The sequence below is a fragment of the Chionomys nivalis genome, chromosome 1, assembly GCF_950005125.1.
Source record: "Chionomys nivalis chromosome 1, mChiNiv1.1, whole genome shotgun sequence".
NCBI lineage: Eukaryota > Metazoa > Chordata > Mammalia > Rodentia > Cricetidae > Chionomys > Chionomys nivalis.
This window is the reverse complement of record NC_080086.1, coordinates 7,432,633-7,554,528: the sequence shown is the minus strand read 5'-3', so window position 1 is coordinate 7,554,528 and position 121,896 is coordinate 7,432,633. Positions and strand designations below refer to the sequence as shown.

The 121,896-nt window shown below is 41.0% G+C and overlaps 1 protein-coding gene across 24 annotated transcripts; it reads right to left on the bottom strand.

Moving 5' to 3' along the window:
* Positions 1-10,272: 10,272 nt before the first annotated feature.
* On the bottom strand, positions 10,273-105,978 carry C2cd5 (C2 calcium dependent domain containing 5). Of its 24 annotated transcripts, none has more exons than XM_057766545.1 (30): positions 105,803-105,978; positions 105,546-105,664; positions 96,571-96,657; positions 88,369-88,540; positions 85,649-85,744; positions 84,012-84,167; positions 81,044-81,242; positions 75,580-75,731; positions 71,807-71,992; positions 70,238-70,323; positions 69,632-69,664; positions 62,589-62,697; positions 59,929-59,994; positions 51,091-51,205; positions 47,924-48,019; positions 43,128-43,319; positions 41,864-42,050; positions 39,263-39,427; positions 35,345-35,485; positions 32,545-32,608; positions 32,233-32,294; positions 31,937-32,035; positions 31,308-31,397; positions 30,754-30,841; positions 30,547-30,633; positions 22,275-22,325; positions 21,309-21,410; positions 19,850-20,040; positions 14,635-14,781; positions 10,273-11,421 (listed from the first exon to the last, which is right to left on the bottom strand). In XM_057766545.1, the coding sequence occupies exons 2-30, from the start codon at positions 105,633-105,635 to the stop codon at positions 11,293-11,295; spliced, it is 3,438 nt and encodes a 1,145-aa protein (XP_057622528.1). In that variant the 5' UTR covers positions 105,636-105,664; positions 105,803-105,978; the 3' UTR covers positions 10,273-11,292. The 24 variants fall into 24 exon arrangements, with proteins under 24 accessions (XP_057622528.1, XP_057622537.1, XP_057622595.1 ...); XM_057766554.1 differs by having other exon boundaries at positions 21,309-21,380; XM_057766612.1 differs by lacking the exons at positions 71,807-71,992; positions 75,580-75,731 and adding an exon at positions 76,703-76,827.
* Between the last annotated feature and the right edge of the window lie 15,918 nt (positions 105,979-121,896).

Here is a 121,896-nt window from a genome sequence, read left to right as displayed (position 1 = left end):
AGAAGAAAACTTTCCCAACCTAAAGAAGAATATTCCTATGAAGGTACAAGAATCATACAGAACACCAAATAGACTGGATCAAAAAAAGCATCCCCTCACCATATAATAATCAAAACACAAAACATATAGAATAAAGAATGAATATTAAGAGCTGCAAGAGAAAAAGGTCAAGTAACTTATAAAGATAAATTTATCAGAATACACCTGAGTTCTCAATGGAAACCATGAAAGCCAGAGGGTCTTAGATAGATGTGCTGCAGACATTAAGAGACCATGGATGAAAACCCAGACTATTATACCCAGCAAAGCTTGCATTCACCATCGATGGAGAAAACAAGATATTCCAGGACAAAAACAGATTTAAACAATACGTAGCCACAAACCCAGCCTTACAGAAAATACAAGAAGGAAAATCACAAACCAAGGAAGCCAACAACACCCATAATAATACAAGCATCTGAAAACCCTCCACCAGCACAACTCAAAGAAGGGAAACACACAAACACTACCACCAGAAAAAATAACCAGAGTCAACAACAATTGGTCATTACTATCACTTAATATCAATGGACTCAATTCACCTTTAAAAAGGCACAGGTTAAGAGAATGGATACAAAATCAGGATCCAACATTCTGCTGCTTACAAGAAACACATCTCAAACTCAAAGACAGACACTAATTCAGAGTAAAGGGTTGGGAAAAGGTATTCCAATCAAATGGACCAAAGAAACAAGTGGGTGTGGCTACACTAATATCTAACAAAACTGATTTCAAACTAAAATCAATCAAAAGAGATGGAGATTGACACTTTATACTAATAAAAGGAACAATTTATCAAAAGGAAGTCTCAATTCTGAATATCAACACCCGTAATATAAAAGCACCCATATATGTAAAAGAAACATTACTAGAACTCAAAGCATACATCAAACCCCACACTCTAATAGTGGATGATTTCAACACTCCTCTCTCACCAATGGACAGGTCAACTAGACAGAAACTTAACAAAGAAATAAGAGATCTAACAGATGTAATGAACCAAATGAACCTAACAGAAATCTATAGAACATTCCACCCAAATGTAAAGAATATCCCTTCTTCTCAGCATCTCATGGAACCTTCTAAAAAACTGATCACATAATTGGTAACAAAGCAAACATCCATAGATACAAATAAATTGTAGTAACCACCTGTGTACTATCGGATCACCGTGGAATAAAGTTAGAATTTAACAACAATTCTAACACGAGAAAGCCTACAAACTCATGGAAATTGAACAGTCAACTACTGAACCATCCCTGGGTCAAGGAAGAAATAAAGAAAGAAATTAAAGTCTTCCTTGAATTCAATGAAAATTAAGACACAACATACCCAAACCTATGGGACACTATGAACGCAGTGCTAAGAGGAAAGTTCATAGCACTAAGTGCCCACATAAAGAAAATGGAGAAAGCACACATTAGAAACAGCACACCTGAAAACTCTAGGAAAAAAAGAAGCAAATTCACCCAGGAGAAGTAGAAGACTGGAAATAATCAAACTGAGGACTGAAATAAAAAAAAAAAAAGAAACACAGAAAACAATCAAAAGAATCAATGAAACAAAAAGCTGGTTCCTGGAGAAAATCAACAAGATTGACAAACCCCTATCCAAACTAATCAAATGCCAGAGAGAGAACGCTCAAATTAACAAGATCAGAAATGAAAAGGGGGACATAACCACAGACACAGAGGAAATTCAGAGAATTATTAGATCTTACTACAAAAGCCTGTATGCCACAAAATTGGAAAATGTGAAAGAAATGGACACTTTTTTAGATAAATATCATATACCCAAATTAAGTCAAGACCAGGTGAGCAGTTTAAACAGACCTGTAAGTTGTGAGGAATTAGAAGGTGTCATCAGAAACCTCCCTACCAAAAAAAAGCCCTGGGCTAAATGGTTTCAAGGCAGAATTCTACCAGAATGTCCAAGAAGAGTTAATACCTATACTCCTTAATGTGTTTTACAAAATAGAAACAGAAGAGTCATTGCCTAACTCCTTTTATGAAGCTACAGTCACACTAATACTAAAACCACACAAAGACTTAACCAAGAAGAAGAATTACAGACTAATCTCACTCATGAACATCAACACAAAAATTCTCAATAAAATACTGGCAAACCGAATCCAAGAACACATCAAAAAAAATTATAGATTATGATCAAGTAGGATTCATTCCAGATAGGCAGGGCTGGTTCAACATATGAAAATCTATCAATGTAATCCACCATATAAATAAACTGAAGGAAAAAAAAAACATATGATCATTTCATTAGATGCTGGAAAAGCATTTGACAAAATTCAACACCCCTTTATGATAAAGGTCTTGGAGAGATTAGAGATACAAGGTTCATTCCTAAATATAATAAAAGCAATATACAGCAAGCCAACAGCTAACATTAAATTCAATGGAGAGAAACTCAAAGCCATCCCACTAAAATCAGGAACAAGACAAGGCTGTACACTCTCACCATATCTCTTCAATATAGTGCTTGAAGTTCTAGCAATAGCAATAAGGCAGCATAAGGAGATCAAGGGGATTCTAATTGGAAAGGAAGAAGTCAAACTTTCATTATTTGCAGATGATATAATAGTATACATAAGTGACCCCAAAAACTCTACCAACGAACTCCTATAGCTGATAAACACCTTTAGTAAGGTGGCAGGTTACAAGATCAGCTCCAAAAAATCAGTTGCCCTCCTATACACAAAGAACAAAGAAGCAGAGAGGGAAATCAGAGAAACATCACCTTTCACAATAGCCACAAATAGCATAAAGTATCTTGGGGTAACTATAACCAAGGAAGTGAAATATCTATTTGACAAGAACTCTAAGGCTTTAAAGAAAGAAATTGAAGAGGATACCAGAAAATGGAAGGATCTCCCATGCTCTTGGATTGGGAGGATCAACATAGTAAAAATGGCAATTCTACCAAAAGCAATCTATAGATTCAATGCAATCCCCATAAAAATACCAACAAAATTCTTCACAGACCTTGAGAGAATAATAATCAACTTTATATGGAAAAACAAAAAACCCAGGATAGCCAAAACAATCCTATACAATAAAAGTACTTCCAGAGGCATTACCATCCCTGACTTCAAGCTCTATTACAGAGCTTCAGTAATGAAAACAGCTTGGTATTGGCACAAAAACAGAGATGTTGACCAATGGAATCGAATTGAAGACCCATGTAGGGATATAGCCCCACCCATTGGGGGCGTGTTCGCCTCAGGCTAATGTTTCTGATAAATCTGCCAGGCGTGATCCCAGCAGCCCCTTTTCTCTGCTTTTCCTGTTCTCCGCGGGAACCTGTGGTCCTGTAAGTCTATTTCCCTATTAAAGCTGTATATATTTTTATAATCTGTCTGCATTCATTTACGTCTTCACAGACCCAGATATTAATCCACAAACCTATGAACACCTGAATTTTGACAAAGGAGCTAAAATTATACAATGGAAGAAAGAAAGCATCTTTAACAAATGGTGCTGGCATAACTGGATGCCAACTTGTAGAAGAATGAAAATAGATCCATTATCTATCACCATGCACAAAACTCAAGTCCAAATGGATTAAAGACCTCAATATTAATCTGAGCACACTGAACCTGATAGAAGAGAAAGTGGGAAGTAGTGTACAACACATGGGCACAGGAGACCACTTCCTACATAGAACCCCAGTAGCACAGACAATAAGGGCAACATTGAATAAATGGGACCCCCTTAAACTGAGAAGCTTCTGTAAAGCAAAGGATACTGTCATTAAGACAAAAAGGCAATCTACTGATTGGGAGATCTTCACCAACCCCGCTTCAGACAAAGGTCTGATCTCCAAAATATATAAAGAACTCAAGAAGCTAGACATTAAAACTCTAATTAACCCAATTAAAAAAATGGGGTACTTAACTGAACAGAGAATTCTCAACAGAAGAAATTCAAATGGCCAAAAGACACTTAACGTCATGCTCAACCTCCTTAGCGATCAGGGAAATGCAAATCAAAACAACTTTGAGATACCATCATACACCTGTCAGAATAGCTAAAATCAAAAACACCAATGATAGCTATGCTGGAGAGGATGTGGAGTAAGGGGGAACATTCATCCATTGTTGGTGGGAATGCAAATTTGTGCAACCACTTTGGAAATCAGTGTAGTGGTGTCTCAGGAAACTGGGAATCAACCTACCTCAGGACCCAGCAATTCCACTCTTGGGAATATACCCAGGAGATGCACAATCATACTACAAAAGCATTTCTTCAACTATGTTCATAGCAGCACTATTTCTAATAGCCAGAACCTGGAAATAACCTAGGTGCCCCTCAATAGAAGAATGGATAAAGAAGGTGTGGAACATATACACTTTAAAGTTTAACATTGACATCTTAAATTTTGCATGGAAATAGAAAACACTTTACTGAGTGAGATAACCCAGACCCAAAAGATGAATATGGTATGTACTCACACATAAGTGGTTTCTAGCCATAAATAAAGGACACCGAGCCTATAATTCGTGATCCTAGAGAAGCTAAATACGAAGGTGAACCCAAAGAAAATCATATAGTTATCCTCCTGGATATTGGAAGTAGACAAGATTGCCAGGCAAATGTTGGGTGCATGGGGTGGGGGTGGGGTGGGTATAAGGGGAGATGGGGAGAGAGAAGGAAGAAGGGGAGGATTGGGGAGAGCTTGGGGAATGGGATGGTTGGGAAGGAGGAAGGGTGGATATGGGAGCAGGGAAGCAGATATCTTAATTAAGGGAGCCATTTTAGGGTTGGCAAGAGACTTCACTCTAGAGGGGTTCCCAGGTCCAAGGAGATGTCTCCAGCTTGTTCCTTGGGCAGCAGAGGAGCGGGTGCCTGAACTGGCCTTGTCCCATAGCCACACTGATGAATATCTTGCATATCACCATAGAACCTTCATTTGGCGATGGATGGAGATAGAGACAGAGACCCACATTGGAGCACAAGGTCCAAATGAGGAGCAGAAGGAGGGAGAAAATGAGCAAGGAAGTCAGGACCGTGAGGAGTATGTCCACCCACTGAGATTGTGGGACTAATCTAATGGGAGCTCACCAGGGCCAGCTGGACTGGGACTAATGGAGCATGTGATCAAACTGGACTCTCTGAAGGTAGCTGTCAATGAGGGCTGACTGAGAAGCCAAGGACAATGGCACTCGGATTTGATTCTACTGTATGGACTGGCTTTGTGGGAGCCTGATTTGTTTGGATGCTCACCTTCCTAGACCTGGATGGAGGGGGGAGGACCTTGGACTTCCCATGGGGCAGGGAACCCTGACTGCTCTTAGAACTGGAGAGGGAGGAGGAGGGGAAGGCGAGAGGGGGAGGGAAATGGGAGGTGGGAAGGAGGTGGAAAATTTTAATAAATAAAAAAATTCCCAAGATCTAAAGACTGTCCCCAAATTCTATTAAATTATTAAATGAATTAAAAAATAAAACCAGAAAATAATCATAAAAAAGGTACAGTCTAGCCGGGCGGTGGTGGCGCACGCCTTTAATCCCAGCACTTGGGAGGCAGAGGCAGGTGAATCTCTGTGAGTTCAAGGCCAGCCTGGTCTACAAGAGCTAGTTCCAGGACAGAAACCAAAAGCTACGGAGAAACCCTGTCTCGAAAAAAAAAAAAAAAAAAAAAAAAAAGGTACAGTCTAATAGTAATTCATTTAAGGAGAGATTCAGCACTCTGGAGAAGGAAATAGCTAATTTGGCACATAAAATCCTGTCCATGACAGTGGGTGCTAAAACAGTATTTTAGAGGATTCGCACTGTTGAATGTATTAATTGGACTCTGTCAAAGAGGTATGAGAGATTGACTGATAGAATGTCTCTCCAAGAAGGTAATATACATGCCATAAAGATTATGTCCAAAGATGAGATATTATCTCTAATAGACAGACTTCATACCTTAGAATCCTCAATGAGGGCATTAGAGCAAAATACTGGACAGGACATCCAGACCTTGTAGAAGGCAATAGTAAACAGATTTAAATAGATTTAGAAAATTATAGACTTTGATGACCAGGAGCAAAAGGTAAGAAGGCAAAATTTAACTTCGTCAGTAAGTAAAACTCTCTGGATAGCTTCCCCAGAGTTCTACCTACTTTTCCAGTAATAACATCAGAAAAAATAGCTGGCTCCAAATACTCTAAGGTTATCAAGGAACATACATGGAAGCCCTACGTATGAGTGATTTAAAAGAAATTAAACAAGCAATTGTGACTTATGGACTACATTTGTCCTTTGTTAGAGAGATGGTCAAAACCTGGGTTTTCAGTAACAAAGTCACACCTCACAATTGTGCTCAGTTAATCTCAGCTGTCCTAGAAAGTGGGCTGCAATTGCACTGGAGATGCCTTCTTAAAGAGAAAGCAGGAATTTTAGAGCAACAGAAAAGAGCAAGAGAAACTGAGATTTCCATAGATCAAATTCTAGGTGATGGACTTTACTCTGATCCTCAGGACTAAGCTCTTTATGATGAGCACACTCTGTCCGTGTGTGCCACAACAGCTTTAAAGGCTTGGAACAGGATTCAGGAACCAGGACAGAGAGTGGAATCATATCTTAGAGTTAAAAAGGGTCAGAAAAAAACCCGTTAGTGACTTTTTGCAAAGACTAACTAGGGCCATACAAATAGGGATAACTGACCCAGAAGCTAGATGTATAATAATTGAATCTTTAGCTTATGAAAATGCCAACATAGAGTGTAAAAGGATCCTGGGGTCATTAAAGATCAGATCAGCACCCATGGGTGAATAGGTCTTGCATACAATAAATGTCGAGATATTTGACTGTGGCACTAAAGCGTGGGTAGGGGAAGCAATTTCCAATGGTAAGAGAAGACATCAAATTCCAAATGTTTTAATTGTGGTAAAATGGGACATATGAGAAGGGATTGTAGGCAATGGATTTCCAGGAATAATGCCTCTTCTGGGAATAGCAGGAATGGGAGGACTCAGCCTTCAGATTTATGTAGGAGGTGTGACAAAGGCCGACATTGGACCAATGAATGTAGATCAACAAGAGACAGACAAGACAACCCGATTCCACTGGAAAACGCTGTGGGGGGCCTCTTGCAGACCCCCATGACAAATGTGGTCCAGTCATTCCCAGTTACTGTGGATAACGTGTCTCATCAGAAAAATTAGAAGGTCCCATGCCTGCTGTCAGAAACAATAATGGTCTAAATGATGAGATAAATGTAAAAAAATGACTCAAGAAATCTGGTGGTGCAGAGGAAACATATATTCTGGCAGACTTCTATAAATGAACAAAGACCAAAGCTAAGGGTGTGTATAAATGACATTTTTATTGAAGGCTTATTAGACATGGGTGTGGATGTAAGTATCATTACTCCAAAATCTTGACATCTGAATTGGCCTCTTTAGGAGGTAGAAATTGGAACCCTATCTCAGGTAAGATAAAGCACAAGGTGAGTTAAATACATTGGACCAAAAGGACAAATAGAAAAAGTAAGGCCATATATAGCCAAAATTACAATAAATTTATGGGGTCATGACCTATTGCAACAATGGAACATCCAGATTAACATTCCTACAACCCCTAAAGCTTATATTCCTGAGGAAAATATTACAGACAACAAACACCAGGCATTTGGGCTGTACAAAAATACAAAGCAATTGATAACCCTTCCGATGTACCAACAGCCCTGCCTTTAAAATGGTTAACTAAAAAGCCAATATGGGTTAAACAATGGCCTTTAGCTGAGGAAAAGTTACAGGCTTTAGAACAGCTGGTAGAAGAGCAATTAAATTCTTGACATATAAAAAAAATCTACCAGGTCTTGGAATTCTCCTGTATTTGTTGTTAAGAAAAAAAATCTAAAAAAAAAAAAAAAAAAGGAAAAGGTGGCAGAACTTAGAGCCATCAAAAAGGAAATTCAACCTATGAAATCTGGAATTCCTCTGCCTTCTCTGTTACCAAAGGGATGGCCTCTCATATTGATTTAAAGGATTGTTTCTTCACTATACTTTTACAAGAACAAGATAGAAAACAGTTTGCCTTCACAGTGCCTACTTATAATAATTCTCAGCCTACTACGTGGTACCAGTGGACTGTCCTCCCACAAGCAATTTTAGAGGATGATGTCCCCTCTCCCAACAAAGTTTGCCCTCAGGCTTAGGGACATCATTTAGGGGTTGATTATAATTGGTATATGGTTGAGGGATTGGGAAAAAATTTTTATAGGCGCAGGGATCTTTTTTTTTTTAAACAGAGGGATAATTGGATGATGGGATAATAGATTGGTATTTATAAGTTATTGTTTTTAGATAATTATATTGGTATAGATTCTTGTATATTGATACAAAGTTAAGTTATATTGAATATTGTATGGATGTATGCTTCTACCTCTGTTTAAAACATTGTTTATATATTGATATATATCTACCATATTACAGTGTACATTACTAGCTCTGATCAAGATACTTATACATTATTTACATTTAAAGGTCACTGTCCTCATTTATTGCACAGTTGTTTATTGTCTTAGTCTTTAAGTTAGACAGGGATTGAGAATTATAGATCAATAGTCATCTATGTTTGTCATATTTATAATTAGACTAGTCAGGTTCTTTAGATACATAGAGATTATATTCAGTATAGATAGATAATCTTGAACCTCTTCAAAGAGCTGTAAAAAATGGCCTTTAATCTAACCTAGAGTTCCATGGTAATGAAACAAAATCACTCCTGACAACACCGATCTATTCCCAAGAAAATGTTAAGCACCAAAGACACTCCACCTGGAGCCTTTCTTCTTGGCAGAACTGGCCTTTGGGCACAGAAATGCCCATACCTCGACTACTGACAGAGATATAGAGTATCTGTAAATGGATAAAACAGGACCGTCATATCCTGCCAGGTGGGGATGGTGACACTGCTCTCATGGGTGGGGACTGGGGCAGTGCTCTCAGTAGGTGGGGACGGGGACAGTGCTCTCAGTAGGTGGGGATGGTGACAGTGCTCAGTATGTGGGGATGGTGACAGTGCTCTCAGTAGGTGGGGACGGGGACAGTGCTCTCAGTAGGTGGGGACGAGGACAGTGCTCTCAGTAGGTGGGGACGAGGACAGTGCTCTCAGTAGGTGGGGACGGGGACAGTGCTCTCAGTAGGTGGGGATGGTGACAGTGCTCTCAGTAGGTGGGGATGGTGACAGTGCTCTCAGTAGGTGGGGACAAGGACAGTGCTCTCAGTAGGTGGGGACAAGGACAGTGCTCTCAGTAGGTGGGGACAAGGACAGTGCTCTCAGTAGGTGGGGACGGGGACAGTGCTCTCAGTAGGTGGGGACAAAGACAGTGCTCTCAGTAGGTGGGGATGGGGACAGTGCTCTCAGTAGGTGGGGATGGGGACAGTGCTCTCAGTAGGTGGGGATGGGGACAGTGCTCTCAGTAGGTAGGGATGAGCACAGTGCTCTCAGTAGGTGGGGATGGGGACAGTGCTCTCAGTAGGTGGGGACGAGGACAGTGCTCTCATAGGTGGGGACAAGGACAGTGCTCTCAGTAGGTGGGAATGAGGACAGTACTCTTACTAGCACCTTTGTCAATACCTTGAGTGACAAGAGAAAAAAAAAAACCAAACCTTTCAAAATATAGAACTTGAACCAGAACCCTCTTCTGACTCCATTTACACAAAATGAAAAGTCATAGCAACAGGAAGGTTACTGCCAGCAAAGACCAGTAAGGGTCAGGGCTGAAGATTGGACATTGCTGCTGGGCACATGCTGCTCTGTGTGAACAGAGAGGTCTAGACAACACGTGGTGGCGGCCATGCAGCTCGAGGCCACACGGATCAGCAAGGAACTACATGAAAGGGGCAAACTCCGGGCATGAGAGTCCTCAGGAAAGCTGTGGTGAGCTGCAAAGGGCCAGGTCGACTGTCTGTCAGACTGCAGCTCTGTAAAGCGCACCTCCCAATGCTTCTGTGTGCAGGCCGCTGGGCCGCAAGCCGGGTGCGCACAAGAACTTACAGGTGTTTGTCATGACCCACAACCACGCCTGCCATCTAAGAGACATTCAGTAGTAGGCACTGAGCAGCTAACTGCCCAAGACAGCAGGGGTAACACCCCCCACGATGATGGGGACCCACCGTGCAGTAGGTGCTCAGCAGATACTTACTGATTCAGGCATGAAAGCAGACACGAAACGATGCCATGACTCAGAAACTGGTATCTCATCAAAAAGGCAAAGAATTGGGAATACTGTTTATAAACTTTTTATTTAAAAAATAAAATTATAAACAAAATACAGAAAAATATTGACACCTGTGTAACAATAAGATGACTTTCCGTCTTTAGGGTAATTTACTGTTCTGAGAGAATAAAATGCTAACTTTTATAAGGTAATTCTATGGGGTAAAGGAGGACTTTGATATTTTATTAGCAGTGGGTACTTGGCATAGGTAAGACTTATACATACATTCAACACTTCACAGCATATTCAAGTCTCATTTCCAAGTTCTATAGCAAACAGTGTACCTCACCAAAGTCCCCTAGTAAGAGTGCAATATAATATTATCAGAAAACAATCTGGTTCTTCCTAGGTCGACTGTACTTTCACTACTTGAATACATTTCACAATGGTCTCTACCCAGTTGAAACCAAGCCTCTTCTAGACAATTACATATGAAGCAGTAGTCAGTCGAGAGGCGCCCTCCCTCCTTGATGTGGAGGCCTCCTGGGAAGCTCCTCAGAGCATCCGGGTCACGCTGCAGATGCACACTGTAGAATCTTCCTTTGAAAAGTGGCTGAAGCACATCACCTGCCCAGCTAACAAGTTCCTCATTTCAAGCCAAGAGATACTGGGAAACCCACATAGTAATTTTCTGAAAATACACAGTAGTGTCCTCTATTTTACAAATCAACTATGGACTTGTTAGCAATCTGGATTCCCACTTAGTTTTCTAAGTTACAGAAGCTGCTTATCCCAGTCTCTTGACAATCTTCCCATTTCATTTTTAACTATAATTTTACTAAAATCAACATAAATTACAAGTAACTCCCATAACTGAAGGTGCTAGATTCCATGGGATCTGTCTGTGTAAACAAGCAAATGAAATGTCGAGATCAGAAATTCTTAAGTCTCCAAGATGTCCACACAAACCAAACCAACTCATGCCCACTCCTCCTCAGTTATCTACCCTGCTGAGGTTCTCATCTGTGAAGATGCTGACAAACAATGGAGACGGACGAATTTCACTCAGTTGAGCTCCTTCTGTCTTCAGGTTGTGACTTCTCCAGGACATGATGTCTGGCAGCTGACAGCAGGCTGCTGAGTTGACATGGCCTCTAATTCAGATTCACGAACAAAAACCACCGCATCACCACTGACATTTATGAGACACTGCGCCTGTAAAGACATCAGACAGAAGTCCAGGAGCATGCAGCACAGAGGTCATATGCCTGCTGTGCATGGGTTCTGGTAAAAAACCAAATTCAGCACAGGCCAATCAAACGCTAGAACAACCCAGCAGAAGATGAGGAAAGAAAAAGTTCACAGGAAAAGAAATCCAGAAAGCCTGAGAACACATGACAAAATATTCAAGCCCGCCATAAATCAGAGCTCTGCAAACAGACAGTAAGAGACCACACCATGGATACTGGGGAGATGGTGAAAGCTGGACTTTACTAGGTGCTGACAGAGGCACAGGCAGCAAACACAGGTACTGGAGAAGAGCAGCCACTCTGAAAGGCAATGTCATCTCTCACAGAGCATGCAATCTCCAACCACCATTTCAGCCTGTACTTTGTATTTTCCTCTAGAGAAAAATCTTGGATGGGACTTTTTACTACAACATGTTTATAAAAGGAAAATAATTAAAATAATGTAAATACTATCAAGGAGAAAGTAAAAATATAGATAGTTATACCTGATACTAAACAGAAGTGAAAATGGCATAAACTCTACCAACATGGCTAAGCACCATGAATGTGATAAATTAATGAAAATAATTAGAATATGCAAAATAGTCTCAATGGAGGCAAATTCTATCATTGTAGGAAAACTACAAACATCAGAGGCCTTCCCTTTGGATACACTCACCGTGCTAGGCCCTTATATCCATGTTAGTTCTTACAGCACTGTATACATCAGAGAAACAGTCAACAGATATTACCCACTGCCATCAGGGGACAGCTGAGGATTCTGAGTGACCAACATTATGGAGTGCTGAGTGGCCAAAGGAATAATTAAGACAATCTTTTGGCCTTGAACTGAGAAAGTCACCAAGAAAAATCAAGTGAGTACACAGCAGCACTGTGCAGACGCGGGGTGAAATGTACACCTGTTCGTGTGCAGTTAAGACTCTCTGGCATGCTGTGCCCTCAGGAACAGAAGTGACATTAAAATCACAAGAAGAAAAGTAAGGCACCAATGACTTCGGCTGTGTGTAGTAAAGAAACTGATTGGCCTGAACACAAAACAGGGAGAAACTTTTCTATTTACTTATTTTTAATGTTTTTGAGACAGGGTCTCACTATGTAACCCTGGTGTGGTGGTTTTGAAAGAAAATGACCCCCCAAAGGGAGTGGCATTATTAGGAGATGTGGCCTTGTTGGAAGAAGTGTGTCATTGTGGAGGAAGGCTTTGAGGTCTCATATATGCTCAAGCCATGTCCAGTTAGTTCAGACCACTTCCTGTTGCCTGCAAGTCAAGATGCAGGACCCTCAGCTCCTTCTCCAGCACCACGTCTGCCTGCAGACCACCATGTCTGCCTACATGCCACCATGTCGGATCATAAAGGACTAAACTTCTGAAAATGAAAGCTGCCCCAATTAAATGTTTTTCTTTATAAGAGTTGTAGTGGTCATGATGTGCTGTGGGACAATGGTTTTACCCTGCAAAGATTTGTTTCTTGTACTTGTTTAATAAAATGATGATTGTCCCATAGTCAGGCAGGAAGTAGTGGCAGGGTAACCAGACAGGAAGCAGAGGTGGGTCAATGAGAACAGGAGAATTCTGGGAAGAGAGTCAGTCTGCAGTCATCACTCAGAGCACGTAAGCTGTGACTGCCTCATTGATAAAAGTACCAAGCCACATGGCTAATGCAATTAAAATTATGGGCTAATATAAGTTATAATCTGTTAATAAGAATCCTGAGCTAATAGGCCAATCAGTTTATTAACTAATGTAGACCTCTGTGTATTTCTTTGGGGCTGAATGGCTGCAGGACCGGGTGGGACAGAAAACTTGGTCAACAATGGTGTCTTTTCACAGCCATAGAAACCCTAAGACACATGAGTAGCCTGGAGCTCTGGGAACCAGGCTGGCCTCAAAGTCATATAGCTCTGCCGGCTTCTTCTACCTCCTACATTTGTTTTTTAATTGAATTTTTGAAGTTTGAATCTAGTACAACTCCAAAACATACATTAAAATACAATATAAAAAAAAGACTACATATATGGACAATATATCTTAAAAATATAAAAAGCAACTAGGTCGGGATGGTTCCCTCAGTGTGAAAAACACACAGGCTACCGCAGAATGTATGGGGTCGGGGTATGGGACTGTGGGCACTCTAGCCTGCATGTGTGGAGACCAGAGGCCAATGCGTGACAATGTGCTCTCCCACTGTGACCTGCTTCACCAAATATAACAGAAAGCTGTCTTCGAGTTTCAGACTAGGACTATTCTTTAACTTCTCTCAATGTAGTAGAACAAACTAATAAAAAATGTAAGTTATAAGAATTGAAAAGGAGGTTAAATGGTTTATCTTTCTTAAGACACTGACTAAATTAATGGCTCTGAAATAAGACTAAGGCTGTGCTTAAGTTGGCTCTCTTCTTACACTGCTTGCACATTTATGGCAAAAGTCCACTGTGAGGATAACGTTATCCATAAAAGCCAGGAGTCCTGAGAATGCAAACGATCTGCCCTTATTTATAATCATCTACGTATAGGGCTAGCAGCAAAATTCATACCCACACAGACACACACATCTACTCTTCTCATTCCTGTAAAACTGAAATACCAGATCTTGAGTGCGGCATCTGCCTGCATGTTCCCTGTTCTCAGGACACAAGTACTTTTGCTCATCTTTCGTGAGTGTGAGGCAAAAATATGATTTCTGATATGTGCCAAGTAGAATAGGATGGAGCATGCTGCTTTCAAGACAGTTACTTATATAATTATTTAATTTTAGAAGAAACCCCTAAAATTTTTGAGCTATTTAGTTAAAATTAATAAAAGAATGATATTCTAAGGTTTAGTCTAGTAAGACCTCTTCTTATTACATACCCCATTTACAGAGTAACATTTGGTAGAAATAATGTGAGGGGCACCTCAGACCTCCTGAGAGGAGACACAGCCACATCCATATTCCAAGGCTTACCAAGAGAGTAGCAGGAATAGTAACTCCAGCAAAGCTTAATTAAGGGTGATAACTAGTGATGTGAGATATGGAGCAGAGCCTGAGCAATGGTGACTGTGTGAATAATAAAGTCATTTAAATATGCTTTAACATCTACAGTCAAAGTTCTGAAAAGCAATTCTTTTAGAAGAGAATAGATGTGATAGGCCAGAGAGTCAATTCTCCAACTTCTTAGAGATATTTAGTCATCTCACCTGGTTCTTGCTGGGATTTTCCATGAAGACACACTGCTTCATAATGTAGGAAACAACAGCATTCCCTCCCAGTGCGGCTACGTGAGCTCTTACCATGGCAAACACTTCAGCAATGAAAGCATGGAGGAAGCCACTGACTCCTCCTTCCTGCAGAGGACAGACAGACCACTGCATCATACACAGGGTAGGCCATGCAGAAAATGTCAAAAGCCAACAGTACACATTCTGAATTGCCTTAATGTAAAAGACAGTCATTTATATTTTCCTCATCGGGGTTTTTTTTTGCATTAATAAACATACTTGAGTAAGGATTTTAAAGTATTCATTAAATCTATGATAAATTGTAGTTTGCCCATCACTAGCTGATGTGAGATTCCCCTCTGTGTGCTGTAAATACCATTAGTTAATAAAGAAAGCTGGCTTGAGTCTATAGCAGGGCAGACCACAGTTAGGTGGGGGAAACTAAACTGAATGCTGGGAGAAAGGAAGCAGAGTAAAGAGGAAGCCATGGAGCCACCGCCAGAGACAGACATGCTGAAACCTTGCTGGAAGGTCACAACCTTGAGGATACACAGATTAATGGAGATGGGTTAAATTAATATGTAAGAGTTAGCTAATAAGAAACTAGTGCTAATGGGCCAACCAGTGATTTAATTAATACAGTTTCTGTGTGATTATTTCGGTTCTGGGTGGCTGGGATAAACAAGCAGCCTCCTGTCAACAAATTGGTGCCAACATGGTTGGCTAAAATCCACTTAAAACCTGATAGGGCTTGAAAAGGAATTCTAGACACAAAAATGCAGAGTTTAACACAGCTTCTTGTTGTTTGCTGGCAGCATGCCGCAGCTCCTTTGAGGGAGGTTTTCCCAATTCAGCGGAAGCAGAAAAAAGCCACACCATTTTGAAATGCCGGCTTTCTGGGCCGTGCTGCCAGCATGACCTCTGGCTCTTTCAGGAGACAGATTCGAATGGGTTTTGTGAGCAATGTGCTACGGCTTGCTTGGTGTCAACATGGACCAGCTGTGTGCCTTGAGATGGGGTACTGTACATGGCTCTCAGAGGCAGCGAGCAGCTCCGCCATGCTGGACTGGGCGGGGCAAGCAGGCAGTGCTATATTTCCCCTAGCAACGGTGCCGCTTAAGTTCATAAGAATGGCTTAGCATTTTAAGAAGCACTTCTGGTCAGAAAATAATTACAGATATGCAATAAAGACAAATCTAGACATAAAAGACCTCTAAATGGGTCACAGTGTGTTTAAAAAATGTACGTAGGCTTGGGATACAGAAGGAAAAAATATGGAGAGTTATAAAAAGAAGTAAATGGTTTATAAAAATGAAAGTCTTTAAAGAAATAGAGTACAGACAGTCATAGATTAAAGGAGTAAAGATAATAATATAAATATTAAAAATAATAGAGTAAGAAAAGTCACACAAAGATGGAATACACAGAGTCTGGATTATGTATATTATTGTGTTTTCTTTGAATTATTTGACTGTGAAGGAGTTAAGTACGGAGAAACATTTCATTGTATGGGCTACTAAACTAAACCAACATGTATATTAGAAAGGTATATTGACTTCAGAATTTGTGTCTAAGCCGGGCAATGGTGGCGCACGCCTTTAATCCCAGCACTTGGGAGGCAGAGGCAGGCGGATCTCTGTGAGTTCAAGGCCAGCCTGGTCTACAAGAGCTAGTTCCAGGACAGGAACCAAAAGCTACAGAGAAACCCTGTCTTGAAAATCCAAAAAAAAAAATAAAATAAAATAAAAAAAGAATTTGTGTCTAAGGATATTATGCTTTGGAAAAGAGGTTCTTTTGTTTCCACAGATGATGAGAACCTTTGGATTCATTTCAGGCTAATGTGGTTTGAGCCCCTGAAGTGTCACCTTGAACACCCCCCTAAAGGAAAAAACTTCACCCAACAAAAAGCAGGAAGCAGTTTGGAAAAGAACTATGCCCAAATTCCCAAATAATGTGTAAAGGGGGATATGCTATAGAGATTTGCATTGGTATGAATCTCAGTTTATTAATACATATTTAAGGTACACTGTATATATGTATTTCTGATCTTGATTAAGGTATCGTGTCTGTGCAACTCATTTAAAATGTAGTGTAATAGCTTACACTACACCTATAATAGTCAAGCTTGTAGTAATATTAGGTTTTCTAGATGTAAAGAGGTATATTTCAGATGGATAGGGATTCTTTAAATCTTTCAGAGACCTTCAGAATATGCATTTAAAATATTTTAAGAAGTTAGAACTTTTCACGACAGTGAGACACATTTGCTCCTGGTAGCACCAAACTACTTCATAAGGATGATAGGCATTGAAGAGTCTCCTCATGGAGTTTGATAGCCAATTGGGCAAGAAACTGCTCTTGCCTGAACTGCTTGATGAACTGGACATGTAGGACTCACAAAGAAATGACTGCTGAATTTGCCTACAGGTAAGACATCCTTCAAGGTTCCTGCTTCATCAGAGAACATGCAAGACATTCTACAGGGCACAAAAGAAAGTGACTAACAAACTGCCAATATAGGCAAAACTGTCTTTGAAATTTCCTGCTTCATGGAAAAGTCTGCCGGATACTATGGGCCAATAGGCTGAAGATGGATGTCCCAATGGTGCAGAAGAACTTGGGGTGACTGTTCAGGCAGTATGATGTCTCTGTCATTTCTAGAGTTTTGGAAGTTGCTTACAATGCACTTCCTATTTACTTAGGTAATATTATATCCTTCTGGAGTCTTTGATGGACTTGAAGAGTAGAAAGAAATAATATAGTTTTCCTTAGTTATGATGAAAGATAATATATAAATACTATAACTGAACTCTAACTCTTGCTTGATACCACATTAGATGCGAATGCACAATTCAGCAGTGCACAAATAGCATTTGTGTACTATGCTATACACATTGCTAGAAGATAAACATAGTGGTATGGGGAACTTTTTCTATTACAAACCCAACACAACAAAAATTAAAGCTAGTCAATAGCTTACATGCTTTTCTACTTATGTTTTCTATCAGCTCTACTGAAGGTGAAGTTAAGGACAATCAAGGAAATTTCTGAATTAAACTGAAGTTAAGAAAACACCAGAGTCTACTATTCGGGAAAACAAAATTATTTTCTTAAGTACATCTTTTTAAAAAAAAGTTTACACGCATGGGTGTTTTGCCTGTATATCTATCTATATCTGTGTACCCCATATATGTCCAGAGGGGACCAAAAGGGGCACTGAAACCCCTGGAACTGGAGTTACAGATGGTGGTGAGGCACTCTGGGAACTGAGTCTGGGTCCTCTAAAACAGCCTGTGCTCTAATCCCTGAGTCATCTCTCCAGCCCCGAGCACATCTTTTTAAACAGCTAAGGAGATCCTCCAGACTGTAACCCTGGGAAGCAACCTCTGTGTGAAACTCCAAAACTAGATCAGCGATCTGAGCCTCCCCTCGGGCATGCAGCTCTGTACACTCTTCACCAGGCGCCTCTGCTTATGAGGTCAGGAGATGGGAGCAGAGTATGGACAGGTCAGTTCGAAGGAGCAAAACTGACTGTAAGGGAGCTCACTAGGCAAGGCCACACATGGGATGCTGCACCTTAGGCTAACGGTGCAGGTCTCTGCTGCAGTGAGACTCACCACGTAGTAACACTGTAGCAGGAAAAGCTTCCACAATGCATGGCCAGCAGCTTGTGCACAAAGCCTACTATCTAGAAGGCTAAGACCACAGGATCATGTGGGCAATAAAACTTAAAGGTTCAAAATAGTATAGCCATACACTACTAGGAGCAACTAGAAAAGAAAACAACAGAAAAAAACAAAACATGCCAATTTTGAAACAAACCTATTTTGTCAAACTTAAGTAGACTTCAATTCTCTATTAAAAGGATCTGAGACTACATGGTTTATCTTCTACATCAACATAATTAGAATATAATTAAGATAGTCTATCTTAAAGAAAATATCCACCTAATTAATTAACGTGTCAGACATTATCCATTCACCTACAGAAAGACATACTGTGCTTGCTCTGTGCCGGGCAGGCTCCCTGCTGGGAGAAGGAAGTGTGCCATGGAGACACAAGCAAAGCACAGCTGAGTCATCTTACAGGAAAGGCACTTTCCACAGCACAAACTGCTGTGGCAGTCAAATAGACAGAGATAATGAGGTTTCACACCTCAGCAATTCAAAAGTTCCCCTATTTAAATATTAATTTGTTTAGCAGCCCTGACTCATAACATAAGATCCAATATAGTTTCCGTTTCTATTAGGTTAAATTCCTGAGTTACGAATGACACAATAGAGTGGTCCTGATTTTGTAATTTAATCATATGACATAAAGTTTTATAACCGTCATGTAGCAGTTCCCCATGTGCACTGAGGATGGGGAGAAGCAGCATTCTTGTGCACTGACAAGTCTGAGAAGTGTTGGCGGAGGATGCTTGTTCATTCCCGGACGCCCCAACCCGAAATAACCACACAAAAACTAGATTATTTGCAATACTGTTTGGCCAATAGCTTACGCGTATTTCTGGCTAACTCTTGTATTTGAATTAACCCATTTTCACTATTTTATATTTTACCACGAGGGTTGTAGCCTACTGGCATGGTTCTAACTGGCGGCGCCATGGCAGCTCCCTGACTCCGCCTACTCTTTCTCTCTATCTCTTCCAGCCCTGCTATATTCTGTTAAGACATTAGCCAAACGCAGCTTTTTCATTAGCCAACAAAAGCAACACATATACAGAAGGACTTCCCACAGCATTTCAAGCGCCCTCCTAAACAGAAAACTGGCAGGCTTGTTGTTTTTCAGAGGGAAGAAAGCATAGGGGTAAAGTAAAGTACCCCTGTGTTTACATCTACTATAAAAATCTACTCCTTCTAAATGCAGATCCTTAAAAACTGCTGTTTAAATACATCTCAGAAAAATATCTTAGAAAACTTAGATGTCCTGTCAGAGAAGTTTTAAATCTTGTATCAAATCTAAGAGGAAGTCATTTGCTTTATAGTAAGCATCTAGAAGTTCTGCAAACAAATGAGCTTAAATCAGGCACAACTCTTGCAAAAGGGGTTACTGTATGAAATGTACGTCTTATGCAAAATCCATCCAGACAGGTCACAAACAGGTGGGTCAAATTAAGTGTCTGTATTTAGAAGAAAGCAAAACTTGGCTTTATTACTCTTTCAAGAAAAAAAAATTAGTTTTGTAAAGTTACCTCCCGAAGAGAAGTAGTTTCTCTAATAAAAAACATGTTAATGATGCCAAGATATTTTGTTATCTTTGCTCCAGGAATGAAAGAAAGAGGCGTCATCTTAACAACCCCAACTGTGGAACTTGCACAAGGTGGAGCAGAGCGATTCCGGAAATTTCCATCACCCATGGGACTTGCTTTCTCAACCGTCACAGCTAAAATTGGAGAAATAATGGAAACATTAAGAACAGACACTAGAAAGTGGTTAATCCCCTAAGGTTTCCAAACAAGTGGTGACAACATTCAGCTGTCTGTGAGACTAAGCCATGTCATGAAAGAAAAGAAATTACCATGCACTACATGCAGTCTAGAGAGACATGAGAAGCTGGAATGGAATTCTTTGGGAAGGAAATGACATCCCTGCAAAGGAAAATGTGATGCAGTGTAGCTAGACACACAATGATCGGTTACACAGTGGAGAAGGAAAAAGCGCCAGAGCAGTAAGGTAGCTGCTGTAGAAACCAATTATCCGAGGAGAGTGTGAAAGTTGGTGCATTCCCGTGCATTTTCCACCTGTTTCAGGCCACTCCATCACTGCTGGCTTGTAGGCAGCCTAGGTAACACTGGGTGTAATACAGTTCTAAATTTCTTTCCCAAACTTTTTTGATTAAACAGCCACATAACTTTAACCTTGACAAGCATCTTGGCTGTCTACCAGATGTCTGGGAAGTAACAGTAAAACAGTCAGCACCACTCACTAAGTAAGTGCAGTACACCACGTCCTGTTAGTCACCACCACCTTCTACGTAACTGCAGTGAACACATGTCCTGTGTTTTCCCGCTCACAACCAGCCACAGGGGCACCATCATGACTGTTTTCACAGGAGGAAACCAAGTTGCCTAGTTGTTGAGTTAGCACCTCTAGGGTTAAAACTATGATTCTGGCTGATCTATTTACTGTACCGCCCCCTCTGAAATGCAGTTCTTTCCCTTTTAATGTAAATCCACTCAAATACTGTTTTCTCAAAATATGCCAAAAACCAGGATCTAAAGACATCTCTCTAAAGTCCAGCAGTAAGACAAACTGTCTACTTTGTAGATACACTTGATCCTTTGATACCCTGTCGTCAGACTTAGGAAGCTGACAGCCATGAAGTCAGCAGTTCACTGGGTCCTGAAGAGTGTCTCTCTAACAAGAAAGCTGGCCGTGTCCTCCTAGGTAGGGATGTAATATGCATTCATCTACTTTCAGAAAGCTTCATAAAGAGTGAAATTTAAAAGACAATTCTATATATAGCTAAAAGTAAGCAATGAAAGGCTCTGTAATAACTTCTCACGAATGACCAAGCGTCTACAGCTTTCACACTCAAATACATGACTGATTGGCAATGTTGTTACTAGGCAGTAAGGTCTAGCCTTCACCACTGGGAAGTCAGGGGTATGCTTCTCAGGTCATCAGAATGTGGTAGAAACGTCCGCCTACTTGTCTTAATTGATCCGCGCCTTATGGTCTGAGCTTTCAGTTTAATGAGCTCTATCCAGCTGCTGCATCTGTCTGCAAAGGAACTGTAATCAACTGACGTTGCTGAAAACACAGACAGAAAACAAAAGAAAACACAAAGAAAAAATATGGATGACGTGTCTTACTCGCCATAATCCTCCTTGATGATGTAACTTAACTTCGCTGTAGCTAGGGAAAGAGTGACCTTTTCAGGCCAGACAGGAGACGGAGGGGCAGTGGGGAGTGGAGCTTAGACATTCAAGTGTCCAAACCCAGTAAAGCTGGCGGAGAGCTGGGTGCATGACCATGTGGTCTCGGGGACAAATGCAGTCCAGCTAACGCATAAGCAGAGGACAGACTACTTATTGTTCCTGCTCTCCTCCTTATAAGAGTTTAGTAGTTTCTATTTGATTTTAATTTATAATTCAATTTATAATCAACCCATTATGAGCAACCCCCTTCCCCACTTTAGCCAAAAACCTAAGCTAAAAAAGCATCAAGTGCTGAAAACTACTTGAAGGGGAAAACACAAAAGGCCAACAACAAAAGCCCAGGACCTCACTATGTATTTCTTACTCAAGTATCTTCTTTCCACCATCAATAACCCAGCTATTGAACCAGCAAGAAAACCAAAGAGCTTGGATTTCTGGCTATAAGACCTCTGACAAGATTTGAGGAGGGGCAGCTAGCACCCCTTCTATGAACAGTAAAACAGGTTAAAAAGCTGAAACTTCGGAAACTAGAAAAACTATTAAAATACTAATAAAATAAAATAAAATGAGAACAAAGCAAACAATTGATGAATTTTTAAAACAATCTAGATACAATAAAACCGTATCTGTGGTCTATTCCACTGTCCAGTGCATTCCTCTGCCTGTAATTTTATGTCTACTGATCTACAACTTCTCGCGTAGTACGGTGACTGTGTGCTTAGTTAGGCAAACTCACCTCTCTGTGCAGCTGGTGTACCTGAGTTAGAACTCGCACTCTCCAGGTGTTCTAGTAAGACAATACAAACAGCATTAGTTCGATGCTAAGCACAAGCCAGGACATCTTTCCTGCTGATATTAATATCTTCCGTGAGCCCAAAGAATAGAGTAAGTAAATTTTTATGGCTTCATTACAAAGGCAAACCAAACACAAGTATTAGGATTTAAAATGCAGTTCCTTCACATGAAGAATATCCCCATTAATAAATACCATGCCCAGATGGTTGCTTACTACGATACAAAGCAAGTTTCTGGAGACTCAACAGTAGCACACTAGCAGAATAACAGCACAGAAGAAAGGGCCAGTGTGCTGGGGAAGGCAAGGTTGGGGTGGGGGGAGCTAGCGCTATGACACCACCCATGCTCACACACATCACCCTCTCCATCTGGCTTTATCAACAGCTCCCTCTAGTGGTAGCCAGACTTTGTGGTACTAAAGGGTGACAGATCTCCAGCTAGGTAGGAAGCCGGATTCCCCAAACAGATCCTAGCAGCCTAGAGAGTAGCATCCAGATGGGAATTTGTTGTATATATGTAAGATATTGTGAAAATGTAAAAGTACTATTAAAGTCAATATATTTTTGCTGCTCATGCTTTCTCTGCACTAGCATATTTACATTTTTGTTTCAAGGAACAAAAAAAAGAATAGCTCATTAGAAACAGTAAGAATTAGTCGGGCCGTCCACTTTTTTTTAAAAGTGTCAACTAAGTAAATGTATTTTCCATCTCTAATGTACTGACATTTTGGTAATACTTTCAAATTAATAAAATCTAACTACTCAAGATATGATTTGTATAGAACATTCTCCTAAACGGAGTAGCTAACACTGGAGAGCATACAATAGTTGGCAGTCCTCTAAATATGGAGTTGATTAAGAAATGGTAATTGGATACAGGCCACAGATATCTGTGAAGGTGCCACCTGCAGACATGTCTGAACATCGATCATCATGTCCACAGGTAGTCTCCATACCTAACTAGTACAGTGCTCGTGATTCAAGAGGCTGAGGAACTGAGTAAGTTTGAAGGAGATGGCAATACAGGAAGAAGCTGGGGAGGCTCTGACATGTGTTCAGAGGCTTGATAGTCTGTAGAGACCCTACAGGGCAGGAAGGGACTCCATGCATACATGGAGAACAAGCAGTTCACTACAGGCTTGGAGGTTTCCAGGGTTCTCTGGGGTCCCTGCCAAGCAGGACAGACTCTGAGTATTACAGAAAGGACAGCTGAGCTGGGTGTGACGATAAACATCTACCTACCAAGTTGGAAGGTAGAGGCAGGAGTTCAAGGCGGTTTCAAAAAACCAAGAGTTAGGGTACTGTAGCTTCATAGTAGACTGTCTATCTAGAAAGCTAAGGCTCTGGGCCTTGATCTCCATTAACAGGAGAGAGAGAGAGAGAGAGAGAGAGAGAGAGAGAGAGAGAGAGAGAGAGAGAGAGAGAGAGAGAGAGAGAGAGAATATGTATAGTTCACATTAGGCATCCTATGAATTTTTCTTTTTTTCAGGAGCAAAGAGGAATAGCTAAAATCATTGTAGAAACCACCAAAACAAAATTCTCTTCCATAATTCAGTATTGCTGTATGTGATTTCATGGCAACCCTAAACTGTGCCAAGTGGAAACGACACGGTACAAAGCACTATGAAAAATGTTTGTGTCTGTAAAAAGCACTTGGGTACACACTGTAACCCGGCATTTGGGAAGAGATCTGAGGAGGATCAGAACTTTAAAGTCATCCTCAGCTATGCAGTGAGTCTGCTCAGTCTGCCTATATATAATCTTGTATCTCAATAAGTAAATAAATCTATGTTATTTTCTACAGAGAATAAGCTAATAAGAGTGCATGCTTTTGAGAAGGGAAATGAAGAGAAAAGGAAACTTTATTTTAGACTACATGAATACATTTTTATAGTATATATATATATATTTCTCTCTGAAATTACCACTCTCCCCCTAAACACTGATAATGGGGGTCTTTTTTAAAAATTTATTTCTTTATTATGTATACAATGTTCTGCCTGCCTGCCAGAAGAGGGCACCAGATCTCATAGATGGCTGTGAGCTACCATGTGGTTGCTGGGAATTGAACTCAGGACCTCTGGAAGAACAGCCAGTGCTCTTAACCTCTGAGCCATCTCTCCAGTCCCGATAATGGGGGTCTTTATTCCCTAACTTTAACTGTTTTGAATCATAGATATTCTGTTCAAAAAGTCTTTCTGAAAACTTGAAAGAGCCCAGTTATGACTACTATACTTGCTATGATCTTAACTCTTCTCATCAAGAAATGTTCAAGGTCAGCTGGACTGGGGACAAGTGAACTTTGGCAATTCAGTCCAATTTGCACACCTCAGACACAAAAGTCCTCAGACTCTTGGCTCCTTCTCAATATAGTCTGCTCCCCAGGTTACAGACTCTCAAACAAGAAAGCACTACAACTGTATGCAGTGTGGCTCATCGACACACTGCTAACTCTAACAATAAAACAATAAGCAATCTCCAGGTTATTTCTACATGGAGGACACCAGACTTCACTATTTCTCACTAAGCATCATTCAAGCTCTGCTGGGGAGCTAGCCCTGAAGTCTGGGTCATCTGAACATCTCCATGAGAGAGCGAGGCAAGGAGTTCTCATGTGAGAGCCCCACTCCACCTGCAAAGAGCTGATGTCAAGACACAGCAGTCCATGCTTCTTTTATAACCCCTGCCCGTGTGTGTGTGTGTGTGTGTGTGTGTGTGTGTGTGTGTGTGTCTGCGCCCATGGCCATGTGAACAGCTTGCAGGGAGCATACTTCCTTCTTCAATCATATGAAACCTGGGAATGGAACTCAGATTGGTCATCAGATCTGGTGGCAAGCTGATCAGCTGTAATGACTCAGAGTCATTACACTGGCCCTACTTCTGATTGCTTAACAAAGTCATTATCACTGGGCATGCCTATTATCCCAGGAATATGGGTCAGGAGGACTACTGAATATTTACAACCGGTCTGGGCTACATAGCAAGTATCAGACCAGCCAGGGCTCCACAGTACAGCACGATCATGTTAGCAAACTAAAAATAAACAAAAAGGTACCATTAAGTAATAACTGTCACTCCCAGAGGAATAAATCGAAGCAGGCAGAGCAAATAAGGTTCAAATTAGTGCTCTCTTAGCTTACTCTAACAATACTTAGCAAGCCCTATATCCACAAACAGGAGAATAAAACAAACCCAGATTAAGAATGGGCTAGCAGACATGAATATATTAATGACCAGAACAACAGCTGCAAAGACTCTTCCAAGTCCTTCTCAGTAGTCTGTCATAACCAGTGACGAGAGCGTCTCTCATCTGTAGCTCCTCCGAGGTGCATGCTGACCTTCTGTTGCCTGGAGAACAGTACTACAGCTAGTTAGGCTAGATGGCTCCATCCTCCAGGGAAATTGGAGCCACTGTAAAAGGTCAGTTTGGTGTTTCCTCCACACTACATTACAGGCTTTTTCAAGTTGCCAGAACCTGATGTAGGCCTTCCCAGCCTCCAGAACCTGAGCCACTGAGTTTCTAGTCAGAAATTTCTAAATCACCTTGTTTTCTGGTGAGCAACACACGTTGGACAAAGACCACTACAACACAAACTACTAACTCTAGTGACTTTTCACTTCTCACCATTACAATTTATCAATCAGCTTTGCTATAAATTTAGAGTGAACATCTTTTTAAAAATTACTGTTTAAAAATTCCTACAAATATAATATTCTCTTGTAGAGTAAAAGGTATTATAGCCCAGAGTCTTTAATTTTTAACAATTTTCCCACTTAAACATTCAAAGTTTTAAGTTACTATAATCACAACTGAGTTTTGACATTCTTTCAGGCATTTTATCAATATAATGAATGATTGGATATACTTTATATATAAAAAGGTGGCTCAATGACTAAGTTAATGATGAATCTAAAGACAGATATAAACCTATCCATAATGCTACTTAGATGTGGATGAACTGATAAAGAAACTGCCACATAAGAGTTGTAAATTATTAAGGCATAAAGATAGAAATAAAAGCTTCAATTTGAATAGCTTATAATGGAAAACCAACAGTAAGATATCAGCAATGTATACATTGAAAAACATATAACAAACTTGCATGTGGGTCACAAATTCCAAGTCAAGACAAGCAGCCTCCACTACTTTCTTCTGTTTGAATTCCTTATCATAGTCTGGGCACCTATCCTTCTCAGGGGAAGCTTTACAGCTTCTCTCCTGAGCACTGTCACTGCTCTGCCTCTCCTGGGTCTCCCTGTCCTCAAGCGCCCGAAGACAGGGAAAGCGACCCTTGTGCTGTTTAAGTCCCTCCTTTCCATCCCATCTCTTAAATGAGCTAGATACGTGTACCCTATTATTACATTTTGTTTCATTCATTTATTTGTTTTGGGGCCTCATATTCTAACAGTCCAGGCTGGCCTGCCTCAGTCTCCCACGTTCTGGGATTCCATCTAGCTTGCCTCTCTGGTTTTCATATCCCTCATTCTCAATCCCGATAGCTTCTCTACCCTGCTACTGCTTTGGTCCAACTCTATGAAGACTATTTACAGATTCTTTCTTACTGCTGTCATCATTTTGATCATAATTTCAAAATATACAGTCTTTACAAAGCAGACACAGCAGATGTACAAGAGACTATGACTATATAAAGCTATTTGTAGTACCATAAAGAACTACTATGTAGAGTTAAGAATTCAGAACATTTATTTGTAGAAAAAATAAAAACTAGTGCTTACAGATTTCCAATCTGGCTACCACAGTCAGTGGCTGATTAAACAGAGTGCCCTGCACGGCTACAGCCCCTCCACTGAGCAGGAAGGACTAAGCAGGCACAAAGCAGCCCAGAGACAGAAAACACGAATGGATGGAAAGGTCCTTGTCTGTACTTTTAACCAATAAAAACTAAGTTATGCTAATTAAACTTCAAGAGTAGTAAACTATCAACATCTAAATAGAACTATCATTCTATAATAGATTGGATTTACAACATATCTGAGATAGATTTAAAGTAGTATACGGCTTATAGTTGTTTAAGTCCACCACCTCACTGTAACTAATACCTCAAAGTTTATGTCTTCAGACTTTTGTTTTGCTTTTGTTTTTCTGTTTTTGATATAGAGTTTCTCTGTGTAGCGTTGGCTGTCCTGGAACTCAATTTTTAAATCAGGTTGGCCTTGAACTCACAGAGATCATTCTGCCTCTGCCTCCCAAGTTCTGGGACTAAAGGTGTATGACACCACTACCTGGCTTTTTGTTTTTAATATCTTCAGATTTTAAAGTAATGTTAACCTTTTACAAACATTAAAGCACAAAATTATTGAGCTCAATATTGTATGAGAAAAAAAATCTCATTTTAAAACTTTTTTACTGAGGATATCTTCACTTAGGTTCTATGTTTTTACTCTATTTCTCTCTCTTCCTTTTTCTATAGGTATCATTTTAAAGTACCCTTAAAAAATGCAGAAAAAAAATGTCCAAAATGTGGGTATAGGGGAGGCTAAGTCATCGTGGCAGTGTAGAATCTCTTACAGCACGGCCTCCTGGACAAGCTTCGTGGTGATACCATACCAGGTATGTTCCTCCTAAAATCCTGACAGCCTTCACTTGACGTTCTTTAAGAAGTGATGGAAAATCAGCACCTTTTAATATTTCACAGCAAACAAAACTAAGTAACTATCAAGGTGACAGTGAGTCAACCAGAAATCTGAGGCCAATAAACTTTTGTTACTTTAAAAAACAAAATCAAATTCATCATGAAACAGAAAAACTGACCATGGCTGGACAATTCAGAGCCTGGTTTACTCTTAACAGTGAATTAGAATAGATACATGTAATGAAAGCAGTGCATGACATTTACCATTGTGATAACAAAAAAAAAAAAATAATAATGAAAGGTTTATTTAAACAAAGATGTAATTGTTAATAAACATATTATTATTGGCTCTTCAAACTACCCTCCCTGTCAACATAAAAAGAGATAAATAAAAAACAACCCCCGCTTTTATAAGACCATGAATGGTAAGGAGCAGTCAATGTCCGAGGGAGCAGGCTAGTCCCTGGGCATCCTTCCTAGCCCTCCCGCCTGCCTCTGCCTCCCAAGTGCTGGGATTAAAGGTGTGTGCCACTCCAATATAAACATGTTAGCAACTACAGAACCACAACATATAGAAACTGAAGGAATTTTTAAAATTTCACTTAAAAGTACAAAACTTCCAGGTTTCCGACATGAGGAGCCAGGCTGACGGAGGCCTGCTGTCAGTGGGCTAGCACACCCACACAGCAGCCTGCACACAGGCTTCCTCCATCTCAGGCCTCTCATGCTGCCTTCTCAAATGAGCCGCACACACTCCGGGCAGTTCACAAAAAGACCTTCTATCCAAATGCTTCTTCCTTTGTTCTTTAGTTCACAAATATCATTTCATAACGCTGAGCACGTGAGCAGTAGTTGGAACCCCTCAGCATGGAACCCCTCAGCATGGATGAAACCCATCAGTATGGATGAAACCCATCAGTATGGATGGAACCCCTCAGTATGGATGGAACCCATCAGCATGGATGGAACCCCTCAGCATGGATGGAACCCCTCAGCATGGATGGAACCCCTCAGCATGGATGGAACCCCTCAGTATGGATGGAATCCCTCAGTATGGATGGAACCCCTCAGTATGGATGGAACCCATCAGTATAGATGGAACCCATCAGCATGGACAGGGTACACTCACAAGCTTCATCCTACTCCTCTGCATCATCCAGTCAGCAATGACAGCATGGCTAAAATCCAGCTAATGTGCACCCCAACTCCAAACATACATTCTTGTAAATCAACAACAGATTAAACCTTCATTGACTAGGTTTTAGGGGTGCTTTCTCATTGCAGAGGCTTCTCTTTTTATCCCAAAAAAGAGCGGGATCTAAGGAGGCCAAGGAAGATTCTTTTCTTAAGATTTACTTATTTTAGGTGTGCAAGTGTTCTGTCTGCCTGTATGTCTACGCTGAGTATGTGTACTGACAACCACAGCGGCCAGAGAAGGGCATCAGATCCCCTGAAATCAGCTATAGACAGTTGTGAGCGGCCATATGAGCCCTGAATCCAAACCTGATCCTTAAACTCTGAGCCATTTTGTCAGGTCCCTCAAGAAGATTTTTAGCAATAATAGTTTCTTCTCTAAAAACTATGTTTACTCAGAAACCTGAACTCAGATACCTCTGAACTAGATTTCCCCTTTATCTTCCAAGAAGTTAAGGATTGCTAAGACTTTCTGTACAAATCCAAAATTGAAATTTAGTTGATGACAAAAAAAGATGACCAAAGTTACTAGGTGATAAAATTCAGAATCTGAACATGGATTATCTCTTTAAATCTATGGGCTATGAGGTAAACATATATTTCTACATGGAGAGACGGGCCTTACACTGAATGATTTAGTGAACACATACACACACACACACACTTATTCTGTTTTCTACATAATTTGTTATCAAATAAAAGTATGCATAGATAGAACAATTTCAAGTGTTATAATTATAATAATTAATTTTCTGTTAAATGAAATATAACATAATATATAATATAAATATAACATAATATATAACTAATTTTATACCTAATTGAAAAATAACTTATTATTTCTCAACTAAAAACTTTAGAATAAAATAAAACTACATTTACAGACTATGTAACAGAAGATTAGACACAACAGTTTTGAGAAGTTAAAATAAAAATTATACTAAAAGAGAGAAATAAAGAAAAAAGCAACCTTCTTATTCTTTTCTATGGAATGTAGGAACCCAGAGAATTTTCCCATTAAGAAGAAATTATTTTCCATTTGAAAAACTATCAATTTCTTATAAAAACGATGTCCTCCAATGACAGCTATGGTGAAAAGATGGAAACATTCTTGGCTAACCTGAACATCCCCCAGACAGTCTATGAAAATCTCAAATGTTAAAGACCTCTACTAGAAGAAAATTTACCAGACAAAAATCGCTCTGTGTAAATATTTACCCTGGGAACTCAAATCTTCAAACTTTAAATCAATCTCAATCTTAAAACTTTAGTATAAGGATAGAACACACGAAAAAGGGCCTTCACAGTTTATAATCTCTTCACATACTTTGTCCCGTTCATGCATATGGAAAACACACAATGACAGATGAAGGGCAGACTCCTCAGCTGACTAGAGAGGGGGCAGAGCTTCTCCCGTGGGACCAACCTTTGGTTGCTGGGAAAGCAGGAGCGGGCAGTGAGTCTGAGCAGAGCTCCAGCGGGAACTGCAGCAGCTCGTCGTTATCCGTAGAGGCTGGAGAGGCAAACACAGCAGTTACTGAGCAGTCATCTACTGTTCCAGCTTTAAACTAAAAACCTGTCACACAGCTGCAACGGACAAATGAGAACTTAACTTCCTGACATCAAAATTTACCTCTCTGCAGTGTCTTTTCAGCATGGGCTTTTGTGGTCTGTAAAGCCTGGTTTTTATCAAAAGTTATCGCGACTGCTGTGACTGTAACCTAGGATTAGAGAAACAACTGAGATCAGCAAAACGATCACTAACAACATTAAATGTCTTACAATTTGTTTTCAGCACCATGGGACACTCTGTATCAACTGACTAGTTTGCCCTTCCTGATTAAGACTCTCAATCAGGAAACTATGGAAACTCAGATATGCAACGTGTATATATAGCTAAACCTAAACATTTCTGAAAGAGCCTTCTCTGAAAGACAGGGACTGTTAAAGTCGTGAACAATGAGCCCCATTCTGTTTACTGTGGCCTCAGTGGGAAGATACATGTGAATCTCCTGCAGATAACCAGCAATAAGGAAATTAAATACGCAGCCATATGCATACTAATATACTTCAGATAGTCTGAGTTAAAACACTGCGTCGTAGTTACTTAGTTATGGTAACAATAAACTAAAAACAGCACAAAGGGCTAGACACCTCTTCCACAATCAATGGCACCTTCAAAGTTACCTGGATTAGCTCGTCTTCAGGCAGAGACACTGTGAAGTTCACATGGCAGAGGCAGCAGGGAGTCATGGAGCGGAGTTTGAAGTACAGGCTCTGCAAGGAAGAGAGGACGGTGACTTACCTCCTCGCTTCGTGAAACTAATTCTGTCCAAGGACATTACATCATAAAAGGTGAAAACCAAGAAAGGAAAGCAAAACTGGCCCCTCTCTCTGAGAGCACAGTGTCAGTGACTAGCTGTCAGTAAGCCTTAAGTGCTTACAGTGTATGATCATGTAAACACAGAGGACATAAAGTCACAGGCAGGACTGTCTTAGAAGGAAGAGGACTGAGGGGAGCCCGGTCACAGCATGCACTGCAACGAACTAACACAACATTATAGAACCTACCACTCTATGCAAAGAAAATGCACTGATAAAGGATTAATGTTTGTCAATAACTCAGGCTCTTAAAACCACTCTACAGATGTACTAGATTTTTATGAAAGTTTAGCTACTATATTAAATAGCTTCTTTCACAGTACCAACTCTTAAGAGAGTCTCATGTGGCGCAGCTGAGACTGACAGGCATGCGAGGCACGAGGGACAAAGGAGACTGGTCCAGTTAACCTGGGTTCTGAGTGGCAGGTTCCTACCTTGAGCAAGTTCTCACACAGGCCGTTGAAGTTCTTATTGAGAGCTTGATTAGTCAGGTTGAGGCTGCTCAGTCTGACCACTCTTACTGATGTAAACATCTAGGGGTGGGACACAGAACACAACATCTTGTTATTCTTCCCTGTAAGTCTAATAATTGATAAAACTGGCAAACAATGATAACTAATGAAATTTAAAAGTGTTTGTAATTGCTACTCGGGGTCAAAAGGAATAGGTATTTAAGTGACACTTACTTATATATATATGGTATTTGTTTCAAATTAATAAAACAGTTTACCTGTATTTCTGATGTCCAATTATTTATGCCAGGCATAATTTCTGTATTACAACTATAAAATCCTGCCAAAACAAATTATAATTAAAATGTGATATTTTATTGATTATGGTTTTAGAAATGATGGTTCTCAACAATAAAATCTAAATATAGAACTTCCATTACTGAGTTCAATGCCACCCTGAGTTACATGAAACCCCATTTCAAAAACAACCAATAACTGAATTTCTAAGCTAAAAAGAAAGTTAGTCCTACAAAGAGGAGCCAGAACGTTGGGGCACACAGGCTTTATCTCAGAGCGAGCTCGCTGTGTACCTGAAGGCGGGGGAACATCAGTGAGGAGGGAGTGCACATCTTCCATGGCGTCAGTGTCGTCAATCTGGAGACAGAGAGATAAAACCACTAAATGACATGGCATCCATGGCTTGGATCTAGAAACAGAAAGATAAAACTACCACATAACCACTAAACACAGAAGTTGTCCTGATTCCTTAAAATCACTTTCATTATCTGAAAGGCAGAAGATTTAAGAACTAAGAAAATGCAGAGCCATTTCCCCTGCCACCGCATTTAACTTGGGGGTTGGAGACAGGGCTCAGAGTTAAGGGTGCTTGCGGCTCTTCCCAGGACCCAAACCGAGATACTCGCAACAGCCTTAAATGGCAGCCTCTGGTATGAGAATAGCCTTCACAGGCTCACAGATCTGCATACCTGCTCTCCAGATAGCAGAACTGCTTGGGAAGGATTAGGAGGTGTAGCCTTGTTGGAGGAGGTGTGTCATTTGGGGTAGGATTTGAGGTTTCAAAATCCCATGACATTCCCAGTTAGCTCTCTCAGCCTCCTACTCAAAGAAAAGGATGACAGCACCCACCTACTACTCCATCACCACACCAACCTGCCTGCTGCCATGCTCACGCGCTATCATGATGGTCATGGGCTCTTAACCTCTGGCTCTATAGCCACAATAAACTCTTTTCTTCCAGAAGTTGCCTTGGTCATGGTATCTCTTCACAGTAATAGAAAGGAACTAAGATACCCTCTTCTTGCCTCTGCAGACATCCTCACATATGTTCATACACCATACAAATACATGCATATAAAAAAATGTAACATAAAGCAAAATTCTAGCATCAGCAAATTTCCCCACAGTAACAACTTTAAATACTTCTAAGTGAAATCTTTTAAAGTATACTGAGGTTACATTTATATAGACTTTTCAAGAAGCTTTTTCAACAGTCCATATATAATATAAACAAGGCTAAACAGAACCATAGTGCTCTCTTATCCCAACATCCCAGCCATGCTTACCTCCACTCTTGTTTAGGCTCCCAGTCATGGCCACAACGCAAGCCACAATTCCCTGAACACTCACAAGCAGGATCACAAGCATTCCCCATCTCTCCCTCCTCCTGAATCTGTACCTTGCCCTCATCTTCTGCCCACATTGCAAGCACTTTTTCTTGTGTGCCTCTGCCCAACCAGGATGTTAGCAGCTGTCATATCAGTTATACTCTGGACCAAAATTCAAGTGATGCTTAGCCACCTAGAGCCTGGTAAAATATTTTTAGGGCCCCACCTTGAAATTCTCTTTTACTAGATCTGAAGTAGAGTCCTAACAATCCCCATTTTTGCAAGCTCCAGGAAGTGCTGATATTACAGCTGGCCATGGTACCTTGCACAGCTTCACAGCCTATGACCTCCTTGAGCCACACTGCTTCTCCACTGACCTCTCCTTTTACTCATCTCAAACTGCAGAACACTGGAGAACAGGTTACTACTTCTGCAAATGAAAATTCATCTCAGGGGCCAGAGGGATGGCTCAGCAGTTAAGAACACATACTGTTCTTGGAGAAGATCCAGCTTTGGTTCCTAGCACCCATGCTGGGTGGTTCATAATGAATTCCTGTAACTCCAGATCTGGGGATCTAGATCTCTCTGTCCTCAAGGGGCACCTGCAAAAACTCATGAAGGTGCACACACATACTCACATGAATAAAAGAAAAACCAAATTAATAAATCTTAAAAAACTAAAAGCCTCTCATCTCACTTTAATTGCTCGTCTCTCATGGGAGACATCCTAGGACAGCCAAAGGCACTGTTTGGGACTCTTATCCCAACACAATTCTACCAGCAGCTTCTAGAATCACCGGGGTAAACACACCAGATTCTACTCCCTAATGCTTCCCTCACAACATGCATATGTCATTCAACTCCTTCCATTCTACAGTAGGAAGATCTCCTGCCCCTCCTAAAGCTACTCTCAGGACAGGGCAAAAGGAACTGGTCAGAAAACAGTGAACTGCTGAGCACTGGTTCATGACTCCATGGCCACTCTCTGAAAAGCTTAAATGTTCTAACTGTCCTTTAATAAAGACTGTCAAGACAATTTCTTGCACTCAGTGAGAATACACAGTATTCAGTATTCAATGGAACAGCAATACTTACCAAATACAATCATAAAAAGTGATACTGATACTGTGTTTGAGACGGTGCATTTTGTGATTAAAGACGTTCAAGTTTTAAAAAAAAAATGACTCCAAATGTTTACTATTATAGGTGAGTGTCCTTTCCCTAGAATGCTGGGACTCAAACCCTTCAGATTCCAATGTTCCAGACTCTGGTATCTACACATATTTAAAGGGTTAAACATCCCTACTCCTAAACTCCAAAGACTAAAATGCTCCAAAATCCAAAACTTTTAACATGAACTTTCAAATTTTTTCTTTGGGGGGAGCAGGGGACAGGGAGACATATAGGGCTTATATAGTCTGGAGTACCAGGATCACAACTTCACACCGTGTCCAGTTGACATGGTGCTTGGGATTGTGCACATGGCCTCGGGAACACTAGGCAAGCACCTTACCCCCGCCACAAAATTTGGAATTTCTGGACAATTCGGATTTTAGATCTCTGATGAGGGCTGCTCACCTTGTCTTGTACTATTAGTCCAACCCACATTACCGCATCAGTTACCCAGGGCTAGTCATGTCTGCAGTGCCCACAACTTCACTGATACTCGTAAAACTTACAGTACAAGTTGTATATCAGGTTAGAATTTAATTACAAAATATTTATCTTCTGAAACTTTTAGGACATTATTCCAATGCAGTATTACCTCTAACACGAACGCGTCTTTTTTCCCATGTGAAAGGTCTAATTCTGTAACTTCATCAGAACTTTCCGATTGTGATCTTAAAAGTCTTGAACGCTGTCTAGGTTCTGGGATGGGCGATCCTATAATCTCTTCAGATACCTCCTAAAAGACATACAGTTATGGAGAATGAATTTTCCTGTCTGGGATGGGCGATCCTATAATTTCTTCAGATACCTCCTAAAAGACATACAGTTATGGAGAATGAATTTTCCTGTCTGGTTTTAAAGTTTTATACTAATAGGCATCTTTCTGAGAAGAAAACAATCCACATGATACATTCAGTGAACTCTCTATTTAAGTTGAACCTTTCAGGTTACAGAAGACACAGATACTCCTTTCATCTGTAAAGCAGGTTAACTGTCAAGGGCATAACAAGGTCAAGCTGACATCTAGTGCACAGACGGGGAACTACAACGGGCTCAGAACCTTGCCAATACAGGCTACAACTATTTCTATATACTGTATATATTTTCTATGAAGAATTTCAAAGTACAATTGGTTATATAAAGATTTAAAACTTTTCCAGGAAAGGGATTTACTCTTTCATAGCCTTTCTTATCTAGTAGCAATCTTTCAAAAATCTACCACAGTTAAATGTGAAGAATAAGAAAAGTATGTGTAATAGAACAAGATAATACATACATATCCAAATGCATGTACAAGCTATGCAATTTGGCATGCTAAATAATCTTCAAAAGCAACAAAATGGATCTTCTACAATCAGTGTATAGTGTCATCCTGCATATAGTCAAGGACCTGGGCCACAGTGTGTGAGCTCAAAAGGCAAAGCCTGCTGCTGATGCCCAGAAACCTCCTTTACAAAAATGAGGGTTACAATAGAGGTTTTCCAAAATATAATATAAAATGTTCACTGATGGTGTGTGCCTAAAAAAAAAAAAAGACAACCAGTGCAGTTCCAAGGCACCCGTGGAGTGCTGTCGTACACGTTCATATTATATACAGAACCCGCCCTGCATGCCTCTGAAAGAGTGCGTTATAACCAGCGAAAAATGAGAGAAGAACACAACTCTAAGCTAAAAACTAAATGAGGAATCCATGCAAGGCAGCAGCTCTGGTGGATTTGTTGTTGTTGTTGTTGTTTTTCACTAAAAAGAATACTACCTTTTGTGATTGTGAGTTTTGAATTCTGTGACTGCCTCTCTTGCTACTAAATGGTAACACTTGATATTTGGTACAGTCAAGTCTTGTAAATTAGGCTACCACAGTAGTATCATTTTAAAAGTCTCTCTTACTTTGATATCATATATTGTCTTAATGAAATCTGAACATCAAAATATTTTCAATTTTGCTATAGTGCCCACCTGAGTGTCAATAAAGAGCAGCTGAAGCAAAAAAAAAATATTTTCAATTTATTGAGGAAACTTAATCCAATGGGAGCAGTCAGCGAAGGCTATCTTCCTAAGAGAAGGGCACTGACCCACATCTCTATTCAATAGTAAGCAGCTGGAGTTTAAGAGCACACACTTCTCTTGCAGAGAACTCGATCAGGTAGCTAACAGCCACCTGTAACTCCAGCTGCAGGGGATCCAGTGCCCTCTCTGGCCTCTACAAGCACATGCATTCCTATGCACATACTGCTGCCCTACATATACATAATGAAAATAAAATCTACAGCTCAATATTAACATATTGAAAGGTGGGTACAGACTGACTGCTATATACAACTTAAAACATAAAATTGTTATATGAACGAATAGTGGCCTAGGAATCAAGCCTGGGTACCAACTTTGTCAAACAGTTCCTAAAAATAAAGACAATTAATATACTTGGTGTCTGAAGGAAGAAAAGACATACTGGAATAAAATCGATACCTGTTGGAATTTTTAAAATCATAACAGATTTTCTTCTTCCTCAAAAGCCTGAGCTGTATGAAAGGAAGAGCAACTCGGTGTTCTCTGGGCAGAGTAACTTAATTTGTGTTCTTATTGAGCGTCTGTCTCCAAGAGGCTCTCACAGCCACCCCTCCATATTCACAGGGTAATGGTTCCAGGACCCCATGGATATTAAAATATGCAGGTGTTTCAGTAGGCTTCACAAAATGACAAAGAATCTGCACATAACTTACACATAATTTGTTATGTGTGTGCTTTCATAATTTGAAGAAGTGGAGATCAAATCTAGGGCCTAGCACATTCTAGGCCAGTGTTCTACACTGAGCTACATGAGTTGAAGCTGTATAGACAGTTGTTACACTATGCTGTTTAAGGACTAATGGCAAGACACAGAGCATGAGCCTGCTCGTGGTGCAGATGAGAGTGACGATGCACAGTCTGACTATCACAGTAGTGGAAGACGGAACCTCACTGACACCTGGCAGGCAGAGTGGCTGCAGAGCACATGGGCGATCAGGACGGAGTCACATATGAAAGAGCAGTGAACACCACTGGAACCAACCAACAAACTACACGGAGCTCCAGTGCAGCAGCTTCATCGAACCCAAAAGGCATAAACACTGTAACAGCATGTTCAAATACCAAAATGTAATTACAGAAGAAAAACAATGTGCAAATGTTTATTAGCAAGGGCTATGAGAGCTTTTAAGACTATTTTTTCAGATATTAATATGGTAACACTTCAGCATTTCATTGTTTTTAAGTTTCAAGTCATTGTCCAGCAGAAACACAAAGCAAGTGACACTATATAATAAAGAAAAAACAGAACTAAGTTTAATGGAATTTTTGTTTATCTCATTATATTTAAAACATTACATTTTCAACATGTAATTAAAATAAATATACTGAAGAGATATTTTACACTATTTTTACACTGTTTTCAAAGTGTATTTTATAATTAGAGCAAATCCCAATTCAAGCTGGTTGAACAGCAAAGGCCCAGTGGCCCCACACTGAGCCTCACACTTCTCATCAAATCCGTGAGCCCTCAGCTTTACCACTCTGCTCCAAGAACAGAACCAAAGCTATAAGTGAAGCATGAATTCTGAGGCAGCATATCAAAAGACCAGCCCAAACTAGAATTATGTATAAAATTCTTAAAATGTTACTCAAGCAGTACCACTTTGTGGGAGTAGTTATCATCTGAAACTCATTAAAAGTGATTTAATTGTAACTGTGGCACGTTTCTGTTAGCTCAGACTATGGCTGAAGGTGTCTGCACTGTGCGAAAAGGGGATGCAGCTGCAAGCTTAGGGACTGACTATGGCGAGCGTGGCAACCAACCTGAAAGAAGGAGCAGGCACTGAGGCGTCCCCGCTACTGCGCTCTCACTGCTCAAGAAGGGTCTCATTCTGCAGCCCTACTGCGCTCTCGCTGCTCAAGAAGGGTCTCATTCTGCAGCCCTACTGCGCTCTCGCTGCTCAAGAAGGGTCTCATTCTGCAGCCCAGTCTGGCCTCAAACACACAGTAACTGTTCTACCTCAGCTTCCCAAGTGCTGGGATGTAAGTCAATATGCCAGCCAAAAGAGAAAAATTTAAACCACTTACCTAACAAACATTTAACAAATATTTACTGAGAAACAGTTACTGAAAGGAGACCTTCCTACATTGAGACACACAGCTGTGATGGAGTTGTACTTTACAGGTCACAGTAGGCAAGAGAAAAAAGTTTAAAACCTTTGGGTGTATACAAAAGCCACGCCTGTGAACATGCATACACACTCATACACATATATGTAAAGGCACCACCACACGGGCATCACAGGAAACAGGAATAACAAGAAGCAAAACTCCAAAGGAGAGCTGTACTCTGTACACTCGATGTTGGAGGAGTCCCATCCAGAAGGAGATGTTTAAGCAAAGACAGAAGGAGAGGTGGAAAAACTCATGTCCACAGGAAGATCTCTAGATACACCACATCCGATCAGTAACTGGTCCATTCCGCTGGCAGGCTCCATCCACTTACCGGAGGATTGATTTCATACAGTTCTTTGTTCTTGGCGATCGTGTCGTTGATTCTCTTCTGCATGTGGGAGATGTGCTGCTCATAGGAGCCGTCACTGGGGGTCTTCCCAGCGATCTGGATCCCACCAGGAGTCGGCAAAGCGGCTAGGTAGACCCCTGTGGCCGACTAATGAGAGTTACAGGGATATAATCAGAGAGAACATCAAATGACTGCTCCGTACTAAAGACACATGGCCAGGCCACGTCTATAAGAACACACAAAAGCTAACAAGTGTTGCTCTACTCAGGGAGGTTCCTAAGTGATGGAAAACAGCTGTGAAAGGGATTCTCTAAGTAACCAAGTATACCTTTTAAAGCTTTTGCCTCATTTTATTAAAAAAAAAAGAACTCTGAGAAGTTTGGGCAGGAGGATATGATGTTCAAGGTAAGCCTGAGTTTCAGTGTGAGTTCCAGACCAGTCTGGGCTATAGTGTGAGACCATGTCTCAAAATATCTAAAATACACACATAAAAATAACTTGAAATCTAACATACCTTAGCAAAAAAAAAAAAAACTACTAAAACAGTAACCAATGAGTAGACAGTCTGCTGGAGAAGGGCAACAGAGGAGAAGCACTGCAATCCCAACAGAAAGGATGAGGTAAGAAAATGCAAGCAGCCTCATCCCCGTGTGCATTCTCCCACTCACTCCACAGCCACCAACACACACAGCATACTTGACACATTCATTTGACTATTTAACACAACGATAATTTCTCATTCTCCAGCAGTCACTGTACAAAATCAGTACTGGAAAGTTATGAGAACTATAAAGCAAGGTAAGAATCTACGTGTGTGTTTAAGCCACCACAAGCAGAGCAAAGTGTGAAGAAATCTAAGCGTTACAGTGGGTGTAGAGGCACATGCCTGTAATCCCAGCTCTTGAGAGGTAGACCCAAGATGATAAGGAATTCAAGATCAGCCTCAGTTACATAACAAGTTGAAGATCAGTCTGGGCTTCTTAAAACCCTATCTCAAAAAGAGTAAAAGCAGGGCTGGCAAGACATCAAGTAAAGGCATTCCCTGCAAATCTCGATGGCCTGGATCATCAGGCTTGACGAACCTGCACAGTGGAGGAGAGAAGTGACTCTACAGATTGTCCTTTAGTCCCAGCAAGCTCACCATGGTCTCTGCAGCACAGGGGGTGCACACACACAAGTAAACGTGAGACAATAACAACAGCGAAAAGAGAAGCATTGAAGTAGGGGCATGGCAGAGGCAGTTCTTCCTTGGGTATTTGTATATTTAACGTGAAATTGGTCAAATGTCAACTTTGTAAGATTCTATAATAACGTCTACACATCATCTGAAACCAGTCCTGCACAGTACTCTTCCAGAACATAATCAGCATAGCCATAACTTAGTTCCTCAAGTCCACCACTAAGGAGCCCCGCCAGGCCTTAACATCACCTAAACACTTCTGCTCCATTCACTGAATGATGACACAAAACAGCCTGGACCTGCAGAACCAGATGAGCCTGGGTTTGAAACCACCGACAGCACATATGACCCTGTCACTCTGGAATGCCAGTCTGTGGCAGCACTGCCTTCTCCTCTTAAGTAACATTCAGCAGGTACTTCCATGTCAGCTATCATGGATGCGAGCTTTTAGATAGTGAGAGTTCCGTGCACACAATGCAACAGCACAGAAAATGGCAGGTGGACACAATCAGCATCGCTAGGAAACACAAAAGCACTGCCTGGCACAGGCCTTAGGTTACATCAATGCCAGAAACTCATCAATTCACCACAACCACTTCACTGATTCCTACACACAAAAATGTACATCTGAGAACGGTGGTGCATAGCTACAAACCCAGCTCTCAGGAGGCTGAAGGCTGAAGCAAAAGCATCATGATTTTGAGGCCAGCATGTGTTTATTAGCAAAAACCCTCTCTCGAAATTTAAAATAAGTAAATAAATGAATAAAATTTTCATGCTTGTTCTAATAAAAACAGGAAATGAAATAGGAAATAATTTTTATTTTAAATATAAATTTTATAGAGAAAGACAAGAGTATCCATGGAGTTTTAAGTTAAATACCTCTACGTGTCTTGAAAAGATGGCAGTAAGAGGTAAAATTTGAAAGCTGCCAACACAGATGAGAATCCTGTAAATGTCAACAGCCCCAAATATGAAAATATAATAGAGCTCAGATCAGTGGTTTCAACTCAATAAACTGCAATGAGAACTTTTAGACTGATCGAGGTCCCTTAAAACTATGTAAAAGCCACTCAGCAGACTCACTTCCCTACGTGTCTCCAGCCATTAAAGGCTTGACATCTGTTTCTTTAGCTAAGTCTACTTTTGTTTGCTTCTTCTGAGTCAGGGCCTTACTGTGTGTGTGGCCCAGGCAAGCCTTGATCTCCTGATCCCTCTGCCTCAGATGCCTACATGTTGGGATCCTAACGATGAACCACCACATCTGGCTATGCTATTTCATGGATCATAACGATGCACCACCACATCTGGCTATGCTATCTCTTACATAATCCGCTGAATCCCACACGACGACTCCAGAGCGACAGAACTGACAAAAGGCATGCAAACACTTCTCAACTCACCGCTAAGCCCATCAACATGTTTTCGCCCACTGTGATCTGAATTCTTAGTCCAAACAAAGCGTTCATTCCTTTGAGTTTGAGCTTGTTCATCAGTTGAGTGTGGACTTCATACTCCATAAACGGCAAGAGATTACTGATAGCTGTGGCATTGGCTTCTGCTTGGGCTTTCTTTTTTAGGCGACATAACCTACAAATGAAAATAATTCCGTCAGCCCACAGTGTTCCTGGTACCATCCTAAGAAATGTCCAGATGAGACTCTGGTTCCGCAGAAGACTTCTTTAGAATTTCCGATGTTTTGGGTCTGATCTCCAGCACCACTAAGAAAAAGAAAAAACTCCCTAGAAGCATTCTTAGTAAACACTAGTCTCAAACAGATTTGTTCTACTATAATCTGCTGCTCTGCCATTACTGTCACTAGGTATGTCTTTACTGAAAGTTCTAGTTCAATTACGCAGGAATTTAAAACCTCAGAATCTCTAGAAATAAAATGATTAATGACCAGAACCACTACACAATTAAAAATCTTAGATTCTAATGCTGGAAAGATGGCTCAACAGTTAAGAACACTGTTCTAGAGAACTAGAGTTTAAGTCCAAGCACCCAATGGTAGCTCACAATCCTATCAAACTCCAGTCCTAAGGGATCTGATGCCCTCTTCTGGTCTCTGCAGGCACCAGGTATGTGTGCACATGATGTGCACACATACACGCAGGCAGGCAAAACACCCATACACATAAATTTTTTAAAAATCTTAGGTTCCATAACTGCGTGAGATACAGGATAGAAGAATAGCAGAGAGGAACGTTAGCTTAGGCACAAATGTTACTTGTGCAACAGAAAACCTTCAAAGGGACCATAGTTAGATCAACACAGCCACTTATAAATAACAGTAATGACAGCCAGAAGACAGTGGTAAAAGCACTGTGCTCAGAAAACACTTGCAACATAAAAGTAAACACATTTCCAAACAAAAACAACATGCATTACCAACAGATCATCAAAAATACTAAAGGAAATATACTTAAAGGTTAAGGGGAGGGGGAAATAATCCCAGATGGGAACAGAAGACAGAAGAGGAAAAACACTAAATAGAATAAAAATATATTTTAGAACAGAACTCACCATAACTTTGGAATTAAGTTGATGTGTAAAAGAGGACAATATCAACAATTCCGTGGACATGAATAGGTATTGTACACCAGGTTTATGACTCTGTACCTCACGATGTCTTGGGGACACCAGACACAGTTTTCACAAACATACCTTGCCTGGATAAGACAACCTTTCCCAACAACCACTGCATCAGTGGGTAGGTCGATGGTTGTAAAGAGGACATCGGGGACTTTTTGTTTCCGGCAGTTGTAACAGTATGTGAGGTGAGCAGGAAATGGCATGTTCAGCTCATCATATGGTATATGGCAGAATCCGCAGCCCACAGGCAAGTTTTCTTCAATCCTAGGTAAATATATTTAAAAAATAAGACACTCTACTCAAGATTCAGAACCTGGTCATCCGTAAACAAAAAAAACTAGCAAATGGTGTCATGGAGCACTTCTAAAGTACCTGTAACATCTGCACAATATATATTACAGACACAGTATCTGTGCATAGACCCACACAGCTTATTCCAGCGCAGTGGGAATACCGCTGTGACTGATAAATTGCTAACAACCATGAAGTCAGGGCTATTACTACTCCTCTAAGAAAAAGAGTCATGTTATACTAATTCTATTGATCATTTGCCATAACGTGACAGAGATGACTTCTAACACAAAAATTAGGAGGGTGAATATCATAAAAACAGAAGATAGACAGCAAGGATAGCATTTTCCTAATGGTTAATAAATAGAAACACATACACACCAAACAAACAAACAAACAAACAAAAATACTTGGCTGCCCATGGAAACAGAATGATAAGATATTACTGAGGCCACCACGTGCTTTGGTTGCAGGACACATAGAAACCAAGCTAGGACTGACCTGCAAACCTCCACCCACCCTGCTAACCAGCTCAGAGTGCTAAGTGATATACAGCTTCTGGAGGAAAAAGTGTGTTACCCAGCAGTGAACCCTGGGAGCTGCAACACCAGAATGTCAGACAAATGTGCCCATTGGTGGAACAGCAGCATGACTACTGTAAGCAGCCTACTACTTCCTGACTGAATTTGAAGCCCACTCCACTGGAGAGAACACATACCTAGCACTAGTCAGGAGCCCATGGCTGGAGAGGGAGGCCATAGGTCCTACTGAGGAACCTACTGTTGTTTTGCAAAATGGGCATGGTCTCAAACTGCCATTTATAACCATAGACCAATACTGCTCTTAGCCTTGTTCAGAGAAGCTTCTATCTTCAGGGGTGATTGCTGTAATAAGGTGATTGCTGCGTCCCCGGCACCCAGCCGCCCGCATGGCTAGCTTATGCCCCGAAATAATTACACGGAAACTGTATTATGCAAAGACTTTTATGTGGTAAAAGTGTCGAGAATAAGGGACTCAATGTCGAGTATTCAGCCCTAAATAAAACATCTGTATAACCCCCACTATGCAAAAGAAATCGTAGAAAGAATGTTAAGAACACAGCAGGATGAGGAGGAGTTCCGTGAGACACTGTCGTCTGTAGTTATCTACACAAGATCTGCACACAGAGGAACCACTAACATCCCACTGTGCATGGAGGAGGAGTAAGGCCCACTCCTGCTTGAGAGGCTACTGACACATTGACTGACAGTTAACGGCTGCTGAGGGAGGGAGAAAATTTTTCTTCAGTGGAGTGGTCATGAGTATGTTGTTTGTGCCCCAGTAAGTAACTTCCAACCCCTGTTCCTAGAAGCAACTGATGGAGGTGGGTCATCTTTCTATCTGTTGTTTCATTGGTTAAGTAATAAAGAAACTGCCTTGGCCCCTTTAATAGGACAAAAAATTAGGTAGGTGGAGTAAACAGACAGAATGCTGGGAGAAAGAAGCCGAGTCAGGAGTCGCCATGATTCTCCCACTCCAGACTGATGCAGGTTAAGGTCTTTCCTGGTAAGCCAGCTCATGGTACTACACAAAATATTAGAAATGGGTTAGATCAATATATAAGAGCTAGCCAATAAGAGGCTGAAACTAATGGGCCAGGCAGTGATTAAAAAAATACAGTTTCCGTGTAATTATTTCGGGGCATAAGCTAGCCATGCGGGCGGCTGGGTGCTGGGGACGCAGCCCCTGCCGCTCATATTATACAACAGAGTGGCGCCCCCCTGCCGCTCATATTACAACAAGCAACCCTAATTAAATTTAGTGGGTCACCAAAAAAAGACATGAAAGCAGAAGGGACCTGTTAGGGAGAAGTGTTTCAGAGGAATCAGAGGGTGGTGAGAGATGGTAATGGAGGACAAAAAACACCAAAATATACTAAATACAGATGTGAAATTACCAAAGAATAAAAAAATAAGAAATTATGGGAAAATTTTAACAACAAAAAGGTATTTGAAAAAAATGTGAGAAAAGGGTATACACTGAGATTGCTTGTTTTGAGCAACTATTTTTACATTCCTGAAAAGCCAAAAGACCTACTTTATGACATACGTATCACAAAAGCTGACAAGGAGCACCCATGACCACCCCACTCACTGCCAGCAGGTCACAAACAGTGTGACTCCACACCTGTTATCTAACCTCTTCTGTAAAACTGGAATGAATACTTAGAAATATTATATGGGGTTTCCTTGGGAAATTAAGGAAGCTACAACTAAATATACCTACCCTACAAATGTAATGTCTGCTTGACAGATGCAAATGCAAGTCCATGTAGCCTGAATTGGCCTAGGATACCACACCAGCCTGCGAAGCCACAATCTGACCTCCTGTTTGAATTCACATTTATTTGAACTCAGGAGGATGACTTAAGTGGAACCATTTTTAATTAAGCACTCTGCATTGATTTGAATATCTACAGCAAAATCACCAGGCACAAAACTCAGAACAGTACAATTTATAGACATCTAAAACACAGAAAGTACAGGAAACTTTCTGAGTACTGAGATGAAGGGAATCATCTTTCTTTCTACTCTCTGATAGTCTCCTAATCATGGCTAGTATGCATTAATAATTCCATGGTTGTGGAGGGGATCTGGCTAAAGTAATCAGCAGGTAAGAGCAGCTCCACCAAGTTTGGTTATCTGAGTTTGATCCCTGGAACTCACATGATAAAAGGAAAGAGCTCACATGTACACGCTGTCCTCTGAGTACCACCCACATGTCATGGCATGTGTGCAACCACATCCCTTCTACATAAACATGTACAAGTAACAGATGTTTTAAAAATATTTTATTAGAATTTGCTATACCCATCTAAACCCAGGACATTTTGGAAAACTTACTAAATTAGGTTTCTAAGACACCGTGAACATAGCTCAGTGACAAAGCACTTGCCGAACATGACAAAATCCTAATCTCAACCACCAGGGATCTTCTGTCTTATGCAGGAAAGCTGTTGTGATAGGAGCGGTGGGGCTGCGTCCCCGGCACCCGGCCGCCCGCATGGCTAGCTTATGCCCCAAAATAATTACATGGAAACTGTATTCTTTTAAACACTGCTTGGCCCATTAGTTTCAACCTCTTATTGGCTAGCTCTTACATATTGATCTAACCCATTTCTAATATCTGTGTAGCCCCACAAGGTGTGGCTTACCAGGAAAGATCTTAACCTGCGTCTGTGTCTGGTGGGAGAATCATGGCGACTGCCTGACTCGGCTTCTCTCTACCAGCATTCTGTTCTGTTTACTTCACCCACCTAAAGGTTGGCCTATCAAATGGGCCAAGGCAGTTTCTTTATTAATTAACCAATGAAAGCAAACGATTAGAAAGAAATCACTCCCACATCAGAAAGCAATCAGATGGAACTGTCCCACAGGCATAGCTGACTGCAGCCTGCCTAGCAAGCACATGCCCTGGCTCACTCCTCAGCCCAGGAGCTACACTATGCTATGCAGCAGGCAAATCACTCAATAGTGGAGTCCAATTCCTCAACAATGCCCCCTAGTTTGAAGGTGCTAGAATAGACTGACAAGCATCCACTCAAAAGCAGCTAAGTAAGGTCCTCTTCTTTCCCAGGTTAGCATATGAGTCTACATTAATAGAATATATTAAATCTTGCAAAGTTATACTTAATTTGGAACTAGAGGACTTTTATACTTTCTTCCTTAGTTTGTATAGTTGTTTCAAAACACAGTAGATGCCAATATTAAGATAATAAATCTAACATATTTACATATATATTTACATAGACATTGGATAGTTTCATCTGTTGATGAAAACAATTTTTTACATTTATGGATGTTAACAGTTTAAAGGTTACAATAGTTAAGTAAGTTAAAAGTAAGCTAATCTCACCTAATACTTTCATTTTCCATTTCACATGTACTAAAGTCGTTTTTCATGAAGCTTTAAAGCAGCACAATATAGTACGTGCTTTGACTGTTTTGTGAAAGAGGAATTTATGAAAATAAATTCTATTTGTGGGGATGAGACAAAAAGAAGACAATAAAGTAAAAGAAATTAAAAGGGTCCACTTGAATTCTTCTGCTGTTACTCCTACATGGGACTTTATCAAGACACCAAGGTGACGTACAAGAAAGAATATTCTGGGATAGCCGTGCACTGTGTGAAAATGTATTTCTGTGACTGGTGTAATAAAAGCTGAACAGCCAATAGCTGTAAGAGGTCAGACAGACTTCCGTGGAGAGAGAGGACTCTGAGAAGAAGAAGAGAAGAAGCATGGAGAGAAAACAAGAGGCGCAAGATGGAGGAGAGGTACTGCCACATGACAGAACACAGATTAACATCAATGCGTTAATTCCAGCTATAGAAACTAAAGCTTTCCTACAAGAGGTCTCTGTGTAGTTATTTTCAGGCTGGCTACAGGGTAGAATCCTACACAGCTGTTACCAAGTGCCTGGTACTGGCTGCAACAGTCCCCAACTACCTGCCAACTACACAGAAAAACCTCCTGAGCTCCAAGATTTTTAAAAAATCAACCTCTCCCTTTTCTGTTTAGGAAAGCAAGCCATGACAACCTCTGTTCCAAAGAGCCCTCCACAGTGCCTTCCTGAAGAAACCGAGGGTTCAGTACAGCTGCCGTGCCAGATGCTGATAAAATACAGACTTCTTCACTAGAAGAGAGAGGGAAAAAAAACACAGCAAGTCACATCAAATGCAGACGGCAAAACTACTGCAAATTAAAAGATAAATTAACAGTAATAGCTTCCTAAAAGATTAAACAGTTCAAAATGTAAACTCAGTAACAAGCTACCAAACTGTATTACTCTAAATATTTATGAATATTTATTAATATTATTATAAAAGTACAACTATAAAAATTATCTATAGTGCTACAGTTTAACCTGAATTAGAATCACAAAAGTATCTAAAATAGTATCCAAAATATACCAAATAATACAGACTGTATCTTTCATATATATATATATATATATATATATATATATATATATGACAGAAAACTTACTTTAAAAGGAATTCTTTTAAGTTCTTCATTACAAACTACCTGTCTTAAAAGCAAAACTAATTAGACAATAACAAATGGAACTGCTGAACGGTATCATCCACAGCAAGTGAGACAGTAGCAGATGAGGAACGAGAGAGAGAAAGAGAGAGAGAGAGGAGAACAAGGAGAAAGTGTACAGAGCAAGACAAAGACCAGACACATGAAGTCTGAGCACAGGGCACCAGGCTTTCAGGCAGACAGGCTGCGAGCACCTGAGGAACAGCCAGAGTTCAGGACAGCAGTGTGCATCGAAGAATTCCATCAATAACAGCAGGAAGGAAGGGTTGGAACAGGAGAAAAAGTTAGTAAAGATGAAATTTAGATGCAGAAGATATTTTGAGACAAGTAGCTTCTGGCACATGAATCCAGACTATGAAGGAAACTCAATGAACTTAGAGGTGCTTGTGCCTATGACACAGCTTTAAATTCACTACAACGTCTTCATGACACTTTGCACACGTGCATGCACACTCCAGGACCCATACATGCCTCTCCTCTGCATTTGTGTCACTCATGTTACATCCCCATGACTTTGAACAAGCACCAGTCATCACTGGCACTTCTAAATGACAGACACTCATATTCCACTTCCAGTAACATTCCCACCCTATTCCAGACTTCCAGTCCTCTAGGGTCCTGAACAATACAACTTACCATAGATGTCATACTTCTCCAATGGAATATAAATTTCATGGCAAAAATCATGTCTTGAGCATCAAATTCTTCAGGCATAAAAGCATATGGCACTAAACAAGGCAGGACTTCCTTACCAGTAAGCAAGATGGAGCAGTTATCTAAGATGGTAGCTAACAAGTGGGAAAGCTACTAGGAGGCTGGAGAGATGGCTACTTCAGTAGCTAAGAGCTTTTGTTACTCTCACAAAGCACCCAGGTGTGATTCCCAGCCCTCGAGGGTGGCTCACAACCACCTATAACTACAGTTCCAGGGCATCCAACAGGCACACACATGGTATACATACATGCAGGCAGGCAAAACACTCCTACACATAAAGTAAAAGAAATAAATCTTTAAAAAAGATCTATTCAATGGTAATAGAAAGATTCAAAGGTATAATACATGGCTTGAAACAACAAAGAACACAACACAGTAAATACCATGGCAGTAATATTCATATTTACTGCAAGTTAATGGCCTTTCTCTGGCAGTAATGACGAACACATGAATAGAGAATCTGGTTAAGAATTATGCAAAGTAAAGTAGAGAAGTAAGATGGCACAGGGTCAAATGGCTCCTTAACTACCACAATTATCAACTTTCTAGAAGGCCATGAGGATGAGTGCTTATAGGCTGAAGATGGATGCCCCAACAGTACAGTAGAACTTTGGGTGACTGTCCAGGCAGTGAGATGTTTCTATCAATTTTAGAGTTTTGGAAGTTGTTTATAATGCATTTCCTGTTTACTTAGGTAATATTATATCCTTTTGGAGTCTTTGATGGAGTTGAAGAATTTATAGTTATAGTTTTCCTTAGTTATGATAAAAGATAAAATAGATATAAATATGGTAGCTGTATTTTTTGTTTGATACCTATTTTGTTATATGTAATTTACTATGTTAAAGTTAAAGCCTTCCTTTCCTTTTTAAACAGAAAAGGGGAAATGGTGTAGAAGGTCCTTCTGTTTACATGTTGCTTTCATTGGTTAATCAATAAAGAAACTGTTTGGGCAGAACTTAGGTAGAGAAGACAGAATTGAATTCTGGGAGGAAGAAAGGAGAGAGAGAGAGTGCCACCCTTGAGCTGCCAGGTCAGACATGCTGAATCTTTCCCAGTAAGCCACGACCTCGTGGTGAACACAGATTAATAGAAATGGGTTAAATCAAGATGTGAGGCTGGAGCTAATGGCCAAACCAGTATTTTAATTAATAGTTTCTGTGTGATTATTTCAGGTGGAAGCTAGCCAGGTGGCCGGAACAAGGGGCCTCGCTCCCTGTAACAGATGAGGTTCAAGGATGGGCGTAAATGCTAATGGTGGAAGAGCATTAGGTTCTAACCTGAAAGTAAACTTCATAATCTGAAATGTTGTAGGCGGTGTCAATGGATCAGCAAGTCCAAACATGCTCCAAAGTCAGTGGCCAAAGAAGACTAGTAACAAGAAAGCCCAATCCTAGCTGCAAGGAGGAAGACAGCTGACAAGTGACCAGGGCAGAAGGACAGACGGTGCAGGAAACCAGCAGCAGAGAGCATAGAAGGTCCGCATAGCTCTTGACTGGCCTGGAATTCACTATGTTGCCCAGGCTGGCCTTGAACTCACCGAGAGACCTCTGCCTCCCAAGTGCTGCCTGAAGACTACCTAGAGACAGTTGGCAATTCCTTCACAAGACGCCTAGAGCCCCAGCAGATGCCCCAGTGGAAGGAGTCAACAGAATCAGTCACTGAAGTAACACAGGACGAGGACGACTAAGGGGCATTCCAGTTATTACACACTCATGTGACACCTCAAAGCTCAGAACACAGTTTGTATCCCCATCAGTTTAACAGACGAGCCGAGGCTCTGGAATTCACAGCGATCACGTGGGCAGGAGGCACCTGGAACCTGGTCTGATAGACTCAAGGCCCAGCTGGCCTCCCCACTGCTCCTCTTCTCTGATGTGCATTGCATCTCTCCCAGTTCACAGGACCAGCCAATCACAGGGTAAGAAAATCCAAGCAGCCATTTACCAGATGCTGGTTGACTCGCTGTAGCCCACTACAGCATGGCAGCCTAAGGCTTTAGCGTGTGACTTTATCTCCTGTCTGATTTCTGCCCACCACGCATCTCGAGTTTCTGGTTCATCTGAAACATAAAGTTGAAGTCAGTTGACTACTCAGTAGCATATTATACGTCAACAGGAAATGTCTGCAGGCACCCTGACTCGGGGAGAGGGAAGTTCTGCCCCACACTTTACACTTCCTGTCCTTTAAAGTGCACTGACAGTGACAGTGAGGCAGACCACTCGGCTCTACCAGCTCTCCTACTTCAAGGACACTTGCAGGGCATGTCTTTTAGTATACGCCGGATGTTTTAACAGCTATAACTTACGGTGAAGGTCTCAACCTTCCAGGTTCCAATCTGGTTTGCTGGTTTGACTGATTTGGGGGACAGGATCTCACATAGCTCAGGCTGGATTCAAACTCACATAGGGAGCTGAGGATAACCTTGGTCTGATCCTTCTGCCTCTGTCTTCTGAACACTAGGGTACAGGCATGTGCCATCACACCCAGGTCAGATTCTAAACTGAGAGGACACATTGTGTCTCATCTCATGAGTGAATGAATACCTTATATGTCCTATGCATAAATTTGATTTAAATTCTGACTTCATATTATATCACCTACTTTTATAATCCACTAATTCTGAGTTCTACTCAAGGTAGATTCACCAATATTTATAAATGGTAAAAAAAAATTATTTGCCGTTCTTTTGTAAAGATGTAAGTCCTAGGCAAAGTAACAGTATTCAAAGGACAAGCTAATCTAAAAAGAAAAAAATTGACAGGGGTCAGAAAAAGAAAGAAAGTACATTTAAAAAGTTAACACAAATAATTTGGTTAATAAAGAAGGGAAAATTTCAAACACACAATTATTAACTCCATACATGGCCTGTAACTTCAAAAGCAGTTATGGTCATGGTGACCTATGCCTGAAGTCCTGGCTGCTTGAGAAGCTGAGCACATGAGTTTAAACCTGGCCTTCTCAACAAGCTAGGGTTCCTGCTTAGAGACTAGGGATAAGCTAAGTGGTAGAGGCAGAGATAGAGGCCCTGCGTTCACTAACATCCCCTGTGATGGGGCAGTATGGATGAAGGAGGGGCTGCATGCTTTCCAATCATCTGCGTTTTGTGAGTGAACAATCACTGCAAGTGAAACTCACTCTCCATGGGCAAAGGGTTAGAACCAAAAGTGGCTGCTAACAACAAGCGGATCCTGACTTGGTTCTTTCTTGTGGTCAGTGCCCCTTTGGAAGGACTGTGGAAGTTCAACGCTAGAGCTTCACGCTAAGCTCTTACTGCATATGTTTTACACAAAGGTGCTACTAGTATAGAAAACCAAGCAGACACCACCTTCTATTTTTATGCATAGTTAGATCAAATTCTCAGCAGAGGTTTTCAAAACAAATGAAAGGGAAGTCTACTCACTAGTAAAGTAGAGAAGAAAGGAAGAACGGAAAGGTTACGAAGCGTGCTAAAACTCACAGCCTGGGATGAGTATGTCTCCTCCGCACGGAGGGGACGAAGGAGGGGGTAAATGTCAGCCAGCTCTTGATTTAGTCTGGGGTCTGAGACAGAACTACCCTAAAACTTTCCTTCAGAGAGAGATAAAGAAGCGCAGACTTGAGGAAACTGGGGAAAGATGAAAGAACAAGATAAAGGAAAGAAGAAAGAGAACAGAAAGGCTACATTCCCATACTATGGACTGAGAAATACACAAACATTCAGGTGGTCTTTTGTACCTACAGCTCACTACAACCTTGTTCTCACATTCTGGCTGAAATGCATACGCTAAGAGTCCACAGTCACCTCTCTAGCAAGACATGCATGCCTTTTCAGTATTCTCTTTGTTTGAGATGGGACTGGTCAAGTAGCCTCAAACTTACTATACTGATCAAGCTGTTGGAACTTGCTACAATCCTCCTGTCTCCCCAGTGTGAGGATTACAAGCGTGAGCCACCATGTCTGGCTGGACATGTATGCTGGTGATATCAATTTAACACCCATGTCACCGCATCCTTTCCCAGAAGGACATTATAGTAGAGAACGAGTTATTACCTATGTAGTGTTCTCATTTCCAAATCATTTCTAGTTCTAAGAAAATAAGTATAACAAATAGAAAGAATTTTGTCTAGAAAATAATTGTTTTGCTAAACACTGTATCAGGTAAGTCTAACTTTTCTCAAGGTCATTAATGGAATTTGCTATTTACTTTCTGAATCGGCCTAGAAGTGTAGAGTACTTTCTAAGGTAACCATCGCACACCATGTTATAATGATTTTCTCACAGTAGACCCACCTTATCTGTACCACAGTAACACATGGTGGATTCCCTGTTTTTAAAAAAGGATTTTATAGGCAGCAGTCTACAATAGCATTCTAAGAATAATGAGGAACTGGAGGAAACTAATTATTTTAAGCTTGAAAATTATTTATTAGAAATGCCCAGCATGTTCAAATGGAGCAATCTTAACAGTTCCCTTGAGGTATTTGTAACTACGTAGAATACAGTTACTCCACATCAGACTTACCTTAGTATAACATAAAACAACAGATAGTTGAACAAAGCCATGGAAGAAAAAGTGGCTGATTAAACCTTAAAGAGAGCGAGAGCGAGAGCAAGAGCGAGCTGGCTGAGCCAAGAGCAGCATTCACACCCCTCAGGCAAGCTCACAAGCAGCCTTCATTTTAACACAGCCATACAAGTGCATGAGATGCCAGTACTGTACTTAGCAAAGTATCGACAAGTGGAAAAAGCTACTTATATGACATGGGCACCAAGGAAGCAAATGGCATGTGTCCACACTCTGGAAAATGTTAAATTTGGTTTGGGCTAAAGCAAAAGCTAAGGAACAAAGGGTTTGCGAAGCAGATTTGGCAAACAGGAGCCAGGAACAGTGATGTTTTGGCGCATGCTTGGGTCAGGTGACAGCATGGACTGAAAACTATGGCAGCTCACTGAAATGGTCACAGAAAGGAATGGCCCTAGAGTCTAGGTGAGAGCGAGGCAAGCGCACAGGAGGAGCACTTTGTCATAGTCACTCCGGCAACCATGGCCACTGCACTGTACACAGGAGCAAGGGATCAAAGTTATAGACTAATCAGTTTATTTAGTATTTTAAAAGATTCTATTTATCTTTAAAGCCTGCATTACAATCATGGCAAAGATGCGCCACAGGCTCAGAGTATTTATAATTAGTATCATCTTATTATCAATAAATAATCAGCTATATCACATTTAATCTCTGTAATGGACTTTTTTAAAGTTTAATAACTGCTAACTAAATTTTAATAGGAAACACACTATTAAACCTATTTATTTTATTCACTGTACCAAAGCATAAATTTAACATTCTATCATACTTTTATAAAAAGAAAACAGAGTCCAGCTTTAAAATGTCTGGCAATTATACATGTAGTACCTGGGTGCAATGTTAGACATTTTAGGAAAATATAGCTGAGATGTGAACTTATTTAACAAACATTCCAAAAGTAATAAGAAAATGATTTCCACATTAAATACCATATTCCTAGCATCTATACAATTATTTCTAATTTAAAAAATTAGGTAAAATTAAATCTTAATTATTATACAAATTACATTTTACACTATTTTTAAGATTTTTTCTATGGGTCAACTTTTTCTAGGTTATACAAATCTCTTAACATCTTTGCGCAGCTGCCATGCACTGAGCTTTGCTTCAGCACACTGCTGGTTCTTAGGGATGCTGCCACTGTGGCTGGCACTAGAGCCCACTCTGTTTTACTGGCACTTTTCTAGAGCATGGTCACAGCTTGATATCTTGCCATCTCTTTGTTTCAGAAGTGTGGGTGGAACTACTGAAGATCAAAAGCCAATGTGTATCTCGGGAAGAAGAGATGGTCAGCTCAACAGAAAACTCCTGCACTAAACTCAGCCCTTTAGTGGTTTGGGGCAACTACACATCCATAACCAAGGCAAACCCACTTCCCCAAAGTGCTAAAATCGGTTCTGTCTCAAGTTACTCAACATATTTTTGTTTGTTTGCTGAAACATGGCTCAGCGAGTAGCCCAAATTAGCCTCAAACTCACAATCCTGCCTCAGCTTCAAAAGGACCATGATTATTGAGTATAAGCCATCATATCCAGCTCAATCGAACTTGAAAATGAATATGAGGAGATAAAGGTGTTGGGCTGGATGAAACAAAGGCTGAACATGATCATCTCCCTGCTGAGGGATGCAGGGAAGCTGCACTCCCAAACACTGGAGTAACAGAAATCAAAGAGTTCAGGTTCAACAGAGTATACAGACTCAAACTGGGTAGACATTAGAACCAGAAAAAGATCCTCACTGCACTGGAAGTGGTAGGCTGAGTGAGAGAGAATATCTGAGCCTAGACATCAGTCACTGTGGTAACTAACTGGCATACAAATCACACTGCATCTAACTGAAGGCTGCTACTTTTCACAGCCAGACATATAATCCACTCTAACTGAAACCTCACTGTCTATACATCATGTAACAGGACAGTCCTCATCCAAATCACTGGTGCACACAGCAAGCACGCCTTGCATGCTGCTGCTAAGACCTCCTGGCCTCAGCACTTCCTGAAAACTGTGTATAGTTGAGAATCAAAAGCTGTCTACAGCTCTCACCTCAACATCAATGCCCCGGAAAAGAACAGCTGAGACCCTCAGCAAAATTCGCACTCCCAGGGAGCCTGCCCAACTTCTAACTAATGACTTAGCTAGCTTTCCACAACTAAGCAAACCAGCCATGAACAGGATGGCAACCTGGCTTAATCATGTCCCTGGGTGCCGATGCCGGGCTCCACTCATATGGGCATGCTACAAGCATTCACTGACAGTGTCAAGAGTGTTTAAGGTTTGTTAAAACAAACAAAATGAATGAACAAATTCAGGTGCTATTCCGCGCTATTTCCCTTCAACCAGCTGACTCGCATTTGTTTTGTTTTAGACTAGGTTTCTCTACACAGCCCTACTGTCCTGGAACTTACTCTGTAGACCAGGCTGGCCTCAAACTCACAGAGATCCGCCTGCCTCTGCCTCCGGAGTGCTGGGATTAAGGGAGTGCACCACTACACTCACATTTTCATACAATTAAATGTTTTTTAAAGTAATAAACTTATTTTTCAAGTTTTTAACTGAATTTTTGCTCCCCAAATGAGCTTTCTAAAAACATGAATGTGATTAACAGAAAGGCAGCATTTTTCTAATTTCAAACTAAAGCTTACCTTATAACTCGTCTATTATGATCGAATTAAAAATAGGTATTAAGTCCTAAAATTCACAATTCATCTAAAAATATTCTTAAAACTTAAAAAAACAAATCTCAAAACCAAAAGCAGCAATCTCCTTTTAAACAACTGATTGTTCCTAATTCTGGACATAAGACATCAATTCAAAAATCTTGTGTGAAGCTAGCACCTCCCCTTGCCTGAGAGCTGACAGACACCTGTTCTGCAGGCCACATGTACAAGCAGACCCTGCTGACATCATGCTTCAAGCACATCACCCAAGGTTAAGAGTGTAGGATCCCGAAGCCAGGTCACTTAGGCTGCGACTGTGGCTCGGCTACCTTCTACTGGTCCCTTAAGAAAATACTGCCTCGCTTTGCTCACCCACAGAACAGGATAGTCTCCCTCAAAGATCTTTACGACTCAAATGACCTGCTACTGTAAAGCATTCAGATGGGGTCTGGCATGCCGCAAAATCCTCAAGCCTCTCCAGCTTGTCTCCAGGTCTGTGGAGAGGCAGTGTCTGTCAGGATGACCAAAAGGCATGTTATCACAATCTCATTATTGGAATCTCCTGGCAGCCCTGCGTGTCATGTGAAGAGCAGTAATGGCTCAGCCTCCTTTCCAGCTGTTAACTTTCACCCTCCCCCTGCCCTGCTTTTCTCAAATTCTGTCTACAGAATAGAAGAATCAGGAAACAAGGGGTAACAACATACTAAGTTCTCAATTCATGAAAAGGGTTTGCTTCTTCCTAGAGCATAAAAATGCCCCATCATTGTGGCTAACACGGGACAAGATGGAGGCTAAGCCGAACCCTTTGTACTCTGAAGGAACTAGCAGAGTATCAGAGGAGCACAGGCTAAGACTGCCTCACAAATGCTGCAGGTTTACAACAGCACAGAGCATGCATTCATGTGGGGTTAAGTATCTTACTGCAAGAATTAGAATCCTCTGAAAACCTGATAGACAGCCTTCAAAGGTGAGCTTATGAATTAGCACAGCCCCCGACAGTTGGCCATGTCTGCTTCTGCTCTGTATACCACATGCCACAGTAACGAACTTCATACTTTTCTATCATCTAAGAACACAGGTTTCATAAAGACAAGGTGACTGGCAATTTTTGTCCTCTAGTGCCTACCTATATAGTACAAAAAATATCCAATTCAGTCATGTATCACTCAATGATAGAGACATGTGTTCTAAGAAATGCCACACTGGCCAGTGTTCACCACTGTGAAACATCATGGCATGCAATGACACATGTAAGGCATCCAGTCCCAAGGCAATCTGATCTGATGGGACAGCTATGATGCATGATCCATGACCAAAAAGTCACTATGCAGCAGCAAAACTGTAAAAGCTGCATGGCATATTCTCACCCTGTAAGGTCTGAGCTAAGAAAGTCTAGTAACGAGCACATGGTTCTCACTCGGAACTCTCTTTTCTCCTGCTCTTGGATGACTATTATCAAACTGATTGGAGTCTCACATTATTTATGGTGTCAAAGAACTAAAGAAATAAAGGATGAACAATTTTAAATTAAAAACAATATTAACAATTGTTATTCTTACCAATGGGGTCAATTAATTGTTTGGGTGTTTTGTTTGTCTGCTTGTTGTTTTTTAACCCTTGTGTATGGGCATTTGCCTGCACTTATGGCTGCATCATGTACATGCAAGTGACCCGTGGAGGCCAAAGAGGATCCTGGATCCCCTGGAATTAGAGGTACAGACAGCTGTGTGCTGCCATGTGAGTGCTGGGAATTGAGCATAGGTCCTGTGGAGGAGCAGCAGGTGTTCTTAACTACTGAGTTCAGGCCTAAGTGTTGACATTATGATATAGCAATAGCAAAATACTTCTGAATTACAGGGAACATACAAAAACTATGTGAATATATTTGCCAAACATATCACATTTTCTTCAGAATTATGAAATTGTTTTTTCTAAACTAGTATCAAAATTAGCCTAATTTCTAAAGGTAACTACCCTAAGGCCTGGATCATAGGGTGGCACCATGGACATATCAAACTAAAGGTGCTATCTTCATACTCTAACTGCGCTGTGAATCGTTTGGCTCATTCTTCTGAGAACAGTCTCACATCATAACTTGGGCTGGCCCTGGAACTACCTACATAGCCCAGTCCGCCGCCTCTCATCCCTCCACTCTCCACATGTGGCTCCATACCCACTTCTCTTCTGCACACTTCCCATCTGACATTACTCAGTGATGGCAAGATATACCGCTTCTTCAACCATGTCTGTCCTTGCCAAACTGCTGCTCTGTTTGCGTGAAACAGTACCCTGTACCCCGGAGATTTAATTTCTGCCTTTTCCTTTTATAAAACTTCTCTGTCATCTGACCAACAACTATCACACCTAAAAGCTGCTGTTCTGACAAGATTTCACTTCCTTAAGTTGTGATCGATATCATTTTTATGCACAACCTATTTTTCTAATTTTTGAAAGCTAACCATGTATTGGAATATATCTTACTTTATAAAACAAATCTGATAGGGTATATTTCATTTTCTCACTAAAAAACAATCAATCAATAAAACATAATCATTTTCATTTCACGGTAAAACCCTGTCTAGAAAACAGGGGTACCTTCCTTAAGAGTTATAAATTAGGATCTCTCTCCATTTGCGCAGGCTGACAAAGCCAGATCATGAATGTGACTCACGTGTCGCCAAATAATACCCATCAGAGCTTTTATCTTTGATGCCTGTGTACAGAGAACACTGCAAGGAAAGCATCATCTAAAATGCTGAGTCCTTTGGTGCTTTTGCTTCGCTATAAAATACACTGACACAAAGAACTTGAAAAATTCTTTAAATATCAGCTTTAGTGCTTAATTAAAATAGTACCAAATTTTAATTCCAAAAATAATTTTAATATTTATATTAGTAAGAAAATATGCTTTTATCAAAAAGAAACTAATTGACATTACTAAAACACATCATCAGCTGTCAATTTTTCTTGTTATTTTTTAATTGCTACAGACTATATTCAAATTACTTATAAGAAAAGTTGGAATCACACGTGGGAGGAGGAAAACTTGCAGATGTAAATCTCTCTAAAAATCTGTACTGCTATGAAATTTTGGAACACTTCTAGCATTATATATGAAAATGATAAGAGTCACATTTCCAGGTAATTTATAAAACAGTAAATATATTCTATTAAATCTAATCGTGCAGGTTAAACATGCTTTAAGGTTTATTAGCTGGCTGTTTAATGTATTTAACAAATGCTGCTTGATGATAAAGCTAATGCCTGTATCACTTACCAGATATGAAAACATTGGCCAAAATGCACAAATAGAATTTAATTATATCCTGAAAGTTAGTCACATAAGCAAAGTTAATCATAATTTATAGTATGGTTTTGATTCACTTTAGCGCATATATTTTTATACTTGCATTTCTATGCAAATTACAAGTTGTAACATAACTATTACAGAATGCATCCACGTAACTGAATTGATCTATTTAATCTAGAACATCTCTAAAACCTCACTGAGCTGCCATAATTTCTGTCAGCATATGTAATACTGAATGACCAGTAAAATACCTGAATTGAAACTATTCCAGTCTAGCAGTTTGTAAGATCTTGTGTTACCCATAATTCCGACAAAAGCTGAGTTCAAAACAGCAAATTAGTTGATCAGTTTTAGGTGCAGAATAGTAGGAATAAAAGAAAAAACTACAAACAAGAACACAATTGACAACAGCACTTGACAGGAACTGGAAGACAGACAGCAGAGTTAATAGGAAATAGAGACAGGAAAGGCAGGAGAACAAACTCCAGTGACCTGGAATCAACTGTCTAGTCATTTGGTCACCTGGATGCTCGGGAACCACCCTGTTCTTCTGTTTATGCTTCCGCTTGCCTGGCATTTAACAAAAGACAGCACTCAAAGAACTCAGAAGCCATCACCAAGAGAACTAGTAGCAATGTGTTTTTGTTTTGTTGTTGTTGTTTTGTTTGTTTTTGTTTATTCAAGACAAGGTTTCTCTGTGCAAAAGCTCTGGCTGTACTGGAACTCGCTATGTAGACCAGGCTGGCATTGAACTCACAGAGATCTGCCTGGCTGTGCCTTCCAAGTGCTGGAATTAAAGGAGAGTACCACTACCACCCTGCCGGGGCAATGGTTTTAAAATAAGACTGTTTCCCTTTACCATTGAAAATGAAATTAAAATGTCTCGCATTTACTAATTAAAAACTAACTGCAGGACATTGCACGCAGACCCCAGCAAGCCTCAGTCTCTCCCGGCACAGCAGCTCATCCCACTCCAGCATCACTGGACAGTCTAATCCAGATTTTCATCGACTATTACCATCCAGCTTTTCTCAACAAATTATGTCTTTTTTCCACAAAAATTACACAAGGGGCTTAGAGAAGCTGTTAGGTAAATATTCCGTTTTAGTGCATAATATATACATAAAAGAATCCAAAGAGAGTTTATTTTAAATCAAAATAAGATATTGGGACCATCAGCATATACACTTGATAAGTATTAAACCAAAAACAAAGCAAACTAAAAATGTAACTCTATAGCACCTCATAGTATTTAGGTATAGATACATGTACTTGAACTTTTGAGAATAGTTCATTAATAATAACTCAGGCTTCCCATGCATGATGGACAGCCACTCTGAGAGAGAGGAGAGAAAGGTGGTGAGCTGCTAGCGACAGCACACACAACTCCTTCTGTGAGGACACTCTCCTGGGTTCTCGGGTTTCTTGTACAAATGGTGAAGTGGCGGGTATGAGAACTCTCAAAAAGAAGATTTTGTAAAAGTAAGCTACATTTTAGATAATTATCACCATTTAAAGCTAATTTAAGTAAATTGTTTGGAAGCAACAAAATGAATGAAGACATCAATGGGATGCATATCTACAACTGTTCTGTCATTGGTGCCATCAACCCATCAGGCAGTCATCCATGGAAAGCAGTGGCCATCAGGGTTGGTAGCTTAGTCTTTCCTTACACTGCTAGTGACTGAATTTCCTACAGAAAACTAGAATTCAGTGTCACCTGCACGAATTTCATGTGCTACATGGCGGCAGTTAGACTGCCCTCTAGGAGCTTCAGGGTGTACAATGACATCTGAGACTACCATAAAATAAGAAATGGGGAAAATAAATCCAAATTAAAACCAAATACTGGTGTTAAGATGATGGATTTGCTCACTTTAGAGCTAAATAAACATGACTAGCATTGCCTTTCTGAGGTCTCATTTGCAGCTAGAAGAATTCATCCTTTTTTTTTTTTTTTTTTTTGGTTTTTCGAGACAGGGTTTCTCTGTTAGCTTTGGAGCCTATCCTGGAACTAGCTCTTGTAGACCAGGCTGGTCTCGAACTCACAGAGATCCGCCTGCCTCTGCCTCCCAAGTGCTGGGATTAAAGGCGTGCGCCACCACCGCCCGGCAAAGAATTCATTCTTATCTCAGGTAAAATCAAACTAGAGAGCACTGATTAAACTCAACTGTAAAGAACAGCAATGCTCTGTCACACTCAGAAGTACTATCCGCAATGTTTCCACCCAATAACTGCAGAGCATTCTTTTCTTCTTTTCCTACATGTCACAAAGAAGTTGCTGGAAGTGATGAATTCATCTTCCAAAATATACAAACTACAGATGTCAATACCGCTTCAGGTTTGCGGTGCTTCAGCAAATATCTGGGCATGAAATCTGACTACTTAAGGAGCTGCCGTCATTGACGATGCTTGGTGGAGAGTGAGGAACTCACCCAGGTATTTCTAATCCAAGGCCCTAATGGTGCCAGCACCCGGCTTCTGCCTTCTGCGTCATTCCATGCTGTACCTAAAAGACGCGAGCTACTGTTCCTCCTTGGTTGGCCGCACGGGCGAGTGAAAAACATTAACAACTTAGTGTAATGGCCGTGAAGGCCAAACAGTAAAAATGTTTATCTCCCTAAAGCAAATAGAAAGCTAACTCAAGTTAATCAATGATCCCCTCAAAATGACACCTCATCAGAAATAAATCAAAATGTGTTCATTTATTATACATTAAAAATAACTAATATATACTCCTTAATTTACCTTTAATTACGATTACTGAAAATATCTCAAAATAACATGGGTCAGCTTATAATTTGTTTTCACTTCTCTTCAGGTTAAATTTGCTTTCAATATTCATAAAAATCCATTTTTACAATTACAACTTAAGCCAAAGTCGTAAAATCAAACATATTGGAAGACATACCAGGATTGTGGATCCGGTCTAAGAGCTTCACAGAACGTGCACTAACAACACCACCGACGTGCACGAGAAGTCCGGGAGGGAAGGCCGTCAAGGTGAGGAAGGGGAATTCCTGGTGAAGACAAGGACCAGGACAGATATGACCAAATGGACAGTGGCAGGCTCTGCTCATGCAGATCCTAGCCCAGGAAATGCATGGCCTGAAATAAATACACTACACCTGCCTTTTCATTAAAACTTCCCAGACACTCAGGGTTCCTGAAATAAATACACTACACCTGCTTTTTCATTAAAACTTCCCAGACACTCAGGGTTCCAAATCTGTTTCCTACATCCACGGTAGTATTCAGAATCCAACTGCCTTATCAGTTCTGACCGAAGGGAAATGTTCAGGAGTTCCCAGCTGAGCTACTGAGAACATACTCTTCTCTCTTCTTAAACTCCTACTCAAACACCATTTCCCAATGGCGCAGGGCTGGACAGCTTGGCAACCCATATGCACTTCTCAGTAATGACGTCTCTCACATACAGGCAACCCAGGCTGTTGGCAAATACTCCCAAGGCCAGCGCCCAACAAGAGACCTAGAAAAGGGGAGTTTGAGACATGAAGTGAAAGGACAGGCTGTGTGGAAAGTGAGAGCCAATCACTGTGTGGTCACATGCAAACAGACTGCATACTGTATGCTAAGCAGAAGAAAGAAGTCCACGGTAGAGTCAGGGAAGTAGCACAGTCCTGCAGGTCTTCCAAGCCGTGGTTCCCCTTCTGCCATAAGGATGACAAGAAAAATACAAAAGAAAACTGAAGATAGGGACTCACCGAGAGAGCGCCAGCCCGAGAGGGAAGTCTGTGGTTGCCAAAACATGGGTCATGTGCCAGTGTGGGAAAAGTGGATGCAAGAAGAGGTGCCGGCTGCCTGGCCTGCCTGGCTGTGAGTAGGTGAACTTTCCCTTAACCAGAGGTCATCCATCAACAGCCTGACCACTTTCAATGTAGGAAGAGCTAGAAAACAGCCGGACAGAGCCCTCGAAAGTCTGCAACTACTAAGGTTCATGCACTGTATTCCCACGGCATCTCTGTAAGAGGATGCTCAAACTGGTAGAAAGTAGCTAAGATCTAAGACACTCGTCATTCCAAATTCTCTAGGCCACAGCAGACAAAATGCAATAAACAAAAGGAAAGTGCTACTATTAAAAAGCAGGCACATATAAAAGCAGCAAGATAGCTGACCGGCTGTTTGAAGCATGGATACAAGGCTGCTGAAGCACAGTGCAGAAGGCAGAGCAACTTGCAATTCTCAGCACAGAGGAATAATCCTGCATACCTCGGGATGTATAAATGTAAAAAATGCACAAAGGACTATGCATATACATAAACACATTAAAATCCAGTCAAAACTTAGAAGTAATCTTCACTTTAATAATGGCAAGAACTGGTATACTGTCTAAGAAAAGTAAAAAACCAATCCATAGAATTGTTTTTGTTTGACCTAGACTGAAATACGGAAGAGAACAGTAGGAAAAATATGGTTAAAATTCTATAATAAATTTTATCAAAAATTGTATCTTTATTTCCACCTGAATTTGTATACTTTTAATTGGAAATCAGACACATGTAAATGGCTAACGTTATTAAAATGCAGTAAGCTGGGTCCATGGAATTTCCCAGGTTTTTTTTTCAATATTAGGAACACTTAAATTTTAAAAGTTCCTTAAAATATCTCAGTTCTATGATGATCCAAAAAAATAAAATGTACACTTATCCTTTATACATCCATCTTTTAAATATTAAGACAAGAATCACTGTGAGAAAAAAAAATGTTTGTAAGCTATATGAAAAACAGGACTTCCAGGCCTGAGGCAGTAAGACAGTATAGAGTCTGCCTAACTTTGTGCAGGGCCCAAGGTGTGATCATTTATAAAACAGAAGGAGAGATGGGCTGGAGGAGGGGAAGTGGGGGAAGCAAGAGGGAGAAGAGAGGAGGCGGGGAGGCAGATTAAGAGACTTGATAAAGGAATGAGTAGAATGTTTCAAACTGAAGCAAATCAGCAGAAAGATAACCAGCAATGCTACAGAGGTGACGACTTGCTCTGCTGATGGAGCCTCTCTTACACACCCCGTCCATCTAGCCAGCACTGATCCCTTCTCTTACACACCCAAGTCCATCTAGCCAGCACTGATTCCTCTCTTACACACCCAAGTCCATCTAGCCAGCACTGATCCCTTCTCTTACACACCCCGTCCATCTAGCCAGCACTGATCCCTTCTCTTACACACCCAAGTCCATCTAGCCAGCACTGATTCCTCTCTTACACACCCAAGTCCATCTAGCCAGCAAACTGATTTCCTCTAAAATACAAGACTTAATCTACAATAAGCAAACACTTGTGAATTATTTGGGCTGACATCCATCTGAAAAGAATGTTCCAATCAAAAAAATTGCTGCTGTTACTGTCCGCGGTAAGCACAGCATCTCCACATCACCAAGACTGCTGGCATGTGCCTACACACGCCAGGGCTGTGTTAAATGCAGAAAGTGACTTTCAAATCTGCGCCATGTGCAAGAGAGGTGTTACTGTACTCAACATTTTAGAAAGCCAAGGAGGGCAGGGCCTTCTATTCCTATACTCCTTAGCAATAAACTTTACCACCTACATTTGTTCTTATTTCTCATCCAGTGTCATTCAGAACTTGGTTTAATGTACAGTCTGTGCATCACACCTGTTGAATTTATAGTTGCTCTTTTTCCTCATTGTCAAAGGCAGCTTCCCAAAGATTAGTCCAAGCATGTTCTGCTGTCAGTGTCTGAATGGCAGTGTGAGAAACTATAAAAAGTCATTCTCTAGAAAGTCCATTGATGTTTAAAGTATCCTTCCCTGTTGTCCCCAGATGGATTTTACTTGTTGTTGCTTTGATATAGGTCAATAACATAAATCATAAAAATATGTGATAGTGTATCTTTAAAGAAAGGCAGTTGAAAAATCAATAAAACAGCAGAAATATTATTTTCCAGAGATTTATATGGGGTTTTTCTGTAAAGATATACAAATGGCTCAAATTTTATATCAAATATTTTGTTATCCCCAGAGAACACAGCCCAATTCTAAATAAAAACTCCATACTAAAGCTGGAGAGATGGAGTAGTAGTCACGAGCAACTGCTGCTCCAGGGGATGCAGATTTGGTTCCCAGCACCCATGTCAAGCAGCTCACACAGCCTATAACTCCATGACCAGGGATCCAATGCCTTCTGCTGGCCTCTACATGCATACAAACACACACAGACACATGCACATAATTAAACATAAAAATACACTTTAAAAAACAACCCAGCACCATTCCGGCAATGGTTTACATACAATTTCATCCTACTAATAAGGAGATCTTAATTCACTATAAATGTGCTTTTTATCCATGTTTCCCAAAAGTGTGTTCCTTGGGAGCAGGTAAAATACCAGGTTTACTAGGCTTCTTTCCTCTCCTTTCCGTCTCATATCCTTTCCTTTCTTTTTTTTTTCTTTCCCCATGTAATCCAGGCTGATCCTGAACTCAGAATCCATAAGCCTCAGATTTCAAGAGCTGGAACTGCAGCTATATGGCTCAGTATCCAGCTCCAGGCTTTCTTAACTGAGGAAAACATACAACTAAAAACCTATGTGAATATTTTTAAAACCAAGTGTTTTGATGCTCTAAGTGTATCATCGCACAGATGTGTTCGTACACATCTGCTCACTTCTACAGAGAACTTACTGTACTGCTGCATGATTTTTTCCCCAAACAAAAGTGACCTCAAGAGCAGCCAGAGGTGACTGGAAAAGCCAAAGCCACTGCTGCATTTGCTGTTTCTTCTAAACTCAGGGAAGTCAAGGGACTACTACTGCATACACTAATGGCACAGATGCAAAGCAATGAGAGTTACATGTCAGGTTTTACACAGTTGTACTCAAAAACTGCAGTTCTCTAGACTTTTGTTTTTAATCCTATGAAGACTATAACAACAGAAACCAAGAAAATATAAAAGGGCCAAGCAAGGTTTGAGTTGGGGGAAGGGGGAGTTTTCAGGTAATACAAAATAAGAAACAGAAAATAGGGAGTGGACTCCAACTCCAAAAGAATCAAGTTTAAAACACATGGTGAAGGAAGGAGGCAAATAATACCAGTTGGACGCCAATTTGTAGTAAGAGAGGCTGCCTGTTTGTTCCCGGCTGCTCAGACCCAAAATAACCACACCGAAACTGTATTAATTAAATCACCACTTGGCCTATTAGCCCTAGCTTCTTATTGGCTAGCTCTTACATCCAGAATTAACCCATCTCCATTATTTTATATTTTACCATGAGGCTTGTGGCCTACAGGCAAGATTTTAGCTTGTCTGTCTGGCAGCGGCTCCATGGCTTCTGACTCCGCTCTCTTTCTCCCAGCATTCAGCCTAGCTTTCCCTGCCTAACTAAGTTCTACCTTGCTATAGGCCAAGCCAGTTTCTTTATTCATTAACCAATAAAAACAACGCATAGACAGAAGGACCTCCCACACCACAGGGCTATGATTTCTTGAAGGTTGCTTGATAAACCTTCAAGGAATCACATTATTTTATGTTAACTTAAAATTATAAACAATAAATACAAGTGAATATATGTGTGTATGCACACAAACACATACACACACAAAACAGCTTAAAGGAAGTTAAGCCACTTGGGCCAACAACACTCCCCTACAAGAACGACAGACTAACAAAAACCCCAGTACTAAACATGAGAAACCTCTTTTCAAATGGTTGGTACGTATGGTTCAAATGACCCCTAAACAATATGAACTATTGACACAGACCTTCACTGTCCTTCAGAGGTCAAGGGCCCCTACTGCTGAAGATAGCACACACTTAGGACAAATGACTCCCAATTTGAGTTGCATCTGACTTGAAAGTTTTTTCCCCTGCACTCTAGCCTCCACGGTATCAGAAAATACTATGCAAGCTTTCAAGACAGGGATAGCATTAAACAGCCCTACCCAGCTGCAATGCCTGTGAGCCACAACAAAGACAACATGCAAGACAGCCTAAAGGTTCAATAAGGCACTCTCGTGGTGGTGATCACAGCTGTCTAAGCATAATTAAAGCCCACTCAGCAGGAGGGAAATCATACCTGAATCATAGCTTCCTAGCTAGTGAGGTCATGGACATTAGAAAAGAAATGGCTGTATTACTAAACCATCTTAATGCCATACCAAATTATAAATCTTATCCTTAGACACACGAGTGTGCAGGATATGCTCCCACTCTCCAGAAATAAAACCTCTGTTTACAGCAACCGGAGACCACCTCAGGAAACACTGAACACAACAATGAGACCGATGGGTCATGTGGATCCCCGCTCCACAGAAACATCTACACCACAGCTCCTGAAACTATGACTCAGAAAAGCTCTGAAAAAAGGGAGCAGAGAGCCAGAATAACAAGAAGTCTGCTGTGAAACATTCTCTCCTAGAAATGGCTACATAAACAAGCCGGAACAATGGCAATAGCAATGCACATGCTAATGCAGAAGGGTAAAATTTCATGGCGTCCCACCTCTAGGCAAAGAACTACAAGCAACTAATGACTAATAGGAGAAGAATTAGCTCTCTCAGGGATGAACCAACTTATTGACTGTCCAATGCAAAGTAGTCAGCCCTGAAACCATATGCATACAAACAACAAAAACAGCCTTAGCAGGTTGTACTTACATATTTTTGCATAAAAATACATATATGTATGTATGTAATAATAACTTTTTAAAAAGAGTCTATCAGCATAAGAGTGGGTGGACACGGAAGGAGCTGGAGAGAAGAAAGGGGGAAAGTGATGAACTTCTACTTCAATCTAAAGAAACACACAAAAAAAACTTTTACCTACGCATTTTAATCCCAGCATTTGCCAAAGTTAAAGCAGTATGATTATGAGTTTGGGACTAGCCTGAGCTATATAGTGAGATCTATGTTAACCTGGGCTACATATTAGATATCATCTCAAAAAAAAAAAAAAAGACAAAAAAGCCCACAAATTTTATCTTTCCAAATCCAAAACGAAATGGCTGTAAAGGTCCGTGGCCCAGACAGTGAGGTCACCACCAGCGCTCCACTCCACACAGCCACATTTCCAGCATACCACCTCATCAATCAAGCTTTTCTGATCGTGTGAATCCTAACATGGCAATTTGATTTAAAAATAAAAAAGGGAGAAAAGCAAAGGTAAAACCATTCTGACCTAAAACATGGTTTAAACAAACAAACAAAAAAAAAACCAAAACAACAACAACAAAAAAAAAACACCACACCGCCACTCTGAGCCTATTCTCCATACTTCTAATCTTTGGCTCTGTTTGACTTACTCCACGACCCCAGTTTTAGGAGAGCCTTTGGTGATAGTGGTTGGTGTGCTGCCAAGGGAGGACCAGCCGAAGAGCAAATGCAGCTTTAACACAAACAAAGATCAGCTCATGGGAAGGTGCCTGCCGAGCATGTACAAGGCCCTGGGTTCAGTTCCAAGTACTGCAAGAAAATAGAGACCTGGGTAGAGCTCAACTCACTACTATACTTCAGCTCTGCTCACTCCACCCTAGCTAAAGGCAAACAGTACATATACAGCTACTTGCAGCATAAGAAAAACAATTGCCTAGAGAATAAATTTACAATCTATTGTCACAGAATCAGAAAGAAACAAACTGCTCTCAGAGGCCAACTGCAGAGGGGAGGAGAGTCTTTTATGGTGCTCACTGTCTCACCTTTGCTCTCTCCCAAGTGCTAGTATAAAATGAGCAAACAAAGGAAGAGTCTAAGGGCTTACAGCTTCCAAAGCAGATAGAAAGAGCTGTGGTGCTCTGTCTGAAGCACAGGACAGGACACACGGAACCATGCACTGCATCAGCAGAAAAGAACACAAGCCTCACTGTACTGAGCTCAGGAAAAGCCAGCAACATTTGTTAAGAGCTTAAATAAAACTTAAGTGAACAAGATTAAAAGTAGAAAAGCTTCTAACACAAGGCGCAGGCTGTCATACATGTTCAGAAACATACCCGCCTTCTACAGAACCTATGAGGCGATCCTCCCTTAGTAACGATGTTTATAAAGAGAGAGAGAGAAATCATCCAAAAACTAGACTCAGTTTCTCATTCAGCAAATTAAACATTAAGCATAATCATTAAAATAAAATTATACTAGACAACTACTCTATTAATTTTAATCTATAGAAATATAGAGTATTTGTCTTATCTCTAATCAACAAGCCAGTGACAAAAATGATATCAGCAGACAAACATGTTAATATATTACAGCATTGTTTTAATGTAATGTTATTGAGATGTTTTTCTGCAAAAGATTAGCTATTTTCTTTTCTATATTGTAACTTTAATAGAAAAATAGAAATGATTTCAGCATTCAATAAGTTTTCAGGAGAAATATTTTAAAGATTGGAACACAAAACAAAAAACAGAACTTTTTTAACTAAAAGTAAATGTTGGTAAATAAAATACTTTAATATCTTAAATACAATCGATCACTAAAACTGCAGCATTACAGATATAATCAAAAGTAACTTTCGGGAGTTTAAGCACACAGGAATATAAGAACACAAAGCCATAGCTACAATGCAAGAATAAAAAGAAATGCTGAGTGACTCTTACCCGCTGTTCCAATGCCGACTGAGCCTGTTGTCGTAGAAGAGCTTTAAAGGGCCCCCCTTCTTTTCCAGCACTACCACTTCCCATTCCTATAGGACATCAGCACATAAATAACAACCAAATAACAACTATAAAACAGCAAGATCAATTGCATTCATCTTTATAAACAATATGAGTCAAAATACAAGAAAAATTTCCACACATTTTACATAGTCTGAGATGGCAACCGATACATACATTTTATTCTACTGTACTAAGGCTGTTTTTATAGCAAGACACTAAAATTCCGGTCACATCTAGCTTTAGAATCAATTTATTATAATAAGAATATTATTAAAAGGTAACAAATTTTTGATAACATTCAATCTGTAAAATTTAACTTTTAATAAAATAATCAAAAGAATAACTATCACTATGCTAAAAATTTAAGTACACCAAAATATCTGATGAAATATAGAGGAGAAACATACTAAGTGCTCATGTAAAATACCAGCGGAGAGCTAAAGAGCACGGAATCAGCGTTCAGAATGGAGTTTATTCCCTGCTGATGCCCACTTCGAAAGACAGTGTCACCCTGTAACACTGGGTTCATTCATGAAACTCAACACAAACTTTTGGAAAAATAAATCACACATGGGTAAATAAATCTCAAATGTACACAGTCGGGGATGAGAGAATTCTATCCCCTCCCTCTTAGAAGCATTTTTAAGGCTAGTTTCACACTTCTTTCTCTACCACTTGTTGCTGCTGTTGTTTTGACAGTACCACAAGAACAAATATGACCCAGGACTTGTGTGGAATGGGATGGGCGAGAAGCTGGTGCTGCAGACTGGGTGAGCACACCCTCCCTAAGCTAAGATGCACACAGCCACTACTGCAGTGCCTTCAAAGGAACTAATTCACGTTCACATTTTTAGCTGCTCTTGGATAAGGAAACAAAGGTTAGCATGTGTGTAGTCCCACTCTGTTCTTTTAAAAATAAATTTTTTCTTATAATAATCTAAACATTTTTAGAGACTATACAATGCTAACTGGAAATAAAACTAAGATCTTTATATGAAGCATATTAAAAGTCATAAATAAAAGGTAAGTTTGCAGTGATAAATAAATTACCAGAAAACATAGCAGAATAACTTGATTAATGTAGTGGATAAAAAAAATGTATAGTAAAAGAATATCACCAAAATGAGACTTAAACTGGTTCAAACAGAATAATTTTCTCATGTAGCCTTATGGTTTAGCAACAGGATGGCAGAGGTCTGATGTGGGTGGAGCAGGTATGGAGGGGGCAAAGCATCTACAAGGGTCACTGAGTGAGAGCCTAGGTACTGATAGTTACAATAAACATCCACATCCACACCTGAGACATAATTCTTTTTAAGAATAAGGTTTAGTACATACTCATAATTATCCGTCAAATAACCTCCAATGGCATCTTTGCAACTCTGATTAATAGTAAAATAACTAATAGACACATAAAGCACACAATAATTCTTTATGGTATAAAGTAATATGTTCTCAAAGATGACTTAAAATAAAGGGATTAAAAAAGCTGACATAATGTGATCCTACCAGAAGCAGCCAGGAACAGCTCTTCACTGAAAGAAACACTTTTCCTCAGAACGGGGTTGACAAGGCTAGAGTGATGAGGGGTAAGGCTAGATTCCGAGAGGAGGCGGGACTTAAGGTGAAGGGAACCACAAGGGAGGGGGGTGGAGCTGGGGCACAGGTAGATCCCAGGCCCCTGTGGGTAAGGTGCTGTGGAGGAAAGTAGCAAAGATGCAGATTCAGAAGATCAGAAAATGCAGGAGAAGGAAAGCAATGATGAAGCAAAACATAACAATCAAATGGATTTCAAATGCAGACAAATTAACACTGAGAGTAAGAACACCCACCCACCAGAAGCTTCTAAATTAACAAAGTCCTTGCAAACTCTGCAGTTATTAAAAATTTGTAAATAACTAACAAGATTTTATGCCATTCACATCACTTTTAACTGACTTCTTCAAGGACTTAAATTGCCCACCAATTTTGTTGGTTGTTTGTGTGTCTAAGAACTTGCATGGGTGGAAACACCACTCTTTAGTATTATGATGAAAACCTGTTGCTTCAATCAGAAGCACATATCTAAAGTGATAAAGTCTGGTACCCCCCACGTTACTAGCTAAGATACTGCATATTGTGTTAACAGAATACTCATTTAAAAAATCATCAAAACTACTGCATTATGAATTCAAAATGGTCAGTTTTTTCTCTCCAGCTCAGAAACACAAATTAATCCTTTTACTTTCCCTCTAAAATTTTTCAACTTTAACCTAATCATAGTATGATTTACAGAGATTTACATACAAGATTAAAAACCTGTGGACAGTAAAAAGTATGTACAGCAACAGACTAAGTAAAATAAAGCCCAATCAAGTGTGTGAGTCTGTCATACACTGGCATTCAAAAATGTCACTCCTGTTGGGAACTTGAGGAAAATATTTTTAAAGTCTAATTTTTAAAAATGTCATAAATTAGATTCTAATAAGTAACAAAATTTTTAAGAAATCTAACTGAAAAGCAACATTCATCATAAACAGAAAAATAACTTTCTCAGGCTACCTTTACTACCTATGCTCTGTTTTTGACTTCTCAGTTTATAAAAAATAGATCAGTCCATCCTACTATTTCTCAGAAGGCTGACTCCTGAATGTGGGATTTAAGAGCTGAGAAAGACACACATTGGGCCACAGCTTTGGAAGCCTGAGAACACTGCTCTGCCATTTCCTAGCAAGGCCAGGAGCCTGGGGGCGCTAATACACAGTAAGTTACTGAGGCAAGGAAATGTAACACAGCACTCAGAGTCAGCTTCTAAGCAAACACGCTGGAATACACTGTAAATGAGGCTTTTAAGAACCCGCACTACAAAGGTCACTACTAGCACAGATGATGCCAGTCAGAAACCTTGACAGATCTGGCTCAGCCACTTATCTGAACAGTCTTTAGGTTTAGCCTTTTAGAGAAATTAAAAAACAAAAGGCCAAGAAAAATTTTCAAAACTTTATGGTATGACAAAAAAGTAACCAGTAAGTATACTGAAAAGTAGCCTAGAACGTGGACTACCTGAACCTTATGACTATGTAAGGAGATCCTCCTGTCCCTAAGGGCACCCAGGGTCCCAGCTGCGCTGAGTAGCCAGCAGAAGACCTTTCAGCTCACAAGGTAGAAAACAGCCTCAGCAACTTAGCAAGATGCGGTTCCCAAAAGCATCCAGGAGCTGGGAATGAAGCTGAGCGGTAGAATACTGGCCCAGAGTGCAGGATGTGCTGGGTTTCATCTCCAGTGCCAAGAAAAAGGGGGCAGAGGAGACAAAACTATCCTAAGTCTATTCTGTTCTGACTATCATGAACATTAAGACCAGTCCGTCTCTTACTCTGTATGTGTGTGTTTTTCTGTGTGTGCGTCTGTGTGTGTGTGCGCGCATTTCATTACAATTTGAATGGTTCGATTTTGGGGGGACAAAGATAGCTAAAATGTCACATGCTACATTTCAAAGCATCCATCACTATAAAATACTACTGTATTTTTAACTGTTACTCATAATTATAATTATACACAGTAAGCTCTCAGCACCTGTAGGGATTGGTGCTGGAGCCACCATTAACACCTTACTACAGTTTCTTATACAAGGTGGGGTATTATCTGTAAATAACCTATGCACATCCTCCTGTCTATGTTAAATCATCTTTATGTCGCCATATGCTAAGCTGGAGAAGTTCTAATGCTGCATCATCTGGGCAATAATGAAAAGGAAGCCTGCCTGCACTGGGGACTGGAGCAATCTTCTCGGGGATTTCTGACCTGCAGCTGGTTTAGTACATTAAGACTGACCATATACTTATAAATAAAGTAACTGTCAAAATAATCAGTGCTGGAGAGGTATGGCAGGGATGGCAATAAAAACAAAAAGAATGAAACGTGTTTATAGTATTTATATTCAGTGACCATAATTATAAAAAAAGGAAAGAAAGAAAGAAAGAAATGGTCTATAATAAATAATACTGCTTTGGAAGTAAGATTTGTTTTGATTGTTTTCACAAGATCTGGATCCATTTTATATTCCTCTTCTAACACTAAAATAAAACATGAGAGGTTATTAAAGATGGTAAACTCAAAAGAATATAAATAAAAACTGTTTTAATCAATCTGATAGGAAAACTGCCAGAAACAGTACTCAAAATACCAATACTAGTAAGTCTACAAACATTTAATCTTTTTAAAAAATTATTTAATTAATTTTATTCTATTTCAGGAAGACACTAATTTAATCTTTTATCAACTTTTTATCAAAAACATTAACAAAAATCCAAAATTCATTCATAATATAAACAGGAGAGGGAAAATTATAGATTTAATGAATTGAAAAATATTCACGGCTGAGGAAATTTAAAATCCAGTTTCACCCTGGAGAGCAAGTCTAGCAAAGCTAAGCACCCTGATCACATGGACTCAGTATCAGCAATGGCTAAACAGTTAACGGTCACTCACCAAACAAAATAACTCCTCTATAAAAAAATTAATTTTAATAATTGATATGATCAGTATTTATACTGTCTTTTTCATTTGTTTTTTGTTTGTTTGTTTGTTTTTGAAGGCAGGGTTTCTCTGTGCAGCCCAGGCTGTCCTGGAGCTTGCTCTGCAGACCAGGCTGGCCTCGAACCCAGCGATTTGCCTGACTCTGCCTCCCAAGTTCTGGGATTAAGGTGAGCACCACCGCCGCCCGGCTACATTATCTTTTAAGTTAACATGTTATCAAGTTAATAAATGGATGTGACCAATGCCAATTCCTCTTCTCTTTTTGACTTTTTTTTTCTTTTTTTCTGTTTTTAAACTCAGGACAATATCTTACACTGACCTGACCTTAAAACAATAAGCAAATGGACAGACATCTGTATTGCTATACAACCATTCAAGTTCTGAAATATTTCCATAAAAAAACACAAAACTAAACTCTAAGAATAAATAAGGAATAAATTAAGAATAATCAAGAATTATGCTTCAAAAAAGCAATTTGACTGTAAACCACTATGGTGACTATGCAGTGCCTTAAGACGGCACACCTCTGGACCTGAATATGAAATGAAGGCTGTCAACATCCAAAACTTGATATCAACAATGATTAAATTGGTTAAAAGGTCACTCTCCAAACAATGTCTCTACAAAATTTAATTTTAATAACTGAACTGATCATTCACATTCACTTTTAACTGAAATGTGGAAATAGAAGGAAGACTTGGGCGGAAAGCTAAGAAGAAACAGAACAAGCTTTAAAGGAAACACGAAGGGCGGGTGGAGAGCCTTACCAGTCTTGGGTGTCAGACTCAAGTCTGTGTCAGAAGAAGAGGACTGTCGGCTGTAGGACTTGGAAGGTGAAAAGGAATAAGTTTGGTTTTTCAGAGGGGTTGAGGGTCCTGATGAGTGAGGATTGGGATTGGGATCTTCATTGAAGGGAATCCTGCCAGAAGAAGGTGGAGACATATTAAGCAATCATGTGCCAAAGGGCTCGACAGTTGGCAGCATGATCCCAACATCAGGAAAGAACTGGGGTAGGGCCGGCAGTCATTTAAGTGTGGAGCTGGGAATGAGGCCAAAGACAACAAACTGCTGTTTAACCATTCACCATTCTCCAGATAATATTTATCTGCATTGAAACAGTTAATAAGCCAAGTGGAAAAGCAAAGAAGCATGAAATGGTAGACTAATGGGGATTAAAAAAAATATACATATTAAAAGGAAAAGTAAAAAGAAATAAATAACAAAATATTTAAATAAATGTTTTGTAAGTTACAAAAGAAAATGATGACCACAAATGGTGTGTGGAAATATCCGCAACTGTCTTCATATTTACACACACACAAGTAACTCCAAAAGAAAAAAACTGTTTCCTTATCCTATAGCATCAGAGTGCCACAGCTAAAAACACAGCAAGAGGACAGTAAGTAGAGCTACAAAGAAACACTGCATTTGAGGCAAACAGTTGCTTACCTGTTTTCCAATAGCTCTCTTCCACAGAATGAACAGACCCTATTGTTTCAAAACCCTACAGACTTTGTACATGAAGAAAACAAGCAAATCAAAGTGTCAGTGTCTGCTTCATTAGAAGCGTTATCAATTTCAATTCTAAACAAACACAGAAATATTCACATAAATACAATTGGAAGGTTCTCAGAATGCAATACCAAAAATCATAGGGCTCTGAGAGGATCTGTGGAAGAGACTTTGGAAGCTGGAAAAACACCTTCGCTTCCATAGTCAGAGCCTTTATGTCAGCTAAACAGAAGTCCTTTATTGAAGCTGAATTTGAAGTAAGAAAGGAAAGAAGCAAAGATTTGTGGTACCTGCCTATGCTACCTGCCTGCCTGCCTCTGCAGCCACTCTGCCCGTGGCCTGTCTCTCCCCAGCTCTGGAGTCTGAGCAGTCTCGTACCAGTATAGATGAGAGTGGGAACAGACACAGAGAAGTTCTGAGTAAGTCGTGAGCCAGTAGCAGTGTGAATTGGGCTGTTGTGAGTCGAGCGGCATCCATGGCTTGGAGGATGAACCAGCGGAGACCTGAAGGAATTTGTGGTCAAAGTGGAAGAAAAGAAAACAATATATACAACAGATTGCAAAAGGTATGTTAAAATTATTTTGGAGGAGCTTTTATTAAGGGAGAAAACTTACTTTTTTAATCCCTAGCATGCAAAAAGTTGAAATTAAAAAAGAACAGCCAATAGTTAATGTGTTAGGATATAAGTACAATTTTAAAGGATCAGATTAACAAATCAAGAGCTGTAAATAAGAAAAATAGCAAGTATAACTGTCGATGAAACTATGAAAGACTACTAAGACTTGAATTTTATTTAAGTTTTTTTTAAAAAAAATACTTGCTTTGTTTTCATCCAAAAAGGACTTGCTATTATGTTTATGAGAGGCGAACACCATAAAAGTGAAAGTCAAACAGCTGTCAGCTTCTTCTAAACTATGGGATGAACTGCTTATTTTATTATATCTTTCTATGAAGAAAGATTAGCAATAATTTATGTTTATATGACCAGAATTTTAAGACAGAGGTACTTAGAAATATATAAGAACAGTCAGCAAGAAGAGAAAATGAGGAAGGGACTAGGTATGAACAGGCACAGCTCAGCCTTTTAACATACAATATATACTGCATAAAAACAAGGAAATCTGGCAACTGGACAGCAAGAGACCATGACTTTCAAACTCCTATGGGACAGATGCTCTGCTGTGCTCTGCTAACATAAGCCTTAGCTGAGACCCTAAACCTCTTAGAGGTGGTCTGTATAGACACAACTGAGCAAGTGAGTTCTTCTCTCCCCTAAGCGAAAAAGAGCCTTCAAATTCTCCAACTTGGAAGATCTACGACACAGTTCTGAACACACAAGAAATCACAGGTAAGGCCCTTGGAAAGCATGTGTATGCTGAGCAGTGATACATCACACAAATGATTTATTTCCAAGGAGAGCTCAGTGAGGACCTCAAAGGGATGTGTAGTGCTGCACAGCAGCTAAGAGGAAGGAAACTTACAGAGCACACACCTATTAGTGCAGGTAAAGCATTACCAACACCAAGTATGAGAGCAAATCAAAGTTCACATGTACTGGAGTGCTACCATGATGTATTCTGAGTTCTACCAGCTTCCTTGTATCAAAGTTTGCCTCAAAATAACTCTTTCCAGCGTTAAATACATTCTATCCACTCTAATCCTTCACTCATCTAGATAACCTACTAAATCCAATCTGTTTCCTTTTACCAAATTCCAATCTAAAATCAACAGTGTTATACAATAACCAAAGATTAGATAAGTTTTAATAAGCTAAATCATAACGAAAGTTAAAATATCACCCAAACTGATCCCTTATGACAGAGTATAGCAGTTGAGACAGAGCAGCCTACACCCCAAGGGGCTTTCTAAACAGGGCCTACATTGCAAGATGCCTTCCAAAGACCCAAATTCTGCAGGGTGGAACACATCACTCCAGCCTCACAATTTAAAGTAAATGGCTGTGAGAGCAAAAAAACCACAATTCCTCTAGGGTTTACTGAGGGTCTCTTTGCGGAATGCAATGAAACACAACCCTGTGGCTTTTCTAAGGCTTCACCAAGTAAAACACTGTTCAGTGTCCAGACTACTTCAGAGACACACCTGAAGAAGCCAGGGCGCAGGAGGTGGAGGTAAAACTACATGGCGGCAACAGACAGATTCAGGTCGTGTGTGTGTGTGTGTATGTGTTCACTTATTTATTGATTTGTTTTTATTATTTTGAAGTAAAAAAAAATCTTATCAAGTAGCCCAGGCTGGCCTCCAACTTGAGAGCCTCCTGTCTCAGCCTCCCAAACATTGAGATTAAAGGAATATACCATGGTAATTGGCTTGAAGAGGAAAGTCTTTAATTAAATTTGGTATGGAAAGAGGAATAGGGTCTGAATCTGCATGCATCTAACTCTACTTGTATCAGCTGAAAGTTCACCCTCTTTCAGGACACATCTTATTTATGCATCTTTATTACAGCATCATGAACACATTCGGGACCTCATGCTTGTTAGGCAAGCACTCTAAAAACCTCTGAGCAACAGCTCCGGCCTTAGGACACATTAGTAATGGAACATAAAGCAAACTGAGGTTACAATTTTTTAAATCATTTCATTTTTAAGTACATTTCCAAACAAAATTTGGTAATACTGTGCTATATCTTGTGAACAGAATTCAATCCAAATAACTAAAAAACATCAAAGGAGCTAAACAAGAATATGTTCAAGATAAAAAAAATCATTTTTTGGAGAACTGGGATCATTTCCGTTTGTCTTCAGCTGAATAATGACGATGTAGAAAATGGATTAGATTATCTATCTACAGAATTTCTAACCTCGGATAATCTAAATTAGGGAAAAGTCAGCAGACTATAGCCTGAGGCCAAAGCTACCTGCCATCTGCTTTGTAAAGGAAGCTTTACTGGAACACAAAAATTCACTAACTTATACACTGCTGGTGCTACAATGGTGCAGTTATACAGTAGCATCAGCAGAAGCTAGATTACCTACTATCCTACCTGGGCACACAGCCTCCCAGTCCTTAACCTAGAACTATCCCCACATCACTGGTCCTTACAGAATTATTAATGGCTCCAGCATGGAACAAGTGTTACTTCACTTGCATGGAGTTGCTCCAATTATATAAATTGGTCAGCATTTCTGGTCTCCAACAAGACTTTCAACATAACTGTTACAACAGGAAAGAAAAATCATCATTCAAACATTCTCCACTGACAGTTCAGAATAGCACTTATCTGTAGTATCTGAGAACACGCCAGGAGCACTTCTAACCTAAAAACCCCAGATCAAAATGCTCCAGAACCAAAGCTCTTAAGGACTGATACCCAAAGTGTTTCCTATTTGAAGGTACTCCAGATTTCATGCTTTCAGGTTAGAGATACCCACACTAAACCCCCCACTACCCATGCTCCTCAAAAAAATCTTCCTTTGATACAAGTGAGAAAACAGGCCAAACCAATCACCGAGATGAGCTTTGCAAGGTGTGCTGGCCAATTTTATGGTGGCACAAGCTATGGTCATCTGAGAGAAGGAAACTTCAATTGAGAAAATGACTCCATAAGATTGGGCTGAAGGCAAGCTAGATCATGTTCTTAATTAGTGATTGATGAGGGAGGGCCCAACCCATTGTGGGGGAAGCCACCCTGGATTGGAGGTCCTAGGTACTACAAGAAAACAGGCTAAAGAAGTCCTGAGGAGCAAGTCGGAAAGCAGCTCTCCACCATGGCCTCTGCATCAGCTCCTGCCTCCATGTTCCTACCCTGTCTGAGCTCCTGTCCTGACTTCCTTCAGTGGTGACCAGTGATGTGCAAGTGTCAGCCACATAACCCTTCCTTCTCTAAGTTGATTTGGTTATAGTGCTTCATCACTGCCAGAGTAAGCCTGACTGGGGCACTGAACACAGAGCTTCAAGCAAGGTCTAACTAAGTCTAAACGCCCTTAGATCACAGACTGGGAACTCCTTTGCAGGGATTTCGTATGGTTTGAGTTGTTATTTTTTGGAGTTTGTTATTGTTGATGATGATGGTTTTTGTTTTCTGTCTTAGTACTGGGTGGAGGAGGCTTTCTGTTTTTGTTGTATTTTATAAATAAAGACAATCTATACTGCCAGTGTCTAAATTATTTACTACCTCGCCTTTCAAAGAAGTTTGCTTAAGCAGGCATAGTGCTGGGCACTTCCATCCCAGCTCTTAGAAAGCTAGAGATAGCTTGAACCCAAGAATTTGGGGTGAGTCTGGGCAACAAAGTAAGAACTGATCTCAAAAAGGGAAAGAAAAGATAAGAGAGAGAGAAAGGAAGGTAAGAGAAAGGCAGGATGAAAGGAGAGAAGTGAGAGGTTTGCTCACCCTGCCTTACACAGACCCCAGTATTACTAGTTCATGAGATCCAATGTTTATTTTCATGAACTGTCGGCACATGGCAGACACTGGAGGCTGAGAAGCCCGTACAAGACAATCTGCGGTCTTCTGTACACACTGCCAACAGTATAGCCACATTTAAGCAGCTCCTAGAAAGGAAGGCGAATTCCACAGAGGACATGAATATTCGTTCTATGCTTTAAATAGACAATGGCTAAGGATCTCAAAAAGTTTAAGAAAAATCACACAAGTTAAAACCGTATGCTGAACACTGCTACCAAAATGTGAGAACAAATGAAACTTCCAGGTGAAACATGAAAACCTGCATGAGAACAGTTTCATCGATTCATACTTACTCCTTCATTTCTTTGGATGGGGAATTACATGCAGGAAGGAATGCTGCTGGGCTACTTAATTTATCCAGAGTGCACGCTGTTCCTATGGCTCGCACCACTAACCCAGACTCGCCTTCCAGATCAAAACACTGCAAGTACCCAACAACTGCGTTTCCTCTCATCTCAAGCACTTTCAAGCCAATCTTTCTCTGTAGTTCACCTACAGAAAGAAAGAAACTCACTTTTAACTTCATAACTCTTATTAAATACTTTCGTTAAAAAGATTATAGTAGCAATACAAAAACAAAACAAAAGTTTAAAAATCATAGATTCTCAGAATTTGATGAGAACTTAAATGGTTAGCTGGTCCAGGTTCCACTTTCAGAGGTAAATAAAATTCTACTGGCAGCAAGTTGAGGCATTTTAAGTAAATGCTCACTCACTCATTTATGTGCCTTATTGGGGGGAAAAACCCAGTTTGGGGTTTGCATTGTATGCTGGCATTCTTATCTCCAAGGTGTTGGATATTTGGATGAGCAAGAAAGATATACTCCAAATCTAAAGGGGATGGAGAGAAAATTCAATGACTCAAGTATTAAGGCTCTGAGGTCAGACCTGCAGTACCATGTGGTAGGAGAGAAATAATACCTAAAAGTTGTCTTCTGACACTCACACTATGGCACATGTATACACACACACACACACACACACAATCATCTACCTATCTATCTACTGACAGGTACATATATTATATATATGAAATACTTTTTCAAGATCTCAAGAATGACAGCATGCCCTTATCATCCCAGCAATGGGGAAGTTCTGGCTGGAGAAGCCCTGGGACTGACTTGCTGCCCAGCCAATCTGGCCAATTGGTGAGCTCCAGGTTCAGTGAGAGACCCTGCCTCAAAAATACAAGGGGCAGAGTGATCAAGGACAAAACCAGATGCCAACCTCTGATAGAAGAAGGTCATTGGTTAATTAATGAAGAAACTGCTTGGTCCTCATAGGTTAGAACATAGGTGGGTGGAGTAAACAAAACAGAATGCTGGGAGGAAGAGGAAGTGAGCTCAGATGCAGGGCAGCTCCTCTCAGAGCCAGATGTGATGCAGCCAGCCGCCAGGTCAGACATGCTGAATCTTTCCCGGTAAGCGCACCTAGTGGTGCTACGCAATTATTAGAAATGGGCTAAATTAATACGTGAGAATTAGCCTAGAAGAGGCTAGATATAATGGGCCAGGCAGTGTTTAAAAGAATACAGTTTGTGTGTTGTTATTTCGGGGCATAAGCTAGCCAGGCGACCGGGAGCTGGGTGGCAGGAACGAAGCCCGCAGCTCCTTCAACAAACCTCTGACCCAGATATACACAGACATACACATACATGTATAATTACACACACATGCATGTATACACTCACATAAACACAAATGTTCTGCTGGCACTTAAATACTGTTGGCCAGGCAAGTGGAAGAGGAGGGCAGAGTGGCTGGGTACTCAGTTCTCAAGAAAAAACTATCCAAAGGTACCATGTGAACAGAGATCAGAGCAAAGCTCTACAGCTTGCCTGAGCTGTGACTCCAAATGACAGTAAAAGGGAAACTACAACTGCTCAAAGCTCCTTCCAGGATCTGTCCCTTCACATTACACCACTCATAACACAACGTCCTTCTGCTAGTTACGAGGGACCTCAAGGGCCAGAGGAACAACTGAAATAAAGAGTTTGTACTGAAATTAAAGGAACCTGAGTTCAATTTCCAGAGTCTGCCCATATCAAAAAGAAAAGGAGGAGGAAGAGGAGAACTTGACTTACATTTGTATCAGAACACTGAGGAGGTAGATTCCTGGAGATCAACAAGACAGCCAAACTAGTCTGGTGAGTTCTAGACCAGTTAAAGACCCTGGCTCTAAAAAACAAATTGTTTGTAAATGGACAGTGTTTGAGGAATAACTGAAGTTGTTTGTAAATAGACAGTGTTTGAGGAATAACTGAAGTTGTTTGTAAATACACAGTGTTTGTGGAATAACTGAAGTTGTTTGTAAATAGACAGTGTTTGAGGAATAACTGAAGTTGTTTGTAAATACACAGTGTTTGAGGAATAACTGAAGTTGTTTGTAAATACACAGTTTGTGGAATAACTGAAGTTGTTTGTAAATACAGTGTTTGAGGAATAACTGAAGTTGTTTGTAAATACACAGTGTTTGTGGAATAACTGAAGTTGTTTGTAAATAGACAGTGTTTGAGGAATAACTGAAGTTGTTTGTAAATACACAGTGTTTGAGGAATAACTGAAGTTGTTTGTAAATAGACAGTGTTTGAGGAATAACTGAAGTTGTTTGTAAATAGACAATGTTTGAGAAATAACTGAAGTTGGCCTCCACAACTACACACACACACACACACACACACACACACACACACACTGAACTCACACATCTAATTCAGATCTCCACTTGTTAAAAGTGTTCAATGGGATGGTACCTGGCATAAGAAATCAATACAATTCACAGTGTCTGTTGTGAAATTTCATGTTCCGTGTGGAAGGAAAGTGGAAATGCTATAGGACAATGGTCTGTACCCTGTCACTTGTATTTTAAACAAACACTGATTGGCCAGTAGTCAGGCAGGAAGTATAGGCAGGGCGACCACGCAGGAAGTATAGGCGGGGTAATGAGAACAAGAAAATTCTTGGAAGAGGAAAAGTCAGTCTGCAGTCATCACCCAGACACAGAACAAGCAAGATGTGACTGCCTCGCCAAAAAAGGTACCAAGCCACGTGGCTAACACAGAAAAGAATTATGGGCTGATATGTTATAAGAATTAATTAATAAGAAGCCTGAGCTACTGGGCCAATCAGTTTATAATTAATATAGACCTCGGTGTATTTCTTTAGGACTGAATGCCTGCAGGACCGGGCGGGACAGAAATCTCAGTCAACATGGAAATTTTAAGACTAAGTCAATCAACAGTAATGTTGCTTTACTAGAATACCTGACATTAAAGAAATAAGTCTCTGTCTGGCTTCATTTGATGCCCTTGGTGTGCGAATACGATCAATCCATTGATATTCCGGGTCTTCGTTGACCACAAGTTCTTCTACAAATCCATGGATTACCACAGCTCTGTAGCACTTTGGAATAGATGTTGCTGTTAAAACAAATTCTTTATTATCCTTCTACTAACCACAAAGCCAAACTTAAGTTTGTGTATATATATATATATACACAAAAGGATAAATAAAAAGTATCTGTGTAGCATTTGTGTTTTAGATACATAATGCAAGAATATCTACTACAGAAGTTCAATGTAATTTTAAGAGCTCTCTCAAACAAGCTTTTAAGATCTGTTTTATCTGAAAAGAAATTTACTGTCATGAGGCATCTCAGTTTTCTCATATAAGAATAGCAAATATAAAACCCTGTCTCGAAAAACCAAAAAAAAAAAAAAAAAAAAGAACAGCAAATATATTTATCGGGGCTGGAGAAATGGTTCAGCAGTTAAGAGCACTGGCTGATCCAGGTTCAATTCCCAGCACTCACATGGCAGCTCACAACTGTCTGCAACTTCAGTTCCAGGGGATCTGACACCCTCACACCAAAGCACATAAACTAAAACTAAATAAATGATTTTTTAAAAAGTGAATAGCAAATATAAACTGTATTTTTAAGATTCAGAGAACAGCTATTGACATTAAATTACTGTTCAACACAGAGTTTAAGAAAAAGTTGAAATATCACAGAGTACCCATAAATCTGTACTGTTAAAGATAAATTTAAGTTTATAAAAACAAAATCAAAGTTGGCAGTTGATGCCAACATAACAGGCAGAATATTCTTTCCATCTCACACTAGAGCCACTTTCTGAACTGTTGAGGAGTCCCACAGAACACATGGCCATACAACCAACTGTTGCAGCAGTCACAGTACTAATCAATAGATCCACTGAATATGAGGCTCACTTAAATAAATGTATCATTGGACTTATGTAAAATCTAGTCAGACTCAAAAGGGGAACATCCACACCAAACTAGACTCTCAAAAAATGTAATCATGCACTGAGGATGACCCACTAACAGAGACTGGCATGAGCTTCAGAGTACAGCCACACACGTCACTGTCCTGGGGCCTCACATGTCCAGAGTGTGTGCTGTGGACATGTCACTGTCCTAGGGCCTCACGTGTCCAGGCTGTGTGCTGTGCAAACACGTCACTGTGCTGGGGCCTCACGTGTCCAGGCTATGTGTTGTGCACACATGTCACTGTCCTGAGGCCTCACGTGTCCAGGCTGTGTGCTGTGCAAACACGTCACTGTCCTGGGCCTCACGTGTCCAGGATGCAGACTGCTCCACAGTGCCACCCACAGTTCTCCCTCACTCAGCATTCTATACCACAGCCAAATGGCTGGGGAATTTTTAACAAAAATTTCTAAGAACTTGTAAAATTTAGACACCATTTAACCAAATAAACAATCACAGAGTTACAGTGACTGTTTCTAGAAATTTATCATTTTTCTCTCTGGTAACAAAACCAAACTCTAATCTTTTTTTTCATTAATCCATCTGAGTATTAGATTTCCATATTTAAAAATTATTAAATTTTCCTGTTAAATAAGACAATGCATTTACTTACTGCAAAAGAATTTGACTCCACATGATGACTGTCTAAATCTATTTAAATCATTGAAGAGATCTACTTTGACAACCACATTGATTTCTCCACGGATACCTACAGATTTAAAAAGAAAATCAAGTTTTTAAGTCAAGAAAACAACATACTCTAAACCATGATGCAAACAGATGCAGTCACTGAGCCTCGAGTAATGCACTATTAGAATAGTAAGGCTGGCTTTACTCTCTGGATATTCTCACTCCAGGAAGGTCACTTGGCTACACTGGAGCTAAGTGTAACACTGAGAGAACCATCATGCCCACTACTGCCTAACAGCTCACCCCACTTGAGCCAAGACTGCTTGAAAAAAGCCGCATTTTAAATGATGATGGCAGTGGTGGAAAGACTTGCTGAGCCCTAGGAGACGACCCACTAAATACTCACTGTGCTCACATCAACCCAGTGAGGTCATTTCTACAGTAGCATCATTCCAATTTACACAGTGTTGGTAACAAGGGCAAGGACAGGGGCAAGAATAAAAAGCCAGTTCTTTATGATAGCAAGGACAGACACCTAATCCATTAAGACTCTGATTTAGCCTAAGTTTTATACATGGGACTATAAGATCATGTTGCAATAAAAAGGAATGACCTCCCCTTACTGCTAAACATTCATTATATATCTTTAATCGACTGTCTTGATGTCTTGTCAACTCAGTACTGATGAAGGAATTCCTTCTAAGAAAAACCTTTACTAATTTACTGACACAAGAGATATATCAAACACAGAGCCCATACTAAGTCAATCAGAAACAATCTTTAATGTTAAATGTTGGGAAACTATTTCATGCACAAAGCTATATACTGCCTTTAATCCAGGCCCATAATTAATTACCTCTTTAGCATCACTGACTGACCAGTGAACTCCAGGGATTTGTCTGTCTCCACCTCTAGAGTTCTAGGATTGCAGAAAGTGTTATGTCTTTATATGGGTGCTGGGGATCTGAACTCAGCCGCTTGTTCTTACATAGCAATCACTTTAATGACTGAGCCATTTCCCCACCCACTCCTCTCTTTGAGACTGGGTCTCTCTTTATACCTTGAACTCATTGACTTGGCTAGACAGTCTGTCGGCCGGAGGACCCCTTCTGTTAGTCCTCCCAGTACTGTGTACTGCTTTGTGTAGCTTCTGAGGATCAAACTCTGGTCCTCACGCTTATGCAATAAGCACATTAACAACTAAGCCATATCCCTAAGATTTGGAGCGTATCTTTATAACTGCAATAGCATTTGATTGTATTTACATCTTAACCGTAAAGATAACATATATCAGGCACACTGTAGAAAACAGAGGCTGAGGGAAGAAGACAGAAGAAATCATTTATAATCCAGAAATGGAATTATCTAAGCATAAATATTATATCACACATTCTACCAAATGTCCTAATGTTATTACATATTAAATTATATTATTTCAATAACTTCAAGACTATCATGTTTTATAACATGAATCCTGCAACTCCTAGTATATCATATTGGTATACCTGTTTGACTGTTTTCTGAAAACTGCATTTTCTTCTGATTGTAAAACAGGGCCTATAATAGGACCTAACCTATTTTAAAATCCCATTTCTCAAATTATTTTATCATTATGAATGTTAGCAAATAGTGGGATATAGATAAAGTCACAATGAACTATACACAAATGTCTTTCTTTGCTACAAACATCTCACTTCCTTATTGCTAGGACTCTATCACTGAACTGCCAGGCCAGGGGGAAAACGCAGCAGAAAAAGCAAGGCTGGACATTTGTGTCAGTCCTGTGCAGGCATAGTGCTCAAATGAAACTAGACAGTTAGAATAGCAAGCCTCAAGGTTTTCTAGTCATAGGACCCCCTTTCAATCTAAATTATAGAGAATTTCAAGAAATTTTTATGAAGGTTATTAACTATCAATATGTAGCATAATAAAATTAAGATTATCAATTTTTTTACAAATTAATCATTGCTCTCCTTCCTCATACTAAATGAGCATGAAGTTTTTGTACACAGGGCGGCAAGCGTGCTCTGTGACATCGTTACAAATCTCTACGCTGCCCTCTAATGAGTCTTTCTTCTGCTCCACGGTGCGTCACAACTCCTACAAACACCACATATTTGTGAGAAACTGAATAAAAACAAAGACTGACACAGTCCCTGTGCTGAAACAGCTCTCAGTCACAAAACCTCAGCATGTCAGTCACATCAGCATGTCAGGGACTTCAGGTGTTCCTAGACCGACAGGATGGCCTCGGACTCACAACCCTCCTAAGCAGCCTACCACATACTGGGATTAAAGGCATGTACCATCATTTCTGGCTAAGAATCCAGCTTTAAACAACAAAAAGACTTTATGAATCTTTTAGGAAACAAATATCAGTATTTATCAGTCTAAAACATGTCTTAAAAATAGAATAACAATAACATTATTCTGTATTTTACCTTTTCTTTTCTTTTCTTTTTTAAAGAATGCTCCACCAGAGCCAAACCCTAACTCTCAAGACAACTTTTAAATAGTGCATTTATTTCCTGTCACACAGAGTCAGCAGGCATTTTAACTGTGTTTGGAGAATGTAGACACTCTCAGCAACACTCGGCTACTTGATCAATTTTCAAGGTATCTTTTAGGAATATCTTTAAAAGCATAGTACAGTTGAAAAGGTAAGCAGAGAAGATTTCATTTTCTCCCAGTATTACTCCTTACCATGTATGGTGTCATAAATTGGGAACCACCCTGAGATGACTGTGGCAGCTTCACTATACAGTAAAGGGTCAATGTCAATGTACACCTTGCCGATAGCATCGTTTGCACTGTAAGTATCGTGGTCAAGAACAGTGATCTGCAGAGGTTCATCTTGTAAATCTTCATCATCCACCTAAAAGTACACCCTGAAATTAAATCTTACACCTTTGAAATCTTATACAAAGCTATACAAACCATAAAGGCATGTTAGGGATTTATCCGTAAGGCAGAGGTAGACAGATTAGCATACATGAGTGTGATAACTAGGGCCAACAACATAAATAAACAGTAGAGCATCTGCCTAGCATAAGACTACAGAAATTAACACAGGGAAAAAAGACACACACACACACACTGGAGACAGGCTCTTTCCATGTAGTCATGGCAGTCCTAGAACTAACTAGGCAGACCAGGCTGGCCTCTGACATCTACCTGCCTCAGCTGCCCCAGTGATGGGATTAAAGATCTGTACCACCAAGCCTGGCTTCTCAGAAAGACTAAATGTTTAGATGTTTCACCTGAGTACCAACAGGCTCAATAAAAGACTACATTTCCCAGCCTGTTTTGCAAACAGTAAGCTTTAGGCACAGATAGTACCCAGAGCATGCTAAGGTGAGAAACCTCTTAAAGGGATCCATCTCTTGGAATTTTGGAGAAAAGCTACTTCAAGGAGGAATCTCCCCTACAACTGAGTCCGTTGGTAGAAAGCTCAGACACAGCCGCACTGCTCGGAAAGTGGTTCTTTTGAGAAAGACAGGCACACCACACATAAAGATCATTAAGAATGGTAACCACTGCCTGCTATGACGACTTCCCAACTGAACATCTTACTGGCTGTGAACTAAAGCACAAGTACAGTAGCTTTTCAACCTGCAGCCTGGTTTCTTTAGCATATGTAGTGGTTTGAATGAGAATGGCCCCCATAGGTTCATGTATTTGGATATTTAGTCATCACAAGTGGCATTATTTTTTTTAATCTGATCAATGTTTTTTTTTATTGAAAAAAAAAATTTTCCACCTCCTCCCCACCTCCCACTTCCCTCCCCTTCCTCCTGCCCCTCTCCCCCTCCCCCCACTCCTTTTCTCCTCCCTCTCCAGTCCTAAGAGCAGTCAGGGTTCCCTGCCCTGTGGAAAGTCCAAGGTCCTCCCCCCTCCAACCAGGTCTAGGAAGGTGAACATCCAAACTGTCTAGGCTCCCACAAAGCCAGAACATGAAGTAGGATCAAAACCCCGTGCCATTGTCCTTGGCCTCTCATCAGCTCTCATTGTCCGCCATGTTCAGAGAGTCTGGTTTTATCCCATGCTTTTTCAATCACAGTCCAGCTGGCCTTGGTGAGCTCCCAATAGATCAGCCCCACTGTCTCAGAAACGGGATGATTGGAGAGAAAGGAAGGTTGGATAGGGGAGCAGGGAAGCACATATCTTAGTTAAGGGAGCCACCTAAGGGTTGGCAAGAGACTTGAACCTGGAGTGGCTACCAGGTAGCCAGGGCAATGTCCCCAGTTAGTTCCTTGTACAGCTGAGGATAGGGATCCTGAAATGACCCTATCCTATAGCCATACTGATGAATATTTTGCATATCACCTTAGAACCTTCATCCAGCAATGAATGGAGATAGAAACAGAGACCCACACTGGGAGCACCGAACTGAGCTCCCAAGGTCCTAATGAGGAGCAAGGAAGTCAGGACCACAAGTGGCATTATTTAAAAGGATTAAGAAGTGTGGCCTTTCTGAAGTAAATGTGTCACTGAGGGTGGGCTTTGAGGTTTCAAAGACCTCTCTCTGTCTCTCTCTCTCTCTCTCTCTCTCTCTGCAGATCCATGCCTGCTCCTATTTAGGCCATGATTGATAATAAGGACTAAAACTCTGACACTGTAAGCAAGCCCCCAATTAAATACTTTCTTTTATTAAGCTTCTCTTAATCATGGTGTCTTCTCACAGCAACAGAGGAGTGGGGTATTACTGACAGGCATGACCACGGTGCTTGCTAACAGAATGTAGACTTTGGGATTTTGGATGAAAGCAGTTGAATGTTTTAAGTGGGGTTTAGTGAGTGATAGTAGTGGAGCATGGAAGACACTGGTGCTGAGAGTGAAGTAGATTATGATGGTCTGGTGTGGGAGGTGTCAGAGGAGAAGAATGTCAAATGGGATAGAGACGGTTCTTGAGATATTTTGGAGAAGAATGTGGCTGCTTTCTGCCCTTGCCCAAAAAGTCTGCCTGAGGTTAAATTGAAGAATTTGGAAATAATAGCCAAGGAGATTCAAAATAGCCTGGTATTAATTCTGCCATGTGGTTATTAATGATTATTTGGAGTAAGCTAAGCAAGGAAAAATACAAAATGTACAATTTGAGGAGAAAAGGAGCACTAGGAAGTATAATGGAGCTAAGTACAGTGTACAAAGAAATAAAAAAAATTAAACAAAAGCTTGATACTCAATAGAATAAAGGGAGTGATGACCTCAGGGCAAGAGAAGGAAACCATCCAAACAAAACAAAAACAGTAAGCTGATGAAAATGTATTTGAAAGAGGGGATCATGTTCCAGCCCCAACAAACAGAAGAACTTGGCAGCTTTGGCCATGTGGTTCTAGTTTAAGAGTCAAGGATACAAGAAAAAGGTTATAGAATCTCCCTCCATGACTAAGAAAAGCTACTGAGGCCAGGCATGTGTCAGAGGTGTCCCTATATGAAGGCTCAGAGAGGTCATTGTGTGAAGTGGTGAAGGTGAAGCCTGAATTGCCTTGGAGACCCCAAGATGTTGATGATGCCAGAGTCATGGGATACCTGCCAAGGAGAGTTATAGATCAGGTGCGGAACTAGCCCAAAAGAGAGAAGTGTGTTGCAATCAACAAAGCTGAAAGGAGTTGGAGATCTTAAAAGTGTTTTGATATCAGATATGGAGATGTATAGTTCGCCCTGCTGATTTTAGATGTTGCTTTTGTCTAATATTTTTTGACTATGCTCCTTTAGCCCACTTTTGGACTGATAATGTGTATTATGTGCCACTGTATGTTGGAAGCATACGATCTGCTTTTTTTATTTTGATTTTACCAGAGGTTACAGTTAAGAGATTGCCATTAGTCTCAGAAGAAACTTAAAACTTTGGACTTTTAAACACTATTGAGACTGTGATAGACTACAGGGGCTTTTGAAGTTAGACAGAATGCATTTTTACATTATGATATGGCTACAAGTCTATGGGGGCCAGAGAGTAGAATGTAGTGTTTAATAAGAATGGTCCTCACAGGCTTATATACTTGAATGCTTAGTCACTAGGGAGTGGTACTATCTGAAAGGATTAAAAGTATTAGGAAGTGTGGCACTGTTGAAGAAAGTATGTCACACTGGGGGTGGGCTTTGAGATACCAAAAGCTCACACCATGTTCAGTCTATCTCTGCCTGTGGATCAGGATGTAGCTCTCAGTTATGCCTCCAGCACCACACCTGCTCTTACCATGAGGATAATGGACTAAACCTCTGAAATTCTAAGCAAGCCCCCAATTAAATGCTTTCTCTTGTAAGTGTTGTTTTGGTAATGGTGTGCCTTCACAGCAATAAGCTGTGGCTAAGACGGCATGCCTATACCACTTACACCTCTATATTATCTAAAGAACACAAGTCTCGAAATGCCAATATTCAAACCAACCTTATACCTAACTCATCTCAGAATATCATCCACTTTCACCAGTGCCAGCTCATATTAACATACACATAACTTTCCTGTGTGAACACATAATTATAGTCACCCTCTGAAAGGATATACACTGAGAAAAATGGAAGCTCAAAGTGGGCAGCATGTGTGCAGACATGTATAAATTAGCAAGTACAGGAATATGACTTCCATTTTCTTTGTTTGGGCCTCAGTATTTCACAACAGGCAGCTAGTCAGCATCCCGACTCTTGTAGAACAAGCTGTGGGAATCCCTACAGCCAGTAGCCTTTAAGTTACCTGCCCACTTGGGTGTGACCTCTTATACTATATATGCTGGTGTAAAGCACACATCAGGCCTCTCTTCTAACTGTGGGATTTGGTTGCTGTTCCCCATTTGAGCAGAGGATTATAACCTGTGAATCTACCTTAAATAAATAACCCTCTATTATACTCAATTCTGAGCTAGTGTGGGATTTCTTTTAAGCGTCCATTTTCATCTGGCACCCAACGTGGGGCCAGACTCCACACCTACTGGGTGGACTAACTTAAAGGCCTAACCAGTCCACAGCCCAGAAAGTCTCCCACCCCTGCTTGGTTGGCTTGCTTTGACTGAAGCATTTTTTTGTAAAACCCATGCCTCCACTTCCAAGTCTACGTATATTTATCCAACACTGTGACCCAGAGGTGAATTTTATCTGGATTTGTCTTTATTGCGTATCTGTAATTATTTACTGACCAAGAGTGCTTCTTAAACTATTAAGAGCTTCTTAAAAACTTAAGCTGTGCCATTGCTAGGGGAAATACGGCACTTCCTGCTTAGCCCACCCAGTCCAACATGGCAGAGGTACCCACTACCTCTGAGAGCCATGCACACTGCCTCATCTCTAAGCACACAGCTGGTCCAAGTTACCACCAAGCAAGCCATAGCACATCACTCACAAACCCCTTTCAAATGCTCAGTCTCCTGAAAGAGCCAGATCATGCTGGCAGCGTGGCCCAGAAAGCCGGCATTTCAAAATGGCAGCTTTTTTCTGCTACCGCAGAATCAAGAACACCTCTCTTAAAGGAGCCACAGCGTGCCACCAGTGAGCAAAGCCTATTGGGGGGGAGGGGGGAAATGCAGGTAAACTTTGTTTATTAGTGTCTAGAATTCCTCTGCAAGCCCTCTCAGGTTTTAAGTGGATTTTAGTTGGCCACACTGACACCACTTTGTTGAAAGGAGGCCACTTGGCCGCTTGTTCATTTCCCAACCACTCAGTCCCAAAATAATCACACAGAAACTATATTATTTAAATCACTGCTTGGCCCATTAGCTCTAACTTCTTATTTGCTAACTCTTACATGTTAATTTAACCCATCTCCATTAATCTGTGCATCAACACAAAGTCGTGGCCTACCAGCACAGTTTCAGCATGTCTGTCTCTGGCAGCAGCTCCATGGCTTCCCCTGACTCTGCTTCCTTTTTCCCAGCATCCAGTTTAGTTTTCCCCACCTAGCTAAAGTCTGCCCTGCTACAGGTCCAAAGCAGTCTTTTATTAACCAATGGTATTCACAGAATACAGAGGGAAATCCCACATCAAACTTTGTGACACTAAAGGAGAGATTATAATCCTGCAATTGACCAGGAACAAAGCAGTGTGATTTCCTTCCTTCTCTGGTAGATTGAAAGACTTGCAGCAAAACCAAAGCAACCTTCAGATCAGCCAACACTCTGCTACCCCTCATTATCTTTCCTTAAAGGACATGGTAGTTACATTTTACCCAGGCTTACACAATGACTAAAACAAAGGGTCAGAAAAGAAGACATAGGAATCATTTTTCTGCACTACATAGGACCACAATGGAGTAATAGAGGAGGAAAGCAAACTAGTGTACTTTAAATGAAAGCTTCGTCCATGTTTCATTACCCTGTCCCCAAAATGCACAACCCTGGAGTTGTACATGTCAGAAACTGAGACAATCCATTTAAAAATGAATATGTACACAAAGGGAAAAGGCTGATACTACCAGAAAATAGCTAGGTACAACATGAAACTAATATTTTTGCAGAGAGCATCCATAAAGAAACTAGAGAGCTAGAAAGACTAACACATAGACAGAACAAGAGAGACTGGATTAAGATAGGGTGGAGAATACTCCAGATAGCCATCAAACACCCATGATGCCTACACAGGAGACACAGAACAGGTGGGGAAAGGAGAAGGAGAAAACAAACCTGGATGAGAAGATGAGAAGATGGGAGGCACCTCCACGAAGCCTTAGAAAAGATCTCCAGGTGCAGATGTTCAAGCTCCCACCCAATCCTTCTATCTCAGAACCTGCCACTTAGCCAGGCTCTTCTCTACCAGAACCTTAACTTCTGCCCCTCCAGCATTCCCCCTTGACCCTGTTAGCCAACAAACCCCACAGACTCACAACTACTTCCAATAACCCACAGCAATCACAGTCAATGAGAATTAATCCCTAGTCTTGGTATATATCTCACATATAGCCCATTCTACTGGCTTTTTATAGATTGTGTGCGTGCATGCCTGCATGCGTACGTACGTACATACGTGTGTGTGTGTATGTGTGTGTGTATGTGTGCGCACGCGTGTGTGTGTTTACATATGTGAGTACAAATGTCCATGGAGGCCAAAAGGCAGCACTGATTCCTCAGGAGCTCTCCAGGCAGTTGTGAGCTGCTCATATGAATGCCAAGTATCCAACTCAGTGTGTCTGGAAAAGCAGCCAATGTTCTTAAGCACTAAGCCATCTCTCCAGTTCCAGGTTGACTTGTGAAGGGTGATAAGGCTCTTCAATGGAGATTTAAGTTTCTTAACATATGGTGATTAAACATCTGAATTTCTACATGTCCAAAAAGAAACTAGCCACTTACGTCATACCATTAAAGAAATTAATTGAAAATTAATCAATGACCTATAGGTAAGAGCTAAACCATGAAATTCTTAGAAGAAAACACAGCAAGTGGGTTTTTAATACCAAAAGCATAAACAGCAACATGAATCTACATTACTGAACTGCATAAAAAAAAAATCTACACATCAAAAAAATATCAAGAAAGAAAGTAAAATTTACTGAAGAGAAGAAGACATCTACAAGTGATTTGGGAACAGATTATAGGAAAAGATATTAAAAATACATAAAACATACAAAGCCCTAAACTCAATCTCTAGCACAAATATACATATATAAGTGTACACACACACACACACACACACACACAAAGAACTTCTACATTTCAACAATAAAAAGATCAATAAAAAATTAAAAATATACTGGGTGTGGTGTTGTACTCTTTAGTCCCAGCACTGGGAAAGCAAAGGCAAGTGGATCTCTGTACATTAGAGGTCAGCTAAGGTTACACAAAGAAACCTTGTCTCAAGAGGGAAAAATAAAAAAGCTCTTAGGGCTGGAGAGATGAGTCAGTGGTTAAGAGCTCTGGTTGTTCTTTGACAGAACCCAATTTAACTCTCCAAGTCTCTTTGGGCATGCACATACATGGTGCTCATACATATAGTCAAGCAAAATACCTATACACATAAAATAAATAAAGTTTAAAGACAAATGTCCGTGGTCCCAGAACACTGAAGATAAAAGCAGAAGAACCAGAAATTCAAGGTCATTCTCAACTGCATGTAAATTCTATCACAAGCAAATTGAAAGAAAGAGGAAGCAGATCAGAAGTCACCAGTATCTAGAAAAAGGGAATAGAAACTATGGCTCAAAGAGTACGTTTCTGTTTAGGGTGAGAGAGATGCTTTGGAAATAGTAGCAATGTTTGCAAAACACTGTAAATGCAGCTAGTACTATTGAGGTGTACCTAAAATGAACCTGGGCATGATGGAATGCACCAGCTGTGTAGGAGGCTGAGGCAGAAGGGTCTCAGTTGAAGGCAAGCATGGATAATATTGCAAGACTTGGCCTCAAAACAAAAAATACAAAACTGGTTAGAACCAGGCATAGTGTCACGTGCCTATAATCCTAGCACGTGGGAGCAGGATCAGGAAGTCAAGGCCAGCTTTAGTGACATTATAGATACAAAGCAGTTAAAAGGACAAGCCTTTGTTTCTAAGTCTATATAATATAATGCTCTTCAGATCTGATAGATGCTAGAGCCCAAAGGAAACTACAAGAGCATAATGCCTACGAGGACTCATTTTTCTCCTGCATTAGCACATATTTTAATTATGATGCAATGCTTTAAAAGTTCAATGCTCCAGCTGGGCGATGGCCACTACTTTAATCCCAGGACTTGGTAGACAGAGACAGGGGGATCTCTGTGAGGTCCAGGCCAGTCTGCTCTACAGGACAGCCAGGGGAGTTACATAGAGAAATCTTGTCTCAGGAAAAAAAAAAAAAAAAAAAAAGTCAATTCCCAATGAACAGAACAATGAAAGGAAATACTTCTCAGATATCAGATATAAAGACTAGTACAGTTAAAGTAGAAAGCCTTTATCATTCCGGGGGGGGGGGGGGTTCCAAACAGGAGACATTCAACAGCTTACCTCAAATTTAAACCATTCCGAGTTCCACTGAGGATTGAGTGACTTGAGGTACACATCTGTCTTAAAGGTTGTATTACCAAACTTTACCTAAAAAGAGAGAGAAAGAAGGAGAAGAAACTATTCAAATACATGAGTACATGCTAGGTTGGAAGTGGCACATATCTTTAATCCCAGCAGAAGGCAGAGGAGTCAGATCTCTAAGTTCATGGCCAAACTAGTTTGTATAGAGAGGTCATCTTTAAAAAAAAAAAAAAAAACTGGAGGAGGGGGAGGTGTTTCCGGGGGTAGCAAATGTTAGTAGAAGCTAAGCAAAGTTAGGGTTAACAAAATGAAGGAAAAAAGACAGACATCCTAAAAAAGAGAAGGTTGATCTGTCCAGGTAAGCAAGTAGGATACAAGGCACAACAGATCACCTGCTGGTCTACCTGACAACCCCATAGGAAACAGAAAACATGCATCATGACATCAGCTCTGAGGAAGAAGCTGGTATGTCCACTTGAGAACAGCTAGAACAACAAAGCATGTAAAGAAGACATCCTCTTAGCATCTAAACAAGAGAAGCCAGAAACACACCCAATACAAACACATAGTAGTTCCTTCTTTTCTAACGTCCTGACACTTATTTTTACATCCCTTACCTGTGCACACAGTGGTCAGTGATAGTGACTGTACTTTATGTCCCTGTCCTCAAGGACAATCAAAGAAGCTGTATGGAGAGACTACCTCAATTCATAGTGATCCTGGTGTGCACAAAATCACAAGGCCCATAACTAAAGAGGGAAGAGAGCCTGGTATTTGCTCTCCTACCACCACCAAAAAAAAAAAAGCCAGGACAGCCAGGGCTACACAGAGAAACTGTGTCTCAGAAAACAAACTGTCTTCCACAAATGGTTACTGGTGTTAGTGCAACATTATCCCATGAAATTAGCACATTTATAAGAAGAAAAAGCCTAGTGAACAAACACGAATTTTTCTTTTTTCTTTTTTTGATTTTTATTGAGCTCTACATTTTTCTTTGCTCCCCTCCCATTCAACCCTGTCCCATGGTCCCCATGTTCCCAAATGCTCCCCCCAATTTACTCAGGAGATCTTGCCTTTTTTTACTTCCCATGTAGATTATATCCATGTATGTCTGTCTCTCTTAGGATCCTCATTGTTGTCTAGGTTCTCTGGAACTGCAAATTGTAGGCTGGTTTTCTTCGCTTTATGTTTAAAAACTGCTTATGAGTGAGTATATGTGATAATTGTCTTTTTGTGTCTGGGTTACCTCACTCAAAATGTTTTCTAGCTCCATCCATTTGCCTGCAAATTTCAAGATATCATTTTTTTCTGCTGTGTAGTACTCCATTGTGTAAATGTACTATTTTCCTTATCCATTCTTCGGTCAAGGGGCATTTAGGTTGTTTTCAGGTTCTGGCTATGACAAACAATGCTGTTATGAACATAGTTGAGCACATGTCATTGTGGCACGATTGCGCATCCTGACTACCTGAGCTTCATTCCCAGAACCCATGGTGAGAGAAAAGAGACCCTTGACCTCCCCATGTGCACCATGCACGTGTATAACACACAAACACACACACAATATCTTTTTGATTACATATTGCATGAATTTTACAATGAAATGTAAAATCTACTTGTCTTTATAGGTAATACCTCTTAAATACAGGTCTACTTTTTACAGTTTAACATCAGTTTCCGCATTAACTACACTGACAGGGTCTATGATCTAGTTTATATTTACGTGGTGGCACAATTCAAAGCTGGTTGTAATATTTTTAAATTTTAATTTACATTTTAATATGAACAAAGAATTTTATTTTTTTAACCTTTCTTCTCCTAATTCAAGAGCAATTACCAGTAACTATTTCTATAAATCTTTATATAGCATTAACTTTTAAACATTTTTATCAATTTATATAAGATTTATATAAATTGCAGTAATAAATACAGCTGATAAAAATCTATGTGGAAGTAAATATTAGTGCCTCCTAAAGTATATTAGACAAGTGGTGGAGATCCAGGCACACTGGAGAGCCCTATATGGCAGCTCAGCAGGTCAACAGGAACTAGCAGAGAGCCAGCGAGCGGAGAGCGCTGCTAAACAGACTTTGTGCCCTAACTTCAAGACTGCTTAGCAATCTCAACTCCCTTTGCCAAGCAGGATTTATTTCCCAATCTCTTCAACACCGACTCTTTTTTCAATTACGTATGTTCTATACCTGGCTTTGCCTTCACCAAGGTTGTCCTATTCACTCAAAAAATACTTTTCTATGCACCTATGGACATTCACCTGTCCTCCAGATGCACATCAAACACTTTTCTATGCACCTATGGACATTCACCTGTCCTCCAGACACACATCAAATACTTTTCTGTGCACCTATGGACATTCACCTGTCCTCCAGATGCACATCAAATACTTTTCTGTGCACCTATGGACATTCACCTGTCCTCCAGATGCACATCAAATACTTTTCTGTGCACCTATGGACATTCACCTGTCCTCCAGAAGCACAGCAAATACTTTTCTGTGCACCTATGGACATTCACCTGTCCTCCAGATGCACATCAAATACTTTTCTATGCACCTATGGACATTCACCTGTCCTCCAGACACACATCAAATACTTTTCTGTGCACCTATGGACATTCACCTGTCCTCCAGAAGCACAGCAAATACTTTTCTGTGCACCTATGGACATTCACCTGTCCTCCAGATGCACATCAAATACTTTTCTGTGCACCTATGGACATTCACCTGTCCTCCAGACACACATCAAATACTTTTCTGTGCACCTATGGACATTCACCTGTCCTCCAGATGCACATCAAATACTTTTCTGTGCACCTATGGACATTCACCTGTCCTCCAGACACACATCAAATACTTTTCTGTGCACCTATGGACATTCACCTGTCCTCCAGAAGCACATCAAATACTTTTCTGTGCACCTATGGACATTCACCTGTCCTCCAGAAGCACAGCAAAGTCCTCATAGCTTGCCAAGTGTGACAGTGCACATCGACAGCCTAACACTGGGAAGGCAGGAAGGCAGGAAGGAGGTGGGTTTCTCATTAGGAGCTAGACACCTAGGTTCCATTACCTCCCTTCCCTATGAGCTCACCTTGCTTACAGCCTACATCACATAACTTGTCCCTTTGACTGTAATCCTTCATTATCCTCCTTCTCCTGCTCTAATTTTCTCCTGCTGCTGGATTATTCCTATTAGACAAATATGTTCTGGAATCTCATTTCCTTAATTGCTAAAAGCTATCTACACCTTAAGGACCACAGATTACTCTCCTCTCTTCAAAGTTATCTTTCTTGCAAAAGCTGCCAATTTGTACTGCTTTCTCACTCCAAGCATCCTAATTCTCAGGAAGTCCTTAGACTGTGAGCTTCAACTTCACAAATAAGATTAGTAACGATTTCCACACTGACCCATCTAAACATTTCCATGTTTTCTTTATTGCTTACAAGTGTTAACACTTGAGGGTTGGGCTGCAAAGGGGGTTCCGAGGTTAGGACTATCAGCTGCTCTTGCAGAGGACCTGGGTTTGATTCCCAGTACCTACATGACAACTCACAGCTGTCTTAAACTCCAGTTCCAGAGGACTGATGCTCTCTTGTCACCTCCTTGGACACCAGTCATGCATGTGGTGCACATATATACATGCAGGCAAAACACTAGTACATATAAAATAAAATAATTATTTTTTTAAAACTGAAGGTTTCCTCTTTCTAGAAACTTCTTCTCCAACCTAAAACATCACTCATTATTTTCCTTAATTTTTCACACACTCATTAACAGTTCCCTTCCCCTTATCCTCCTACTCATAGGACTTGTTTTTTTGAGACAGCCTCACTATATAGCTCTGGCTGACATGGAACTCCCTATGTAGACCAGGCTGGCCATAAACTCAGAGATCCACCCGGCTCTGCTTCTGGGGGAAAAGACATGCACCACCACACCAATCTTTCAAATGACCCCGTCTTCAATGTCAAGTTTTTCCAAGGGTAGATACATCCCACTTGGTTAGAGGACAGGGCCAGCCCCTAAGTGGTGGTCAGAGACTTATTTATGTGCATGTATATGTTTGTGTGTGCACAGGCACCTATGAAGGTAAGAAGACAACTTCCAGAAGTCAGTTCTCTCCTTCCACCATACAGGTTTGCAGACTGGACCCAGCTGCAGGCACCATTACCTGCTGAACCATCCACCTCACTAGCCCAAGTCTGGGAAAGTTTTAGCCTTGTTCAGGGAAATCTGAGACAGTACATAAGAAACACTGGGTGGTCCTGCAATGCAAGACTCCCCGCAGTGATTTCCCCCTTGTCATGGTTGCTGAATAACCCAATAGTCAGTCACAAGACTAACAATCTAAAGCAAGGCAGCATAAGCCTGTAAACCCAGCACTTGGAGATCTGGAGACTAAGCCAGCCTGGGCTACATAGTAAGACCTTGTCTCAAAGGAAATCTACCTAGACCCTAAGTTAGTTTTATAGATCAAAGTTTTGTGACAAGGTTTTGGGTTGTTTTTTTTTAATTTTTATTTATATGCATGGGTGCTTTGTCTGCATGGATGTCTGTGTACCATATGCATGTCCGGTCCGGGTCAGAGAGGAATCAGATTCTCTGGAAGTGCATTTAGGCCATAGTGAATGGCCATATGTGTGCTGGGAATTGAACCAGTGATGCGGCGTAATAACCAGGCTAGCTTAATATGAAACAGAAAAATTTAATGAAGGGATAGCTTAAAACACCAGGGATCTAGCCATGGGCAAGAAATACAAAAAGGGACCAGCGGGGCTCCTGCCAGATTTATACGTAAACATTAGCCCAAGGCGAACACGCCCCCCATTGGGCTGGGCTTCCCCTACATCTCCCCCTTTTGTCTAAATAAGACAGAACTAAACCAAATACAACTATATACAATAGGAACAAATAATAAATATAACAAACAATATTGAGCAAGAAACATATAACAAAAGTTTTGCTAAACATTCTATCTCAAGGAGTCTAAATAATGTAGAGAGTAACTACAATTATCTAATCTTCAACCCGGTCAAAGATCCGAGAAGGGAAGTAATATTACTTAAGCAACCAGGAAGAACAAACGAGAAATTTCCAAAATGTGCAACAAATGACAGAGACAACTGACTACCTGAGCAATCACCCAAAGTCTCGTTTGGAATGCTGAGTCAACCAACTTTGGCTAAGGCCTAATATAACTGACATACCATTATTAAAGGCAAGGAACTTTCTTAGAACTACCCTACCCTGTCTTGGCAAGATAAGACAATCCTGTTTCATTCACTTATGGATATTCTGTATCTTTGTCAGTATTTGAGGTATGGGCTTTTCTTAACCCAAAGGCCAGTTCTGCCAAGAAAACAAGCTCCCAGTGGAGTGTCTTTGGTGCTCAACGTTCTCTCGGGAATAGAGCGGTGTTGCCAGGAGTGTTTGTGTCTCGTTGGCATGGAATTCTAAGTTAGATTAAAGGCCATTTTCTACAGCTCTTCGAAGAGGTTGAAGATTAGATAACTGTAGTTACTCTCTGAAAGATGACAGAGTGATATTAACCACTGAGCCATCTCTCCAGCCCCTACAACTGTCTATGTGATATTTTTATTCATGTGATTTTATCCACAACAGACACTCCCAGATCAATTTTCTCACCATCTAGAATACTATTTAATTATATTGCATACAAATTACCTCTACCTACCAAAAGGTGCAGGCTATAACCAAAGAAATTCTTGCTGTATTTATAACTATATCACTGGCACCCACTACAGTGTCTGATATACACCAGAGTTCAATAACTAGCCAATGACTCAGTCTGATTAGTTCCCATCTCCTCCTACTACTACATTTATAAGCAAGTACTTCAATACTGAAATAACACACACAAAAACAAAACCCTGTCACACTGCTTGAGCCCAGTGCTCATTTTATTATAAGCATAGATAAACTATATTTTCTATTAGTATGTCTAAAAACAGACTTCAAAATATGTTACACAAGGTCAGATACATAGCTCAGCAGGTAAGGGCCTTGCCACATAGCCTCAATGTGATCCCTGAAACCACCAGGAGACAGCCAATTTCCAAAAACTGTTCTCTGACCTCTATACTCAGGCTGTAGCATGTGCACACCAATACAAACACATACACACCATATACACATATACACAAACGATAGTTTAAAAAGGCCAAGTGTGATGGTGCACACCTTTAACCCCAGCACTCAGGAGGCAGAGGCAGGTGAATCTCAGAGTTCCAGGCCAGTGGTCTACAGTGTGAGTTCCAGGACAGCCAGGCTACACAAAGAAATCTTGCCTCAAAAATAAACAAACAAACAAACAAAAGCAAAATACATTTTATTAAAAGGGGTGTGGGTAACATGGACTGAAGTACTTTTAATCCACAGCTGAAGCAAGAAAATAATAAAGAGTGCTTGATCTCCCAGCACGGAGCAATGCTGGCCTCACTCCTAACTCACTCTGCTCTTTTGACTGACACAGCCACAAATCCAGTTTCCTCTTTGATAAATGCTGTTAAAAGACATCTCAAGCCTACCGTGCCCAGAAGGACTGTCTCCTCACTCCATCTATATCCTCCTGCAGAGTTCCAGAAAACGGCCTGGCTACTCCAGAAAGCAAGGAATTGCCTTACTTCTCCTTTGCTTGGCCCCTGGCTCCAATCTACCAACAAACACTCTAATCTACTTCCAAAATAGATCTGGAATTCATTCACTTCTTTCCATTACCAAATCCACCGTGTGGGCCTGTGATGTGAACTACAGTAAACTCTCCATTGCATACAACACACTGCAAATAAAGTGCCATTTCGTAAGTTTCCCACTGACTTGATAAAACTCAAATCTTAACCACGCCCGTGCACCATCAGCCACTTGACACCCCCCATGTGCCTCACAAGCTCTCCCTTTCTTCACTAAGATGTCTGCCTACTCCTTCATTCCCACAACACGGCAGCCTCCCACAGCTTCTTCTGCCTCCTCACCCTGCTACACACACAAACCGCAGTCTCAGAGCTGAGGCTTCCATCCACCAGGTGTCTGCCTGGCTGGCCCTGTCTCAGCCTGAACTGATGCTCTTCACCATCCTCTGCTGTACTCTCCTGGGGCACTCGAACAAGCTTCCCTAACTTGTACTGCAAGCTTAGTAAGTTCTTTATTTTTAAATGTCTATCTTAGTCACCAACATAAAAGTTTCTTAAAATCAGAAACCAAATCCTTCGTCTAGATCATCATACATAATCAGCTAGACCCAAAATAGCACAGGCCTGGCCAACGACAATCAGTAACTAGTCACTCAAAGGCCGGGTTTGATAGCACATGTCTCTGACTCCAGCTACTCAGAGGACTGAGGGAGAAAGGGTTTATTTTTATATGTTTTATTTTTTATTAATTTTTGAAATAGGATCTCAATGTGTATCCCTAGCTGGCCTTGGAACTGTGTAGAGTACACTGACCTCAAAGGTAAGAGATCCACCTACCTCTGCGTCCAGGGCATGAGCATTAATTCCAGGCTTGAGACAGGACTTTAATGTCAAGGTAAGCCTGGATAATGTAATGAAACTCTGAGTAAAATAAATATTATACCCATTCAGACCATCCTGTGGGTAACCTAATTAAAAAAAAAATCTCTTTCTGCTGAAAACCCTCTCCTGGTTTACACTCAGTACACACATTCTACTCCAAGGGTACCTTTAACTAAAATGGCGTCCTCAACATGCCATGTACCACCTTCTGTGCCTTTGCTGTTTCTTTTGCCTGAAAAAATCCTGGGTGTTCCTCAATGCTAGGCTCAACTGTCAGTCACTCCCTTAGGAACTCTTCTCAATGTCTGCTACAGAGTAAGTTCCCTCACGCAAATGTAACATTCACCATCCTGCCTGGAGACAGGAACAGCAGAGCAGAGAAGACTGCCCCTAGGCTGTGGAGATTAACAAGGTCAGTAATATCGGGCCCATTATCGCCACCCCTAGGCCTCCTAACCCTATAATATGGGATAACACTCCTAGCAGGACTGTTCTAAGAACTTAAAAGTACATAGCACAAATGTGACAATAATGAACCTGATACATGTTAGCTATTAGTTATTAATATCAGCTATGCGGGTCATTCGGCCTAATACTAACTTCAGTTATCTCTAGATCTGCGCGCATCTGACCCAAGAGCAAATGGACTTTCTTCAATGAAAATGAAATTGAGCTTAACAACTGCCATAAAAAAAAAGAAGTGTACTGCAGTTAATTAGGTTCTAGAACCTTTAAGAATATTTTATATTGAGAAGTATACTGTCATATACCTTTGAACCCTAAGCATTAATAGCCCAAATGATTATTGCTCTATGGTCTGCCTCATCGCGTCAACTTTTATTATAATCTCTCCTTGGCTTCTTTCAGGTTCTGCTCATTAATTTCCAGGCCGTAGGCTTACGCTAATTTGCATGACTTTTAAACTAATCATTAGGTTTAAAAAGCAATTTTGCAATTGAAATCCATGGCACTTAACTGACTTCCTACCTCAAGGCAATAAATTACCCAGAGACAGCTCATCTCCCTACCAGTCGACACAAGAGCAGATAAAAGTGCCACTGTTGTGTGACTCGCACGGCTGATTCAGACAGCGTTGGGGAAAGGGCTGGGTGTCGTCGCACCGTGGGACTGCGGCTGTGCCCAGAGGGTTGGCTGCGTGGACACGCTGCAGCCATGGCTCTTAACCTCCGACTCATAAACGAGGTCGTGGGAGCGAGCGAGCGAGCGTCTCCGCGGCTACGCCTCGGACTGGCAGGTGGCCGGGAGGCGCTCTGACCCCAGGGTCGTGTCCCGGGCCACATCCCACTGGCTGGGGACGGGTGGGCATCCCTCCACGGAGCCGGGGACGGCGGGCAGGGCAGGGCTCGGCGCCCCGCGCTCTCGGGGGACAGGACCCGGCACCAACCTCCACGAAGGCATCCGTCAGGTCACTGGCACGGTCCATCACCGGCAAATGGCGACCGGCCACGATTTTCACCTTCAGCTTCCCCGGCATCGCAGCGGCTCCGGCCTCTCCTAGGATTCCTGCAGAAACAAACAAGCGCGTCTGCGCCGAGCCAGCGCCGGGAGCGGGGGGGGGGCGGGGGGGGCACGGGAGCGCGCGCGGGGTTGAGCGACGGGAGCGCGCGCCAACTGACAGCGGCGGGCGCGCGCCGCACTCACGCTCTGAGAAGGAACCGAGTCGTCCCGCGCGGGCGCCGAGGTCTCATTCCGGAGGAGCACCCGGAGGAAGGGCGCCGGCCAGCCGTACCGCCTTGGCCCAGGCGTGCTGCCTCCAGCCGCCAAGCCGGTCGGCATCCCCCGGAGCCGGCGCCGCGCCTCCCCGCCTTTCTCCTCCCACCCTGCCAAAAATGGCGGCCGGAGGGGCGGGGCGGGGGCGATCGATGACTCGGTTTTCTGCCCCTTCGGCGGGGACGATTTGAATTCGCCGGGGCCCGAGGAGAGGGCGGGGCTGAGCTGGGGAGCAGGTAAACCGGCCGAGCCCTGCATCATCCACCCAGCCTCCGTTTGGGTGGGTGTAGGAAGCTTGCAGCCAAAGCCGGCGCTCTGGGATCTGGCGTTGGTGACAACCACGCCGCGCTTTGCACGCTACGGGACAGACTGCTGCAGCCGAGCCTGCTAGAGGAATCTGCTGTTAGTGTTTCCTATGACGGCCACCAGGAAGGGCTGCAAGTGCGCGTGGTGGTTTTCTGTGAATCTTCATCTTAAAACCGTGTGTAGGGGCACACCTGTCAACCCAGAGCTTGGAAGGCTAAAGCAGGAGGATTACTTCGAGTTCTTAACCAGCCTGGCCGACAGGAGAAAAAAAAGGCACGCCTTTAATTCCACCACCAATTGGGAGGCAGAGGCAGGCGGATCTATCAGTTAGATGCCAGCCTGGTCTATGATCTACAGAGCGAGTTCCAGGCGCCAAGGCAACATGAAGAAACCCTGTCTCGAAAAACCAAGAAAAATATTACACACAAACACGCTTCTCAGATAGTGAATAAGTATTTCCTGAAAGACTTGTTTCAGTCATAGGCTTTTGTACCTTGTCCTGGGACACAGATGTCACTTAGACTCGAAGAGCCTTCCTTACACCCTTATTTACCTTAGTATGAACTTTTGTTTGTTTTTTGAGACCAAGTCTTTCCTGTGGTATATAATCCTGGTTGACCTCTTCCTTGGTATGCAGCCCAGGCTGGCTTTGAACTCATGGCAGTCTTCCTGCCGCATTGTCCCAGGTGCTGGGATGATGGTCTTGCCCGGGCATACCCAGCAATCTAATTATTAAGCATTTACAAGCATAAAGGGGAGGCCTACGGGGCTGGCTAAAAGTCCGCGAGTGATGAACCTGGAAGAGTAAACGTAGTATAAGAAATGAGCCCGAAAAGCACTGACCCCACAAAAGTGAAGGATTCTACACAGCTTCAGACTGTCAGAAAAAGATTGCGGTTGAGGTACACACACAGGATGGAACGAGATCACTCCATACCATGTAGCAAAAACCAGCATTCCCAATGTACTCCATAGCAAATACCAAAAATCAACATTTAAAATGCCAGCGGGAGAATTAGAGTCCTGAATTTATTAGGAATGGAAAATTCCTAAATGAAGATATCAGCGTGATCATTTTGACTTCAAAAGCCAGGATAGAAAAATTGCTCCAAGCACTAGTGAACCAGAAACATCTTTTCAAAAAAAGTCCTCCTGGAGAAGGAATTTGCCCATGAGGCCAAAGAAAAAGAAAACGGCCTACTCAAAAGAAAGACAAAAATCTAAAAGATACATTGTTGCAGAATTTTGGCCTAGAGAGCATCAATCCATTAGACTATAACAAAAAAACAAACAAACAAACAAAAAAAAAACCCACAATCTCACGTAATTTCCTTGGAACCACTGATGGCTTTTTTTTCTCAACACTGGCTTTCCTTCTAATGTCCTTGCCAAACTCAAAGGTCCACCATGTGCAAGACCCAGGGTTCTATATACTGTTGTTTCCCTTCATCTAACCAGCATTTAATGAAATCTATGTGTGAGATTGCTCTTACAGAATCTTCTCAACTGTTTCTTCCTGTTTGTCCTTTTCCCTTCCAGTTTGGTGAGATTTGGCTTTCTGCTCTAGAACCTTTTGGTTGTTTTTGTCCAGTTTTAAGTCTGACGATAAACACCTTGATGGAGTAAATGCCCACGTGGACATTCGTGGATGACATTTCCTGCAAACCTGCACTGCTTTGCCAACTAGCTGACCTTTTCAGTGTCCTCACACAACCTGAACTTCATCCTTTGTACACACAGATCTTTGGGAAAGGTGTAGTTACATTGAAATCCCTTTTATCTTGCTCAAGTTAGGAAGACCTGAGAATGGTAGCACATTCTTTAATCTCAGCGCCGGGGAGGCAGGAAAAAGCAGATCTCTGAGAGTTCAAAGCCATCCTGGTCTACATAGTGAGCTCCAGGCCAGCCAGAACTACACAGTGAGACACTGTCTGTACTGACTCCAGCTCCCTCCCTACAAGAAAAAATTTCACAAAAGTCCTTCAGTTTGACAGACGCCCGCCAGCAATGGTGGTCAAAGACAAGAGCCTTTTTATTGTTTGGATGGAATGATTGAGATGGCTTTTCTAATGGAAAGATATTGCCTTGTTACCAGTTCCCTTTTGAAAATGCAAAAGCAAAGGAAGATTGCTGAGACTTCAGGGCCAACCTGAGCTACAGGGTGAGACTAAAAGACTCCCGGGGAATGTAGCTCAATGGCCAAGCACTTGCCTAGCACCACAGGGGCTTTGGGTTCAAGCCACAGAACCACAAACAACAACAAATCAAAAAGATGTACAGGAAAGTACAAGAAAAGTGAAGTTTAGCAATAGTTTTTAATGGGGCATAATTCACAGAATTCAAGATGTTGTGATGTAGAAACTATTTGCAAATGACTCAATTAGAGGTTAGCAGGCCCAGCCTCCTAATTAGAGGACCACAAAGCCCTTGTGCATACCTGCTGCCCGAGGCATCAGCAACAGGAGATTATAATTAAGATGCTTCCTGGAGACTTTCAGTGGAATTAAGCCTGGATTCAGCTTAACCGGTTCCTAGTAATTGTAGTCGTTTGTTTTAATTAATGCTGGGAATGGTGCTTACTTTCCTGACAAATAAATCATGAGATGACCTCTGATTAGCAGCTTCAGCTTCATAGGCTGCCCTGCTTCTTGCAGATTAGTTTTTAAACGCAAGCTAGTGTGTATACTGAGTGTTTCTTTGCGCGTTAGACACCAGATTCAGAACTTGAGAGCTTTGAAGTTTCACTGAAATCCTGTAAGAATTGTCAGATTTTGGTTTTGATCTTCTGTAGTGTTAGGAATGGAGCCTTCATTTTTTTAAAAAAAATGATCACATTTGTGTTTATTTGTTTTTGTGTCTATATAGGTATGTATGTGGGAATGCATGCCACAGTCACATGTGGAGGCCAGAGACCAACTTTTGGAAGTCGGTTCTCTTCCGCCACCACGCGCATCCCAGGGACAGATTTGGCTCTTTACGCTTGGCCGCAGGCGCTTTTACCTGATGGAGGAATTACTTTCATTTAATAAAGAAACTGCCTTGGCCCATTTATAGGCCAACCCTTAGGTGGGTGGAGTAAACAGAACAGAATGCTGGGAAAAAGAAGCCGAGTCGTGAGTCGCCATGATTCTCCCACTCCAGACAGACGCAGGTTAAGATCTTTCCTGGTAAGCCAACTCGTTGTGCTACACAGAATAATTGGTTAAATAATAAAGAAACTGCCTTGGCCCATTTATAGGCCAACCCTTAGGTGGGTGGAGTAAACAGAACAGAATGCTGGGAAAAAGAAGCCGAGTCAGGAGTCGCCATGATTCTCCCACTCCAGACAGACGCAGGTTAAGATCCTCCCTGGTAAGCCAGCTCGTGGTGCTACACAGAATATTAGAAATGGGTTAGATCAATATGTAAGAGCTAGCCAATAAGAGGCTGGAACTAATGGGCTAGGCAGTGTTCAAAAGAATACAGTTTCCGTGTAATTATTTTGGGGCATAAGCTAGCCATGCGGGCGGCTGGGTGCCGGGGACGCAGCCCTGCCGCTCATATTACAACATTTACCAACCAACTGGACCATCTTGCCAACCAAGAACCAGCTTGTTACAGAAAAATAGTCTCTGTTTGTTTGGCTTTCGAGACAGAGGCTCACACTAGTCCAAGTTAGCCTAGAATTCACTGTTTAACACAGGCTGACTAAATACACAGCTGTCCTTCCAGCTCAGCCCCCGACACTGAGGTAGCGGGTGGTTGCCACAGTGCCAGGCTGGTACTAGTTTTGGACAGTGACAGTGATTTCCCAGGGCCTCAGAGCCCATAAAGGTGGGTATGATTCCCGAAGGTCTCTCACACGTGTCTTCCTTCGTTAACTTGTGGGATAATCTCTCGGCACACTGTGAAGATGTGTCCCTGGTTTAATAAAAAGATGAACAGCTAGTAGCTAGGCAGGATCTATGGGCATAGAAGATGCTGGAAGAGGGTGGGCATAGCAGACGCAGAGCAAGCTGGATGGGCAGTACGGTGATGAGGTAATAAAGCCACGAGGCAGAAAGTAAATTAATAGAAATGGGTTGATTTAAATTCCAAGAGCTAATTAGAAACAAGCCTGAGCTAAGGCTAAGCTTTCGTGATCAGTATCCGTCTCCATGTCCTTTTTTGTGAGCTGGCGGCCCAAACAAAAGCCCAGCTACATTAATAACTGTCACATAGAAGGTCACATCCGCCACTGCTTGTGTCTGTCCTCCAACCCACTTATGGCAAAACAGCCCAAGTAATTTATTTGTTGAGCTAAAGTTTCTCTGTGTAGCTCAGGCTACGTTCAGACTCAAAGCCTCTTGCCTCAGCCCCTAAAGGACCTGGATGACAGGCATGCTCTACAGCACCTGGCTTAGGGATTTGTTATCCGCTCTCTCATGTCCCAGAATGCCCTTGAACTGCCTATGTAGCCACGGATGACTTCCAGCTTCCACTTTCCCTGCCTCTATCTTGAGAGTTTGGGGATTACAGGGGTGTTCCACCATGTCCAATGTGTGCACCGCTAGTGCAAGTGACCGCCATGTCCAACTGATAGTGCAAATGATCACCATGTCTAACGTATGCAGTGATAGTGCAAATGACCACCATATCCAATGTATGCACTGCTAGTGCAAATGATCACCATGTCTAATGTGTGCAGTGCTAGTGCAAATGATCACCATGTCCAATGTATGCAGTGCTAGTGCAAATGACCACCATGTCCAACGTGTGCAGTGCTAGTGCAAATGACCACCATGTCCAAAGTATGCACCACTAGTGCAAGTGACTACCATGTCCAACATATGCAGTGCTAGTGCAAGTCACCTCCATGTCCAATGTATGCACCACTAGTGCAAGCATGCTACCAGCTGGGCTACTTTCCCAGCCCCCTTGCAGAGAGAGAGAATGATACAGCTTGCAATTTTAAAACATACCTTTTTATTTTGCGACAGGGCCACGCTTTATAACTCTAGTCAACCCTAAGTAGCCCATGCTGGCCTCAGCTTACTTCCTAGAAGCCTAGCCCCCCAGCCGCTAAGAATGTATGGATCAATACACCAAGAACATACTGCTAGTTTTTGACGATGACACAAAAGCAATTCAGACAGAGTTTTGTCAGCACCTGGTACAAGTGGTCAGCCACAGTAGAGAAATAAATAAATCATCCCATAGGAGACGCAGCTCCTGAAGCCCTGGGTTCTGTTTCCAGCACCTCATTGAACAGGCACACTGGCACACACTGTAATTCCATCGCGCCTGAGGTAGAGCAGGAGGTGCGAAGCACGAGGAATTGGAAACCAGCCTGGGATAGATGAGACATTTTTCTCAAAAAAAGAAAAGAAACTAAAACGGTCAATCCCACCACCCTAAGAAATCAGAAAATGATGTCTTTCCTTTTGTGACCATTTCTTTATATGAAATTTTGAAAAAGCAGATGTGTAGACCTTCAGGGGACAAAGTGACGTCAGAAGTGCATCCCTCTCATTTTCACCGTCGGGTTTGTCTGCGGTTGAGCTCCTTGGCTTCCCGTGGATGGGGCACTGATTGACCAGCCTCTTTCATTTCATCTTAACGTTTTCCAGAAACTGAGCTGGGCCCAAGTCACCTCAGTTCAACAAACCCACGTTATAGTTGCTCTTACGTCTTGAGATGTCAGCCCAATTCCGCATTTCCTCTTGAGCTCACTTTCTTGTCCCTTTGCCAGTGAAGTATCACTGACAGTTACAGTTTGGATAGTCTCTTTGACCATTATCTGTCCAGAGACACTGCCATTAATTAGATTAATTAAGTCGACACGTCATTTCCCAACTCACTGGCTAACTTCCTGCCTTTCTTTATTGTCAGAGGAACGCTCTGATAATGTAGCAAACGTACCTAGAATAGAAAAGCTATAGGTATTTAGCTCTAGCTGATGACTTTATAATGAGCACATAGCCCAAGCACAGTTCACCATGGACTAGCATTAGTTAATGGAGGAGCACTGACAGTGGACCAAGTTCAAATTACTGCAGCTCATAGGAAGACGATAAATGAGGTTATTCCATCGTTAGCTGTCCATAAACGACTCACAGGACTTGGGACCTAGTCCACTGCGTCTAGATAACTGCCTGTGGGTTTTCTAAAATCCCTGAGGGACTTGTGGCTTCCCCGAGAGGACAGGAGCTACACATGCTACCTTACAAAAGCAATGCTCACTCCTCACCCTTGAGCCAATCCTCCAGCCCCATATAACCATCATCTAAGAAATGGAAGCATCATTTTATAAAAAGTAGGCACACGTACATTGTTTTTAACTGAGGGTCACACAAAACTAATGAAAACACATAGTAGAGAAATAAAATGTGCAGTGTTGTTAAGTTAGGGGTGACAGAAAACGCTTTTGAATTTTTTTTAAGATTTACTTTTTGAATTTTGTGCATGTGTGTGGGGCTGGAGAAATGTGCACACGAGTGTAGGTATGTGTGAAGGCCAAAGAGGGTGTCAGGTTCCATGAGCTGGCAGTTGTGACGTGCCAGACATGGATGCTGGGAAACAAATTAATCTTCTTAATTGCTGTTAGTCCCATCTGAATATATGTTGCAGCATCACTTTTGAAACCATGTGACTTATGTAATTATAAAGTAACTTGTATAATTATAAAGTATAAAATATCACTTGAAAGCAAAGTGAAATAAATAAACCCAATTTGTAAAAAGATAGAAGAGTACTCACTTAGTTAAGTATTGAGGAATTAAGTTCCCCAGTAGCGTGAAAATTTGTCTTCAAATGAAAATACCCAAGAACAAAAGTAACTGCCAAGAAGTTGTAAACTCTTTTATAACAATATGACAAGTAATGATATTGTTGTATATTTAACAAGTGGAATTATATACGTATAGATGCATATTACCCGTACATACAAATGTGTTTTGTGTGTGTGTGTGCATGCGTGTGTGTGTACACTTTGAGAGACTATGGTGGTTTGAGTGAGAATGTCCCTGTATGCTCACATACTTGAACACTTGGTCCCTACTATTTGAGAAGGTTTAGGAGATGTGGCCTTCTTGGAGGAGGTGTGTCACTAAGGGTGGTTTTGAGATTTTAAAAACCCGTGCCATTCTTGGTTAGCATTCTCTCTCTGTCTCTGTCTCTCCCTCCTTCCTTCCCTCTCCCCCCTTTCTCTCCCTCCATCCATCTCTTTCTCTCCTTCCCTCCCTCCGGCCTGTGGATCTAGGTGTGAGCTCTCTAGCTCAGCACGGTCTCACAGCTTTTAATCCCAGCACTCTAGGGATAGAAGGTGGCAGATCTCTGTGAGTTCAAGGTCAGCCTGGTCTACAAAATGAGTTCCAGGGTAGCCAGGACTATACACAGAGAAATTCTGTCTCCAAAAACAAAACAAATAGATGCCTTGGTCGTGGTGTCTTTTCACAGCAATAGGAAGATAACAGAGGTCACTACCATCTTTCTTTCAATTTGATCAAGAAGCAAGGTTTTCGAAGTAAGAGAAATAAGGATAAGATATACATTAGGGACATAAAATACAGTAATTCTGATTTGCAGTTTAAGCTGCCGGGGGATGGGGGATGACTCAGCGGTTGGGAGCTCTTCCCTGCTCTTCCAGAGGACTCAAGTTTGGTTCCTGGCACCCATTTTGTCAGCTCTTATGACTGCCAGGGCTCCAGCTCTGGAGGTCTGACATGCTATTCTGCCCTCCACAGGCACTGTGCACATGTTCGTAAGTCACATGGACTACACACATATATACATAATTAAAAATGAAACATAAATCTTTAAAATATAAACATGAATAGCATAACTTTATCATTATTTTCTCTATTTTGGTTTTGGATTTTCAGTGTTTTAATACAGGCCTTCTGGAGCCCACGTGATCTGGATTCACTTTGTAGCTCAATCTGGCTTTGAAGTCCTAGTCCTCCTGTCTTCACCTCAAGCCCGGCTTATTTCCACTTTGTTGGTTTTCAGGGTCTCTCTGACAGGTTTGGAACTCACTTTGTAGATCAGGCTAGCCTTGAACTCAAAGAGAGTCTCCTGCTTCTGCCACTGAGGGTAGAGATTAAAGGCATGTATCACCACACCCAACTTTATTTTAACTTTTTCGTATAATTAATTTTATTTACTTATTTATTTTTTACATACCAGCTCCCCCTCCCTCCTCTCTTTCCACCTACCCCCATCTTCCCCCCACCCCACCCCCATCCTCTCCTCAGAGACAGTAATTCCTCCCCTGAGAAATCAATTAAGTCTGTCCCATCACATCCTTGAGGCAGAACCAAGCCCCCCCCCCCATCTCTTAAGAAGATCATGTTATCTCCCCATAAAGAATGGGATCCACAAAGTCAGTTCATGCATTAGAGTTAGATCCTGGTCCCACTGCCAGGGGCCCCATAGACTGTGCAAGCCACACCATTGTCACCCATATCCAGGGATCCTAGTTCGGTCCTATGCAGGTTCCCCAGCTGTCAGTCAGGACTCAGTGCTCTCCCACTAGCTCGGGTCAGCCGATTCTGTGGGTTTCCCCATCGTGGTCTTGCCCCTTTGGTCACATTGTCACTCCTCCCTCACTTCAACTGTACTCCGGGAGCTCTGCCCAGTGGTCAGTTGTGAGTACACACGGTATTTGTCTTTCTGGGTCTGGGTTACTTCACTCAGGATGGTTTTTTCTAGTTCCATCCATTTGCTTGCAAATGTCAAGATGTCATTGTTTCTTACTGCTGCGTAGTATTCCACAGTGTAAATGTACCACATTGTCTTTATCCTTTCTTCAGCTGAGGGGCATCTAGGTTGTTTCTAGGTTCTGGCTATTATCAATAATGCTGCTATGAACATAGTTGAGCAAATGTCCTTGTGATATGAGTGTACTTCCTTTGAGTTTATGCCCAACAGCAAGCGGTATTGCTGGGTTTTGAAGTAGACTGATTCCTAATTCTCTGAGAAACCGCCATACTGATTTCCACAGTGGCTGTACACGTTTGCACTCCCACCAGCAATGAAGGAGTGTCCCCCTTACCCCACATCCTCCCCAGCATACGCTTTTATCAGTGTTTTTGATCTTAGCCATTCTGACAGGTGTAAGATGATATCTCAGAGTTGTTTTGATTTGCATTTCCCTGATGGCTTAGGATGTTGAGCAATTCCTTAAGTGTCTTTCTGCCATTTGAGATTCTTCTGTTGAGAATTCTCTGTTTAGATCTATACTCCATTTTTAGTTGGATTTTTTGGTAGTTTGTTGTCTAGTTTCTTGAGTTCTTTGTATGTTTTGGAATTCATCTCTCTGTCTGATGTGGGGTTAGTGAAGATCTTTTCCCATTCAGTAGGCAGTCTTTTTGTCTTATTGACTCTGTCCTTTGCTTTACAGAAGCTTCTCAGTTTCAGGAGGTCCCATTTTTTTTTTTTATTGTTTCTCCAAGAGTCTGTGCTACTGGGGTTATATTTAGGAAGTGGTCTCCTATGCCAATACATTCAAGGGCACTTGCCACTTTCTCTTCTATGAGGTTCAGTGTGAATGGGTTTATGTCTAAGTGGTTGGTCCATTTGGACTTGAGTTTTGTGCATGACGATAGATATGGGTCTATTTGCGTTCTTCTCCTTGTTGACATCCAGTTATACCAGCACCATTTATTGAAGAGGCTTTCTTTTTTTCATTTTATATTTTTAGCCTCTTTATCTAAAATCAGATGTTCATAGTTGTGGGTTAATATCAGTGTCTATGTTTCAATTCCATTGATCCACCTGTTTGTTTTTATTTCTCAAACCAAAATATTTTCATTACTGTAACTCTGTAATAGAGCTTGAAGTCAGAAATGATGGTTCCTCCACATGTTCTTTTATTGTACAAGATTGTTTTGGCTGTCCTGGGTTTTATGAAATTTAATGTTGTTCTTTCGAAGTCTGTGAGGAATTGTACTGGGATTTTGATGGGCATTGCATTGAATCTTCTTCAGCTTTGTTCTTCAAAAACTTAAAGTTCTTGTCATACAGGTCTTTTACTTGTTGGATTAGAGTTACCCCATGATATTTTATTTTATTTGTGGCTATTGTGAAGGGTTTTCTTCTATGATTTTGTTGAATATATTTTCTGAGCCTTTGAGTTGGAGTTCTCCTTATTCTATCCCTGTTATTCTTTTTTTGTTTTTGTTTTTCTTTTTGAGACAGACTTTGGGGCCTGTCCTGGAACTAGCTCTTGTAGATCAGGCTGGCCTTAAACTCACAAAGATCTCTGCCTGTTTCTGCCTCCCCAGTGCTGGTATTAAAGGCGTGTGCCACTACTGCCCAGCTATCCCCATTATTCTTAGGTTTGGTCTTTTCATGGTCTTTTCATGGATATTTTGTGTTAAGATCTTGTTGGATTTTTTTTGTTTTGTTTTTTGTTTTTTGTTTTTCGAGACAGGGTTTCTCTGTAGCTTTGGTGCCCGTCCCAAAACTAGCTCTTGTAGACCAGGCTGGCCTCGAACTCCCAGAGAGCTGCCTGCCTCTGCCTCCTGAATACTGGGATTAAAGGCTTGCGCCACCACCACCACACTGATCTTGTTGGATTTTACATTTTCTTTGACCAATGAATCTGTTTTCTCTGTTGTATCTTCAACGCCAAGGATTCTCTGTTCTATCTCCTGTATTTTGTTGTTTATGTTTGCATTTGTGATTTATGATCATTTATCTAAATTTTCCATTTCCAGAATTCCCTCAGTTTGTGTTTTCTTTATTGCCTCTATTTCAGTTTTCAAGTCTTAAATCATTTCCTTCATTTGTTTGATTGCTTTTTCTTGGTTTTCTTAAGGGATTTGTTGATTTCTTCCAATTTTTTATTTGCCCTTTTTCTCCACTTTTTAAAGGGAATTTTTCATTTCCTCTTTAAGGGCCTCAATCATCTTCATAAAGTTATTTTTAAAGTCACTTCCTTCTGGCTCATCTGCATTGGGGTGTTCAGGCCTTGCTGTTTAGAAACACCAGTTTCTGGTGGAGCCATATTGCTCTTTATGTTGTTGAGTACATTCTTACCTGGGTTGTCTACCTATCTTTTCCTCCAGTTGGTATAGGTGGAGCCTGTGCTCCAAGGGGGTCCCTCTTCCTCCAATTGGTGGAGCTGGGGTTGTAACTTTGTTGATTGCTCCTTTGGGTGCAGGCAAAGCAGAGCCTCTGGATCACTGCTTCAACTGGAAGCCAGCCTTCCAGCACCTTTTGTCCTACAGTCCTGGCTGGAGCATACTTGTCACCTCCCTTGACCTCTGCACTACCTCCACAAGCCATGGCCACTGCTCTGATGGCCTCTGCCTCCCCTCTGTAGCATGAGTTCTAATAAGTCTCTCAACTTTCCAGTGAAAAAGAACACTTTCAACTTTTAAAAATATTTTTTTTCTGCTATGCATGGTGATGCAGGTCCCAAATCTCACCAGAGGGGAGGTTGAGGCCAGTGGATAATTTGAGATTGGGCATCGAAGACCAGCCTAACTAGCTGGGAAGGGGGAAGTCCTAACTGTATTGATAGGATTATCATAGAACTACTGAATAAACATTGACAAAACAGGGCTAACAAATTTTTCTAATTCTTACAACAACCAACAACCAGACATCCTTAAGGAAGGGGCTGGTCCTAGGAGTGGAGTAAAGGACTCATCAGAGACTTTGAGGACATGACAAAGGAACTTGGGAGCCCAGGCTCCCTCTGTCCAAAAGTAGAGCAATCTGAGCATTGAGAGGATCAATGATGGCTGGATGGTGGTGGCACGCACCTTTAATTTCACTCAGCACTCAGGAGGCAGAAACCAATAGGGTCTACAGAGTGAGTTCCAGGGCAGTCAGGGCTATTACCCAGAGAAACTCCTCTCAAAAAAAAAAAGAAAGAAAAAGAAGAAGAAGAAGAAGAAGAAGAAGAAGAAGAAGAAGAAGAAGAAGAAGAAGAAGAAGAAGAAGAAGAAGAAGTTGGGTGAGTGGCACATGCTGTAATCACCGTACTCTGAGGCAGGAAGATCATGAGTTCCACATTCTGTGTGTGTATGTATGATGTGCGCACATGTGCATATGGGGAAATAAAAATAAGATCCATAAACTGCAATAAACTGAAAGACATGAAATTTATAAAAATTCAGAGTCTGTAATAATATTAACAGCAATGGAAAAAACCCTTTGAGACAATGCTGGAGAACCAATACATGAGACTTCAGTTTCGTGATAATAAGAAAGCCATATGCATTCAGTGGGCACCATACTTCTGGCTCTGAAATGCCATGATATTTCATTTGTATTTTAATAAATAAAACTTGCCTGAAGTTCAGAGAGTAAAGCAGCTGTACTGGTCTGTCTTGCAGGCCAGGCAGTAGGGACATATACCTTTAATCCCAATGGCCACACTAGTTTGCCATAGAAACCAGGTGGTAGTGGTTTAATCCAGCACTAGAGAGGAATTTAAAATGGGATGAGATAGCTCTCAGACATACACTCATTCTGAGATTGCTGGAGGCAGGATAACCTGAGGTAGAGGTAAGGGACACTGGCTGGCTGTTTTGCTCTTGTAGACCAGGGTAGCCTCAAACTCACAGAGACCCGCCTATCTCTGCCTCCCAAGTGCTGGGATTAGAGGCATACGCCACCACCACCCAGCCTGTTTTGCTTTTTTGACTTTCAGGTTGAACCCCAGTTTCTGTGTCTGAGTTTTTATTAATCATGTGACACTGAATTTTGCTCTTTTTCAGGATAAAACGATCTAGTCATGAACTATGGCGTGTGTCTGTAATCCCAGCACTTGGGAAGTGGAGGCAGGAAGATAAGAGCACTGAAACCATCCTAAGCTACGTAGGGAATTTCAAGCCAGTCTGGGCTACACAAGACCCTGTCTCAAAATGCAACAAACTGTTTCTTCTTTTCTTGTCCTATATGTGGAATGCCCAGAACCTCATCCTTCTCTCTGCTCCTGTCTTCAGTTAAGCGATTTCCATTCAGGACTCAGATTTCAACTAAGGTGTCAGTTCCTAATGTCTGTGAACCCCCAAAGTTGACCTATTTCTCTTGTTAGGTAGTATGATAACTAGCTAAAGTTGCCCCTTCTGATGTTACAAGCATCATGACCAAACACAGTTAGTTAATGTTTCTTCTCCCCTGCTAATAACACAAGCCCCATGAAGCCAGCATCACCTGCTTCCCATGCACTATTGCACCCCAAAACATGATGCACAGTATGATGTAATTATTACACATTTATTAAGAAAGGAAAACTTCACAGTTATCACAAGGTGTTGGGAGGGAGCTAGATGTAGTGACTCATTTCTGTAATCTAAACACTCAGAACAAGAAGACAGGAAGAGTACAGCTAGTTCAAGACCATCTTGGGCTACATAGTGAACACCAAGTCAGCCAGGCCTACATAGCCAACACCCAGGCTTAAAAAGAATAAAGAGAGAATGTTATGAAATATTACTTTAAAATGTGTTAAATTTGTTTATGTTGTAGAATAATTGTTTAAAGATGCAAAGATGTGCTGCATTCTTTTATGTTGCATTTGTTTAACTCTGTAAAGTTGTATTACTTTACCTGTCTAAACTCCTGATTGGTCTAATAAAGAACTGAATGGCCAATAGCAAGGCAGGAAGATAAGAGCACTGAAACCATCCTAAGCTACGTAGGGAATTTCAAGCCAGTCTGGGCTACACAAGACCCTGTCTCAAAATGCAACAAACTGTTTCTTCTTTTCTTGTCCTATATGTGGAATGCCCAGAACCTCCTCCTTCTCTCTGCTCCTGTCTTCAGTTAAGCGATTTCCATTCAGGCCTGGCAGGCAGAGAGAATAAGAGGGAGAAGAGAAAAGAAGGAGGAGCAAGAAAAAGAAAAAAGAAGGAGAGGAGGATGCTGAGGGCCAGCCACACAACCACAGTCGCACAGCCACACAGCCACAGTCACACAGCCACACAACCACACAGCCACACAGCTGCACAACCACACAGCCACACAGCCCGCACAGCCAGACCAGCTGCACAGCCACGCAGCCGGACACAGAATAAGAAGAAAGAAAAGATATTCAGAAGTAGAGAAAGGTAAGTCCCAGAAGCAAAAGGTAAATGGGATGATAGATAGAAAAGCTGGTTAGAAATAATTCAAGCCAAGGCTGGGCATTTATAAGTAATAAGTGTCCGTGTGATTATGTGGGCCGATGCTGTGGGAACTCCTTCAGCCGATAGCTTTTAAGAGACGGGCCCACTTTGGGTATGGTGTCATGTACTATAAATGCAAACAAAAAGTGTGTGCAGCCATCTTGGCTGCTGGATTTGGTTCCAGTTCCCAATTCGTGCAGAGGACTGTGGATTTCTACTCTTTCTGTGAGTTTATCCCCAAGTAAATAAACATTTCTTATACTCCATCCCAGGCTATTCTGGAACATTTTTGTACGTCCAATGTGCCCACATGGCCTGAGTCCACGCCATTGCTGTGCTCTGCTCAGACCCCTGCCTGAGGCCTTCTCTCACCCCATGCAGCTGAACTACCCCTCTGTAGCAGCTGTGGAAGGTTTGGCTCAGCTGACCCTCCACAGCATCTTGGCAATTTGTACCCCCAAAGAGTAAAGAGAAAAACAAAACAAAAAGAGAGAGAGAGAGAGAGAGAGAGAGAGAGAGAGAGATGTATATCTAACAATGCTAGGGATTAACAAATAGACATTAATCCTGGATTAAAACCTTGACTTTGTCACTTATTAACCTCAAAACTGAGTGAGTTACTTCCCCTTCCTATAAAATAAAGGACATCTGGGAGATGTGTGTTTATACTTTCCAGCACAAGGAAGTCCACAAAATATTAGTTACTGCTTATTTATTCATTTGTGCATCAAACACTTGAATACTGCAGAAACTGCTGAGGAAATCGGAGACAGATTGTGTGGTGGATAGCTTTGTTGATATTCCTGTCCTCACGGGATGCGTTTTACAGGAACATTACACTAAAGGTGCATGCACGTTTGTGTCTTTTGAAGAGTAATGGGAGCCACTTTTCAAAATAAGAGTAGGAAGATGCCTCGGGGGTTAAAATTACTTACCACCGTTCTTGGGAAGGACCTGGGTTGACTTCCCAGCACGCACGTGGTAGCTTGCAAACCCCTATAACTCTATGCTCCGGTGTTCTGATGCCCTCTTCTGGTTTCTGTGGGCACTGTATGCTTGTGATCAGCAAACAGACATTAGCACATACATACGTGCCAGCAAAATACTCTACCCATAAAATAAAATAAATCTAAAACAACCCCCAAAGAGTTAGAGCAAAATAGGGGGCAATGCAAAAACTACAGGCAGAAGAGGTGCAAGAAATTAATTTTCTGTTATGGTTTGAATAGTAATGTCCCCCACAGGCTCAGATGTTAAATGCTTGGTCCTCAGATGGCAATATTTTGATAGGAATAACAGCTTTAAGTTGTGGAGCACAGTGGGAGGAAGAAGTAACAGGGGACATGTTTTTGAAGAGCATGTGAGATCCCCATCCCTTCCTCTTCCACCCTTACCCCTGGCCTTCCCCACCACAAGGTCCCCCTAGAAGGATGCTCAGGCCAAATGGATGGGGACCAGAGACCAGTATACCAAAGCCATGAACCAAAGTGATGTTTGTCCCTTTTAGCTGTTTGTGTCAGACGTTTGTCGCGAGGACACAAAGATGTAACACACTTCTCCAAAATAACCTACTACAATTGTGGATTTCACTGTTCACTACAATAAGTTTATTGTCGTGTACATGTATGTATTAGA

Bases quoted from the DNA above. Each gene is read 5' to 3' on its own strand.
- C2cd5 (XM_057766545.1), bottom strand. From the start codon at position 105,635: ATGCCGGGGAAGCTGAAGGTGAAAATCGTGGCCGGTCGCCATTTGCCG. The intron at 69,665-70,237 runs GTAAGAGTCACT...ATCGTTACTAAG, and splicing joins AGTCGGCATTGGAACAGCGG to GGAGGATCGCCTCATAGGTT. The intron at 20,041-21,308 runs GTAGGCGGACGT...CTCCAATTTTAG, and splicing joins GCGCGGATCAATTAAGACAA to CTGTGACGGTTGAGAAAGCA.